General features: G+C 39.7%; 3 protein-coding genes across 5 annotated transcripts in view; 2 read left to right on the top strand and 1 right to left on the bottom strand.

Moving 5' to 3' along the window:
* The first annotated feature begins 14,697 nt into the window (after positions 1–14,697).
* LOC111142810 (forkhead box D3) lies at positions 14,698–16,143 on the top strand. The gene has a single exon (XM_022496128.1). The coding sequence runs from the start codon at positions 14,698–14,700 to the stop codon at positions 16,141–16,143; it is 1,446 nt and encodes a 481-aa protein (XP_022351836.1).
* Positions 16,144–46,455: 30,312 nt separating this feature from the next.
* Positions 46,456–117,180, top strand: LOC111142978 (ALG6, alpha-1,3-glucosyltransferase). Of its 3 annotated transcripts, none has more exons than XM_022496349.1 (15): positions 46,456–46,525; positions 50,945–51,214; positions 73,370–73,454; positions 83,645–83,734; positions 85,211–85,299; positions 88,247–88,329; positions 89,193–89,257; positions 94,043–94,234; positions 94,812–94,947; positions 97,004–97,089; positions 98,478–98,562; positions 101,654–101,724; positions 111,836–111,904; positions 112,033–112,231; positions 115,974–117,180. In XM_022496349.1, the coding sequence occupies exons 2-15, from the start codon at positions 51,133–51,135 to the stop codon at positions 116,169–116,171; spliced, it is 1,530 nt and encodes a 509-aa protein (XP_022352057.1). In that variant the 5' UTR covers positions 46,456–46,525; positions 50,945–51,132; the 3' UTR covers positions 116,172–117,180. The 3 variants fall into 3 exon arrangements, with proteins under 3 accessions (XP_022352057.1, XP_022352056.1, XP_022352058.1); XM_022496348.1 differs by having other exon boundaries at positions 94,049–94,234; XM_022496350.1 differs by lacking the exon at positions 83,645–83,734 and having other exon boundaries at positions 94,049–94,234.
* Positions 117,181–120,201: 3,021 nt separating this feature from the next.
* LOC111142980 (integrin subunit beta 3 binding protein) overlaps positions 120,202–144,179 on the bottom strand; it is a 47,500-nt gene continuing 23,522 nt past the window's right edge. Inside the window, exons 4-8 of the mRNA XM_022496351.1 lie at positions 132,941–133,019; positions 132,471–132,564; positions 131,907–131,966; positions 124,921–124,971; positions 120,202–120,530 (exon numbers count right to left, since the gene is read on the bottom strand). Of these exons, the coding sequence (XP_022352059.1) occupies positions 120,523–120,530; positions 124,921–124,971; positions 131,907–131,966; positions 132,471–132,564; positions 132,941–133,019 (292 nt within the window). The 3' untranslated portion in view covers positions 120,202–120,522. The remainder of the gene's footprint in view (positions 120,531–124,920; positions 124,972–131,906; positions 131,967–132,470; positions 132,565–132,940; positions 133,020–144,179) is intronic.

Genomic DNA, 144,179 nt, shown 5'->3' on the forward strand with positions numbered 1-144,179 from the left:
AAGATAATGTCTCTTTAGTTCACAGGTCTTCAGATCAAGAGGAATTGGACTCAAGGAGCTATACTTTTGGAACTATATCAGAGAGTCTCACCTACACCTGAACTTGATTTATATGATGAGATTCTGAACTTTAAGGTGATGCTGTAATGAAAAGAGACTTTTAGGAACCTTGGGAAGAAGTGAGTACACTTTGTATGCAGGAGCAACATGAATCATAGGGGACCACGGAGTTGATTGTAGTAGCCAGGCCCCAAGATGGCCCCCAGTGATCCCTACCTTCTGGTATTCATATCCTTATATAGTGCACTCCTACACTGTATTGGGTAGTTCTGTGTGACCAACATACTCAACAAAAGTGATAGCATGTGATGAGACTAGGTCATAAAAGACACTGTGGCTTCTGCCTTGCTTTCTCTCTTTCTCTGGGGAGCTGTCTACCATGTCATAAGGACATTTAAGTACTCCTATGAAAAGATTTACATGGCAAGGAACTAAGCCCTCCTGTAAATAGCCATGTGAGTGAGCCCTAATCAAATATTCAGATGAAGGTAGCCCCAGTCAACAGTTTGCCTGCAGATTCATGGGAGATACTGAGCTAAAACCTCCAAGCTAAGCTCCATCTAAATTTCTGATCCACAGAAACTATGAGAAATAAATATTTGTTATTAGATATCACTTACTGGCTCTATTGGTAGAGTGACTCTTGCTCTTTGGGGTCATGAGTTCGAGCCTCACCTTGGGCACAGAGTTTACTTCAAAAAAAAATTAATTTAATTTAATTTTAAAAGTACTATGGACCCCTTTAAAAGAAACTAACACAAAATGGTTAACAAAAATCTTCTCTTTCCACAAAAGAGCAAAATATCAAAATATCAAAGTAATAACTAGACATTAAAGATCTCTGTCTGTTCTTTGTTCATCTTCAATTATTCAAATAATTAATATTAAAAGTATAGAAGTATTGGGGCACATGGTTGGCTCCGCTGGTGAGCTTCTGACTCTTGATTTTAGCTGGGGTCATGATCTTGGGGTCATGGGATCCAGCCCTGTTCTGGACTCCATGCTCAGGGCAGAGTCTGCTTGTCCCTCTCTCCCTCTGCTCCTCCTCCCACCCCTGCACTTGCACGCTTTCTCTCTCTCTCTCAAATAAATAAATACATAAATTTTTAAAAAATGTATATAAGTATTTAATCAATATGTCCCATTGAAAAGTTTAATTCAGGGCGCCTGGGTGGCTCAGTGGGTTAAAACCTCTGCCGTCGGCTCAGGTCATGATCCCAGGGTCCTGGGATCAAGCCCCACATCGGGTCCTCTGCTCCGTGGGGAGCCTGCTTCCTCCTCTCTCTCTCTGCCTAGTTGTGATGTCTCTCTGTCAAATAAATAAATAAAATCTTAAAAAAAAAAAAAAAAGAAAAGTTTAATTCACTTGTGAGTGCCATTGAGAAAGTTATCGGGGATGAGGAAGGAATGGAAGGGGCATATGAAAAGAAAGATCATAATATAGAATAGTACAATGTAGTGGTTAAGAGCATGGGCTCTGAAGCCACACTGCATAGGTTCAAATTCTGGTTGAGTAACCTTCCTCATTTGTAAAATGGGAATAATTATAGCCCCTCCCTCATCCTCCCTCATAAGATTGTTGTAAGGATTAAATACATGTAAATTGCATATGAGAACGTGTAGCACATAGCAAGTGCTTAATAAATCATTTTCATTATCCTGGGAATGTGGATGGGATGAGAATGTATAGACATATTCACAAAGAAGATTCAGTCATAGTCTTACCTGATAGGTAATATTCTTCAATTTCCCTTCAGAACACTTCAGGAGAGTGGAAAGGGAAGCCCTGATCTAACTGGGAGGCAATCAAAGCTATAGTAAGTGGCACTTATGTTTGTTTGCAGCACTTTTTTAATCCATCAGTAGAAAACTTGATGGGCAGCTTGACTATACTCCAGGTGTTGAAAATTATGTCTACTATGTACAGAGTGACCAAATAATTTATTATCCAAACTGGGACACTTCTGAGAACAAAATGGGCCCTAGAAAAATTTGAAAAGTAGGCTTAAACTGGAATCTGTCCAGTCAAGCAGCAAGGGACATTTTGGTCACTGTAACTGTGGTACAAGTTCATAGAAAGAGGCAATATGCATGCTTTAATGAAAGCAAATAATATTTTGCTACTATGCACAAAAAGGAAGAAATGGCATCTACTCTTGATAAACTGTCTTGCCAGAATTTGAAAAACTAATCTACTTATATTGAAATAATTCCTATCAGAGATGGCCAAACCCTTATAATAAGATCTATATTACAATTACCAATAAGGGTGCCTGGGTGGTTCAGTTGGTTGAGCGTCTGGCTCTTGATTTCAGCTCAGGCCATGGTCTCAGGGTCTTAAGATTAAGCCCCACATCAGGCCTGTGCACAGCGTGGAATCTGAGATTCTCTCTTCCTCTCCCTCTGCCCCTCCTGCTCGTGCTCTTTCTCTCTCTCTCTCTCTCAAACAAATAAATAAAATCTTTTTTAAAAATTACCCATAATAAAAATACATCTCGGGGCCCCTTGGTGTCGGTTGTTAAGCAGCTGCCTTCAGCTCAGGTCATGATCCCAGGGTCCTGGGATCAAGCCCCATGTCAGGCTCCTTGCTTGGCAGGAAGCCTGCTTCTCCCTCTCCCACTCCCTCTGCTTGTGTTCCCTCTCTCACTGTGTCTCTGTCAAATAAATAAATAAATAAAAAATACATCTCAGAAACACTTGGCCTTGTTGACTATACTTATCTTCTCAAAAGCCCCTCTTGCTTGCTTTCCATGATAGTACTTCCTCCTAATTTATGCTCTATTTTTTCACTTTTCATTTATGGGCTTTTCTTCCTTCTCCCATCTCTGATATTCCCTTGGCCTTTTTCTCATCCCACACATTCCCATTTGCTTTGCTGTGCTGACACACTCTTATTGCTTAAACTATCACACTTGAATGCTGATGACTCCCAAATCTTTATTTTTAGTCTTGACTTCTCTTTTAGGCTCTAGACCTGAGCTGTACAATACCATAAACATTAGCCACATGTGGCTATGGAGCACTTGAAATGTGGCTAGCTGAAACTTAGATGTCTGTAAAGATAAAATACACACCATATTTCAAAGACTTCGAAGAAAATGAATGGAAAATATCTCAAAATATTCATTACATTACATGTTGAAATGACAACATTTTTAAGGAATATTAGACTAAATAAAATGTATCATTAAAATCAGGGGCCCCTGGTGGTTCAGTTGCTAAGCATCTGCCTTTGGCTCAGGTGAAGGGATCTGATCCCAGGGTTCTGGGATTGAGCCCCATGTTGGGCTCTCTGCTCAGTGGGAAGCTTGCTTCTCCCTCTCCCACTCCCCCTGCTTGTGTTGTCTCTCTCCCTTTATTTAAAAATAAATAAATATTTATTTATTTGGCAAATAAATAAATAAAACAATTTATCTGTTTCTATTTACTTTTTTTTAAGATTTTTATTTATTTATTTGACAGACAGAGATCACAAGTAGGCAGAGAGGCAGGCAGAGAGAAAGAGAGAGAAGCAGGCTTCCTGCTGAGCAGAGAGCCCGATGCGGGGCTTGATCCCAGGACCCTGGGATCATGACCTGAGCCAAAGGCAGAGGCTCAACCCACTGAGCCACCCAGGCACCCCCTATTTACTTTTTTTTTTTAAAGATTTTATTTATTTATTTGACAGAGAGAGAAATCACAAGTAGACAGAGAGGCAGGCAGAGAGAGAGGGGGAAGCAGGCTCACCGCCGAGCAGAGAGCCCGATGCGGAGCTCAATCCCAGGACCCTGAGATCATGACCCGAGCCGAAGGCAGAGGCTCAACCCACTGAGCCACCAGGTGCCCCCTATTTACTTTTTTAAATGTAGTTCTTAAACATTTAAAAGTACATGCATGGCTCACATTTATAGCTCACACTATATACTCATTAGATAGCACCGCTCTAAACTCTTATCTCCTACTAATTATCTCTACTCAGAAATTCCACCAGCACCTCCAACTCAGTATGTAGAAAACTAAACTCATCTTCTCCTGTCATTCATTTTCCACACTGGTGACAGAGTGATATTGCTAAAACACATATCCAGTCATATCACTTCCCTGCTCAAAATTCTACAGTAGTCACTTTTAGGATAAAGTTAATAATAATCTAAGCTTCTCAATCTCTACCTTCAAGGGCTTACAATGACTGCCTCTCTTACTCTTACAACGAAACTGAAAATTCCTAGAAGGCTGGGACTATGCCTTTCAAATAGAAAACAGGAAAAGACAAAGACACAACTTAGAAAGAAAGAAAGAAAGAGAAAGAAAATTTAAGTATTTATGAAAGCCGTTCTAAGTGTTTTGGGTATACTTAATCCTTACAACAACCACATAAGGAAGGTATTATTATCCTCATTTTACAGATGAGGAAATAAGGTACAAAAGTCTAAGGAATTTGCTCAAAGTCACACGACTGGTATATAATGGAGTTCATGGTGTGTTCTGAGAATAGTATACAATCTCATGGAACTGGAGCATGGAGTACAAATGAAACTAGAAGGTAAGGTGGAAACAGATCATGGAATGTGTAAAATACTTCCCTAAAGAGTTGGATTTTGGGGGCGTCTTGGTGGCTCAGTGGGTAAAGCCTCTGCCTTCAGCTCAGGTCATGATCTCAGGGTCCTGGGATTGAGCCCCGCATTGGGCTCTCTGCTCAACAGGGAGCCTGCTTCCCCCTCTATCTCTGCCTGCCTCTCTGCCTACTTGTAATCTCTGTCTGTCAAATAAATAAATAAAATCTTAAAAAAAAAAAAGAGTTGGGTTTTCTTCTATAAACAATGAGGTTTTTGGGGTGCCTGAGTGGCTAAGTTGGTTGGGCCACTGCCTTCAGCTTAGGTCATGATCCTGGAGTCCCGGGATTGAGTCCCGCATCAGGTTCCCTGCACAGCGGGGAATCTGCTTCTCCTTCTGACCTCTCCCCTCTCATGTTCTCTCTCTCTTTCTCTCTCTCTCTCTATCTCAAATAAAAAAAGAAAAATGAAGACCAAAACAAAACAAACAATGAGGCTTTTGTTCGGAAAGTCACCGTCATGTCCTAACTGGTATTTAAGGAGATATCAGGTAGTCATGTGGATGACTGAGGAGCAAGAGACTAGCTAATGCTCCTCCATGTGTATTCTTCCAACATTTCCTCTAGATACCCAAATTTCATATTTAGAAGTTTCCATGAATTCCCTCTCCTTTATTAATCAGACACTTAGTCCTACCAATTTTAGCTCCTAAATCCGTCTCCAATTCATCCCCCCTCTCCAGTCCCAACTGCCAATTATTTGAGCCACATTTTCACTTTTGAGATAACTAAAATAGCCTGTTTACTACCTCCAGTCTTACTTCATCTAGTATATCCTGAGAGATTGTTCCAGGATTTTAATCTGATCATGCCAACCATAAAGTTGAAACCCATCAGTGACTCCTTATCACCTTCAGGCTCTTTCGCACAATATTCAGGAATCTTCATGATTTCATCCTTCTCTAGCTCTCTAGTATCAACTCCGGCCACTCCCCCACCTCTTTTTTCAGTCATATTGAACTATACGCTTCTCCTTATGTCTTCTCTGTATCTTTGTTCATACTGCGTTATCTATCTAGAACTCTTCCTCTTTTTATCCACCTAACAGCAGTTACCATTATTCAAGAGAGCTCAAGCATTATTTCCTTTGGGAAACCTTCCTACACACCCTTGTCTTTTCCAGGCAGAGTTAGGTATGTCTACTCTGCACTCCTGTAACATTCTATAAGTATGTATAATTCATCACACTATATATGGATTTTCTTGAATAAGTCACCCATCAGAGTAGGGCTGTGCCTTACTGATTCCTTCATTTAGCCAATATATATTGAGCATGATTCCCCCCTCCCCATCTTCACCACCACCCCCCAACCTTCACCACACTCCCCACCCAAGGAATGTTCATCTGGAGGCCAGGGGTACAACAGTGAAAAGAACAGATGAAAATTCCTGAACTTGTGGAGTTAACATTGGAAAAGTGGAGCCTACCCATTTACCCCTGTAGTTCCAGTGTCTAGCCCTTGATGAGCTAATATGATAAGGTTAGAAAAGTAGTAGATGGGCCTATCAGCCAGTCTTTTCGATAGTCTCTCCCTGTCAGGCACTCCCATTGAATCTTTTCCTTTTATCTATGTTTCCTTATAAATTTCTCCTATGTGTTAGTCAAAGCATGTCCATGTAATCTAAAATGGGACCTATACTGGACCTAGACCAAATTTCTTTCTTTCTTTCTTTCTTTTTCTTTCTTTCTTTCTTTCTTTCTTTCTTTCTTTCTTTCTTTCTTTCTTTCTTTTTCTTTCTTTCTTTCTTTCAGATTTTATTTATTTATTTCTCAGAGAAAGAGAAAACACAAGCAGGGGGAGCAGCAGGCAGAGGGAGAAGCAGGCTCCCCACTGAGCAATGAGCCCAAAGCAGGACTCAATCTTAGGACCCTGGGATCATAACCTGAGCCAAAGCCAGACAGTTAACCGAGTGAGCCACCCAGGCGTCCCATAGACCAAATTTCTAAGCAAAGTTCTATTTTAACTCTATACCTTCTTCCTTCTTCCTGTTTCCCTGTCACACTGTAGTCCCCCTTTCCCTTGAGACTAAGTACCTTTTGTCCAAGAACAGTATCAAGTACTCACGATCTAGAAGTACAGTTAAGCAACTTAGTTTGTTTTCCCAAAGTGTCCCAGGTTCTAATTACTCCTCTCTAATTGTTCCCAATGCCCCTGACATTAGAGGTAGCTGGTCAGTAATATCATCTGTCTTGGAAAGCGTCACATTTTCTCATTTCCCACCCACTGAGCCTCTTAAGTACTCTGCCTACCTCTATCATAGTCCTTATCACCCTGGAACATTGAATTTAATTCTTTTCTTCCCTATATTTCTCAGAGTCTAGAACTGTTCAATATAGCATCAACAAATGAGTAAATGAATATATTATATTTATTTATACAGTTAACACTTGAACAACGCTGGGATTAGGAGCACCCACCTCTAAGCAGTTGAAAATTTGGGTATAACTTCTGACATGCCTTACCAATAACATAAACAGCCAATTAACACATATATTGTATATGTATTACATACTGTAGTCTTACAATAAAGTAAGCTAGAAAAAAGAAAATGTTATTAAGAAAATCATAGGGAAGGGGTGGTACCTGCGTGGCTCAGTCAGTTAAACGTCTATCTTCAGCGCAAGCTTCAGTAGTGATCCCAGGATCCTGGGATGGAGCCCCTTGTCCTCTGCTCAGCGGTGAGTTTGCTTCTCCCACTCCCTCTGCCCCACCTGCCCTACTCATGCTCTTTCTTGCTGTCCCTCTCTCAACAAATAAATAAATAAAATAGAAAATCATAAGGAAAATACACTTACAGTACTGTAATCTATGGGAAAAAACCCTGCCTACTAGTGAACCTGTGCAATTCAAACCGCGTTGTTCAAGGGTCAACTGTGTATTTTCTCCCCGAGTTCAGCTGTGTGACTTCCATCCTTCTCCTACACATTGTAGGGAGATCTACAAAAAGAGCGTACCAAAAATGCCAACTTTGGGCCAAAGGTTAAGAAAGTTCTTTCTTTAAAAGTGTTAGGAGAATTTAAATTTTAACAGTGTGTTTCCTATCCCAGATGAATGTGTATCTTTAAACATGTGGCTTTTGCATTGTTTGTAAATTCAGCTGGACCTGAGTGAGTAAAGTATGTATTAGAATGGTGCTCCTATATGTTATCTAAGTGGGTCCTTTCCCCAGGAAGTAACTGAATCAATGGCATGGTGTTCCTGAGACTTTGTCAAGGAAAAAACAGGGCCACTGAGCCAACATACTACTCAAATTTAAGTATCCTGTTGAGTGTGTGTGTTTGGGAGTAGGGAGAAGAGAGGATCTCTGCATGAATTAAAACAAAAACAAAAACAAAAAACCCATAAACTTTCTGAAGGATAGAGTTGTAAGAGGTCTTCCAGGTTTCCTGGATACTCTGGGCCATGCATAAGAAGGAAGTGGACCCGATACTCCCCGCAGAGAATCCTTCCCTAGGGACAGGCAAATTCGCCATACCCCCCTCCCCCACACGACTGCACCCCTACTGCTGTGCATGCTGGCGCGGTAGCGACTGCTCCCAGAACCAGCCCTCTCAGCCTCTCCTCTTCTAGCCAAACTCCAGAGATGTCAAAGATTCTTAAGCAGGGGTTTTCCAATTTGCCCCTGAGGCAAGGCGGGCGGGCCCAGGCTGCGATGTAGAGAATTCGATGTCCGAGCGACCTCCTCGGAGGAGTGGATCGAGTTAAATATAACCGCGCGAATGGAATGGCGCTAAAAATAAGGCAACAGCTGGCGCGTCCACAGCCCTGTGCCGGGAAGGGCGGGGGCCGGAGTGGTCCTGCGCCTGAAGGCCGCTCCCGAACTAGGGACGGGAGGCAGCGTCCGCAGGCCTGGGCCGGAGGGCCAGCGACGTGGGCGCGAGCTGCTCCGGGCCCGCACGCCTCCACCTGCGAGCGTCCCAGGCACTGGACTCAGGGCCGCTCGGTGGCCTGAAGAAAAACTTTACTAAGGAATCAGAACCCCGGCGAACTTGCCTGGACGTGACAAGCTGGAAAGGCTAGCGCGGAGCTCTTGCCCGCCCCGCCGCCAGAGGGAGCTGAGTGCGAGAGGAGGAAGCCGGACCCTTGAGGAGGGCGAGGCGTCGCCAGAGATGGAAGCGCAGGGGCACCTGTGGTGGGCAGCCCCGCGCGCGCATACACAGCGCTCCCACGGCGAGCCGCGCTCGGCCTTTGCGCTTCGCACTTTCCCACAAGCCCCTTCCGGCGCGCGCCCCTCGGCCCTGCGCGCCTTCGCGCGGTAGCGCCCCAACCATCAAGGCAACAAATGAAACATTTCCAAAACGGGCTATTTATTTGCTCCCAATAAATCGATCGGCAGTGATTAAGAAATCGATGTGGCATGGGTGGGCGAGTCGCTAGCGGGGAGAGAAAGGTGCTATCGCCCTGCGCCCGCGGGAAGGCCGCGGGCGGGCGCGGGCCTGGGAGAGGCGTGTCCCTCCCGGACCACACCCGAGGGCTAGTCACCTGGGCGCGCGGGCAGCGGCAGGCCGCGTTCCCTCGGGCGGCGAGGGGCGCGCGCGCCCGCCGCCTGCTTTCCTCGGCCCCTGTTGCCTTTCAGTCTGGCGTGCCGGGCGGGCAGTGGCCGCCAGCGGCCGCAGCGCCGCTCCGAGGCTTTTGTTGCTCCTCCGCGGGCTGAATGGGGGTTTTGTAAAGTGGGACAGATAAAAATGAGCAGCATCATATTGTTTGACAGAATGATCCCATATGATGAAGTATCGGCTCCGAAGGGGGTGAAAATGGTGAATTCCTAAAAACCCAGCCCTCGGCTCCTCCGCAAGCTGCCGGTAGCCTGGAGGGACCCAGCCGTCAGCCGGGCCCCGCCGCATCCTTCCAAACCGTGTCGGAAAGACTCGAGCTTTCAATGCCAAGTCATTTTTAAGCCCCGATCCTGCCCAGGACCTTTCTCCTCGTGGATGAAAAGAACAATTTTCGAGAGAAAGGCTCGTTTTGATTAAATCTGACATGCTGCTGATAACTCCATGCTAATGTGAAATAATTAACATAATAGCCATAATTAAAAGCACGCTAACAATGCCATAAATTTATCACACAATTTTACTAGCTTTCTGCCCCTAACTGCTCCCTCATCGTTAATTAAACGTGTTGCCTTTTACAGAATGGATGTTTATACATTTCCAATATAAATAAATTCGAAACCATCCCCTCTCTCTCCCTCTTTCCCTCTCTCTCCTTCTCTTCCTTTCCCTTTGATTTTTCGCCATTTATAGGCACTCCTTGGCATGGGCCCTGAGTGGCGGACACCTTGAAAGTAAATGAAGTTTTAAGATGAAAATCCAAACAGAACGTTAAATTGGCCCCTTTTTTTTTTCACCCCGAAGAGATCTGAAGACACAAGATTGGTGGGAAGTGCGTTTAAAATCCCACCCACTTGGAAATAGAAATAATCTGGATGGGTTGGGGACCTGGGTATCATCTCGGCCCATCCCGCCTTCCTCGGTGGTGGCCATCCAGGTATAGGCTGGTAATAGTTTAATAAATCTATGAAGATTGTCGAGAAGAAACCGACTTTGGTCCTTGGGGGGCGGGGAGAGGAGGGGTATTTTCCAAATGAGCTCTACCTACGTTTCGTTCCCTCTGCAGTAGAGAGACGGAGGCTGCTCTTGGTGGGGGATGCTCCCCTCACTGCGCAGAACCTGGTCCCATCTCCCCGGATTATAAGAAAAGTGCACCCGCACACGGGCATGAAGATTCTGTCTCACTTCGGGCCAACGATTTATCCAAGCCATTGGCATATACTCTGACTTAAAGGAGTAGGAAGAAGGCACTTGGGTTCGCTTGGACCTGGCGAGGGGTAGGTGGGCCATTCCTGCCTCCCACACACTCTGACTGTGCCCCTCCTCCCGTGTTGACCACTTAAAAACCCAAATTGAATTGTAATTAACTTCCTCTTCTCCGCCATAAATTGTTCCATTCAACTTCCCCCCACCATCTCACCCCCCCCAGAACACACTAAATCGCCCCTCCCCCAAGACGTCTCAGTTTCCATTTTATCGATCCGGACTCCACTTTTCTTGTTTCTTCTTGTTGGAAACTCGTTCGCTTCCACCACCACCACCACCACCACCAACCGCCCTCGACAGCTCCCGTTCGGGTGGCTGCCCCACCTGGGTACCATAGACTCTGCGGGCCCCAGGAGAAAGAGAGGGATGCTTATTCCCTTCTCCTTTGGCTGAAGCGTTTCAAACCTTTGAATGAGTGAGACAGCTGGGTGCCATCTTCTTTAAATCCCTCCAGTGAAGTTTGCTTTTTGTGACCCAAGTAGTTACTCTCACTCATATAATTTTGTGTGTGTACTCCTCCTTCTTTCCATCTCCCCCAGTAACCCTCTGCAACCCAGAATATATTTATCCACATTTCTCCCTCCCCCCAATATTTCCATTCCCTCTATCACATTTTTCTTCCCCTCACTAATGTCTCTTTCTTAGCTGTGTCGCTTCTTCAGTCTCGCTCTGTCCTGAAGTTTGGGAGTATCTGACGATTTGTGGGCTCTTAGCAGCAAACTGCAATTACGCGGCAAACAGGATTTACTTAGCCCCAAATCTAGTCAGCGTAGGGCAGGTCTCTGCACCGGTATGGGCTCTGGCCCTTCCGCCCGGGCGGCGTCCTGCAGCGGGAACTGCGGGAACCTTCCGGCCTCCCACCTGGGCTGCCGCTTTGCCTCCTTCCGGCCCCGGGAGGTTGCGCTGGTGGTACTGTCCGCCCGGAAGGGGGAGAATGGTGGCTGGTTTCCCAGTCGAGAGTGATCGCGGGAAAATCCGCTGCCTCCGCTGGAAATCGATATTAAGCGGTTGGGCCGGTGCGGGCGATGGACGTCGCGGCCGCAGCCAGTAGGTCCTGCAACGTCTCATCATTGAGCTAATCGAGTCGAAAAGTTTCTGTAAGGGCCAGACCCGGCATCAGATGGTAACACTGATTGAACAAGAGATTAGCACAATAGATCTCTAACCGAGGGGAAGCGTTGCTTTTCACGCTACGCGCCGTAATTAATGGTATGAATCAATTAATTTGACTTTTATTGTGTCGAATGAAAAAAGCGCAACAAATGGAACTGGCGGCTGGGAGTTGTTCATCCCTCACCCCTTCCCCCAGGGAGGTTCCAATGAGACACCGGGGAATGGACGGACCAGGCCAGGTCTCGGCCGAGGGAGAGCGAGGCAGCGACCGGCAGCACCGAGGGAGTCCTCAGACCCAGCTCCGGAGGGCAGCAGAATCGAAATTAGGCTCATTTGGAGGCTACTTTCAGAGGACTACTGAGGGCAGCCCCCGAAGCCGCTACACTCCCGCGCACGCACACGTGCGCACACACACGCACGCACACACACATACACGGCACGCGGCCACGCGGGTCCAGCCTCTTGGGCTGCGATAGGGCTCGCGGCCCGCGCCTCTCACTGCAGCTGGACCAGAGAAACTGCTCAAAAGTAATTTCTGAATTTTAAATTTCGGGTTCTTTTTTTGTCCTTCCGACCTTCCTTTTGTAATTGTTGGGTTGCTCGGAGAGTTGCAGCCTCGACCTCTGCAGCCGGGTGCAGTGGTGGGCTGCCAGCTCGCGCTGCTCGCGTCCGAGGGCCGTCTAGATGGCATTGCAAACGGTTCGGACCTGCGGGGCCACAAAAAGGTGCAGCTGCGGAAATCAACTCAGAGATGCATTTCAGGGTCGGTACAACGGGGAATGGTTTTGATACAAAAAAAAAACTTTGTGGAGTTTCGCTGTTGTCTCAGGATGGAGTAACTGCCACCGCCCCCCCCATCCTCGGCACAAACCAGAACTTTCTGCGAAACGGAGATCCAATGGACTAGTATTATATCCAGAATATTATCTAATGGAGATTAAAGTCAATCTGTGTGTCTCACTGCCTATAATGAAGTAAGTTTACGGATTTTTTTTTTTTCCCCTAGGCCAAGGATTGGGGGAATCGTAGGTGAGAGACACAGACTGAGGGAATCAGAAGCACCACTGTCCACCAAGAATTAAATCGGATTCCTCGAGCCTTCTGTAAATATCTCACCAACTATTTCCTCTCTCACCTCTCAGCCTTCTCCTCCCAGGACTCAGCCGGACAGGCAGGGCTTGGGTTCAAGGAGCCCGGCCACACACGGCAGGCGCTTGCAGCTAGCTTTCAGGCGGCCTAAAACTTAAGAGAGGTGGCCCATCGCAGACTCACCCAGTCAGGAGCACTGTTCCGAGGTGCGAGGCCCGAGCGCACGGGTAATGCCACGCACCCGTTGTCGGTTTGCAACCCCCCACCCCCAATTCCAGTTAAATCCCCACAGCCTTTCCTACCACCAATGGTTTTCCTCGCCAAGGAAACTCGGTGTGTACTAGCCGCATCCTCGCCTCCTCCACCCGCTCTGCTACTGGTTTGCGTGGAAGTTAAATCTTGGAGGATTTACCTAAGCCTTAAGAGGAGAGAATCCACGTTAGTTAGCAGCAACTGAGAGCCTAGCCCTCCCGCAGACCCGAGGCCTCCCCTCGCTCCCAAGAGGCTGGGCCCCACGGCCCAGGAAGTCACATCCGAGCTCCCGGCGTCATTCTGCCGTTCCAGCCCGAGAGCAGCGTCTAACATAGACGCCCGGAAGCCTCCACTCGGCTCCACTCGACTTACCCAGGCCGCTGAGTCCCGGCTCCTTCCCCAGCGCCTCATTTCCGACTTTTTCACATGTTAAGTCGTTTAACAACTCCCAGCAGCTAGTTACAGCTTCTTTATTTATAGGTTCATTGTTATTTTACGTCGTTTTTACTTCTCTCGGCAACTATTCTAATAGATTAATCAATAACTATTTTCTGACCTTCGGGAACCCCAGCTGATGCTGTTGTGGCCGCGCGGGGTGCGGGGGAAGGGTGCAATATATATATAACACGCCCACATCGAGCGGGGAAAGCAAAGGCAGGTCGGGTGGTTTGGCTTTGGGGGGAAAGGATACTTGTCCCCTCAGTAGGTGTCTCCGCCTAGTGAGCAGTGAGGCAGGAGGGGGTTTGAAGTCTAATTAGCAAAACGGAGCCGGGTACGCAGCCCTTACCCAAGAGCTAAAAAGAATCAAATCCAAAAAAACTGAACAGAGACTACTAAGTTTTTCTTTAAAAAAGGGCGGGGGGGATGGGAATCTCGTTCTACGTTGCCCAGTCCCAGCCTAAGGAGTGTTGGCAAAAGGGAGAAGGGGGAAGGGAGAGGGAGCAGGGAGGGCAGAGCAGCGAGAACTGCCGGGTCCCGAGGACGCTCCCAGGCCCACGCCCTCACTCGCTCACACCCACCCTCCAGCACTCACACCCAGAGGCTCCCTCGACCCCGCGCGGGGTTCCAGCCTAGACTGGGGTCCCGGGGCGGGCCAGGACGCCCTCGGAGCCCGCGGGATGCTGGCGCACCGTACGGCGCTGAGTGGCGCGTCCCTCGTCCCTTTGTTGACAATTCCCAGAACCAACTTGAGTTTGGCCGGCTCCGCGGCTGCCCTGACGTCACGCGCGGTCACGTGGCCCCGCCTCCCGCTGGATCTTTAAGTAGAAAGTAATCTATCAGGCCAGTCCTTAAAACGGGACTTTCGACTACGGGGGCCTGGCGTCCCTGACACCCCCCCTCCCCCCGTTGCCCCTTCCTGCGCCCTCCGGAGCTGCTCGGCGCCCGGCGTCCCGCGCCCGTCTGCACAGCTCTTGCTCTCCACGCCCGGGCCAGAGGCCGAGGAACGCGGCCGAAGTGAGGGGGCGCGGCGTGGAGAAGCCGCCGTGGCCCCGAGCGGCATCGAGCGCCTAGTACCGAGCGCCAGGGACAGCAAGAGTTTGAGGAGCGCGGCCGCGGGGGGCAGACGGCAGTGCCCGCGCCGCGCGATGCCGGGCTGCCGAGTGTGAGCCAAGCCGGGAGGGCCCCGAACCATCTACGTCCCCCTCCCCTTTCCCAGTCTCCCATCTTTCGGGAGCACTCAAACCCCCTTCCCCGGAGCTCGGCGGTAGCCCCTGACGACTGCCATCGTCCGCCGATCCTTCCCCGCCGCCGCCACCAACCCCGAGGAGGGATGACCCTCTCCGGCGGCGGCAGCGCCAGCGACATGTCCGGCCAGACGGTGCTGACGGCCGAGGACGTGGACATCGATGTGGTGGGCGAGGGCGACGACGGGCTGGAGGAGAAGGACAGCGACGCGGGCTGCGAGAGCCCCGTGGGGCCGCCGGAGCTGCGCCTGGACGAGGCGGACGAGGTGACGCCCGCGGCACCCCACCATGGGCAGCCTCAGCCGCCGCACCAACAGCCTCTGGCATTGCCCAAAGAGGCAGCTGGAGCCGGGGCTGGGCCGGGGGGCGAGGCGGGCGCTTCCGAACCTGACGGCTGCAAGGGCGGCGTTGGCGGCGAGGAGGGCGGCGGGAGCGGCGGCGGGCCGGGCTCCGGCAGCGGTGCAACGGGAGGCCTGGCCCCCAGTAAGCCCAAGAACAGTCTGGTGAAGCCTCCCTACTCGTACATCGCGCTCATCACTATGGCTATCCTGCAGAGTCCGCAGAAGAAGCTGACCCTGAGCGGCATCTGCGAGTTCATTAGCAACCGCTTTCCCTACTACCGGGAGAAGTTCCCCGCCTGGCAGAACAGTATCCGCCACAACCTCTCGCTCAACGACTGCTTCGTCAAGATTCCCCGCGAGCCGGGCAACCCAGGCAAGGGCAACTACTGGACCCTGGACCCGCAGTCCGAGGACATGTTCGACAACGGCAGCTTCCTGCGGCGCCGGAAACGCTTCAAGCGCCACCAGCAGGAGCACCTGCGTGAGCAGACGGCGCTCATGATGCAGAGCTTCGGCGCTTACAGCCTAGCGGCGGCGGCAGGCGCCGCGGGGCCCTATGGCCGCCCCTACGGCCTGCACCCCGCGGCCGCGGCGGGCGCCTACTCTCACCCGGCTGCCGCGGCCGCCGCGGCGGCGGCGGCGGCGCTCCAGTACCCCTATGCGTTGCCGCCGGTGGCACCCGTGTTGCCGCCCGCGGTGCCGCTGCTGCCCTCGGGCGAGCTGGGCCGCAAAGCGGCCGCCTTCGGCTCACAGCTCGGCCCGGGCCTGCAGCTGCAGCTCAACAGCCTGGGCGCCGCCGCGGCCGCCGCGGGCACGGCGGGCGCTGCGGGCACCACGGCGTCGCTGATCAAGTCCGAGCCGAGCGCGCGGCCGTCGTTCAGCATCGAAAACATCATCGGCGGGGGCCCCGCGGCGCCCGGGGGCTCGGCAGCGGGCGCTGGGGGCGCGGGGGTAACTGGGGGCACCGGGGGCGGTGGGGGCGGCAGCGCTGCGCAGTCCTTTCTACGGCCGCCGGGCACCGTGCAGTCCGCGGCGCTCATGGCCACGCATCAGCCGCTGTCGCTGAGCCGGACGACGGCCACCATCGCGCCCATCCTGAGCGTGCCGCTCTCTGGACAGTTCCTGCAGCCCGCAGCCTCCGCCGCCGCTGCTGCCGCCGCTGCAGCGCAAGCAAAGTGGCCCGCTCAATAGGGACGCGCCGGTGGCCGGGACCGAGGGCCGGGTGGCGGCTGCACTTCTAGTTTGCGCGCCCCGCCCCGGGCCCGGCCCCCCTGCCCAATCCCGGACTCTGCTTCTCCACCATTTCCTCCCCCCCGACCCCTCAACACCGACCTTCGGCGGCCTCCACCCCCTCGCGCACACCTAGGCTGGCGGAGCAAACTCTCACCGCACGCCCGCCGGGAATAGCTTGCGGTACAGGTAAAACCGAAAACCGAATTTTCCAAAAATGTACCCCGACGGCTCCTGCTCTCAGTACCGTAGGGATGGGAGGGAAATCTTTGTACATATTTGTATAAAAATTATTGACTTTCCTTTTGGGGTTCTTATTTTTTTAAGAAAAAACAAATTCAGTAGATTTAGAGCTCTGAACTTTCATTTTTTTTGAAGGTTCACTCTCCGCAGTTTTATGTGAGAAAAAAATGTATAGAGACATTGGGAGATTTTAAATATAAAAATTTTCAAAAGGCGAAAAGTGTCATTCTATTATAGAAGTCTGTTTATATATGAATGAATATATATGGTATTCTAAATGTTATTCCATCGTGTTGTACACAACTTTGTAAATAAATTTTTAAAATGTTCACCCTAGTGTTTTATTTAGATGTCTGAGGTAAACGACAATATTTTAAAATTGTATTTGTATTTTATCTTTACCAGAAATTCAAGGAGTTTCAAATAATGACCCTTTTAAACTTAGCTATGCATGATTGCAATGTAAGAAAAATTTAATTGAAGAAAGGAAAGAATATGCCTAATTTAAATCGTATTAATATTTTTCTTTTAGTTTTCACACAAAATTGGGATGTGGGTGATGATCTCATTCATACCAATCCATTAAGTCTGACCAGATATTTCTATAGATAAAATAAGCTTCCATTTAAAAAAAAAACAACTTAAGTCTAAACAACCACACAATCTTTTTTTTGATTTGATTTTTTTTTTAAAGATTTTATTTATTTATTCGACAGAGAGAGATCACAAGCAGGCAGAGAGGCAGGCAGAGAGAGAGGAGGAAGCAGGCTCCCTGCTGAGCAGATAGCCTGATGCGGGGCTCGATCCCAGGACCCTGAGATCATGACCTGAGCCGAAGGCAGCGGCTTAACCCACTGAGCCACCCAGGTGCCCCAACAACCACACAATCTTTTAATATTTTTTTTTAAATACCAGACTTTTGTCTTCCATAATGAGAGATCGTGGTCATTTCAATTATCCTTTCAAAAGAATGTAAATTACAAACATCCTCCATTTTAGCACTTAAATCTTACATTTTTTAAATTATTTCTTTTCATTCCTTAAGTGGAAATGGTAAATAAACACAGTTAATTTTTAAATGTATGTTATGGCAGTTTTATTTTTGCAGTGAAAATGTATTATCTGTATTAATCTGATCAATAACACATAATTCTTATTCTTTCAGAATTTTTTCAAGTAAGATATTTCTTTTCTTTTGGCAATAATAAATCCACAACATAATTTTGATTCCTGAAGGATTCCTACCAATGCCTCCTCTCTCCTCAAACCACAGTGTTTTGGAAGGCCAAGGAATAGGAACCTTAACACCCTTTTAAAAACAGGTGCACATCACCCCTCCCCTTTACCTTTATTCCCCTCTTTTCAAATCTTTAAAAAGCAAACCACAGTCTAGATTAGTGGGAAATGAGAGATCATAGGGCAGGAATGGGGAGATGTCCCCGTAGATTATTTTTAATGTGCATTTCAGCTGTTGCAACCTTTAAAGTATTAAGGTAGAAATAAAACGTCTAGACGCGGAAGGCCGTTTCCCATTCACCACCAACATATGCTCAAACGGCATCAATTCTAATTATTTTGTAATTAATTTAGCTGTTACAATTACTTATGCGAAATCGCTTTTTTATACCGGAACCGGTAGCAATGCTGCCAGCTCGGCCCTATGCGCGTCCTGCTTGCAAAACACGGCCAGTCCCTGTCGGTGGCGTCCACCTCGGCTCTTGGTCGTGGAGATGCCATCCGGCTTCGGATCCGAGCTTTATTCCTTTGCTGTCGGCATGGGCTCGGGAGTCGCTTTGAAAGCCACGTCCTCGAAAATACCGAATCTGTTTTCCTGGTAAACAGTAAACATTATTGTGTCCTGAGTAAACATTACTCCTGGATCAGGGTCCTAAAATAAAACAAGCTGCCGGGGGTGAGATAGTTTAACTTGATAAACAGGAACCTGATAATCAACCTCTGCGGAGAGGCGCAACAGTAACCTTCACGGAGAAGAGATTATGGACCACACAGTCTCTGGGCGAGTCCCTTCTAATCTCCTTTTACAAGGAAAACTAAACGGATCTAAATTTGTTTGTGTGTTGCAGCTATAAAAGTAACAAGTTGTTTCACAGTTGTGTCTGGCTAATCGGTTTTTACACAAACAGCAAATGGTACATGATTTGTGCAAACACATAGAGGTTATTTCTAATTTTAGCTGACACCCCGGGAAAAGGGAAAGGCAGGGCTTCTTGAATTCACTTTTAGCCTCAAGAAGCTGCTGATCCAAGGCTTCTAAATGACATTGGATAACAGAGGCCTCATTCCATCCCTGATCCTTTGTTACTTATAAAATTACTCGCTCATATTTCCACGCATAGCAGCAATACCGGCCGAGCCTGAGCCCGCAGCCTGACACTCGGCCACAAGCCGCCGCTTGAGATCCGCGGGGCTTTTTCCAGCGCTGCATTAGGCTGCAGGGAGTAGAGGAGTGATCCGCTAGCAACTTTCCTTCTAGTCACTTCACAACCTTGAACTAGAGTCTGGAGATGGTCCCCTTCCTTTATTTCTTGGAGAATAGGAGACTCCAAGAGCCAGACCCCAAACGGGACGGCGGCTGTTTAAAGTGCTGGCAGATGTCTTGGAGATAGATCTGGCTGTACCCCTTTGAAAAGCTCTTTTTGGTTTAAGCTTGTTAAGCCACGAAGGTTTAGAGCAGAAGGGGAAAATACAACTATGTATAATGAACGCAAGCATTTGGTATGGGGGGGGTGTGTGCTTGAAACTCACATTGATGTGAATGCGGGCACCAGCGGCGAAAGACAGGGAAATCCCCCTTTACATTGAGATTTAAAGGCAACACGACTGATATCTGCTTTTTATTCCACTTAGGCAGATTTATTTGTAATTTTTAAAAAAAGGAAGCGGGTTAGTTTTTATGGGGGAGAATTTTAGCTTTCGGATACACACGAATTTAAACTAGTTTCCACCTCCTCCAGCACTCATTTCTAGAAAGTGAATCCAGTTCCGAGGCCTGTAGTCCTTAGAACTTCCCCAGGACTGAGTGCCTGAGTGGAGTCCCCGCGCGCAGTTTCTCTGGGAATGGGTGAATCTGCAGGTCCAGGGAAATGCGAACCTAGACTAGACCAAGATACTTGCACGGACTATGATGGGCTCTCCCTGCGATGGCGGATGTGGCCTGTAGGGGGCGACGAGCAGATGGAAAACTTACCGGTTTTGTCTCCTAGCGTCCAGCTCCAGCCCTCTGAGGCCACTCCTTGTCTCAAAGCCTCTGAACACCCTGACACCCTTGCTCATCATCAGGGCCTGGGGCATCCAGGTAGAATCTTGGAAAAGCCGCTTCCTCGGCCTGTCTTCTGAAAGGGCCAGAGTCCCATGGGAAATTTGTCTTAAAGATTGGGAAGCAATAAAATTTAGTGATGAGGAAACATGGACTTGGTTGCTATTAAGAATTATATTTGAGGTTATTTATTTTACATGGTTTATAGGGAGAGTCTTGGCAGTGAGGGGAACATGAAAGATTCATGGGTGGGGGGTGTGTTTTAATGTGGGTTCCTTGAAGAACTGTCCAGAAGAGAATGTGATCTGAAAGGCAGTTCCAAAGCCATGTGTCCATTGGACTCTACTTTTGTCTCTGATGGTGGCACACTGCAGCCTGAATCAGTCAATGTTCTCCCCTTTGAGGGTTTGGGGGGATGTTGGAAGAACATTCTCAGGGTGCCCAGGCCCAGTCATGAGGGGGTGGGGGGCCTATTTCATGGGAGCGGATAATGGGAAGAAATGGATGAGAGAAGCCTTGTAGAAAGGGTTTCAATCAGGGATAGGTATTTCATGACTGTGACCTTGGACAAGCTGCTTGGTGTCTTTGAGTCTCTATTTCTTTACTGCTACAATGAGAATGAGGAGTCCACCTGATGCTTGGGCTTGCAGGATTAGCTGAGTTGGTGTCAGTGAAAAATGTTTTATAAACTCTAAGGAGCTAAGGGAATGTAAGGAGTTTACTTGGTGTTTTTAATGGCTTCTGGACAGAGGAACAACTCTCTTCCAAACACCAACAGTATTTGGTTTGGTTTTGAAAAACTCAATTTTAGGTGTAAAAAGTGGGTTTTTCTAAGAGGAGTCACAGAACCTATTCCAGTCCCTTGCTGCCTGGAAGGATGGAGCAAAAGAGGCTAATCAGAACAGACTTTTAGAAAATGGAGTCTCGGGGCACCTGGGTGGCTCAGTGGTTAAAGCCTCTGCCTTCGGCTCAGGTCATGATCTCAGGGTCCTGGGATCAAGCCCCGCATCAGGCTCTCTGCCTGCGGGGTCCTCCTGTCTCTCTCTGCCCGCCTCTCAGCAAACTTACAACCGTCTGTCTAATAAAAAAAAAAAAAAAAAAAATCTTTAAAAAAAAAAAAGAAAGAAAGAAAATGGAGTCTCCTTCTGGTTTTGAGTCCTGCCACCATAACTTGGGCCTGACCCTCAGGCCAGCTCCAGAGGCCCGGCATGTTTCTTTCTGGCTGAGTGGTCCACTTTGCTGTTTGCCCCTTTGCTTCCACCAACTGAGGCAAGTAGGGAAACAGGAGCTCTTCACTGACAGATGCCCATTAGCACAAGACATGGACTCCGGGGTGAATTAAAGGTAGCCAGAACCTAAACTCACAGAAAAGACCCCCCTCCCTTTGCGTCCTTCCAACAGTTGGCAGTTGCACCTAGAGCCAACTTCTCTCTTAACCATCACCACCCCCACCCCTTGCCCTCTTAGGAATGTACAGGCGGCCATTTTCTGTTCCTCATGAGCAAGACCAGCCAAGGAGGGTGGGTGTGCAGAACAAGATTTGAAAAGAAATGTTGCAAAATCACCCATGAGGTCATAAGAAAGCATTGTCATCTTATTTTTTTATTTCCCAAGGGGGTGTCTTATAACAGAATTTCTCAGAATAAGAATTACATTAATCCCCTTCCCTATTTTAACATAAAACCCATACCCAAGTTCTTCTTTTCCAGATGACGTTGTGTTTAGGCATACAGCTTCTTCCCATCAGTGCCAAGTTGGGGAGAAGGAGGGAACACTTTCATTCCCTTGTCTGAGTCCACCCTCTCCCTGGGGGCTGAATTTCAGAGGTATTTTCAGAAAAACAGTCCTCCAGAACACCCTCACCTCTTTTCACACAGCCCCAGAAGGTTCTGTGACTGCCCCAAGGTAACTCAGCAGCCCAAGTGTAAGCTATGGAAATGCTCAGAGGACGAAAAAGTGTTCTCCAGCTAGGAAGGATGTTCATTTGATGAAAGGAAAAAGCAAACCACGGGGCAAGCAAGGCTGGGAAGAGTAGAGAAAAGAAAAAAGACAAACCCAAAGAAGCGCTGGGCGCAGCGGGATTCAGCTCCGGGAAGACCGAAGACCTAGACCCTGAGGCGTTTCCGAGGAGCTGTAGTCCCCTGAGCCCCAACCCGCGCGAGCGCGGCTAGCCCAGCAGTGGGCGGTTCTGCGGAGACCGAGGGGTAGTTTTCCTTTTTGCTGCGTGATTTGGGAGGGGAAGAAGCAAGGCGGAAATTCCGGGCCCACACCTCCCCTTACCCTGCAGGTCAGCGGCCCATCCACAGCGCTCCGATGTCCGCAGTCGGTCCCCGTGGGTACCTCCCCATCCCTCCCACTCTGGGTCCACCTTTGCGCAAGGCACGAGGGCTCGGCCTGCGGGACTCCAGCTCCCCCTGTCTGAAGGGGGAGAAGAAGAGAATTTGAATTAATTAGGGAGAAAACCCATCTGTAAATGTACCCGCTGCAGGAGTCGGGGCAGCGGAGGGCGCGGTGGGGACTCTCCTCCCGGCCCTCTCCCGCGGCGCCCCACTTGCAGGCACTTAGGGAAGCTCGCCACGCGAAACAAGTCCCCGCCGTGTGGACCTGGGCGGCCTGGAAGCCCCAGCCTGGGATCTCTGGGAAACCAAGAGGAAGTTTACTATGTTCTAGTTAAGGCCACAGCCCTGGCAAGCCTTAAAAGGAGGATGGGTCGTGAGGACTGCGGAGACCCGGCCTGGGTGGTGGACAGTCCCAAGTATCGCCAACCCAGGCCTGTTCGCCCGGCCGCCAAGGCGCCGCAAGGTCTACCGGCCCCTGCCCGCTACCTCTTCAGCGGACTTGGTATTTGGAATTCTCCTTCCCCGGATCTGCAAGAGGGGCTGCAGTGCACGCCTTTTTTGAATAAGGGTTTTGCTTCTTTTCCTCACTCCATCCCTTCCATTCTCTCCTCTAGACACATGCATGGTAAGAGAGACTCAGTTTTCTCCCAAAGATCAACAACATATTTTGCAGTTACCCTTTTTTGCAAGCGGCGTGCACCTGGTATCGCAGAGAGCTTTGTGGTCAGCGCCAGAACAACCCCAAACCCTGAATGTTCTGTTTGCTCTCAAGCTCCACCTGGGAGGCAGCGCCTCTGGGAAGCAGCCCAGGTTAGTTGCACCTCGTTGGAGCCCACTGTGCCAACTAATGAACCGTTGTCACTAATGCCCTGTGAGTTTCTTACTAACATTGCCTAGCGCAAAAGGGACAACTGAAATGATTTGTCTAAGCATATGACAAGCGAGGACCATGGGCATGAGGATGAGGAAGGCTGTTAATTGATCAAATTAGATCTTTTTCAAGAGTTTGGGCGGTTATTTTCCTCCCATTTTTTTTTCTTTATTCCCCTTCTTTATGATAATGCTTTTGTAAACACCATGTTAAATATTTTAAATGAAGGAATTTTAAAAATATTTATTAGAGGTCTAAAAGTTGTAAGAGATGTCAGGTTCATAATATAATTTGATTTTCTGGAATGTTTTCTCAGCCTTCTACCGGAAAGAGCATCAGACAGTTGTACCACCAACCTAATGGGGAAACCCCCTCTAGGATACTTCAGGGTTTAACTAGCCTCTGCTTCAATTTTTCCAGTGGAAGAGGAATCAAACCTCACCAAACATTCATTGCTCTTAGGGGCATCTTTATTTGCTATACTTTCTTTCATAGAACTTGTTTATTTCTTTAGTAAAATATAGAGGATTTGAGAGTCACTTGCTTAGATTTTAATAATAAAGATGACCATATAAGATAATCATATATATATGTATACATATATATATATATACATACATATATATATATAAAGGTTTTATTTATTTATTTGTCAGAGAGAAAGTGAGCACAAGGAGGGGGAGCAGCAGGCAGAGGGAGAGGGAGAAACAGGCTCCCTTCTGAGGAAGAAGCCTGATGCCAGGACCCTGATGTCATGACCTGAGCCAAAGGCAGACGCTTAACCTACTGAGCCACCCAAGGCATTCCATAAGATGATTATATTATCATGTGTTGGATTTTTTTTTTTAATCTAGAAACAATATTCACTGTGGTTTGGCTTTTAAATTACATCAGCAAAACTGTGAAGTAGTAACAGCATTACATTACATTACATTTTACATTAAAACTGCTGTTTAAAAGTTAAAGCTTTGAGAAAGCATCAGGGTTCTGTGTTCAGTGTATGTATTCCAGGTCTGTCCAGGAGCCTTGTTCTGAGACCCATTTGGAGACCTCTAGTTACCACCTTTCCTAGAATTGGGTTCAGACAATACTGGCGGTAAAAGTCTTTTGGGATGGTTTTAGAATTTCATGTTCTTTATTTTAACCAGAAAAAAAAATTTTTTTTAAGTTAAATCATTTAATTTCTCTTTCCTTGCAATAACCATGGCATAATAGTTATCTCTTACCTGTCATTCAACTCAATCTTCACCATATGAAACTAGGTTTCTTTTCTGAAAAATATTTATATGGATTCTACTATTTAATATAAAGAAGAAGGAAGGAAAATCCCAGATTATTTGGCTATTGCCCTTCCACTAGGATCATGAGAATATGCCCTTTAGTTTTATGCCCTTAATGCAGTTTTGTTTTGCAAATTTATATGTAGTTTGTGTGGTCCTATTGATTTAGTCTTTATATAGCCCAGTTAGCTTCTTCCTCTGCCATTGTTACAGATTATACCAGTAAGCCATCTCTCAAATTCTACCATTTTGCAAATGTAAATGTTGGTTACAAGAGCAAGGTGGTATCAGGATCAGCACAAATTAATCACAACCACTGAGAAACATCTGCTTTATTGATGGTACTTCAACAGCATCACCTTTCCACATACATCAGGAATTATGACTTTATGATAAAATTGCTCTTGTTGCTAGAGGGAATCAAGTGCAAGTATTAATAGATTGGATTAAAAGACAAGACTAATTCCTAGTCCTAGTCCTGACATTGAACTTGGAAATATCTGGTGGACTCTGTATTTGCCCATGTAAAGATTGTTATTGAAAACTTAGCTGAGAGATAGAGAGGAGTTATGGTATTATAACTATCATTTCAGATTTTTAGCCAACAGATATTTTTTGGGTTCTGTTTAAAAATTTAGAGATTTTTTTTAAACCTTAATTTCACTTTAAAAAAATCTTTATTTTAAAGATTTAATTTATTTGACAGAGAGAGAGAGAGAGAGACTGTGAGAGAGGGAACACAAGCAGGGGCAGAGGGAGAGGGACAAACAAGCTCCTCGCAGAGCAGAGAGCTTGACGTGGGGCTCAAACCCAGGACCCTGGGATCATGATCTGAGCCAAAGGCAGATACTTAACCGACTGAGCCACACAAGTGCCCCCTTAATTTCACTTTTACCTTGGCTTAAGATATCTTTTTTTTTTTTTTAAGATTTTATTTATTTATTTGTCAGAGAGAGAGTACAAGCAGGCTGAGTGGCAGGCAGAGCCAGAGAGAGAACCAGGCTCCCTGCTGAGCAAGAAGCCCGATGCAGGACTCCATCCCAGAACCCTGGGATCATGACCTGAGCCAAAGGCAGTGGCTTAAGCAACTGAGCCACCCAGGTGCCCCTAAGATACCTTTTTCCCCAAGACATCTGCCATTCCTACCTCCAGCAGTTTAATGAGTCCTTTATTGATATTGATAGTATATAGTGTAGTATAGGGTAGGAGCCGGAATCATCCCTCTCTACCACCACCATCCATGGGGCCCCATGAATAAATTGAAGCCCTCCTCCACAGGACACTGAGAATGAATCCACCCTCCACTTGAGGAACCATCATTCTAGTACAGTATATTCAATATACATACATAATGGGTTACATTTTATTGATTTTAAATATTCTTATATAGATGAGATGAAGTATGAGGAAAAACTTTATTAAATTTTGAGAGCTAAAAATGTACTGTGTAAGAGATAGTTATACTGTATTTTCAAAATTCATTCCCTTGCTAAGGAGGGTTTATTATTTGAGGTCCAGAATGATATTCTGGAAAGGACATGAACTGTGGATCTAATAGTCCTAGGATCAAGTCCTGGCTCTGTCATTTCCTAAATATGATTTTCATCAAAGTTACTTAGTCTGTCTGAATCTCAGTTTCCTTATCTATAAAATGGGGTTCATAATTTGAAGATTTACTATGATAATGTTTGGAGTGCTCAAAAATGGTGGCTATTTCTACTTTACAGTTTTGCTGATTTTATAGCGGTCATATTTTCATGAGGCTACCTTTATTTTTTTCCTTTGATGTCATATACCAATAGTTGTCACATTTCATATTTAAAAATGAAGTTGCTGATACCACTGTCCCTTCCATCTGTTTGAGCGACGTATCATTTTTGTGTTCTCACAACTTAACAAATGTGAAACAATTTACTCTGTAGTGCCACTTGGTAAATCACTTTTTCACTTTCAGGGTATTTTTCAGTCTTGTGGATGAGAGGTCTTGACAATAGTCATTAAAGATATGATAGCACTTTCACAAGAACAAGGACATGTGCCTTATGTCTTTGCTGAGCTCTGGTCTAGGTGGACTAATTTTAACATTTTTCTAGATCTGCAGTAAAATTTCACTAGGAGAAGTCACTATCTGCCTAGATTGGATCTGATCAGGCAAACACCTAATTTTGAGCTTGCAAACATCACCTCAGTTATCCTATCTGGTTAATGGGAGGATGTGATGTCATATAATTAAAGGAAAATGTGATCGAAATCAGATTGATTGGGGTTTGCTGCCTGGTGATTTAGACTAAGTCACTTGAAACCTCAAATTATGATAATTATTTGATACATACGTCGATTTAGCGTATTCAAATTAAACAAATCAACACAAAAAGTATGAGAAAGAGAGAGAAAGAGAGAATGAAAAACCACTGAAATGCAAAGCTGCCTTTAATTCTTTCCAAGGGGTTATGGGACACAGAGAAATGTGTAAGAATGGTGTGAAGTTGCTGTTTCCAGTTAGTCTCATTTCCTTTATGTATTTCTTAAAAATCTTTTAAAGATTTGTATTTATTCATTTGAGAGAGAGAGAGAGAGAGAGGCAGAGAGAGCACAAGCATGGGGAGATGGAGAAGCAGACTCCCTGCTGAGGTAGGAGCTAGACGTGGGACTCGATCCCGGGACCCAGAGATCACGACCTGAGCCGAAGGCAGATCCTTAACCATCTGAGCCACCCAGGCGCCCTTTTTAAAATTTTATTGAAAGATGTTATTTATTTATTTGACAGAGAGAGAAAGAGCACAGTCGGGGGAGTGGCAGGCTGAGGGAAAGGGAGAAGCAGCCTCCAGGGATCATGACCTGAGCTAGAGGCAGACACTCAACTGACTGAGCCACCCAGGTGCCCCTACCTTTAGTATTTTTTTTTAAAGATTTTATTTATTTATTTGACAGAGAGAGATCACAAGTAGGCAGAGAGGGAGGGGGGAGCAGGCTCCCTGCTGTGCAGAGAGCCCAATGCGGGGCTCGATCCCAGGACTCTGGGATCATGACCTGAGCTGAAGGCAGAGGCTTTAACCCACTGAGCCACCCAGGTGCCCCTCCCTTTAGTATTTTATAATGTGAGCATCTTGCTACGGAAAATGGGATGGGATCTCAGTGTCTAAATATACTTTCCTTATATTTTTGTACAATATAGTCCCTAAATACAAGCTAGTTATTACATCTGGAGTTCAACCAAGAAGACATCAACCTCTTCTAACAATGGAGAAAAAAAGCTATTAGATCAATGGAAGATGGTATGCTTGTATACAGTTAAGGGCAACTTGAGGGGATTTTGTGACTAATTTTTCTTATATTTGATTTTTTACTTGATGTGTTACTTTATAATGTAACTCCTGCACAAAACGCAATTTCCATCATAATATCTGCCTTACCAGGGTTGTTTTGGGAATCAAATGAGTTGAAAGAATTTTACAAGCCCCTGTATACTCACCATCCTACCATTAACATTTAAAAAATTTTTTTTAAAGATTTTATTTTTTGAGTAATCTCTACACCCAACATGGGGCTCAAACTCACAATCCTGGGATCAAGAGTTGCATGCTCCACCGCCTGAGCTAGCCAGGTACCCCATTAACATTTTTTTTTAATATTTTATTTATTTATTCGACAGAGAGAGAGATCACAAGTAGGCAGAGAGGCAGGCAGAGAGAGAGAGAGAGGAGGGGAAGCAGGCTTCCTGCTGAGCAGAGAGCCCGATGCGGGGCTCAATCCCAGGACTCTGGGATCATGACCTGAGCCGAAGGCAGAGGCTTAACCCACTGAGCCACCCAGGTGCCCCCCCCCCATTAACATTTTAATACACTTCCTCTATCACAGAATTTCCAGCCATTCATCCTTTCATCCATCCATCCCCCCACCTTACTTTTCTGGTGCATTTCAAAATAGGGTGTTGCAGCAATATTTTGAAATGCTAACCTTTGCTTCTTTCCTTGGAATTCCTGCAACTCTTCTCTTTCCTGTCTGAGAAGTGTGTATGTGTGTGTGTGTCTGAGTGAAGAAGGGCTTTGGAACTTGAAATCCAGCTTGGGCTTGAAATCCAGTTTTGCGACTTACTAGCCATGTGACCCATGTAACTTTACTGTTACTTAGTGAGCTCATTTGTAAAAGAAGTAAGAGTAATACCTACCTTATGAAGTTGTGAAAATGCATGTAAAGTGCTTGCAATAGTGGGTGACCTGCAGACACTTGTAGAGTACTAACTTATGTTAAGAAATTTGTACATATTAACAAATTATTTAATCCTCACCAAAACCCCATGAGGTAGTACCATTATTATAAAATGTAGTGTATATTTGCTATTACTATTTGTTATAGCAGAAATTCATAGAGAAAAGTCTCTGATTAGTTTTTTAAAAGATTTTATTTTATTTTATTTTATGTTTTTATTTTATTTTTTTAAGTAGGCTCTATGCCCAGCACAGAGCCCTAGGGTGGGGCTTGAACTCACCATCGTGAGATCCAGACTTGAGCAGAGATCAAGAGTCAGACACTTGGGGTGCTTGGGTGGCTTAGTCGTTAAGTGTTCGGCTCAGGTCATGATCCCAAGGTACTGGGATCAAGCCCAGCATGGGGGGGGGGGGTCCCTGCTCAGCGGGAAGCCTGCTTCTCCCTCTCCCACTCACCCTGCTTGTGTTCTTTCTCTCACTGTGTCTCTCTGTCCAAAAAAAAAAGAGTCAGAACTTAATCCACTGAGCCACCCAGGTGCCCCTAAAGATTTTGTTTTTAAGTAATCTCTGCACCAAACAGGAGGTTCAAACTCACAATCCCAAGATCAAGAGTCTGGTGCTCTACTCATTATGCCAGCCAGGTACTCCTCTGCTTAGTTCTTGAGTTTTATTTTGATTTTTTTGAAGATTTTATTTAATTATTTATCAGAGAGAGAGAGCACACAAGCAGTGGGAAAGGCAGGCAGAGAGGCAAAAGCAGGCTCCCCGCTGAGTAAGGAGCCAGATGTGGGACTCGAACCCAGGATCCCAAGATCATGACCTGAGTTGAAAGCAGACACTTAACTGACTGAGGCACCCAGGCATACCAGTTGTTGAGCTTTAAAATGAACATTTTGAAGTACTTGGCAAAAATAATGCCGTGGGAAAGAAGCTTTTTGAAAGAAACTGAGCTCCTTTCCTGTCAAAAACCTATGTACCCAAGGAAAAAGTATGTCATTATTAATTCATTTTGGAACAAGAGATAAAGAGTCTCACCTGGCCAAATTGTGTAAAATGTCCTAGTCCTGGGGAGAACAGAGGAGAAACAACGAGGGAGAAGCCAATGATGGTATTTGGGGACCTGCCCCAAGCCAGACTAATTCCTTGAGTTGGGGTAAATATCCCTCTGGACGGATTTGGGAATTGGACAGCAGAGGACAATTATGCTTCCTACGAATATTTTTTGGACTCTTGCGATGCAATCTTGTGTGTGTGTGTGTGTGTGTGTGTGTGTGTGTGAGTATGTGGTGAGAACACTTAAGAATTACTGTCTTAGCAAGTTTGAAGTATATAATGCAGATTTAACTATAATCACCCTGCTTTAAGTTAGATCCCCAGCATGTATTCATCTTATAACGGAAAGTTTTGTATCCTTTATCAGCATTCCTCCATTCCCTCCCACCCTCTTCCAGTCTTGGCGACCATTTTACTCTCTGCTGGTATTATTAGTTTGAGTTTTTTAGGTTCCACATATAAACAGCATCATATAGTATTTGTCTTTCTATGTCCTGGCTTATTTCATCTAGCATAACGTCCTTTAGTTTGGTATTTATGATTTATAAGAAGAAATATATATTTTGGTCTTTTTTTTTTTAAATCCCATCCCTCTCTCCAGTCCAAACTAGACCATCATCCACTACCTCAGGAAAGGGAAACTATAAGAAACAAAATAAGTTAAATTTTTGGTTTTTGAGCACCAAAACCCAAAGACATAACAAAACAAAGAAACAAAAAACATCTTTGGATAAGTACAGTTGTTTCTGGTTTCAGAGGAGATATACATTTTCTGGACTGGAAGAGAAGGATAGTCCTAGGCAAACTGGGACAGTTGGTAATCCTAGTTTGGCAGAGAGGTTATTCTGCTTCCAATTATACGTTGTATTTACAAAATAAATTGTGTTGTTAGGATAAATTAAGGACTTTAATTGCGTATTCTACTAATAGAGGCAAAGTTTGGCAGTATTTCAGTGTTCTTTTTATATATGACATAAGTAGATAGCTGGAACTCCCCAAAGTTTTACGGGGGATGCTTTTTCCATGTTATTGACTTGAGTTGGCTGTAATGTTCAATTGCTACCATTTTTTACAAGTTTTTATTTACTTATTCATTTAAGTAATCTCTATACCCAAAATGGGGCTTGAACTCATGATCCCAAGATCAAGAGTTGCATGATCTTCCAAATGAGCCAGTCAGGCAGTCCCAATTGCTTCTATTTTTGCATTTCAATTTAAAATTATTCTAAGCAGTTTACATAACTAAGCTGTATAAAATATATATTATTTTCAAATTGTTTTATATAAATGTGTTTATTTGCCACAGGAAATTAGAAATAACTATAATAAGTACAAGTAATATGGAGCTGTGGTTAAGAGCACAGGCTGTGGAGCCAGACTCGGTTTAAATCCTTGCCCCTTACTAGCTCTGTGATATCGGACAGGTTCCATTTCTTCATCTACAAAATGGGAATTAAAATAGTATCTACCTTAAATAAATAAATATTTTTTTAAAAAATGGGGATGCCTGGGTGGCTCAGATGGTGAAGCATTTGCCTTCAGCTCAGGTCATGATCCCAGGGTGCTAGGATGGAGTCCCACCTCGGGCTCCGTGCTTGGCAGGGAGTCTGCTTCTCCCTCTGCCTGCCACTCCCCCTATTCATGCTCTCCCGCCCTCTCTTTCTCTCTCTCTGACAAATAAATAATACATAAATAAATCTTTAAAACAGTATCTACCTAATAAGGTGGGGTGAGGATGAAATTAGTTAATACATGTAAGGTGCTTATAATGTGCCTGGCACAAATAGTAGGCACTCAAGAATTATTAGGCAATTTGCAAGGTCTTTTGCCTATTAATGAAAACTCGAGTTTATCCATAACTCACTATTTTCTTTTTTTCTTGAAGATTTTATTTATTTGAGATAGAGAGAGAGAGAGAGCACGAGTGGGGGGCAGAGGGACAGGCGGAAGCAGGCTCCTCATTGAGCAAGGAGCCTGATGCGGGGCTCAATCACAAGACACAGGGACTATGACCAGAGCTGAAGGCAGATGCTTAATGGACTGAACCACCCAGACACCCCTATAGTTCATTATTTTCATAATTAAGGCTTCACAAAGAGTTGGGGAGGTAGGTTAGAATGTTTTCTGAGATGACACATTGTTTCTTCTCCAAACTTTTTTTTTTTTTTTTAAAGATTTTATTTATTTATTTGACAGAGAGAGATGACAAGCAGGCAGAGAGGCAGGTAGAGAGAGAGGAGGAAGCAGGCTCCCTGCTGAGCAGAGAGCCCTATGCGGGGCTCGATCCCAGGACCCTGAGATCAAGACCTGAGCCGAAGGCAGCGGCTTAACCCACTGAGCCACCCAGGCGCCCCTCTTCTCCTAACTTTTAATAGGACTGTTCTGTGGACTGAATTGTGTCCTGCCCAAAATTTGTATGTTGAAGTCCACCCCCAAAGTGATAGGAGTGGGGTACTAAGCAAATAGGACCGATGACCTTGTAAGAAGAGGAAGAGACAACAGAGACTCTGTCTGTGTCTCTCCCAACCCCCCCAACAGAGCCCCTCCCACACTCTCACGAGGAAAGGTCATTTGAGGACACAGAAGGTAGCCATCTACAAATCTAGAAGAAAGTTCTCATGAGGAACTTACCCTGACAGACCCTGATCTGGGACTTTTAGCCTCCAGGGCTGTGAAAAAAACAAATTTATGCTGTTTAAGTTACCCAACCTGTGGTATTTTGTTATAGCAATCCAAGCAGGGTAAGACAGATTGTTAATTAATGAGTACTGAAGACTGAGGGAAACCCTTAAAGTTGCAATTATTTGCCAAAGAATGGGCACTATCACCCCAGTTGTCCTACCCCATCCTGCCCTACACAAAGTTGCCTAATGACTGAGCAGAATGATGAAGTAGAAGGAAGACATGCTCCATTGGCGCAACACTGCCCCTCATCAACTGAGTGATTTGGGTCAAGTCTTTTTTTTTTTTTTTAAACTATTTATATATTTATTTGAGAGAAAGAGACAGAGAGATAGCAAGAGAGAGAGCACAAACAAGGAGGAGAGGGAAAAGCGGGCTCTGCTGAGCAGGGAGCCTGACATGGGGCTCAATCCCAGGATCCTAGGATCATGACCTGAGGTGAAGGCAGACGCTTAACCTACTGAGCCACTCAAGTGCCCCCGGTGACTAAGATTTTTGTGGCAGGAAAGGAACAGTATGATCAGAAAGGATCAGGCTGCCATGGAAACACCAATGGTGTTTGGGACTGCCTGACTGGCTCTTTAGTGAGCAGAGAGGTAGGTCGGTGGAGGACTTCTGGGCAGACAGGGATATGTAAGGAGAGAGCAAAATAATGAGTATGAGTTAGCCACATGAATGGGGGTGGTGTAAGTGTTGGTACACGTGAGAGAAGGTAGACAGGAAAAACAGTACAAGAAGGAAGAACAATGGCTCAAAGGCAAAACAGCATGGTGCTTTCAAGGACTTCAATATGAACAAAGCATACAAAACACTTTCCCAAACACAATCTTGTTTAATCCAACATGTTAAATCTTTCACAGTGTACCAGTTAGAATGTGTTCATCTGGGGGCACCTGGGTGCTAGGCGGGTTAAAGCCTCCGTCCTTCAGCTCAGGTCATGATCCCAGGGTCCTGGGATGGAGCCCCATATAGGGCTCTCTGCTCAGCAGGGAACCTGCTTCCTCCTCTCTCTCTTTCTGCCTGCTTCTCTCTGCCTGCCTGCCTCTATTTGTGATTTCTCTCTCTCTGTCAAATAAATAAAATCTTCAAAAAAAATATTTTTTTTTAAATAAAAAAAAAAAAGAATCTGGGCTTTCCCATCTTTCTGTTTCACCATCCTCAACTTTTGGTCATTATGCATATTAGTTTTGGTAGAAAGAATAAAGGCACCCCCCCAAAGATATTCATATCTGAATACTTAGAACCTATGAATATATTAACTTCTCTTATAAAAGGGACATTGTAGATTTAGCTTAGAATCTTGAGATGGGAAGATTACCCTGGCTTATACAGGTGAGACTAATGTAATCATGGGGTCCCTATAAGAGGGAGGCGGGAGAGTTAGAAAGATATGTGTTGATGGAAGCAGAGGTCAGAGAAACAGGGATTTGAAGTTGTGCTGCTGGTTTTGAAAATGGAGGAAGGAGTCATGATTCAAGGATGAAGGCAGGTTTTAAATGCTGGAGAAGTTCTGACCTCCAAGAACTGTAATATAATGAATATTTTTTAAGCCATTAAGTTTGTGGTAATTTGGCAATAGAAAATTAATACATCACCCATGGTTGCAAGATGGCTGTCAGAGCTCCAGGGATTACTTACATATTTAATGCAGGGAGAAAAAGTAGGGCTTGAAAGGGCAGAGCATGCTACATCTATCCCTTTTGTCAGGAAAGAAAAAACTTTCACAAGCACCCTACCAGCTGACTTCCCTGTATACATCATTGACTAGAACTTGGACACAATGGCTACTTCTAGCCATAAGGGAGGGTAGGAAGGTAACTCACTCTCCAGTCTCATTTGTTTTGTAGATGGGTTCAATTCATTATTAATGAAAGCACAAGAGGTTATGCTGATGTGTAGGACCTGGGAGTATGTGACTGAAGGTTCCTGTCATCTGGGAGAAAGGGCCCTGAGAAAGTCTCGGTCCTATGTGCTGGGTTATCATTCATCTTCAACAGCCTGAGGCATAATGATACGATGCCTCAGAAACTGGGCCTCTCATAACTGGGGGTTCAGGTTCTTTTGGAAATTGAGAATGGAGAGATTTAAGAGTCTTTGATGGGGAATGCTGGTAAATGCCTTGAACCAGAGCCATAGGAGGTTTGTGTTCTCTATAAGCCAGTTCCTCCTGTCAGGCATTTGTGGAGGTCAGGCCTGTCTCAAGACTATAGGAAGTTAAAGCTGAAAAATTATAGCCTAAGAAGGGCTCTAGAGAGCACAGAAGAAGGTGAGAGCTGGAGTAGGGAAGGTAACAAGTGAAATCAAGAAAACTAGGCATTATTTTTTTTATCAGCAATTACCTGTTTGATATCTCTCTTATCAGGGGGCAGGCTTCTCTCAGTGAGAGGCCATGGTGAGATTGGTGATCATAGTCAAAAAAGCTTGGGTAGATTCCTTGGTATAGGATGGATATCTGGGCAAGGGATATGACAATTACAGCTTCTGGTAAAAGTTCATAAGCCTGCTTTAGTGTACCAAGAGGAACACACAGCACTGAAAACAACACAGAGTGACTTTGGCAGGGAGACAAAAGCTAAACAAAAACTAAGCTGCCTTCAGTGGGGATCCCCCTCATTGCCATTGGCTGGAACATAGGGTTCCCCTGCTAGTTCTGGCTGTTAGACAGAAGTTTGTTGGAGTGGACTCTCCACATAGCCAGGTGGGAGCACCATCCTTGATCCTCACTGAAGATACACTATGTATGCATAGATAAATACAGGCAAAGATGATCGTTGCTTCAGTCTTTGTAAATAACAAAAAAAAGCATAAACCATCTAAATGTCTGTTTGAACTGGCCTACTTTAAAAAAATATGGTATATTCGTATAATAGGATGCTCTAAAGCCATGTATATGGCTGATGTAGAGTAAATTACATATTATATTAAGAGAATCAAGCAAGACACAGAGCAGTGGCTACAATATGCTCCCATTGTAATGCCTGTTGTCTCTGTGAATGAGGACCGAAGACTTTGGAAGGAAGGAAGACACATTTTTTGCTTGTTCTAAAAAAAAAAAAATTTTAAAAAAAATTTTTTTTTTAAGATTTTATTTATTTATTTGACAGACATAGATCACAGGTAGGCAGAGAGGCAGGCAGAGAGAGAGGGGAAGCAGGCTCCCCACTGAGCAGAGAGCCCGATGTGGGGCTCGATCCCAGGACCCTGAGATCATGACCTGAGCCAAAGGCAGAGGCTTAACCCACTGAGACACCCAGGCGCCCCTAAAAAAAAAATTTTTTTTTTACCAGATGTATGATGCCAGTTATCTGTTGCTATACAACAAATCATCTCAAAACTTAGTGACTAAACAATTATCTAATTTGTTTAAGATTCTTAGGACAGTAGGTAAGGCTGGGCTCAGCCAGGCAGTTCTCCTGGTCTTCTCTTGGTCATGTGGTTGAGGTATTTTGGTGACTGGACAAGAGCTGTATGATTTAAGATAAACTCACTGCTGGCTGTCATCAGAGACATCTGTCTCCACTACGTTAGCCTCAGCCTCTTTTTCTTTTTTTTTTTTTAAGATTTTATTTATGTATTTTATGGACAGAGATCACAAGTAGGCAGAGAGGCAGGCAGAGAGAGAGGGGGAAGCAGGCTCCCCACTGAGCAGAGAGACCGATGCAGGGTTCCATTCCAGGACCCTGAGATCATGACCTGAGCTTAAGGCAGAGGCTCAACACATCGAGCCACCCAGGCGCCGCAGCCTCAGCTTCTTAATACAATGCCTTTGTTCAGAGAGGAGCTGAAGCTACAAGGCTTCTTGAAACTCAGAGTCCCAGAGATACTCACACAACACTTCTGCTGCATTTTGTTAGTCAAAGGAAGTCACAAGACTAGCCCGGATCCATGGACTGAGGAAATAGACTCTACCTCTTACTTCAAGGAGCTTCAAAGACTTTGTGGCCATTTTTAACCTACCACATTCACACATTACTTTTCCAAATAGAAGGTTACTTAAATAAAATAATGCCAATTGTAATAAATTCATAGGATTTTAAGAGTTGGGTGTGGGTGTCTGGCTGGCTCAGTCAGAAAAGCATGTGACTCTTGATCTTGGGGTTGTAGGTTTGAGAACCTCATTAGGGGCCTATATTTCTTAAAAATTTTTCTTAAAAAACCTTTTAAAGAATTGGGTGAAACCTTGGAGATTATCTTATATAAAGCCCTCTAATTTTATAGGAAGGACACTGAGGTCAGAAAGGTAAAGTGTTTTGGTTAAGGTAACTCAGTAGTAGCATCAGGAAAGAACCAGATCTTCTGACTTCCAGTCTCCTGCTCTTAATTCCACAGTAAGATTTCCTTTAGCCAGCAAAGCTTATTAGTGACCTTTGTTCAAGACAATATTACAACTTTGTAGCCCTATTGCTCTTGTAGTTAAGAATGTTAAAAGTTGGGACACCTGGGTGGTCCAGTCAGTTGAGCATCTGTCTTCAGCTCAGGTCTTGCTCTCAGGGTCCTGGGATGGAGTCCCATATTGGGCTCCTCACTCAGCAGGGAGCCTGATTCTCCCTCTGCCGGCTGCTCCATTTGTGCTCTCTCTCCTTCTCTCTCTGTAGCAAATGAATAAATCTTAAAAAAAAAAAAAAAAAAAAAAAAAAAGGGAATTGGGGGGGCTAGGGGGGTTGAAGCCTCTCCCTTCGGCTCAGGTCATGATCTCAGGGTCCTGGGATCAAGCCCCGCATCGGGCTCTCTGCTCGGCAGGGAGCCTGCTTCCTCCTTTCTCTCTGCCTGCCTCTCTGCCTATTTGTGATCTCCATCTGTCAAAAAAATAAAAAAAATCTTTAAAAAAAAAAAAAAGAATGTTAAAAGTTAATCTCAACCAAACGAAGGAAAAGACTAAATAAAGAATCTAAGCAATTCTGAGAAATGTAATATGAGAATTTGAATTATCTAGGTTGGTTGTCTAGTCTCAGTGCTTCTTATTTATTTATTTGTTCGTTCGTTTGTTCATTCATTCATTCAATCATTCATTCAAGAAACCTAGCCTTACGGGGCACCTTTGTGGCTCAGTTAAGTGTCTGCCTTTGAGTCAGGTCATGATTCCAAGGTCCTGGGATTAAGCCCTATGTCAGGCTCCCTGCACAGCAGAGAGCCTGCTTCTTCCTCCCTCTGCGTGCTGTTCTGCCTACTTATGCTCTTTCTCTGACAAATAAATAAATAAAATCTTTGAAAAGGAAAAAAAAAAAAAAAAAAAGAAACCTAGCCTTAGTGTATCTGTGAAATAACTAATTTACCAAGTCATAAGTGACTTGGTTAACATTGCTTTATAAAATGTTCAAATGGCTCTAGATGATGGCTCTAGATGATGTTTCCTTTTGGGCTATTTTAAAAACCAGATGTACTGTTATGTAGATTCAAATTATCTTGTTGATCCCACTGGGAATTGAGGCATGCTTTAACAACTCTCCTTAGTCTTTAATTAATATAATCTTGATTATTAATCGGTTGGTTAATTAATATTTAAATTAATCCAGCAAATGTTTATTGTGATCCCACGAGTTCAAAGTTTTGTGCTGAAAATTATGAGGAATATAGAAAAGAATAGGCATTCACTCTCTTTCTTTTAAGATTTTATCTTTTTTAGAGAAAGAGAGAGAGTGTGAGTGGGAGTAGGGGTAGGGACAGAGGGAAAGAGAGAATCTCAAGCAGATTCCCCAGCTGAGCCAAAATCAAGTCAGTCCCTCTCCTCTTATGAAGCTTAACATCTATGGGCACCTGTGTGGCTCAGTTGATTAAGCAACTGACTCTTGATTTTGGTGCAGGTCACGATCTTGGGGTCATGAGATCAAGTCCCAAGTTCGGCTCTGTGCTTCTGAGCATGGGGCCTGGTTAAGATTCTCTCTCTCCCTCTGCTCTGCCTCCACTCTCTTAAAGAACAATAACAATCATGCCAACTGGGCAGTGTAGGTAAAGCTTTATCATTATTTATAGTGGAAAGGAAGAAGAAATAAGAGGCTTTTTTTTTTAAAGATTTTATTTAATTATTTGAGAGAGAGATCGAAAGAGCAAGTGGGAGAAGCAGACTCCCTGCTGAGCAGGGAGTCCAATGTGGGATTCAATCCCAGCACCCTGGGATCATGACGAGAGCAGAAGGCAGACGCTTAACCGACTGGGCCACCCAGGTGCCCCTGAAAGACTCTTCTGTATTTAGAGGAATTAACAGGATTTCCTCACAGAAAGTTCAAGTTGGGGAATTTATTATTATTTATTTTTATATTTTTTTAAGATTTTTTTTTTTATTTATTTGACCGAGAGAGCACAAGTAGGCAGAGGCAGGCAGGAGAAGCAGGCTCCCGCTGAGCAGACGAACAAGATTTTCAGTCCCATTTTATGAGTGCCTGTTATTTTTCAAAGTCTGGTCACCTTATGATAAGCAGGTGCTAATCATAAGCAGGAGCACAGGATATATATCACTGGATAAATATGAACATTGTATTTTTCTTGAGGGAAAATACCTGTTCTTGGGACATTTATTGAGTTACATTTTACTAGTCCTAAAATATTTAGAGTTATGTACTTAAAAGATACAGAGCATAGGTATTACATCCACAGAAAGTATTTTAGTCAGTGAATGTTCAATGTAGCAGGTAGAGATGAACTCAGCACGTCTTGTAGACTGAACTGGGAACAGACTCGTCAGCCATAAAATGCACTTAACAGTCTATTTAATAGTGGCGAGGTCCTTGAAAATGCAATATCCATGCTAATCTTGCCTTTTCTAAATCACAGATGAAAAATAGGTCAGTTAGGTAGAGCCTTCTCTTTCTATTTAAAGTGTGACATTTAATCTATTTAAACAACTACCAAAACTTTATTAATTCATTGTAAGATAACCCTGCTGAGAAAGTAGAGAACATTATTAAGACACAAGTTTTCCAAAATTTGATCTGGATGTCTTAGATCTCAAGACCCAATACAATTTCTACTTGGGGGTTTCAATCAAATCAGTAACGCCAAGGAAGGACCAGAAAAAAAAGCAACCCAGAATGCAATTAAGTCTCACTGTGAAATGGCTTAAAGGAACTGAGTATTTTTTTTAAAAAGAGGCAAAAATTAGAAAAGGAAACTCTAGATAAAGTTTCCCACCTCCTTGATGCCTGTAGGGGAAATCCATTTGGGAAAGAGAAGTATGCATAGACAGAAAGCTTTCAGCAGATAACAAACTAAGGAGTCAAATATGGGCTTAATGTAACTAGATAACAAGGTTTGGCGCATTTCTTTTAAATTAGGATGTTCCGCAGAATTCTTTGGAGACGAAAATGCAGGTATGTGATAAATTGTAATTGCATCTCACTGGGGTCTATTTTGGAGAATGACTGTTTACACTTTTCTTCTCTAGCCCCTCTCATTTATTTGAATAGGATTTAGTACTCTCTGGCCCCACCCGCCCAATCAGCCCAAAGCTATACCTAGGGTAATGCATTAGTTTCAATCTTTCCCAAGAACAATTATAAAGAATAAGAGCTCCAGTATTTGAAATGTAAACACAACGATACTACAATATAGTTTGGGGTAAGGGGTTTTAGAAAAAAACTTTTTTGGTTGTTTTTTATTTTTTCTTACCATACATTCTTGGGTTGCAAATTTGGGTGCCATAATTTAAGGAAGATGTTTTCCTCCTCCTAGCCCCCTTCTCCAGATCCCGAAAGTAATCCTGGAGGAGAAAGGGCACTTAGAGGTTATTTTTCCTGCTTAACTGACTACTGTGGATTCAACAGTAGTCTTATTCCAGAAAGCTAACTCCATCAATTATAGAAAATAACTTTTTATAGAGTTTTTTCCAAACCTGTCTTCACTGCATATCCAGGAAGGATTATTTTCCTTCACACTATCAAAGCACCTAGGTTCTTCCTTTGTTTTATGAGAATCATTCAGGTGATATGTGGTAGCTACTATTATTGGGCACATGTGGTATCTCATTTAGATTTTTTAATCCATGTTCCCACGGGCAGAGTGCTGCTATTGACAGCAACTGCCATCTCCCTTCTCATTAAAACCAAACCCCAAACCCACTGTAAAACAAAACGGTGATAAAAAAAAAAAAAAATCACACCTTACATATTTTGTGTCTTACCCTCTCCTCAGCGCTCTTTTTTAGCTTGGCAATCTTTTAAAAAAATTGGTGAGCCAACGCAAAAAAATCGAGTAGGAAACAAAGGCTTTATTTTGTACTTACTCTGTTTCTCTGGTATGGACTTTCATCCTTTACTATAAATAAAAATTTATTTAAAAATCTGACTTAAAATCTTGATGTATTTACTGTAAAATTTACAAGTTGGAACCTCCTGCCATCTTGACTTATATGATTTTAAAATGGAGTTCTTACCATTTCCCTCGGGGAGACTTTTTGGTTTGAATAGTTCTTACTGGCAGATTGCCTTCTTTATATTTAGCCCAAATTTTCATTTTCAAAGACCGTTTTAGATAAGTACCGTGATAGCTCTAGCCAATGGATCTGTGTGCCACATAATAGAGTGTGACAATCCACTCAATTGTGAAAGGCACTGAAGATAAAGTAATAAAGTAGCATTTGTGTTATCACAGTGGCTTTACAAATCTAGTTAAACACTGACCCAACAGTGTTACTCATTATTGGAAATTATAGATGTTTATAATTCTCCAAAATATGCTATGTCATATATTTAAATTTAAATTCAGAATCCTGGGCTGAAAGAAATCTAGATTTGCAACACTCCTTGGAGGGTTGGGGACCATGAACCAATGAATACATTACATTGTCACATTAAAGAACTCTTTATCTGAAAAGATATAAGGACCATCCTCCATTTTAATAACTTATAAAAACAGAGTTTTAAAATCTTATGATTCTAAAGAACTTAGACTTCCATACCAAATTATATCTGTAGATCTTTATAGATGTCTATTTCTTCTGTTTTATTTATACCTCGATATAAAGATAGAGAAATATGGGGCACCTGGGTGGCTCAGTTGGTTAAGCGGCTGCCTTTGGCTCAGGTCATGATTCCAGGGTCCTGGGATGGAGCCCGGCATCTGGCTCCCTGCTCAGCAGAGAGCCTTCTCTCTCTGCCTCTGCCTACCTCTCTGCCTACTTGTGCTCTCTATTTCTCTGTCAAATAAAAAAAATAAAAGATATAGAAATATGAACTTTTTAGAATTGTTCCTAGATTTTGTTACAATAACAGTGTTTATGTGGCAGAAGCATGTATTATTTCTTTTAGGTCCTTATCAACAAAATAATTTTATATGTATGATTATGTATATACAGTTGAAAAATTTATATTTGTAGGAGAATAATTCCAAGTGCCATCTGAACTTGACAGTAAAAATAACAATGATTTATTACCCCCTGGGGGTAATAAACTCCCTAAAGGCAGGCTATTTATTCAATAAATATTTGTTGAGTAAATGAGTATATCCATAAGTAATTATAAATTAACTTGATTAGCTTCATTAAAGCAATAAAGAAATTTAAATCACTATATTCACAGTAGACAATGATGCAGTTAAGGTTGAGTCCACTTGGTTCCATTCAAATGAGAGGTAAGTTTCTGAAGTCCCAAAAGCAATTAGTCTCATCCATAAGGCTGTTTGGTGGTTTGAAACAAGGGTGACTTCTTGTGTCTGTGTTTGAATATGTATAAAAACTATTTGGCTACCCAGGGGAATAATCTGTATAACAAAGGCAGAATAACTGATTCTTTATTTACCAGTTTTCAAAATAATAAGTGGTATACCAGCTCTGTCCACTGATGATTTTTTTTTAATCATTATGAACTCATGGAGAATGGAACAATTCCACAGACAATTCAGATTTGATGTGTATCGATCCATTGGCTATTATGTTTACTGATGCTCCATGTTGTCCCACCTATGACCAGTGGGGATCTCTTCAAGTTAGCTCCTGAGACTTTTTGACATTGGCTAGTTTTTAACATTTGGCATAGTTTTTGATAGTTTCCTTGATAGTATAACAAAGTGTTCCAGATTTTTGTTTATATTTTTTAAAGATTTTATTTATTTATTTGACAGACAGAGATCACAAGTAGGCAGAGAGGCAGGCAGAGAGAGAGGAGGAAGCAGGCTCCCTGCTGAACAGAGAGCCCGATGTGGGGCTCGATTCCAGGACCTTGGGATCATGATCTGAACCGAAGACAGAGGCTTTAACCCACTAAGCCACCCAGGTACCCCCTTATTTTTTTTTTTAAAGAGATCTTTTTCCTTAGGGTATACTGCAGTAGGGATTTACTGTCAAATTACCATGTTTTAAAGTCACTTGGAAGAGTTACTTTCTGTGTAGTTGAGCCACCACCTGGATACACATTACGGTTTTTTTTGTTTCATTTTTTGATTTTTAAGGATTTCTTTTTCGATTTAGTTTTCTTTTTAATTAACTTTCAAGGTTCATAGTCATACTAAGGATAGTCTTTATGTCAATGTTTTGGCATTTTTTTGTATGCAATCTCTATGCTTCTGAACTTCTTTTATATAGATCTGAAAATGAATCAGAGTAAGATCCATGTTTAATCATAGTTCTGACATTGATTTGCTATATCTCTTACAGAAATTACATAATGTCTCAAACCAGCATTTCCAAGTATGAGTTTCATTGACCACTCTGTAAGATGGGAAGTGGGAGGTGGGGTGAGTGTGGGGATAGGATACCATGGTCAAAATAAGTCTGAAAATTCCATATTCTCTTGGAGAATGATGTATATAACACATAAAAGGCTCTGAAAAGACCTGGAGTGAGAAATCCTTTTTACATTAGTATAACCCACTGTTTTCAAACTTATTTATTTCTGCATCAAGAGACTGTCTTCAGACTTTTTTTTTTCTTAAAAACAATGCTTAGTGAATGAGAGTTCTATGGAACATACTTGGGGAACTGAGGCTCTCAAGTTTTCTTGTGTGTCAGAAAGGGATAATGCCTATTCTACCATTCTCCGAGTTATTGTCTGGATCAAATGAATTGGATATGAAAGATTTTTAGTAGATAGAAGAGGCTACTATTTTGCTAATGGCTGTAATCAAACTTGGAAATGTGGGGGTTAACTCTAATTCTAATCTACTTAGGTGGACTTACTACTTGGAGAGGGCCAGGGTGTATTGAAACTTGGAGATTGCAGAATAAAGGAAAATGACATACAAGGACCAAATTAGGAAGATGTACAGACTGGTAAAATGATTCTGTTTTAAAGAACAGCTATGTCCAGACTCAGGGAAGACCTGGGTTTGAGACAGAAAAGGGCTTGTTTTCTTAGTGGGTGAAAGTAATCTAGGGAAGGAGCTAGAAACTACCATTAAGGTATGATTTATGTAAGGAAGTTGGCCTAGTGTATTGAGTACTTAGAGTACCTTTCATAAGGTAGGAATTAGTTTATTAGGGCTGCTATACTAAATACAACAGATTAGATGACAACAAAAATTTATTTTCTCATACTTCTGGAGGTCAAAAGTCTTTCCTTGGCTGTAGATGGTCATCTTCTCCCTGTGTCTTCATATGGTCTCTCTGTGGATGGGCACATCTGTGACCTTTTCTTAGGAGGACACGAGATGGGTTGGACTAGGGTTTACCCTAATGACCTCATTCAAAATGCATTTACTCAGCATCTGTTATGTATAGGTACTAAGCTTTCAGAGATGATAGTATTTACTAGAGGGAAAGAGCAGGAGTAGGATGTAGATGGACTGGTAGGGCAGTTCAGCTACGAATTAGAGTCTGTGAGTTCCCTTCTACTATTTATTCAATGAACTTTTTAAGTACCAACTGTGTTCTTCATACTCTGCCAGAAGCTAGGCAGAAAGGAGAGAGGCTTTTACCAACTGAAGATGTATATTTCTTACATATTAATATCTCTGAAATTAAATGTTTTACAGTCATAACTAGTTTAAATGGGAACCTTCTTACTTAGTAGTACATAAAATAATGGTGCTTCTTACAATTGATGTATTACAAGCCAATAAGATTCAATAAAACATGATTTTTAGTCTGCCAAACATGGTTCTTGTCCATAAAATGCTTATTTGTATCTTGCAATGTCCTGGATTTTCCCCTATGCTTGTAACCATGTAATATCTTTCATTAGCTTGTCTTTTTCCTTTTGACCTTAAATAATGGTTTACTGAAATATGGTTGTCTATTCTCCCATTGTACTGTCTCCCTCATTCTTCAACGAAATGAAAGACTTTCATATCTCTATCTTCAACCCCAATTGTTTTTCTAGGGTCTGATTCATAACTGGGATCTGAAGATTATTTAATTTGTTGTCTTGCTGTCACCTCAAATTCAATATAGTGCATCGCCTTTCCCTCCAAGCCTGCTTCTCCTTAGGAGTCCCTAGATCTTTCAGATGTTCTAGTAATTCAGACTTGAAACCTTGGGAGCCTTCCTTGATTTTACCCTCTCCTTTGTTTCACTTCTACATATCTACTGTTGCAAGGACCTGTTCATTCTTCCTGTTGCATTGATTTCTTCTTTTCCAATTCCACTATTACCCTCTCAGTCCAGGCCTTTGTCTAATCATGCATGACTACTACAGTGGTTTCTATGTCTTCTGATTCATCTTAACCACTATCACCACTTTAAATTTTCTCTAACACTGTACTGTACACTGGAATCCCTGCTAAAAGTCATTTATTGGCTCCTTACTGATCATTGAATAAATTCCAAACACCACAACCACCACATTCAAGGTTCTCCACAATTATTCCTTTCCAGTTTCATTAGCCATCATCTGAACTGGAGGAAATGTTCTGTACTTTTCAGCTGCCGCAACTTTGACTTGAACCATTTCCTTTGCCTGGAGTCCTACTCCCATATTCCAGGCTTTCCTTCAGAGCTCTGCTGACTGCTTCAGGGAAGGCATTTCCTTATAGTTTTATTTATTTATTATTATTTTTAAGGATTTTATTTATTTATTTGACAGATCACAAGTAGGCAGAGAGGCAGGCAGAGAGAGGAAGGGAAGCAGCTCCCCGCCGAGCAGAGAGCCCCATTTGGCGCTCGATCCCAGGACCCTGAGATCTCGACCCGAGCCAAAGGCAGAGGCTTTAACCCACTGAGCCACCCAGGCGCCCCCACCTCCTGATAGTTTTAAATTTACAGTTTGGAACTCCTCTGAACTCCTACAGTACTTAATGCATAATCCAATAATCTAACATTTAGCATGTGCTCCCTTCTATTGCTTTATATCCTTTTATGCATAAAAATGTCTTTCCAAAGAGAAATCTCTTGAGGGCAGGGACTTGGCCATATTTCTACATATTTCTAGTACTGACAGTCTTATTTTTCTTTTCTTTTTAAAAGATTTTATTTATTTGAAAGAGAGATAGCGAAGAAAGAGCACGAGCAGAGTGGAGATGGAGAATCAGGCTCCCCATTGATCAGGGAGCCTCAGTGGGGTTCCATCTCAGAACCCTGGGATCATGACCTGAGCCACCCAGGCGTTCCCTGACAGTCTTTTAAATATAAAGTTTTAGATGTGGAAGTTTACATAGACTTATCACTCATTTCACAGATGAAGAAAAGTAGATCCAGAGAGTTGTGTAGATCCACTTAGTATACAGCCATAGTCAAATATTTTCCCGTAATTATGGATTATAAATCAGAGGTGTTGGCATATAGAGAAAGGCAGGATTCAGCAGAGAGGAACGTTTGCGTTCTCTGAACAAAGGAGGTAAGGTAGTTGTTTTGGGCAAGTTTGGGAATAAGTGATCCAAGCTGCTTGATGGGAAAGGTGTAGTGGCTACTTGAGGGCAGGGCTGTTCTTTTGTATAACCCACAGGCGCTCAAAAATGGTTGGACGTTTATTGTTTCTTACATGAAGTGACTTACCAGCCTTAATACATTCTTCTCCGTAGGCATGTGGCTTAAAGACTGTGAAGCAGGAAAAAAAAAAAAAAAAAAAAAAAAAAAAAAAAAGAGAAGCAGGTTGGCTTTCTGGCTCCTTGAGAGCACAGTCGCAGAGGAAGACCCACTGCCCAGTGGTGAGGATTAGCCAAGGGCTCTCCACTCTGCGAAGGGAGCCAGGACGCGCCCCTGACAGGAATCCGTGGACTAAGCAGCCGCTCAGTACTTGGCCATCATCCCGGGAAAGAAGAGCAAGGGGCTTTCCACCTGCCCCAAGCCTAACCCGGGGTGGGAGGCCTCTCGGGTTCCAGCACCCCTGCTCCGCCTCCTAAGCCGGCCACCGCCTCTCCGCGCCTTTTCCCGGCCCCTCCCCTTACGTTCGACGGGCTCGCTCCCGCGCTCGGAGCGCGCGCACGCGGAGGCGGAAGGCGGAGAGAAGCGCTCCGCCGCGGGGGCGAGCGCGCAGGCGCCTTCTTGGGATAGCTGCAGGCGCGAATCCCAAGGTTCCGCGGGCTGTGGGGTAAGAGGCGGGATCCTGGGGCATCTGGGTCTCGGGGTTAGGGTGGGGAGGGGGTGGGGAAGGGGGACTCGCGACGCGCAGCGATTCCGCGCGCAGGTAGCAGCGCGGCTCCAGGTCCGGCTTCTCTCAGAGGGGCGGCTGGCAAGGCCTCCCCAGGTCACCCTGCTGGCTTGCGGGGCGGGGGGGGGGGGGAGTCTAGTGACGGGACGGGCTGATGGTGGTGGACCCCTTGACTTGGCAGCGGGCTTGGCTCCCTTGACGCTCTTGTGCCTGCGGTCTTGAGGGTCTGGCCCGCTGGAGAAAGGGAGGAGAAACGTTAGGATGGATGGTCCCTTTTGCCAGACGTGCTCCTCGGGAATAGCCGCACTCCCTGGGTGTTGTGTCCACCTTGGGGGAAGGACCTTTCAGACTAAAAAAAAACAAATTCGGCAGTGGAAGGGAACCAATGAGGTTTTGTTTGTTTTGTTTTGTTTTTGATCGAAATGTACTAATCTTAGGGCACAGTAGGACGGAAAACCTATCTGCCACCTGCGTGAAGACGTCGTGTTGTGTGGATGGGTTAGAAAGTTACTGCACTTTGCTTTGCAGATGGAAAAAGTAATAAAGCACCTTTGTTAGTGTTCAAGAAGAGACGCGATAAGTCTCATAATAACTTTGGCCACAAAGGACTCAGTAAAATTAGGTACCTCCCCTCTTTGTACAGAGGAATCTCTCTATTCAAAAGATATTTTATGAGTACCTGCTTTCTGCAACTTTGTTCTAGGTGCAGGGAACAGAGCCAGGGCCTAAGACAGGAGGATCCTTGCTCGCACGGAACTTATATTGTAGTTGTTAAATAAGTGTAATCTTCTTTTTAAAAAAATGTAATTTCCTTTTATGCTTTTTTATTAGAATATAACATGTCCAAGAAAATACAGCAATCATAAGTTGTAATTTGCTATTTTATTGTAAACACATCTTTTTTTTTTTTTAGAGCCTTTTTTTAAAAGAGATTTTGTTTATTTACTTGACAGAGAGAGATCACAAGTAGGCAGAGAGGCAGGCAGAGTGAGAGCGGGGAAGCGGGCTCCCCGCTGAGCAGAGAGCCTGATGTGGGGCTCAATCCCAGGACCCCGGGATCATGACCTGAGCTGAAGGCAGAGTCTTTAACCCACTGAGCCACCCTGGCGCCCCATGTAAACGCATCTTTTAACCACCACTCAAACCAAAAAACAACATGTGGGGCACCCACATTGGTTAAGCAAGGGATTCTTGATCAGGTCATGATCTCAGGATCCTGAGTTCAAACCTAGCGTGGGACTCGTTTCTAGGCCTGGAGCCTGTTTAAGGTTCTCACTCTCCTTCTTCCTCTGACCCTCCCACCCTCCATCCCTCTTTTAAAAACAACAGCAACAGGGGTGCCTGGGTGGCTCAGTAGTTTAAGCCTCTGCCTTCGGCTCAAGTCATAATCCCAGGGTCCTGGAATTGAGTCCTGCATTGGGCTCTCTGCTCAGCAGGGAGCCTGCTTCCTCTCTCTCTCTCTCTCTGCCTGCCTCTCTGCCTACTTGTGATCTCTGCCTGTCAAATAAATAAATAAAATTTTTAAAAAATGCTCAAAAACAACAGCAACAACAAAAACACAAAGTTCTCAGCTTCTTCTCAGAAGACCTCCCTGGAGACCTCTCCCAATCACCGTCCTTTCTTTTCTCCCCGAAGGTAACCTTTTTATTGATATCTAATCATAGATTAGTCTTGTCCATTTATGAACCTTTCATAAATGGAACCAAATAATATGTATTCTTTGGTGTCGAACTTTTTTTTTTTTTTTAAGATTTTAATTATTTTTCTGAGAGAGATTGAGTGCACAGCACAGGGAGTTGCAGGCAGAAGGAGAAGCAGCCCCCCACCGAGCAAGGAGCCTGAGGTGGGACTCAGTCCCAGGACACTGGGATCGTGACCTAAGCCGAAGGCAGATGTTTAACCCACTGAGCCACTGAAGTTTTCCTGTTTTTATGTTTGTTTGTTTATTTTTTAAGTTTTACTTTAAGTAATCTATATACCCAACTTGGGGCTTGAACTCACAACCCTGAGATCAAGAGTCACAAACTCCACCAGCTGAGTTAGCCAAAAGCCCCTAGTGTATAGCTTTTTTTTTCCTTCTTTTTTTGGGGGTGTGGGGAGAGAGCAGAGGGAGAGGAAGAAGCAGACTCCACACCCAGCAGGAAGCCTGATGTGTGGTTTGATCCCAGGACCCCGGGATCATGACCTGAGCCCAAGGCAGAGGCCTAACCTACTGAGCCACCCAGGTGTGCCACAGTGATTGAATTTTAATTTTTCCTCTTACCTTGCCTCTGTGATGAAAGTTCTAGTGAATAGTAAGATGATCAAAAGTGGATGTGGTATGGGGGAGGAAGTGGAATTTATACAATCTAAATGTGACTAATATATTTACATAGACTTATTTACTGCTTTGAGTCATACTACCTAATTGGGATGCTAGACTTCATTAGTCTAGAGTTGATTCTTGCTATATTTATTTGTTTTGCTTTTTAAAAATGTTATTCATTTATTCATGAGAGACAGAGGCAGAGAGAGAGGGAGAAGCTCTCTGGGAGTCTGATGAGGGTCTAGATTCCAAGACCCCCGGACCATGGACCTAAGCCGAAGGCAGCCACTTAACCAGCTGAGCCACCCAGGCGCCGTGACCCTCGCTATATTTAAATAAGAAAATAATTTTTGTCACTATATTATATACCTGACACTGATATAACACTGTATGTTAACTGTACTGGAATTAAAAAAACTTGGGGTGCCTGGTGGCTCAGTCAGCTAAGCGCCTGCCTGCAACTCTGGTCATGATCCCAGAGTCCTGGGAATAGAGGCCCACATCAAGTTCCCTGTTCAGTGGAGAGCCTGCTTCTTGCTCTCTCTCTGCCACTCCCACATCTTGTGCCCTCTCATTCTCTCTCTGTTAAATAAATAAAATCTTAAAAAAAAAAAACCTTAATGAAAGATAAATAAAATTAATATGTTTAATTACATTCTTCAAAATTTTTTTTTAAAGATTTTATTTATTTATTTGACAGAGAGAAAGCACAAGTAGGCAGAGAGGCAGGCAGAGAGAGGAGGAAGCAGGCTCCCCGCCAAGCAGAGAGCCCGATGCGGGGCCTGATCCCAGGACCCTGAGATCACGACCTGAACCGAAGGCAGAGGCTCAACCCACTGAGCCACCCAGGCGCCCCTTAAAAAATTTTTTTTGCCCAGTAGGTGGAATGTGCCAGTTTTCACCTAGTTTTTTCAGTTGACTTACTGTATTTTTCTGATTACATCTAAAGCATATCCTGTGGTTAAAATGGCCCATTATTTCCCAAAGCTTTTTACTTTTAATGCATCCAACCCAAGGGAAAAACTGAAAGAAAAAAGAAACACGTAGATGGTTAATTACATCTTACTGCATTCTCTCAAGAATTGGAGACATTGGGGCACCTGGGTGGTTCAGTTGGTTAAGCGCCTGCGTTCAGCTCAGGTCATGATCCCAGGGTCCTGGGATTGAGTCCTGAGTGGGGTTCCCTGCTCAGTGGGGAACCTGCTTCTCCTTCTCTCTCTGCCTGCTGCTACCCTGTGTCAAATAAATAAGTAAATTCTTTTTTTTTTTTTTAAGATTTTATTTATTTATTTGTCAGAGAGAGAGAGAGCGAGAGTGAGCACAGGCAGATAGAGTGGCAGGCAGAGGCAGAGGGAGAAGCAGTCTCCCTGCCGAGCAAGGAGCCCAATGTGGGACTCGATCCCAGGACTCTGGGATCACGACCTGAGCCGAAGGCAGCCGCTTAACCAACTGAGCCACCCAGGCGTCCCATAAATAAATAAATTCTTAAAAAAAAAAAAAAAAAAAAAAAAAGAATTGGGGTTATTATTTGATTCTAATAAAGGTTCATTCTCTAAGATGGAAAGATGGTGTGGTTAGTGAAAGTATATTTTAGAAGAAAAGAAGTAAAAGTCAAACTACATAAATTACTCTAGTGGACTTTCTCAAATTAATAGAAAGGTAAAATTCCTCTTTCTCTCTGTACCAAAGATAAATTATCTCTTTGTTAACTTTGTAGTTTTATTTTTACATGTAGGCAAACATGCTTTAGATGGAATTGACTCTTCAACTATCTATATTTATCTGTTCTTTTTCTTCATTCAGGACTGTTCCTTTGTAAGAAAGAACCTTACCACATCTTTCGATATATTGAGTCTCATTTAACAGGGAGAGCTACCTTTTAAGGTATATTTCCTAACTAGAGGTCTAGTGAATAAATAATTTAAAACTACCCACTTTTCCTCCTTATCAACACACCTAATTCCCCATCTTCCTACTTGGTTTAATGGGTTCATTGTTTTATTGTGCTCAGCTAACTCTTGGTCTTTCTTTCTTTTTTTTTTTTTTTCCTCCAGGCTACTTCTTCACAGACCAAAAAGTCCGTATTTAACTGGAAACGAAGCATCACTTAAAGTTCTCTCAAACTCCTAATCCCAAAGAATTGATAACATTTCTCCGATAAAGAAAAGAAGTGACTGACTGCCTGTTAAAAGTATTCTGGCACTGGTCCTATTTTTTCCCTCCTTAGATTTGTAGAAAAGATATGGAGAAATGGAACTTGATGGCAGTTGTGGTCCTACTAGGACTAACAGTACGGTGGACAGTTTCCCTTAATTCTTACTCAGGTAACTTACACGTCTTTACTGTAGAAGATGGACAGAGATTCCTTTGAATAGTTTCCTCCCTCTTCCCGTCCTCCTCCTCCTCCTTCTTTTTTGTAATAGTTTATAGATACCTGCCTGGGACAGAGAAGAATTTGAGGCTTTATTGGTATGGTCAAGAAAATACACTTGAACATTGAATTCTAGTAAAAATAACAGTGTAAGAGCTTAATAGAGGCATAGAATTTATGACATGAGAAAACAAAAATGTATTCTTTTTTTTTTTTTTTTTTAAACATTTTATTTATTTATTTGAGAGAAGAGAGAGACAGTGAGAGAGAGCATGAGCGAGGAGAAGGTCAGAGGGAGAAGCAGACTCCCCGTGGAGCTGGGAGCCTGATGCGGGACTCGATCCCGGGACTCCAGGATCATGACCTGAGCTGAAGGCAGTCGCTTAACCAACTGAGCCACCCAGGCGCCCACAAAAATGTATTCTAATGGGGAAAATGACAAGTTGATAAATGATTACGTCTTAGGCATCGAAGAAAGAACTGAGGTAGTACTTCAAGGTGGGAGTGGAATCAAAAGAGGCTTTTGTTTGTTTAGGGTAGAGAAACCATGTTCCTAGACTGAAGGGAAGAGACCAGTGGAGACATAAGACTGGGAACCATGTGAGAGAAAGGGAGGGAGAATTGATGGTATAGGTCCTGGATAGGGGATAGGATTGGATTTCACCCTGTGAGTATTTATTTAGCACTGCTCATGTCCCAGGCACTGTGCTAGGTGCTAAACTACATGAATGTCCAGTACTGAAAGGGTCCACATTTTAGTAGGTAAGTGGTCACAGGACAATGTGATTATTATGACTAGAAGTATTTGTTAAGTACAAAGGTAATACAGAGAAGTGAATAATGAGGTTGCAGTAGAGAAAACTTTCCAGAGAAGTTGATGTTTGAGTTCAGGGTTTGAAGGATGAGTTGGAATTTGCTAGGCAAATGAAATGGGGAACATGTACAAAAACATGGTAGAATGAGAACATGGTTTTAAGTAGTCAGTATTGGAGTTGCATAAAAAGAAGGAATAAAAAGGATGGGGAGGGAGCAGCTCAAGATTTAGCTATATAATTTGCTTGGCAAATAACTTGTGTTTTAGAAAAATAACTTTGATTGTAATGAAAAGATTGTAGGAAGCAGGTTATTGGTAAAGAGACAAATGACACAATCATAATAATATAAGTATGAGTACTATTTTAAGTATTTGTCATATGCTAGACACTGAGCATTTTCTTTTACTTACCATGACTACTGAAGAAAGATATTGTCTATAATTTACAAATGGAAAATGAGACGACTGATAAATGACTCAAATTCAAATATAGTTGTATTTTATTCCAAAAGGAGTGCTTTTAGGACACTACTCTGTGGCTTCTGAGAGAGAAGTCAAACTAAGCCAGCTAAAAGATGGATAAATGAATTTGAGGAATAGTGAGGAAGTAAAATCACTTGGATATAGCAGTAGACTTGGGTTCAAATTATAGTTTTTTTGCTTGTTAGCTGCCAGATCTTGGAGTAGTTACTTAATCTCCACGAACCTTTTACAAAGGTACCATCTCTACAAAGTGGGAATATTAATATGTATTTTAACAGGGTTGTGGGAATTACTTGAGATAATATGTATGAAACATACTTTTTTTTTTCTTTATTTGACAGATCACAAGTAGGCAGAGAGGCAGGCAGAGAGAGAGGGGGGAAGCAGGTTCCCCACTGAGCAGAGAGCCCAACATGGGGCTCGATCCCAGGACACCGAGATCATAACCTGAGCTGAAGGCAGAGGCTTAACCCACTAAGCCATCCAGGTGCCCCTATTTTCTTTTTTTTTTTTAAAGCATTTATTTTTAAAAAGATTTTATTTATCTGAAAGAAAGAGAGCAAAAGAGAGGGAGCACAAGCAGGGTTGGGAGGGCAGGGGGCATTGGGAGAGAGAGAAGCAGACTTCTGCTGAGCAGGGAGCCCAATGTGGGGCTTGATCCCAAGACCCCAGGACCATGACCTGAGCCGAAGGCAGATGCTTAACCAACTGAGCCACCCAGGCACCCCAAGACTTTATTTATTTGATAGAGAGAGGGAGAGACAGAGATAGGGAGAAAGCACAAGTGGGGAGGAGAGGGAGAAGCTGGCTCCCTGCACATGTACACTGTATCCCAGGACTCTTGAGATCAAGACCTGAGCTGAAGACAGACACTTAACTTACTGAGCCACCCAGGTGCCCTATTTTTCTTTTCCTTTTGTTATTTTTTTAAGATTTTATTTATTTATTTAACAGAGATCACAAGTAGGCAGAGAGGCAGGCAGAGAGAAAGAGGGGGAAGCAGGCTCCCTGCTGAGCAGAGAACCCGATGTGGGACTCGATTCCAGGACCCTGGGATCATGACTACCTGTGGTGAAGGCAGAGACTTTAACCCACTGAGCCACCCAGGCGCCCCACCTATTTTTCTTTTTGAAGATTATATTCACTTACTTGAGAGGGACTGAGAGAGAAAAAGAGAGAATGAGTGGGGTGGGGAACAATAGAAGGAGAGAGAGAAGCAGGCTCTCTACTACTCAGGGAGCCCCATTCAGGGCTGGATCCCAGGATCCTGGGATCATGACCTGATCTGAAGGCTTAACTGACTGAGCCAACCAGAGACCCAGTGTGTTTTCTTTTCTAGTAGTGTAGGAATATAATCAGCGTAGTAATGGTTCACAACTATTTTCTTGTTTTATCCTTAAATCAGATCATTTAACCCCAGAATGTTTATTGAGTGTGTGCTGTGCAGCAAAAATATCTTACTGGTGATCAGGTTTTTCAGACTGGCTTTCAGGGTGGCCAAGAATAATAATTCGTATCTTCCTGTGATATTGTGATTTATAAGAAATAATGTATTTGGTCTTTGTCCTCCTTCTGGCACAGAGCCTCTAAAAACCCTTGGGATTTTCTAAGTGAAAGTGATAAAGTTGTCTTTTGTTAAGGTAAGGCTGGCTTTTGGACCCACCTAAGGATGGGGTCTGGTTGCCCAGAAAACCAGATTGCATCATTAGAGGGTTGGAACTTTCAGTCCTACCCTCTGATTTCCGGGGAGGAGAGAGAGGCCAGAGGTTGAATCAGTCACCAGTGACTAATAATTTAATCAATCATGCTTTTGTAATAAAGCCTTCATAAAAACCCAAAGTATGATCAGGTTGGTGAACACATGGAGATTCAGACGGATTAGAAGCTCAGCATCCTTTCCCCACATCTTTGCCCTATGCATCTCTTCCATCTGGCTGTTCTGAGTTATAGCCTTTTTAAATAAACTGGTAATCTAGTAAGTAAGTGTTTCTCTCAGTTCTGAGAGCTGCTGTAGCAAATTAATTGGACCAAGGAGGAGGTTGTGGGAACATCTAATCTATAGGCAGTCGGTCAGAAGTGCAGTTAACAATCTAGACTTACTGTTGGCATTCAGAGTTGGAGGGGGTTATTGGAACCTCCAACTGATCAGAATCTGGGCTTGTGACTTAGAGGGAGGGGGCAGTCTTGTAGTACTGCACCCATAACCTGTGGAATCCGATGGTATCTCTGAGCAGATAGAGGCAGAATGAGTTGAATTGTAGGATATGGAGTTGGTGTTAGAGCATTGCTTGTTGGATGTGAGGGAAATCTCCCATCCCCACATTGTAATTGGATTCCTGAATCACCCTTTTACTTCTCTAGAGATATTCAGAGTCAGGTGGGTAGGACAGACTTGTAAATATGTAGTACATCAAAATACGAACGAAGTAGACTGGGGACACTAAAGACTTGTAATTCAGACAAGAAAGGCTTAGAGTATCACATTAACGATAACAGGTTTTTTTCTGAAAGAAGTGTGGGGAGGATTTACTAGGCAGATAGTATTCCAGTGACAGGAAATAGCATGAACAAAGGCCAAGAGTTCTTTGTGGTATGTTGAGGGTGTAAGTGTGACCGGAATACAGGGTGCATGGTTAAGATGGAGCAGTAGGTGGGTGATGTAGGAATAAACGGGGCCGGACTGTAAGCCAAAGTAACATGTGAGGGTTTTATCTGTTGGGCAGTGGAGGTTTTTAAGTAGGGATTTACATGATCAGGTATGTTGCTTAAGAAGACAGCTATGGAGGCAGCATGGAGTTTGGAGTAGAACAAGGAGAGGCTGATGGTAGCAAGACCACACCGGCAGCATATATGTGCCATGGCCTTACTTCCATTTGTAACACTTACTTGGAGTGTTGCTGCATAAAGCTGGTTGCAGTGGTCTAGGCAAGGGATGATGAGGCTTGTCTAAGTGACTAAATTTGAGAGCCATTGAGTACAAATCAACAAAATGTAATGACAAATTGTAGGGATAAATAAGAAGGGGAAGAGTTTGACAGTCTGGTTTCCAGTTCAGAGATACTGAGACTTGAAAACAGAGCAGATTCAGTGGGGAAGGTAATGAATGAATTCCATTTTGAATCCATTAAGGTTTGGGTGCATTTTAGTTATATAAAGAAGGGTGAATTTGGAGACATGGAATTTGGCTGGGGGGTGCAAGAATGCATAAATCCATCTTCAGCTGGTCACAGAGAACAATAGTTTAGGCCCTGACTTCATACTTCAGTGCAGCTCTGTGATCAACAAGGCTGGGCCAACTGTAGGAATCCTTTTTTCTTTGCTAGAACCAAAGTAGGCAGGTCCTGTTTCATTCAGTTTCTCTCTAAGCTCACATTCAATCTGAGATCTTACAAAGAAAGTGCAAGAAATGAACCAGAAAACATTAGTGCCAATTCCTAGAGTAAATTTTATCTCTGTCATCCATTATAGCTTTTTTAGTATTGAAGCAGTTCCATACTTCACAATGTTTGGTAGTGTTGAAACTTTTGCCACTCTGGAGTGTGTGAAATGATATTTTGTTGTGTTTTAATTTGAATTTCCTTCATTACTAAAAGCTTAAGAGTATTTGTATCTTTACTGGCTATTTATATTTCCCTTTCTAGGATATTTGCTGTGTCCTTTCTATATTTCTTTTTCTTTTCTTTTTTTTTTTTAAAGATTTTATTTATTTATTTGACAGACAGAGATCACAAGTAGGCAGAGAGAGAGAGGAGGAAGCAGGCTCCCTGATGAGCAGAGAGCCCGATGTGGGGCTCGATCCCAGGACCCTGGGATCATGACCTGAGCCGAAGGCAGAGGCTTTAACCCACTGAGCCACCCAGGAGCCCCATATTTCTGTTTGATTTTTTTCTTTTATATTCTGTATTTTGGGTTTTTTTCTCAAGTAGTCTATATTCTGGAAGCTAACCTATGTACAATCATAAATATCTTCTCCCAGTTTATAGGTTATCTTTTCACACCTTAAGGTGTCTTTTTTTAAAGTTATATGTATGTATGTATGTATGTAATCTCTGTACCCTATGTGGGGCTTGAACTTGAGACCCTGAGATGAAGAGTTGCATGCTTTTTCACTGAGCCAGCCAGGAGCCCCACATCTTAAAGCGTCTTGATGAACAGGATAAAATAGTGAGATTTATTAATCTTTATTAATGATTTGTGTTTTTTGTATCTTTAAGACATTCTTCCCTACTCCAAGTTACAAAGGTATTTTCCTAAGATTTTCTAAAAGTTTTTGTTTTTTTTTTTAAAGATTTTATTTATTTATTTGACAGACAGAGATTTCAAGTAGGCAGAGAGGCAGGCAGAGAGAGAGGAGGAAGCAGGCTCCCTGCTGAACAGAGAGCCCGATTCCAGGACCTTGGGATCATGATCTGAGCCGAAGGCAGAGGCTTTAGCCCACTGAGCCACCCAGGTGCCCCCAAGATTTTCTAAAAGTTTTAAGATTTGTCTCTCCTACTTAAGTCCTTCTTCTTCTTCTTCTTCTTTTTTTTTTTTTAAGATATTTTATTTATTTGTCAGAGAGAGAGAGCACGCACAAGTAGGCAGAGTAGCAGGCAGAGGCAGAGAGAGAAGCAGGCTCCCTGCCGAGCTAGGAGCCTGATGCGGGACTCTGTCCCGGGACCCTGGGATCATGACCTGAGCCGAAGGCAGCGGCTTAACCGACTGAGCCACCCAGGCATCCCACTTAAGTCCTTCTTAAAATTGAATTTTATATATAACATGTGAGATAGGCATTTATTTTAATTCTTTTTCACATAGGTAATCAGTTCTTTCAACCCATTTATCGAATAGTGTCTTTTCCCCCCCCTACTGTGCATTATCAGCTCTGTCTCAGGTTTTCATATATGCATGGTTCTATTTCTGATTGTTCATTCTGATCACTTGGTCCACTACTGCTCTATCTTATTATAATTTTGTAATAAGGCTTGATATATTGTAAGGCCCATTCTCCCACCTGATAATTTCTACTTCAGGAGTTAGCTGTTTTGGGCTTTGCTCATTCATATTACAGTAGGCAGAATTTCTAAAATGGCCCCCCAAAGATGTCCTGCCCTATTCCCCAGGACTGTGAAAATGATAACTCACTCAAGAGTGATTGTTAGGTTCTGTGACACAGTTGACTTTAAAATTTTTTTTTGTTGTTTTTGTTTTTAAGATTTTTTATTTATTTGACAGAGAGAGAGATCACAAGTAGGCAAAGAAGGAGGCAGAGAAAGAGGAGGCAGCAGGCTCCCTGCTGAGCAGAGAGCCCGATGTGGGGCTCAATCCCAGGACCCTGGGATCATGACCCGAGCCGAAGGCAGAGGCTTTAACCCACTGAGCCACCCAGGTGCCCCGACACAGTTGACTTTAAAATAGGGAGATTGCGTTGGATTATCCAGTGTTGCTCAGTGCCTTTAGAAACAGAGAACTTTCTTTAGCTGGCAGCAGAAAGGGACTCCAGAGAGATTCATAACGTAAGGGTTGCTGGTTCGACAGTTGGAAGGGCCATGTCTGGAGGAACACAAGTGGCCTCTGGCTGCAGATGGAGAATAGCCCCCAGCTGACCGTCAGTAGCAGCAAAGCATTGGATTGTGCCAGTCATCTGAACGAGCTTGGAAGTAGATTCTTCCCTGGGCCTCCAGATGAGAGTTCAGATTGGTTGACTTCTTATTTTGGCCTTGTGAGACCCTGAGCAAAGATTCAAGTTAAACCCATTCAGACTTTTGACCTACAGAATTGTGAGATGTTTTAAGTTACTAAATTTGTAATAATTGTTATGTAGCAATAGAAAACTAATATACACATATATGACTTTAATTTATTTATTTATTAAAAGATTTTTGTTTATTTCAGACAGAGCGCACATTCGAGAGAGCATGAGTGGGGTGGGGAGGGAGAAGCAGACTCCCTGCTGAGCAGGAGTCTGATTTGGGGCTTGATCCCAGGACCGTGGAATCACGACCTGAGCTGAAGGCAGATGCTTAATTGACTCTGCCTTTAATAAAAATCAGATTGTCAAAGTCCAATGAAAAACCCTATTGGCATTTTTTTTTTAAGATTTTATTTATTTATTTGACAGAGATCACAAGTAGGCAGAGAGGCAGGCAGAGAGAGAAATAGGGAAGCAGGCTCCCCGCTGAGCAGAGAGCCCGATGTGGGGCTCGATCCCAGGACCCTGAGATCATGACCCAAGCCGAAGGCAGAGGCTTAACCCACTGAGCCACCCAGGTGCCCCAACCCTATTGGCATTTTGAGTGGAATTACATTGGGGGGGAATTGGCAATCATCATTACACTGGGACTTTTTTTTTTTTTAAGATTTTTAAAATTTATTCATTAGAGAGAGAGAGAGGAGAAACCAAGTGAAACCATGAGCAGTGGGGAGGGGCAGAGGGAGAGGGAGAAGCAAACTCCCTGCTGAGCGAGGTGCCTGATTCGAGCCTCCTTCCCAGGACCCAGGATCATGACCTGATCTGAAGGCAGATGCTTAACCAACTGAACCACCCAGGTGCCCCCCACACTGGGACTTTTAATCCACTAAGATCATAGGGCTTTTTTCTCCCTTAATACTTAAGTCGTCGTCGTCTTCTTTTTTTTTTTTTTTCAATTATTTGAGAGAGAGCGCGAGAGCACGGGGTGGAGGGGCATGAGGAGAGGCAAAGGGGGAGAGTGAGAGGGAAACTCAAGCAGACTCTGTGCTGAGCGAGGAGCCCAATGCAAGGCTCGATCTCATGACTCTGAGATCATGACCTGAGCCTAAATGAAGAGTTAGTTGCTTAACTGACTGTGCCACTCAGGTGCCCCTGTTTAAGTCTTCTTTTCTACATGAAAGTCTTATATATCCTTTATTAGATGTATTCCTAGCTGTCTTACATATTTTGCCCCTTTCCCCTCATTGTTATAGATGGTATCTTTTAAAAATTGTTTTTCTTTCTTTCTTTTTTTTTTTTAAGATTTATTTATTTTAGAGCGATGGTGTGGGGGGTGTGGGAGGGGCAGAGAGAGAGAGGAAGAGAAAGAATCTCAAGCAGATTCCCAACTGAGTGTAGAGCCTGATGCAGGGTTCAGTCTCATGACCCTGATCCTACCTGATCCAAAATCAGTAATCAGATGCTCAACTTACTGAGCCATCCAGGTGCCCCTAAAAAATTATTTTTCTAAGTGCTTTTTGCTGAGGGGTGCCTGGCTGGCTCAGTTGGGGGAGCATGTGATTCTTGGAGTCCCATGTTGGCTGTAGAGATTACTTAAAAAAAAAAAATGCATGTTGCTAAGGTATGAAAATGAAGTTGACTTTTTATATTTGGCAACCTTTTTAAACTCTTATAATTCTAAGAATCTGAAGGATCTTGTGGATTTTCTTCATTTAAAAAAAAAGATCCATGAATAATGAATAACAGTTTTATTTCTTCCTATCACTATCCTTCTCTCTTTGTTGCTAAGACCTTATTACAGTGTTGAATAGTGATTTGAAGTAGTGGTTTGGACATCTTTGTATTGTTCCTAATTTTAACTAATGTTTTTAATTCACTGGTGAGGTGGTTTTTTTGTTTGTTTGTTTGTTTAAGTAGGCTCTGTGCCCAGGGAGGGGACCAATGTGGGGCTTGAACTCACGACCCTGAGATGAAGATCTGAGCTGAAATCAAGAGGAAGTCGCTTAATCCACTGAGCTGCCCAGGCACCTCTTGAGTTTGTTTTTATTTTTTATAGCATTGAACCAACCTTGCATTCCAGGAACAACCCTATTTGTGATATCTTTTTTTTTTCTTTAAGTATATTGCTAGGTTTGGCTTGTTAATATTTTACTTGCAATTTTAGCATCCATGCTCACAAATGAGATAGGCGTACAATTTTACTTCCTTAAAATGCCTTTTGTTGTCAAGGTTATTCTATCCTCAAAGTGAATTAGGGAGTATACCCCTCTATTCTGAATGGAATAGTGTGTAAGATTGGAATTGTGTGTTCCTTAAAAGCTATAAGGAACTTGGTAGGAAAGCTATTTGGGCCTTGGTAGGAAAGCTATTTGGGCCTAGAATTCTCTTTGTGGAAAAATAATTAATGATTATTTTCTTTAAAGTCTATAGGATCATTTGAGCTTTCTCTTTCTTCTTGAACTATTTTATAGTTTATATTGTTTTAGGAATTTGCCCATTTCACCTGAGTGGTATAATAAATTGTCTTAAAACTCTTCATAATGTTTTCTCACCTTTTACATCTGTTGTATTTCTGGTTATGGTTTTTTCCCCCCATTTTTTATATAGTTTATGCTTCATTACTTAAAATCAGTATTAGAAGTTTTAAAATTTTGTTAGTTTTTTCAAAGATTTAATTTGAGCTTTGCTGATACTCAATATTATGTTTGGGTGTGCTCTTGTGTTAGCTGCTAAGTCAGATGCTTTAGCTCATGAAGTTTCAGTCTCTCTTCAAATACATGCATTTAAATTATAAAATTCCTTTCAAGTGGCACCTTAAAAATAATATATTTTTTTAAGATTTTATTTGTTTGAGAGAGAGACAGCGTGACTGAGAGCACAAAGGGAGTGGGGAGTTAGCAGAGGGAGAGAGAGAAGCAGGCACCCTGCTGAGAGGGAGCCCAACGTGGTGCTCTGTCCCAAGACCCTGAGATCACAACCTAAGCTGAAGGCAGGTGGTTAACTGACTGAGTCACCCAGGTGCCCCACAAGTAATATTTTCTATGTTTTTTTTTTTTTAAGATTTTATTTTATTTCTTTTAAAGATTTTATTTATAAGAGAGAGGCAGATCACAAGCAGGGGGAGACAGATCACATGCAGGGCTTGATCCCAGGACCCTGGGATCATGACCTGAGGTGAAGGCAGATGCATAACCAACTGAGCCATCCGGGCACCCCTCTGTGTTCTATTGTGATTATTCTTTGACTTGTGAATTATTTAGAAGCATATTTAAAATTTTTCAATTATTTAGGCTTTAAAAATGGTTTTTTGATATTTTTAAAATTGCATTGTAGAAAGAGAATCTTTTAGGGCTCCTGGATGGCTCAGTGGGTTAAAGCCTCTGCCTTTGGCTCGGGTCATGATCCCAGGGTCCCGGGATCAAGTCCCGCTTTGGGCTCTCTGCTTGGTGGGGAGCCTGCCTCCCCGTCTCTCTCTGCCTGCCTCTCTGCCTACTTGTGATCTCTGTCTGTCAAATAAATAAATAAAATCTTAAAAAAAAAAAATAAATAAATAAAAAGAAAGAGAATCTTACTCTTTGGTACTTTTTTTTTTTTTTAAAGACTATTTATTTATTTGACAGAGAGATCACAAGTAGGCAGGGGCGGGGGGTGGGGGCAGCAGGCTCCCTGCTGAGCAGAGAGCCTGATGCAGGGATCGATCCCAGGACACTGAGATCATGACCTGAGTTGAAGGCAGAGGCTTAACCCACTGAGCCACCCAGGCACCTCTCTGGTACATATTCTTTGAAATGTATTGAGACTTGACATACTATGTGATCAGTTTTTGTGAATGTTCTGTGTGTGCTTGAAAAAAATACATGTCCTCCAGTTTAATATTCTGCATGTATCCATTAACTCCATATTATTATTTTGATGTTAATTTTTAATATCCTTACTGATTTTTGCCCAATTAAACTACCAGTTGAGAGAACTACAATTTCTCTTTGTGATTTTGTCAATTTTTGTTTGTATATTTTGTATCTATATTATTAGGTGATGTAGAATTTTTTTCCTTGGGACTTGAATTTCATGACATTACTGTTGTGTCCCTGTTTATTTACAGTAATACTATTATCTTAAAGTCCATTTCCTCTGAAATTAATAAACTTCACTAGTTTTCTTTAGGTTAATTTTTGCTTAATATATCTTTTTCTATCCTTTTACTCTTTGTCTTTCAATCCCTGTGACTTGGACCTGACTAACCAGTTCCCCACCCTAATTCCACTTTCTCCTGATGGTTTTTAAAAGTTATGCTTTATTTTATTCTTTCAGAGTGTGGTGTGGAGATTTTCATATACCTATTTAACTTAACAAAATCTAAAATTAATATTTATATTTTCTTTCTGAACAATGCAGGGGCCATGAAATGCTTAAACTCTAGTTAAAATTTCCCCCTGCTATTAAAATGTTATTATTGCTTAAGATTTTAGACATTAATGACTATTTTATAAAATTAGTATTTATTTAGGTTTACCCTCATGTTTATCATTTTCTGTGCTTAACCTTCCTTTTTACATATTGCATCTTCTTTTGAGATAATTGTTTTTCTTCCTGAAGTACATTTTTGGGAGTTTTTTTTGTTTTGTTTTGTCTTGTTTTTTGTTTTTGTTTTTTAATTGGATTATTTTTAAAATTTAAATTCGGCTAATTCTTTTTTCCATTTTTTGGTGGGAGGAGTAATAACCTTTTTCTTTTTTTAAGATTTTATTTATTTATTTGAGATAGAATGAGAGTGAGAGAGAGAGAGAGCACAAGCATGGGGAGCAGCAGGCAGAGGGAGAAGCAGACTCCCTGCCAAGCAGGGAGCCCAGTGTGGGGCTCGATCCCAGGACTCTGGTATCATGACCTAAGCCAAAGGCAGACATCCAACCGACTGAGCCACTCAGGCACCCCTAAATTCAGCTAATTAACATATAATGTATTATTTGTTTTGGGGGTACAGGTTTGTGATTCATCAGTCTTACATAATACCCAGTGCTCATTACAACATACCCTCCCCAATGTCCATCACCCATATCCACACCCCCTTCCCTCCAGCAACCTTCAGTTTGCTTCCTAACACTAAGAGTCCCTTATGGTTTGTCTCCCTCTCAGGTTTCATCTTTCTTCATTTTTACCTCTCTTCTCCTATGATCCTCTGCCTTGTTTCTTAAATCCACATATCAGTGAGATCATATGATACTGTTTTTCTCTTGATTGATTTATTTGGCATGGCATAATGTTTTTGTTTTTGTTTCTGTTTTTGTTTTGTTTTTTTTTAAAGATTTTATTTATTTATTTGACAGAGAGAGATCACAAGTAGGCAGAGAGGCGGGCAGAGAGAGCAGGAAGCAGGCTCACCGCTGAGCAGAGAGCCTGATGCAGGGCTCCATCCCAGGACCCCGAGATCATGACCCAAGCTGAAGGCAGAGGCTCAACCCACGGAGCCACCCAGGCGCCCCTTGTTTCTGTTTTTTTAAGTAGGCTCCACACCCAGCACTGAGCCCAATGTGGGGCTTGAACTCATAACCATGAGATTAAGACCTAACCAAGATCAAGAGTTGGACACTCAACTGACTAAGCCACTCAAGCGCCCCAAATCTTTGGGAGGTTTTTAATTTTTTTTTTTTTTTTCAATTAGAAAACAGTTATTTTAAGTAGGCTCAGTTCCCATTGTGGGACTTGGACCCTGAGATCACGAGTTATATGCTCTACTGACTGAGCCAAACTGGCACCCCCAGGAGTTTTTTTAGTGAGAGCCTTTTGGTGGCTTAGTTTTTATCTGAAAATGCCTTTATTTTGCTCTAGGTCCTAACATTTTACTGGGTTTGGAATTCTGTGTTGATAATTATTTGCTCTTAGTATTTTGAAAATCTCATTTCATTTTTAGTTTCTGTTGCTATTTCAGACCATCAGCTGTCTTTTCAGTTGTTATTTCTTTGTAGGTAATTTGTCTTTTCTCTCTTGCTGCAGTATTACTGTGATGTATCAAAGTGTGAGTATTAAAAAATTTATCCTCAGGATTTCCTGGGATTTCTGACTCTAATGAATGGTAACCTTCTGTCTGTTCTTGACACTGTTCAGCTAGTCTCCTCTCATTCTGTTTCCTCTTTGTAAAACTCTGGTTAGATATATGTTAGATCTTTGGTCTTTTATTAATTCACCACATATGTGTAGGGTACTCATGCCAAAGGCAGGTGATATAGCAGAAAATAAAATAGACAACAATCTCTTCTTCTCATTGAGTTTATATTTTCAGTTCTCTCTTTAAGTTTTGTATCTCCCTCATTTCTGCTTTCCTTGTGTAACTCTTATTAGATGTAAGTTGGTTCCTTTCATCCTGTCTTCTGTGTCTCATAATCTCATATATTTTCCATCTCAGTTTCTTCATACTGCTTTAAAAAAAAATAATCTCCAGGGGTGCCTGGGTGGCTCAGTAGGTTAAAGCCTCTGCCTTCGGCTCAGGTCATGATCCCAGGGTCCTGGGATAGAGCCCCATGTCGGGCTCTCTGCTGAGCAGAGAGCCTGCTTCCTCCTCTCTCTCTCTCTCTGCCTGCCTCTCTGCCTACTTGTGATCTCTGTCTGTCAATTAAATAAATAAAATCTTTAAAAAAAAAACTCCAGATCTAGCTTCCTTTTTGTTACTTTTCTTTATAGTTGTGTTTAATTTGTTTTTTTATTTTTTAAATATTTTATTTTTTTATTTATTTGTCAGAGAGAGAGAGAGAGAGAGAGCACGCACAAGCGGACAGAGTGGCAGGCAGAGGCCAAGAGAGAAGCTGGCTCCCTGCTGAGCAAGGAGCCTGATGTGGGACTCGATCCCAGAACCCTGGGATCATGACCTGAGCTGAAGGCAGCAGCTAAACCGACTGAGCCACCCAGGCATCCTTAATTTGTTTTTTTAAACTGGCCATTGAATTTTTACAATTTTAGTTACTGTATTTTTTTTTTATTTCCTAAACTTCTATTTGTTTCCTTTCAAATCCTCTTCATTTCTTTCTTTTTTTTTTTTTTTAAGAGAGAATCTTTTAAGATTTTGTTTATTTATTTGACAGAGAGATCACAAGTAGGCAGAGAAGCAGGCAGAGAGAGAAGGGGAAGCAGGCTCCCTGCTAAGCAGAGAGCCTGATGCGGGGCTCGATCCCAGGACCCTGAGATCATGACTTGAGCCGAAGGCAGAGGCTTAACCCACTGAGCCACCCAGGTGCCCCAAATCCTTTTCATTTCTGATTGTCTCTTATTCCTTCAACATATTCTCATATTCTTTTATATCTTTAAACATACTAGCCATACTTATTTTATATTCCCTTTCAGAGAATACTAATACCTGCAGTTTGATTTCCTGGTTTGTTGGTTTTACAGACTCTAGCTCATGTTATTTTGTTTCAGGGTTTAGTGATTTTTTTTAAAATTGCGAGCTCAAGTTACTTGGAACTTTTACCTGTGAGAAATTTTTGAGGACCAAAGTTTACTGTGTATTTCTCCACAGAGGATTTAGGTTGCCTCTTGCTGGGCACTTTGGGCACTATTAAAAGTCAAACTAAATTCTCATCTTAAGGTTTCTTTGGCTGTAATTCTTGTTGTGAATTCAGGCCCCACACTGGGTGAATGCAGGATAATGTTAGGAATTTTCAGGAGACTTTTTTTTTTTTCCTGTACTACCTGGAGCCAAGGCAGAGATAAATATTGCCTTCACCATTTCCCCTAAAGGCGTTGTTACTTTGTATCTTAGTAAATGGTTCTCTGACACTGAAGTTTTTATCTGTTCAAATTCTAGGCTATACCTCTTTATTCATTGTATAGAACTTCGATAGCCAGGCCATAGGCCAAAAAAGTCATTGGGTAACATCAGGACAAATGCTTATTTGTCTGGATCTTAAACTTCTTTTGTTATTTTTGGCTCCTAAGGAATTTTCTTATTTTGTTGCTAATTTAGCCATTACCCATCCCCCCCCCACCCCTCCATTGGAGGTGTTTTTCTGGCCTTTTAAGTCTGCCATGTTGCTGAAAACTGGCCTCATCTATTTTTTTAAAAGCTCCACAGGTTACTCTGAACTTTATAAAATGGTGAAACAGGTAATGGTTAAAGCCACAGGGTTGGGGGCATTTATACTGCAAGAAGAAAACAGATTGAACCACTGGTCACTTTACAGAGAAGGGAAATGATTAAAGGAGGCTGAGAAGAATCTATGAGGAGGGAGGATTAGAGCCAGGAAATTAGAGAAATTTAAGAAATAACGACTGGCCTATAGTGGCAAGTTCTAGACTGCTAAGTAGGGTGAAAATTAAGAATAGACAGAAGATTTCTAAGGAGGCCATTGTGAGCCTTTTAATTATCAGACTGTAATGAATTGAGGACTAAATGGGATAATTCCCATTTAGAGGAGTTAAGAGGGCATAGCGACTCTTAGAAGTTTGTGAATTGAAGGAAGGAGTTAGTTTGGTAACAGGAATGGGGTAAGGAGATCAGGAAGAAAAGACCTGTTAAGAGTTAACTTTTAGGGGCGCCTGGGTGGCTCAGTGGATTAAGCCTCTGCCTTCGGCTCATGTCATGATCCCAGGGTTCTGGGGTCCAGCCCCACATCAGGCTCCCTGCTTGGTGGGGAGTCTGCTGCTCCCTCTCTCTCAGCCCCTTCCACCCTACTTGTGTGCGCGTGCTCTCTCTCTCTCCCAAATAAATAAATACAATATTTTTTTTTTTTTAAAAGCTAACTTTTAACTGGGTGGCTCAGTCAGTTAAGTGTCTGCCTTCGACTCATGTCATGATCCCAGGGTGCTGGGCTCGAGCCCCATATCAGGCTCCCTGTTCAGTGGGGAACATGCTTCCCCCTCTCTGCCTGCTGCTCTGCCTACTTGTGCTCTCTTTCTCTGTCGAATAAATAAAATGTTAAAAAAAAAAGTTAAAATATGTAATTTACGTTACCTTTGCTTTCAGCCTATAACTGGTCTATTGAATGGTCCTCTCCTTTTCTTCCTTAAGCACTATTTTATTCCTGATCATTATGTTCTTACAATTTTCCTTTAGTTCTAATTTTGACAGATATATTATTTTCTTTGAACTTTTCATGTTGAGGTGAAGTAGAAAAGAACTAAAGGTATAGAGTAGAATAATAGAATTTAAGAAATCACACTACTTCAGTATTACTAGCATATGTAACCAAATGCTTAATGGGAACTGAATAGAGGACAAGCATATATAATACTTTTCTATCCTTGTGGTTTACATTATATATTCTAACATTTCTCTCCTAAAGTCTGAGTTTATTTAGTTACTTACTTTATCTGGGAACAGGACTCCTGCTTATTTTAAACTTCACTTTGAATGTCCCATAAGAAAGTCAATGTAACAAGATTACTTTTGGATTATAGGAAAAGTATTCTTATTGTATAGTAGTAGAATATTCGTATACATCTTTTACAGGTGGTTATTATGTTTTTGTCATTTTTCAGATGAGAAGAATAAAGTGGTAAGCACTAAGAAAAACTGTGATTCTGTTAGAGTTCTTAACCCCATCATAAAAAATACAACATCTTTAGCACTCGTCTAAAAACCTTCTATATCGTAGGGATGCTGGGAGAATTAAAGAATTGAGTATTAGATCTGTGATTGTGCTGAGATTTTTTCCTCTTAATTAAAATACTTTTTTGGGGGGTGCCTGGGTGGCTCAGTGGGTTAAGCCACTGCCTTCGGCTCAGGTCATGATCCCAGGGTCCTGGGATTGAGCCCCACATGGGACTCTGCTCAGCGGGAAGCCTGCTTCCCCCTCTCTCTCTGTGTCTGCCTCTCTGCCTACTTGTGATCTCTGTCTGTCAAATAAATAAAATCTTTAAAAAAAATACTTTTTTATAATTTCTTTTTAACATGCTTATTTTAGTTTGCTTTTCATTTATCTTGTTTTAAGGTTGTAATTAAGAAGCACTCAAGTGAGGAAGCTCAGGTTAGCTTGCCTCATGTTAATCCATTATTCTTTGGAAATGCATATATTGTTTAGGCAAACTACTTATGTGTATTGTAATTTAAATTTTTCTAAAATGTATATGCCTGGGGTGCCTGGCTGGCTCAGTGGGTTAAAGCCTCTGCCTTCGGCTCAGGTCCTGATCCCAGGGTCCTGGGATTGAGCCCCACATGGGACTCTGCTCAGCAGGGAGCCTGCTTCCTCCTCTCTCTCTGCCTGCCTCTCTGCCTACTTGTAATCTCTGTCTGTCAAATAAATAAATAAACAAAATCTTAAAAATAAATAAATAAATAAATAAATAAAATGTATATGCCTTACAATGTTTACATTATACCCCTTACTTAAGTGCTGCTTATGTAATTGATTTTTATAGACCTAAAAATATTGAATAAATGTTGCTTGTTACTTTTATTTATTTAATTAAAAAAAGATTTTATTTATCTGAGAGGTGGGGGGAGAGAGAGAGAGTGTGGGCTTGCTAGCAGGAGCAGAGAAAGGGAGAAGCAAACTCCTTGCTGAGCAGGGAGCGTGACCTGGGGACCTGGGCCTTGATCCCAGAACCCTGGGATCATGACTAGACCCAAAGGCAAGACACTTAACTGACTGAGCAATGCAGGCACCCCTGCTTGTTACTTTTATTTATTTATTTTTTCGATTTTTCAATTTTATTTATTTATTTATGTAAAAAGATTTTATTTATTTATTTGACAGAGATCACAAGTAGGCAGAGAGGCAGGCAGAGAGAGAGGGAAGAGGAAGTAGGCTTCCCACCAAGCAGAGAGCCCCATGCAGGACTCAATCACAGGACCCCGAGACCATGACCTGAGCTGAAGGCAGAGGCTTAACCCACTGAGCCACCCAGGTGCCCTTGATTGTTACTTTTAAATAAGCTTTGGGGAGGAAATAAATTCTTTTTGGGGGGGGGATTATTTATGTTTTAGTAATCTCTACACCCATCATGGAGCTTGGACTCATGGCCCTGAGATCAAGAGTCACATGCTTCACCAACTGAGCCAGCCAGGAGCCCCAGGGCGGAAACAAATTCTGATTTTAGTATTGATCGTTTCTTGTATCTTGTAGAGATTCACAGTTCCTTTATAGTTGATCCAAAGTGTTACCAGTGTTTTTGAGCAAATAGCAACACTTGAACCAAGGAAAGTTATTTTATTCTAGTATTCTTTTTCCCAAAGTTGTATTGGCTGTTTAGGAGGGATAAGCCCACAGAGAATCTTTTTTTTTTTTTTTTTTTTTTAACATATCAATCATTGTTAAAATATGACTGTATTCTGTTTAATCAATCAGTTTTCGGGTACCTGAATGGCTCAGTTGGTTAGGCATTCAACTCTTGGTTTTGGCTCAGGTCATGATCTCAGGGTCATGGGATCAGGCTCCATACTCAGTGGGGAGTCTGCTTGAAGATTCTCTCCTTCTCCCTCTACCCCTTCCCTCACTCATGTGCTCTCCGTCTGTCTCTCTTTATCTCAAATAAATAAGTAAATCTTAAAAAAGAAGAAAGAAATGTTTATTTTATTGGTTAGTGTCTCTCAAGTTACCCATTGCTGTTTATAATGTTTCTTCTTACTCACCAAGAACAGATAGAAGGGGGATTTGTTGTGGAAAATTTTAGCCAAATTTTCTTTTCTTAGAATGTTTAAAATTTAAATGTAAAGACAGGATGTATTGTTATCAAAGAAAGTACTTATTTTTTAAATGATAGCATAATTCTGAATAAATGGTTGATAAAATGAACATCTAAGTGCTGCTTAAGCCCATTTCCCTGAGAACAAGACAAAATTGAAACTCCGTAAATATACATTAGTGTGTTTTCTTTATGTAATTCTAAATTTTATGTAAATGAATTTGTAGAATTAATCACTGTGGAACAAATCCTTTTTGTCCTTCCCAGGTGAAGCTCCCATAGGTACAGTTGGGTTGTCCTTCTGGGTTGCTTTAAGGGCACTTTAGCAGTTTTAAAAACTTAAGTACTAATTTCATAGCCAGTGTCAGCTGGATTTATTGAAGTAGGTCAGACTCTGGATAGAAACTTGTTTCTCAACCCTAAAGAGAGTCATTATCCATTCTTCTATTTGTTAGAGAATGGTAATAAATTCTTCTACATTGACCACACATCTAGAGCAATTTAAAAAAATCTAGATAGTTGGATCTTTTTCAGGTGTAGAAAATTACCTAAGATCCTCTCTGACTTTTATTATCCCAGTGGAACTAAACAACCAAATAAAAACTAAACAAACAAAAAATAGAAATCAACTCATCCTCCCACAAAAGAAGCCATAGACAATGGTTGTATTCCTTATAAAAGAAACACACAGTCCTGTAGTGTAAAATTGCAGTTTATTAGGGATATATTTTTCCTTTTAAAAAAATACAGGTTATTCTCCCTCTCCTGTTCAGTTAATTAAGTTTTTAATGAAAGTATGTACATAGTAATATGTTTCCTTTGAACTCTGGAAAATCATGTTCTCTTTTTCATGGAAACTAAAATTCTTACTTGGGTAGCAATTAGGAGATAGTATAGTCACATGACAAAATGTGTGATACTAAAAATATAAGTATTATGAGAAGTAAATAATCAGGAGGTGTCTGGGTGACTCAGTTAATTAAGCATCTGATTTTGGCTCCGATCATAATCACAGTGTCCTGGGATCAAGCCCTGTGCTGAACTTTATGTTCAGAGGGAAGCCTGCGTCTCCCTCTCTCTTTGTCCCTCTCCCTCAAATTAAAAAAATTAAAAAAAAATTAAATTAAAATTTTTTTTAAAATTTAAAATTAAAATTAAAAAATTAAAAAATTAAATTAATTAAAAAATTAATTAAAATTAATTTAAAAAATCAGCAAACCATGTGCTTTTAATTTATAAGGAAGGTTTCATGGAGAATTTGGAATTCAGGTGATTCTAAAGATTGGATATGAGTTGATGAAAGGGATATATGAATAGGGAGTAAGCAGCATGAACAGAGGCTTGGAGTTTTAAAGTCTCTGACAATAACTTAAAGATGTTTTGGGCAAGAACCACTAAATGGGCATTGTATTAGAATAGTCAGCATAATTTGGTCTGCCATCACAAATTGCTTAATGTTGCACATATGGTAAGTGGAAAATCAGACTCAAAATTTCAAGTCTTTTCATCTTCAAATCCTTGCTGAATCACTCTGATTGTATTAGTATTCTTGCTTCAGCATCATTCACTGAGAGTCTGGTAGTTTGCCATTGTATCTGAGAACACAAAAGTGGAAAAGATACGGTATTTTTTGAGATTTTGAGGTGTGTATATATGTATATATGTGTATATACATGTGTCTGTGTACTGTGGGTAATTGCTTGTGATAGTCACTCTATATGTTTTGGAGATGTTAATCTGCTTTTCCCATGATCATCTCAACAGTGGGGATATCTCCTTGGGTGAAGATGCTAGTCATTAAAGAATATTGGTATAATATAGTCATTACATGCAAAAGCCCCTATTTAATGTAGTGTTCCAAAGCTGGAGAAAATCTGGGTTGGATTTGAGTCAGAGGCAATATATCATTCTCCAAGGTGGCATTAATTAATAACTAATAGATTATTGAGTACATTTGAGTGTGATTTTCAGTTGCTGATTTAAAAACTGTATGTGGGACGCCTGGGCGGCTCAGTTGGTTAAGCGGCTGCCTTCGGCTCAGGTCATGATCCCAGCGTGCTGGGATCGAGTCCCGCATCGGGCTCCTTGCTCAGCAGGGAACCTGCTTCTCCCTCTGCCTCTGCCTGCCTCTCGGCCTACTTGTGATCTCTCTCTCTCTCTCTCTCTCTCTGACAAATAAAATCTTTAAAAAAAAACAAAAAAAAAAAACAAAAAAAAAACTGTATGTGTCTGGGCTTCTCACAATTTTGTTGTTACCTGCTATTTAAATAGTAGATGTTTGCTATTTACTAAATGGAATTACCTTTATATCATTTAACATGACTTAAGGTTAATAAGCTACTTAACCAACTTGTGAGCAATATAAAGTAGGAGTTAAAAGCATGCATTATGCAGCCAGTTTGCTTGGGTTCAACTCCAGACCCTGCTACTTGATGCGTAGGTAAACTACCTGTTTACTCAGCTGTAGAGTGGGGATAATAATAATACTTATTTCATTGCTATATCTGGCACATAGTAGGGGCTATCAATTATTAGTTATTAAAGATTTATTATCCTGAATTAGCAATTTTGAAATTAAAAAAAAAAAAGTTGTAAACCAATATTCTTTATATCAGTCATTTGATAGCAAAGCCTGACCTAACCGATCTCTTTGTTTTGTTTTTCTTTTTTAATTTTATTTATTTGAGAGAGAGAGAGAGATCACAAGTAGGCAGAGAGGCAGGCAGAGACAGAGAGGGAAGCAGGCTCCCTGCTGAGCAGAGAGCCCGATGTGGGGCTCGATCCCAGGACCTTGAGATCATGACCTGAGCCGAAGACAGAGGCTTAACCCACTGAGCCTCCCACGTGCTCCCTAACAGATTTCTCTGTAACATGTAGTCTGGCTTTGGTTCTATACTTCAGTTATTTATATTTAGTTTGCAAAAGCCCTTTGTAAAACACAGATACTCGTTATTCTTATTGTACTTGATACTTACCGGACAGTATGATTGATAGTCTTTCTCATGAAGTAAAAATAAACTTGGATATTTTATAGTTAGTACAATTAACTAATTAATGTTAACAATAGCTTTTATTTATTTATTTTTAAAAAGATTTCATTTATTTTACAGAGAGAGGGTCAGAATAAGAACAAGCCCGGGGGCCAGCAGGCAGGGGAAAAGCAGGCTCCCTGCTGAGCAAGGAGCCCAAAGCAGGGCCCAGTTCCAGGACCCTGGGATCATGACCTGAGCTGAAGGCAGACACTTAACCAACTGACCCATCCAGGGGCACGTAGGTAGATCCTATTTCAACGTGCCAAGGCTTAGGGAGGTTAAGTAATTCATCCAAGGTCACACAGTGACCTAGCAGTGCTAGGATTCCTACCTTATCTCTGCTGTTTTGGTAATGTCTGTGTTCTTTTTTTTAACCTATATTGCTTTAACCTATACTGCCTTTCTATGATTTAGAAAATTTTTGTAAGGAAATAAATGAATATCATTGATACATTAAAGTATATTGTTGTCTGGCTCTTTTTGCCTTTCATCTAGGTGCTGGAAAACCCCCTATGTTCGGTGATTATGAAGCTCAGAGACATTGGCAAGAAATTACTTTTAATTTACCGGTCAAACAATGGTATGGACCATTTTAACTTGATTTTATTGTTTATCATAGTTAATGCAGATTATTTAAGAAAACTTAAAAGGAAAATATGTTACTCATCTTCAGCATCCTCATTTTCTTGGATTACCTTGCATATTATAGGCTCATCTTTGAAATTTTATTTTCCTGAAAGTTACCTATGTACTCAGCAGCTGGAATATGCTAAGAACTTTGAGAGCAGAACACTTTATGCCTTAGAGGCTCCTTTGGACATAAACTGAAGAACCATCCTGGGCTAACAGTATTTTTTCTGGTGGTTTTGCAAAGTTTCTTTATTAGGAATTGAATGAGATATGAACCAGCGGTAGCTTAGTGGTTTAAGGAATGTTGGTGCTCAAATTGAACCACCTGAGTTCAGATCCTGTCTCTACTATTATTTACTAGCTGTGTGACCTTTGGTGAAATTATTTAACTTTCTCTGCCATGGTTTTATCACTTGTAGAGTGGAAATGATAGAGTACATATTTCACTGGATTATTGCAAGGATTGAAAAAAATGATACAGGGCACCTGGGTGGCTCGGTGGGTTAAGCCGTTGCTTTCAGCTCAGGTCATGATCTCAGGGTCCTGGGATCGAGTCCCACATCGGGCTCTCTGCTCCGCAGGGAGCCTGTTTCCTCCTCTCTCTCTCTCTCTCTGCTTGCCTCTCTGTCCACTTGTGATCTCTCTCTGTCAAATAAATAAAATCTTAAAAAAAAAAATGATACATGTAAAGCACTTAGACCAGTGTCTGCAACAAAACGAGCTTTCAGGAATGTATTAGATGTGGTTATATCTTTACAGAAGTTTGTGCCTGTGTCATTTTTATTGAACATATTCTGGTAACAATTGATGACATATATTGACTTATTGGATGCTTAATAGATTATTTTATTAGAGACTGGCTGTAATAAACTGTTTGCATTGTTCTGTTGATTGCTTTAGTCACTGCTTTTTTTTTTTTTCTGTATGTTGATAAATTATTTGAGTCATTAGAATCTGAAAGAACCATTTCATGGAATTTTATGTGAGGAAATTATATAATACCTTTTTTCCCCAAAGTTAAAATACATTTATTATTAAATTGAAATATAATTGACATAAAAAATCCTGTTAGTTTTGCATGTATATCATAGTGGTTTAATATTTTTATACTTTATGAAGATTCCCATGGTAAGTCTAGTCACCATCTGTCACCGTACAAACCTACTAGAATATTATTGACTATATTCCCTGTGTTCCCTAGATATATCCCCATGATTTACTTATTTTATTTTTTTTATTTACTTATTTTATAAGTAGTTTATACCTCTTAATCCCCTTCACCTATTTTGTCCACCCCACAACCCTTTCCCACTCTGATAACCAACAGTTTGTTTCCTGTTTATATGAATCTGTTTTTGTTTTGTTTTGTTCATGTGTTATCTAGATTCCATACTAAGTGAAATCACACAGTATTTGTCTTTCTCTGACTTATTTCACTCAGCATAATACCCTCCATGTTTTTGCAAATGGCAAGAATTTGTGTTTTTTTGTGGCTGAGTAATATTCCATTGTATATATTCAGTTGACCCCCCCCTTTTTTAAAGTTTTATTTATTTAAGTGATCTTTACACCCAACATGGGGCTTGAACTCAGAACCCTTAGACCAGGAGTTGGATGCTCTACCGACTGAGCCAGCCAGGTACCCTATTTAGTTGACCCTTAAACAACCCAGGTTTGAATGAACTACAGAGGTCTACTTATATGTGGATTTTTAAAATAAATATAGTACAGTACTATCAATCTGTTTTCCCTTCCTTATGATTTTAATAGCATTTTCTTTTCTCTAACTTACTTTATTGGAAGAATATAATATCTAATACATAAAATATGCAAAGTATGTGTTAATCAACTGTTTATGTTATTGGTAGGACTTCCAGTCAACAGGCTATTAGTGATTAAGTTTTGGGGTGTCAGAAGTTATACATAGATTTTCAACTGTGTTGGCTTGAGGCCCCTAACTTCTGTGTTGTTCAAAAGTTACTTGCATACCACATCTTTATCCATTTTTCTAGCAATGGATACTTAGGTTTGTTCAATAGCTTGGCTATTGTAAATAATACTATAATGAACTTAGGGATGCATATATCTCTTCAAATTGGTGTTTCCTTTTTGTTTGGATAAATACCTAGAACTAGGATTTTATGCTAGTTCTATTTTCAACTTTTTGAGGAACCTTAATGCTATTTTCCAGAGTGGCTGCACCAAGTTATATTCCCAGCAGTTGATGGATTCCCTTTTCTCCATGTCCTTACCAAAACTTGTTTCTTATCTTTTTGATGTTAGCCAGTATGAGCAGCGTGATGAGATGATATCTCATTGTGTTTTGATTTGCATCTTTCTGATTACTAGTGATGTTGAGCATCTTTTCGTGTGCCTGTTGGTCATCTGTGTGTCTTCTTTGGAAAAGTGGCTGTTTATGTCCTCTGCCCATTTTTTAATTGGGTTGTTTGTTTTTTGATATATGTTATATAAGTTTTTTATATATTTTGGATATTAATCACTTATTGGATATATGATTTACAAATAGCTTCTCCTGTTCAGTTGGTTGCCTTTTTGTTTTGTTGTTAATTTCCTTCATTGTGCAAAAGCTTTTAGTTTGATGTAATCCTGTTTGTTTATTTTAGCTTTTGTTGTCCTTGCCTTAGGGGACTGGTCCAAAAATACAGTACTAAGATCCATGTCAAAGAACTTACTGCTTATGTTTTCTTCTGGTGGTGTTGAGGTGTCAGGTCTTACATTCAAGGTTTTAACACATTTTGAATTTTTGTGTATGGTGTAGGATAGTGGTCCAGTTTCATTCTTTTGCATGTAGCTGTCCAGTTTTCCCAACACCATTTATTGAAGAAATTGTCATTTCCTCATTGTATATTCTTACATCCTTTGTCATAGATTAATTGACCATACATCCATAGATTTATTTCTGGGGTTTCTATTCTGTTCCATTGATCTTTGTGTCTGCTTCATGCTAATACCATACTGTTTTGATTGTTATAGCTTTGATAGCTTGAAATCAGGGAGTGTGATACCTCCACCCTTGTCCTTTCTCAAGATTGCTTTGACTATTTGGGATCTTTTGTGGTTCCATAAACAGTTTAGGCTTCTTTGTTCTTGGTTACTGCTTATTTATATTTCATTTATGAGAGAGTTTCATGCACGAACTTTATGTTAAACTCCCTATTAATAGGTTGGTAGGCTGAACCGTAGTCAGAGAGCACTTAAAATAGCGACCAGATAAATATTTGGCACTATTCTTTATTGTACTATTTTCAGCATCTTTCATATCCTCATGCGGTGATTTATGAGACTGATGCATTGCCCACTGCGCTAAGAAGGCTATTCATATAGTGATTTAACCGATCAGTATTACTGTTCCAATTATTAGTACATTCTTTTTTTGAAATGTTGGCTATTTCTATTTTTTTTTTAAAGATTTTATTTATTTATTTATTTGACAGACAGAGACCACAAGTAGGCAGAGAGGCAGAGAGAGAGGGGGAAGCAGATTCCCTGCTGAGCAGAGAGCCCGATGTGGGGCTCAATCCCAGGACCCTGAGATCATGACCCGAGCTGAAGGCAGAGGCCTAACCCACTGAGCCATCCAGACGCCCCTATTAGTACATTCTTAATTGTGTTTTTCTCTTGTTTGATTGATAGAATAAGGTAATATTTGCTGAGGGAAACCAGCTCATTGCTTTTGAGTTTTGTAATTCTTTTTTGTTCCTTTGTAAAAGTTACATGGAAAAGATAATTGTATTTTTGGCTATTCTCTGTTAAGTACTTCTCGACAAAGATTTTGATACAAAAGTAACTGTGATATTTAGTATTGAAAAATTAGAGAAAGTGATAAATTGCAGCATTTGGCTTGATGTTAGTGGAGAAAACATTGATTCTAGGAGTGAGAATATAATCTCAATTCAATATGGAGGGTGGGTTATTCTGATATATGTATCTCATTTTTCAGTTTTTTTGTACCAGATGTCTCCTACTTTGGCCCAGATAATCAAGAGTTGACAATATGTATACATTTTCATTCTTTTTCTTTGTTAAAAACCAGAAATGTATACCTCAGATGTAATTATGTGATTCAGTTGTAACTATAATCTGTGAGTCTTAAATATTATGAAATGTCTGAGGTAATCATGGTGGTAAATTTTATAGTGTTGAAATCTTTATTAAGCAGTGTGTAGCATGAGAATCCTGAATGGTAGGCTAAGAAACGGAGACATATGGTATAAAGAACTATGATTTATCGTTAGTCGATCGTGGAATACTTCACAAAGTTCATAAGAAATCTAAGAAATACGATTTAGTATAATAAATGTCAGAAATTTTCTCTTTATGAGTAGATAGACTAGAAAAGCCAAAAATGTACACCTGGCAATTCTAAGAGAAACTGATCTGTTTCAGATTCATGTTTGAATGGTGTGATTTCTTGATTTATTTTACTTCAGTTTTTGAAGAGTGAAGTCTTTCTCTTTTTACCTAGAGAGTAAGCTGTAGTGTAATTAGTCAAAACTAAGTGTTAATTTAGTTTTGATAATTCTAAATTAAAAGAAAACTTCTATTATTTATTCATTGTGTATTATTGTAAGAAGGAAAATAGAACTTATTTCTTTAATCTTATGATATATTTTATAATGAAAATTCCTTATGTGTACAATCAGGAGCACTTTTGGCATCAAGTAATAGGAAACTTGAGTAATAGTAGTGTAAGCAATAAACTAATTCAGTTATCTCAAGAAGTAGGTCATTGGAATGCTGGTTAAGTGGCTCAGTAATAACAATCCAGGACTCCGTCTTTTCCATTCCTTTCTCTCTGCCATTCTTTCTTCTTGGCATGTTGGCTTTTCATCCTGAGTATACTCACTCCATGGTCAGTAGATGACCACTCAGGCTACAAGCATTGTAACTTTACACAACTATGTTCAAGGCAAGAATAATAGGAATACCTTTTTTCTACCTTTCTTGTTGTCAAGGAGCAAAATCTTTCCCACATTTAAAGCAATCATTATTTAAAAAGAAATGGTTGGCTCAATGCAGGCATGGTTTATACCTAGGGTTAGAGGAAGAGTCCACCTGCCCTGAGCTTGTTGCTTTCTGAATGAAATCAGAGTTTTATAAATCAAGAGAATTGGAGGCATGGCTGTTTATTTCAGCATTGTTTATAGCTATGAGAAACCTGAAATACTCTAAAATATTTCTTCGTAGGGGAATGATTAAATAAAATATGTTGTACCTGTGTACATGTTTTTTCTAGGTACATTCTTAGTAGTGGAATCTCTGAAGTAGTTTTAATAGATACCAATACCAGAATATCTTTCCACATACATTTATCAACACTTAATAATACCAGACTTTTAAAATTTCCATTTCCTTCAGTTCTTGTGACATCGAACATCTTTTTTTTTTTTAAAGATTTTATTTATTTATTTGTCAGAGAGAGAGAGAGCGAGCACAGGCAGACAGAGTGGCAGGCAGAGGCAGAGGGAGAAGCAGGCTCCCCACAGAACAAGGAGCCTGATGTGGGACTCGATCCCAGAACGCTGGGATCATGACCTGAGCCGAAGGCAGCTGTTTAACCAACTGAGCCACCCAGGCGTCCCAACATCGAACATCTTTTAATATATTTCCCGACCAACATATTTCTTTTCAAATTTGTATATTCATATCTTTTTTCCATGTTTTTGTTGGGTTGCTGATCTTTTTTATGATAATTCGTGTGATTTTTAAACAAAGTTAAAATAGTCCCCCATTACCCATGGGGCATAAGCTCCAATACTCCCAGGGGATTCCTGAAACTATGGATAACACCAAACCCTATAGGCTATGTTTTTTCCTGTATGTTCGTACCAATGATAACATTTAATTGATAAATAAGCAGAGTAAAAGATAAATAACAATAACTAATACTAAAATAGAATATTTATAACAATGTAGTATAATAGAAGTTACATGAATGTGTTTCTCTCTCTCAAAATACCTTATTGGTTTGTACTCACTTTTCTTCTTGTGATGATGTGAGATGATAAAATGTCTATGTGATGAGATGAAGTGAGGTGAATGACATAGGTGTTGTGATACAGTATTAAGCTACTGACTCCTGAGGATACATCAGGACAACGTGCTTGCAGACTGCTGTTGACCACTGGTAACTGAAATCACAGAGAGTGAACTGTGGATAAGGGAAGGCTACTGTGTATTTTCCGTGCTGTGTTAACAAATGAACACAAATGGTAATTACTTAAACATCTATTTCTTCTTTTTTGGGAGATTTTATTTGTTTATTTATCAGACAGAGAGAGAGCGAGCGTGCGTGCAAGCAGGGGGAGGGGCGGAGGGAGAAGCAGCCTCCCTGCTGAGCAAGGAGCTTGTTAGGGGACTCGATTCCAGAACCCTTGGATCATGACCTGAGCCAAAGGCAGACACTTAAGTGACTGAGCTACCCAGGCGTCCCTAAACATGTATTCTTTATTACACAGATATTTTTTAGGTCAAAAGTCTAGGCATGGCTTAGCTGGATAGTCTGCTCAGGGCCTTGGAAGGCTGCATGCGATCCAGTTGTTAGCTGGGGCTCTGGTCTTCTTAGAGGTTCAATTGCGGAAGCAACCATTTACAAGGTACCCCTGGCTGTTGGCAGAATGAATTTTCTTGCATCTATAAGACTTGGGGCTTCATTTTCTTGTTAGAAGCTACTCTCAGCTCCTGAGTTTACCTGCAGTTTTTTGCCATGTGGCTTCTCCAGTATGGTCACTTACTAAAACATGACAGCTTGCCTCTTCAAAGTCAGTGGAAGGAGTCTCCCTAGCACACATGCTAACAAGACGGAATCGTACGTACCCATAAAACATAAGTTCAAGAGTGACTTCTGTCACCTTTGCCATATTCTCTTGGTTACAAGCAAGTCATAGGTCATGCCCATGCTCAAGGGGCAGGGATTGTACATGCTCAGGGGTATGAACAACAGGAGATGGGGTTCATGGTGATGACCTCAAAGTCTGTCTCTATAACAGTATTCTATATTTTAGTAATTTTTCATGTGTTTGTGTATGTGTATGTAAACTTTTCTTGTGTCTTTTTTCTTTTAAAAAATTTACATTTTGTTGTACAGAAGTTCTTTGAACTATTGTTAAAACTCTTCTGTGTTTGAAACTATATCACTTTAAAATATTTTTTTTTAAAGATTTTATTTATTTATTTGACAGAGAGAGATCACAAGTAGACAGAGAAGCAGGCAGAGAGAGAGAGAGGGAAGCAGGCTCCCTGCTGAGCAGAGAGCCCGATGCGGGACTCGATCCCAGGACCCTGAGATCATGACCTGAGCCAAAGGCAGCCACTTAACCCACTGAGCCACCCAGGTGCCCTAAAATATTTTTTTAATAAGATTTGACAGAAAGAGATCACAAGTAGGCAGAGAGGCAGGCAGAGAGAGAGAGAGGAGGGGAAGCAGGTTCTCTGCTGAGCGGAGAGCCCAATGTGGGGCTCGATCCCAGGACCCTGAGACCATGACCTGAGCCGAAAGCAGAGGCTTAACCCACTGAGCCACCCAGGCGCCCTAAAATATATTTTTTTAAAAGCAAAAATACTCATGACTGTGGGTTGTATATTAGAAAAAATTGTATCTTGAAGTTAAGGATAACACTCTTGACTGTAATTTCATAATTCATACGGCAGCTAGTTTTTTTCTGACAAAACATCTGCTGAGATTATATGGGAATATGATGGGAAAATACATTTCAGCATATTGATAGCATTTATACACTTTTTCAGATATATTCAAAATACATAAAGCAGGAGAATTAACTAGTTGCTTTGTTTCTACTGGTAGATTTTGCAGCTTTACTTGAGACATTTTATTTATTTTTAAAATATTTTATTTATTTATTTGAGAGAGGGAGGAATGCAAGAGAGAGAGAGAGCAGGGAGAAGGGTGGAGGGAGGGGAAGAACCACACTCCCTGCTGAGCAGGGAGCCTGACATGGGGCTGCATGCCAGGACCCCCGGATCATGGTCTGAGCCAAAGGCAGACACTTAACTGACTGGGCCACCCAGGCATCCTATGTGAAACATTTTAAAGCTACTTTTTCCATGAGGGTTGTTAGCCCTGTCATTCTTTCTTCCCAATTCAACTAGTGACTTTACTGTTAGTATATATCGGCTCTCAGTGCCTCTTTTACTTATCTCCAGAGTAGCTAAAGGTTAAAGTAAACAAAAAATACCTTTTGTCTTTTTTTTATTTTTTAATTTATTTTTTAATTTATTTTTTTAAAGATTTTATTTATTTATTTGACGGAGAAAGAGATCACAAGTAGGCAGAGAGGAAGGCAGAGAGTGGGTGGGGGAAGCAGACTCCCTGCTGAGTAGAGAGACCGAGGCCGGGCTTGATCCCAGGACCCTGAGATCATGACTTGAGCCGAAGGCAGAGGCTTACCCCACTGAGCCACCCAGGAGCCCCAAAATAGCTTTTGTCTTATAAGAAACAGAAAACCAAATGAAATTATATTGGTCAAAGTGGTTTTCCAATGCTAGATCCATTCTAGTAATTTTGTGGCGAATAGGCAGTTAGAACTACTGTTGTGTATTTGCTGTGTGTCAGGCAATGATTTAACAGCTTTATGTATTTAACCCAGTCCTTCAACAGCTCTGTAAGGTTGATGCAATAAAACTTTATGCCCGTGTGCCTGGTAATAAGGTGAATTTGGAAATAACACAATTGGTGCCTGTCTTCAGAGGGCACCAGAGAATTGAGTCCTCTGGTCTTGGCTCTTGGCCTGGCCCAGTTTCCAGATTCAGGCTATCAAAAGGGGCTCCAACTAACCTGGGATTCTGGATTCACTGTCTCCTGGCTTCACGTTCCAGCCAGATATAGGATGTAGGGTGGTTCACATGGATGTTGTTCCTGGAGTGGACAATTGCCACCAGATGGTACACACTGTAATAGACCAATCTCTTGGCTGTATAGCATGCCTTGATCATTCTATTACCCCCATTCCTTCCGTACAAACCTACAATTTATATGACTAAGCAAAGGAGACCTTCTGAAGATGAACAATAGTTTATTTAATGAGATTGAATGTTAATTTAAAATTAAAAAATTTAGTCCCAAATAGAGATTGTGACACCAAAAAATTGTGACCCATTTGAAACAGGTTATGAACACTGATTATTTGTGGGTTATATAGTTTGGTCTCCATTACTGTAAATTATTCTTAAAATAATTTATAGAAAGTAAGTTGGATGGAAGAAACATCTTAGTTATAAAGGATATAATTAAGGAATATGTTTCTATAAGCTTAGTTTTCATTTCTTCAGTCATAGTTGTTGTATATCATGCCTTCCCATTCTGGCCAACTGTAGGAGTCTTAATTTATAGATGTTAGACCCAGTTGTCTTCCCAGTTTACAGAATCTTGCATATAGTAAGCTCTCATAAGTTGGTTAAATGGTTTTGAAAGTCTTATTGAAAGTCTGCCTATTCTGGGGGGCCTAGCTCTCTCAGTGGGTTAGAGAATGTGACTCTTGATTTTGGGGTTGTGAGTTTGAACCCCATGTTGGGTATAGAGATTACCTAAAAATCCTAAAAAAAAAAAAAAAAAACAAAAAACAACCAAAAACACCTCTACCTGTTCCATTAGGACTTTTTCTTTCCATAAATCAAATCTGTGTGTGTTCTTTGTTACTGATATTTTTACTTTCTTAAATTGTGATTTTTATATTGTTTCTCTAATTTGTTAGATTATCAGAAGTGACTTATCTTTTTTTGCACATTTTTTTTGTTGTATACATGTTAATCATCGATCTACTCTATTAATAGACATTAAGTTCTGGTTTCTTTGGAACAATCTTGGTTTACATTTCTTGTTATGGCTTAATTATTAATAACGTCCTCTTTTACTCAAGAGTGTCTTGGTATAGACAATAAATTATTTACTTGCTGTACTCAAAAACTTTTAATTGTGATTTCAAAATCACAATTTAATTGTGATTACAAAAAATTGTAAGTGAAGGGGGTAGACAAAAGTTTAGATGAACTCTTTTGACCTTGCATAACATATTTTTTCATTTTAATGATATTAGATGTTAAATTTTAAGTCCATTTCTTGAATATTGATTAATGGAATATTGCTTTTTTTCCCCCCCCCAGGTATTTTAACAGTAGTGATAACAATTTACAGTATTGGGGATTGGATTATCCACCTCTTACGGCCTATCATAGTCTTTTATGTGCATATGTGTAAGTCTTTCTTACTTTTTTTTTTATTTTTGAGAGAGAGAGAGGGTGTGCAAGTGAGGGGAGGGACAGAGGAAGAGGGAGAGAGATTCCTAAGCAGGCTCCAGTCTTAGCTGGAGCCTGATATGGGACTCAACCCCATGACCCTGAAATCGTAAGGTGAGCCGAAATTAGGAGTTGGTAGCCTAACCAACTGAGCCACTCAGGTGCCCCAGTTTTTTTCTTTAATTACATATTTATGCCCTTAGCAGGTTTAGTAAGGAACAGTGTAATCTGGCTTGGCTGAATAGAGAGAACAGATTGTTCGTAGCTACTTTTGTGTTGTGGTTTATAAAGCATTATACCTGGGGTGCCTGCGTGGCTCATTCAGTTGGGTGTCTGCCTTTAGCTCAGGTTATGATGCTAGGGTCCTGGGATCGAGTCCTGCATTGGGATCCCTCCCTCTGCCTGCTTCTTCCCCTGGTTGTGCTCTCTCATTCCTTCTGTCAAATAGATAAATAAAATCTTTAAAATAAATAAATAAAGCCCTATACCTTTGCAGTTGGGTTGTAAGTAAGTTAACCATCAAAGTTTGAACATTTCCATAATTTCTTTGGAGGACAGGCTAGAAAGAAATGTAAAAAACCATCTTTGTTTTGAAGATAAGATTCTACCAATTACACATGGACACTGACAAATATATCTAATATGGTTAGTTGTGTATAGCAAAGCTTTTTTTCTGGAATAGACTATTTATATTTTGTAAAAATTAGCTTCCTGGCTTAAAAATAAGTTCTAAAGTTCATGATTATCAGTTATACTTTGCAGTGTTCAGAGTAATGTAATATGGTTGAAAAGTTATCTTTTTTTTTTTTTTAATATTTTATTTATTTATTTGACAGGCAGAGATTGCAAGTAGGCAGAGAGGCAAGCAGAGAGAGAGAGGAGGAAGCAGGCTCCCCACCAAGCAAAGAGCCCGATGTGGGGCTCGATCCCAGGACCCTGGGATCATGACCCGAGCCGAAGGCAGAGGCTTTAACCCACTGAGCCACCCGGGCGCCCCTGAAAAGTTATCTTTAGCAGTATGTTCAGTTTTATGCAAGGATTTGTAATTAGTAGCTATTTATTATTTCCAGCTGTTATAACTGAGATTATAAATGTGATCCTTTAGTAGTAACCAAAGGATAAATCAAGTAAATAAATAAATAAATGAATGAAATGAAATGTGACACATCAGATTGTTTTCACACTGAAAGAATTGTGAAGGTAAGGCTTTTCATGACATGTTACATGGTTTTGTTGGAAGGTGAGTGAGGTAGACCCTGTCTTATAGCTTCAGTCAGTTTCACATGATGAAATAAAAAAATAAAGCTTAAGCCTTGACTCTCTCACTTTATAAGAGCAATGGCCACTTCTTGAGATAAATTAATATGTCCTCAGTGTCGTTATTGCTAAAAATGACAAGTAATACTGTATATGTATATATACTTTGATTTTCAGCGCCAAGTTCATTAATCCAGACTGGATTGCTCTCCATTCATCACGTGGATATGAAAGTCAGTCACATAAGCTTTTTATGCGCACCACAGGTAAAAGAGCAACAAGGTGTTGATTTTCTAAATCAAATTTTGATTTTTAAAAAAATTTTGGGCAAACTGATAAAAAGTCCTGTTATTGTTCTTACTGACTTTTAATATTGTATGACTATATGTATACATATATATGTATAATACATGACCAAATGTTTATGTAAGCTAAAGATAAAAGAATAGAAAGGATTCTTTCTGTGTACTTTCCCTTCCTATTATCTCAATTCTTTCAACACCCAAATGAGGTAAATACTATTACTATCCTTACTTTAATCTGAGGAGGTGGAAGCACAGTTGAGTGATGCTAATAGTTTACCTGAGATCAGATAGCCATATATTGAAGTTTTAGTTTTTTAGCTGCTGCTTTAATATCTTTTTTTTTTTTTTAAGATTTTATTTATTTATTTGACAGAGAGAGATCACAAGTAGGCAGAGGCAGGCAGAGAGAGAGGGGAAGCAGGCTCCCCGCTGAGCAGAGAGCCCGATGCGGGGCTCGATCCCAGGACCCTGGGATCATGACCTGAGCTGAAGGCAGAGGCTTAACCCACTGAGCCACCCAGGCACCCCAACTGCTTTAATATCTTAATTCCACATCCCTTTCACCTTTTTCTTAAAGTTAACCTTCTGGTTGTAACCCATACATTGTATTGCTGTGCATTTTTGCTAAATTAAATAATCCATTCAACAAATGTTTATTGAACATCTATTGTGTAGTGTTCTAAGATTTTGAGAGTAAAATGATTAGATTTCTTTAAAAACTTTTTTGTTTCAAGTTTACTTATTTAAGTAATCTCTGTGCCTCATGTGGGGCTCAAACTCACCACCCTGAGATCAAGAATTGTGTGCTCCTCTGACTGAGCCAGCCCAGTCCCCCCTGATTTCTTAATTTTTTTAAAGATTTATTTATTTATTTCAGAGAGAGAAAGTGTGAGCAGGGGAAGAAGCATAGGGAGAGGGAGAGAGAATCTCAAGCCAACTCCCTGCTGATCGTGGAGCCTGATGCAGGGCTCCATCTCAGGACCCTGAGATCATGACCTGAGCTGAAATCAAGAGTTGGACTCTCTTCTTTTTTTTAAGATTTTATTTATTTATTTGAGAGAGTGAGAGAGAGCAGGAGAGTGGGGTAAGGGGCAGAGGGAAAAGCAGACTCCCCATTCAGCAGGGAGTCCAATGCGCGGCTCAGTCTCTAGACCCCAGGATCATGACTTGAGCCAAAGGTAGATGCTCAACCAACTGAGCCACCCAGGTCTGCCCCTGCCCCCGATTTTTTAAAAAGCTTTGCATGACTTCGATTTTAATGCTCCTCTCCACCTTTTCCTTAATTAGTCTAAATTTACTCAGAGTTTGTTCTCTTTATCATTCATCCAGTCATGGAATCCCCAGACCCAAGAGATCATCTTCCTGTCATTCCCTCTGCCTTACCACTCTCCTTTCCTTCTCAGTGTATTAATCCTTTCTGAACTGCATACTCACTGGAAGATTATTTAACTTCTGAACCAATACCTGTATCTGCAGGGAACTCACAACCTTTAGAAACAGTCTGTTCTATTTTCAGAGAGCCCTAGTCATTAAACATTTCTTTCATTTTTTTTTCTTTTTTAAAGATTTATTTATTTTGAAAGAGAGTGTGCATGAGCGGGAGGGGCAAAAAGAGAGGGAGAAAGAATCCCATGCAGACTCCATGCCCAGCATGGAGCCCAACATAGGGCTTGATCTCATGACCCTGAGACCACGACCCAGCTGGAAACAAGAGTTGGTCGCCCAACTGACCAAGCCACCTATGCACCCCTAAACATTTCCTTCTTACCTTATACCTCCACTCATCACTTTAGGTTCTGTTTCCTTGGGCTACATAGAAGAAGTCTGATCCCTATAGACATTTGAAGTCACCTCTTCTCCAGGTTAAATATTCTTAGATACATTAACTATTTTTTAGATTGACCAGCTTGTCGAATGTGATTATGGCTTGAGGCCTCCGGTTGTACTCCTTTGAATATATTCCATTTTGTCATTGTCATCTTAAATGTGGCATCTAGAGCTAAAAAAAGATTGCGTGCATCTAAAACTGACAGTTTACTGTCATTTACCTTATTCTGGACACTACAGTTAGTGTGGAACAAGAAAAAAAATAGGCTCTTTTTTTTTTTTTTTTTTAAGATTTTAATTATTTGACTGAGATCGCAGGTAGGCAGAGAGGCAGGCAGAGAGAGAGAGGAGGAAGCAGGCTCCCTGCTGAGCAGAGATCCCGATGTGGGGCTCAATCCCAGGACCCTGAGATCATGACCTGAGCCGAAGGCAGAGGCTTTAACCCATTGAGCCACCCAGGTGCCCCAAAATAGGCTCTTTGGATAGCTATGGTGTACTGTTGAAGAACTTAATGTATTTGATATTCTTTGTTCTAAAAGGACTGAACATTCCAAATTATGAATTGTATTTTTTTATTTTAAACTTTTTTTCAGTTTCCTCCTTGCCTGGGTCTGTCAAGCTCTTTATATGCATTAATTAGCAAATTTATGAAGTTTTTATAAATATTAACATTTAAAAAGAATTCATACGTGATTTGCCACATTTCATACCAGATAATTTGGGATATACAGATCCTGGCGAAAAATGCTGTTTTCCTTTTCTTTGAGTATATTTAATTTTTAAGTCTCAGAGCAAAGAGGGAATCAATTTTGGATACATCTAATTGATTTAATGTGTGAATTTGTTAGAGAAAATTAAGAGACTCTTAATCATAATTGTAGCACCATAGCAATTGAAATTAGGCATAGGTGAAGGGACTGAATGGAAAGGGCTAAATGTAAAGGCCTTGTCCAGAGTGCGTGAGAGAGAGCCTTCTGTTAACAGAATTCCCACTCGAGGTTGGAGCGGGGAGGACAGCACTTAATAGGTTATTGTAAATCCTAACAGACTCATGTTTAAAATGATTTACTTGTTTTTTCAGTGTTAATTGCTGATTTGCTGATTTATATACCTGCAGTGATTTTATACTGCTGTTGTTTAAAAGAAATCTCAACCAAGAAAAAGGTAAGTTTTAAAGCAACCTGAAGTATCATCTCTGAAATATTTTATTGACTTAACTATTAAAGGATAGAGCATATAGAAGCCATGCTTTGGGCAATAGGCTATTGTAGGGCAGTGATTCTTTTGTCAATTAATTTTCATTTAGAAAACATCAACTTGCCTTAGACTAATAATTTTAATGTTCTACTCTAGTAATAAGATGCATTGAATTTTTTTTTTTTAAGATTTTTATTATTTATTTGATGCAGAGAGAGAGATCACAAGTAGGCAGAGAGGCAGGCAGAGAGAGAGGGGAAGCAGGCTCCCTGCTGAGCAGAGAGCCCAATGCGGGGCTCGATCCCAGGACCTTGAGATCATGACCTGGGCCGAAGGCAGAGGCTAAACCCACTGAGCCACCCAGGCGCCCCAAGATGCACTGAATTTAAGAAGTTATGTACTGCTGAATTACACAGCATGCTGAATTTATTATGGCTTTACTGGTAAATGAATTTTTGAATTGGTTTATGAGAATGACTAAATGGGAAGGCATTTTGATAAGTCATTGTATATTCTCTTATTCCCATTTAACTGATATTCCTTTGGGTCATTTTATACCTGTCAGTCATTAGATTAACTTCTTTGATCTGTATATCTAAAAGTGCTTTCTCTGACAAATACCTTTTAGTGACTTTTTATTTCCTTTTTACTGAAGTATTCTGTGTCAACTCCATGAAGACTTTAGTATTTAGAGAATTGTTTTGTAAAAAGGAATATTTTGATAAATAGAAGGTGAGAGGGGAAATTTGCTGTGTTAAATCAAACAGCAGTTTTACCCTGTTTGATTTGAGTAACACTACTTTGCTTTTTCACAATATTTTTCTTTACAGATTGCTAATGTATTATGCATATTGCTGTATCCAGGCCTTATTCTTATCGACTATGGACATTTTCAGTATCCTTTACTAATTTAGAAATGAAGTCAGCTGTGTATTTTGAAATCTGGGCTTAGTGTGTATAATGTTATGTAACATAGTAATGTCTTATTTGCTAGGGCACTTGCTTATATGAACTATTTTTCACAACAATATAAAAGAATCTTCACCAGGCTTTTACTTTAAGGGTAAAGTACAGATTTATTGGAAGTAGAATTGCTATTTTACATCCTTTAGCTTGGGAACAAAATATGGGTCATGGATTAGCTCTTCTAAAGAGTTGGAAAAAGAGTGCCAAGTATGGTTATGCTCTCCTAATTCTAAAGAGGTATCACTATCTTCTCTCTTTTGTAAATGTCATCTGACACTGATAAAAGGAAAACAATCAGTTTCCAGTTTGAAACCAAGATGTTTCTCTTACAGATGGTGGTAACTGCAAGCTTTGGGGAACTAAAATTGAATAATTATAATCTATGTGGATTTTATGTGTGTAACTTTTTTTTTTTTAAAGATTTTATTTATTTATTTGACTGAGAGAGAGCACAAGTAGGCAGAGAGGCAGGCAGAGAGAGAGGGAGAAGTGGGCTCCCTGAGCAGGGAGCCTGATGTGGGGCTCGATCCCAGGCCCCTGAGATCGTGACCTGAGATGAAGGTAGAGGCTTAACCCACTGAGCCACCCAAGCACCCCTGTGTGTAACTTTTTGAAGGAACATTCTTAGAGGAAATCTTAGAGGAAAGTTGATAAAATCTGGACATGGCTCTCCAGTTTGTCTTCTCATGTGTTAACTGTTACTGTCTGTCCCCATCTGTCCCCAAAGGAAAAAAAAAGACATAATCCACAGCAACATGATTGATTAATAGCCTTTTGAAGCCAGTCTGTTTTAGTTATAACAAATTTAATGTGTGTATTTGTCGAAGGACTTAGAAAAGGTTTAAATCAGAGTTTTTATTCTGTCCACTTTCCAAGTTGACTTTTTTGTTTGTTTGTTTTGCATTTTGGGATCATGGCCATCTGGTACTCTGGTAATATCAGGAACACTGATATAAAGAAAAAAGTTGTTTACAAGATTTTAAAAATTATATTTACTTTGAAATATAACAGTCATATAGAAGAGCGCACAAAATGTAATTGTGTGGCTCAGTGCATCGACATACTATTACCTGTTTTAAAACAACAACAACAACAACAAAACATTGCTTGTATAAATCTACACTTGTGCAACTCCCAAGTACTTTTCTCTTCCTTTTCCAAAGATAGCCACATACTAACTGCTAATCTTATAGTTTGTTTTCTTCCTTTTCTGGACTTTATATAAGGGAGACAACACATTAGGTATTCCTTTGTGTTGGTATTTTTGCTCTATATTCCATTGAATGAATACACATAATTCTATAACTGAGAGCCATTTGGATTGTTTCCAGGATTTGGCTATGATGAATATGCTGCTATGAACATTCTCGTAAATGTCTCTACCCATTACATATTTTTAAAAAAATTTTTTTTTCTTTTGGAGCCCAACACAGGGTTGAACTCACAACCCTGAGATCAAGACCTGAGTTGATGTCAAGAATCAGATGCTTAACTGACAGAGCCACCTAGGTGCCCTAAATATATATATATATGTATATGTATATGTATATATATACATATTTTTTTTTCAAAGATTTTATTTATTTATTTGACAGACAGCGATCACAAGTAGGCAGAGAGGCAGGCAGTGAAAGGGGAAAGCAGGCTCCCTGCTGAGCAGAGAGCCCGATGTGGGGCTCCATCCTAGGACCCCGGGATCATGACCTGAGCTGAAGGCAGAGGCTTTAACCCACTGAGCCACCCAGGCACCTCCTAAATATATTTTTTATGAGTAGAATTGCATTATAGGGTGTGCACATGTTTATTTATTTATTTTTTTTAAGAGAGGGAGCCAGGTGAGGAGGGGCAGAGGGGGAGAGATAGAGAGAATCTTAAGCTGGCTCTGTGCCCAGTGTGGAGCCTGACACAGGGCTTGATCTCACAACCCTGAGATCATGACCTGAGCTGAAATCTAGAACCAGACATTTAACTGACTGAGTCACCCAGGTGCCCCAGGTGTGCACATGTTTAATTTCAGATATTCCCAAATTATTTTTAAGCATGTTATATCAGTCACACTGCCATTAGAAACAAGGTAGGATTTCCAGGTGCTCATCTTCACCAACTGTCAGTCATTTTCATTTTAACCATTCTGGTGAATTTGTAGTGGATTTCCTCTGTGGTTAAAATCAAAGTCTTGAAGCTTTTGGGATTATGTCATTTTGTGGGGACACATTTTTTAACCACTGTGTACTTTCTTCATTTGTTACGTGGGGATAATAATTACCCTTACTTTGTAAGCTTTTTAAAAATGTTTACTTATTGATTTATTTAAGTAATCTCTGTGCCCAATGTGGGGCTTGAACTCACAGCCCTGAGATCAAGAATCAATGCTCTTTTGACTGAACCAGCCAGGTGCCCCACTTTGTATGCTTTTTTTTTTTTTTTTAAAGACTTTATTTGTTTGAGAGAGAGACCACAAGCAGGGGAAGGGGCAGATGGAGAGGGAGAAGCAGACTCCCCACAGAGGAGGGAGCCCGATTTGGGGCTTGATTCCAGGACCCTGGGATCATAACCTGAGCCGAAGGCAGAGGCTTGACCAAATGAGCCACCCAGGCACCCCTGTATGCTTGTTTTGAGAATTAAGTGAAATATTATATATAAAGAAAATAGTACCTGGGAGATACTAAGCTCTATATGAGTTATTTATTGCTATTATTATCTGTTGTTACTGCTGCTGCTGTTACTATTTTTTTACCTTTTGGGCTCTGAAATTTAAGTGATTTGTTTAGGCATGGGGTTTGCAACAGTTGTTTTGGATACTCTGTGAGTCATTCTTTTTGAAGACTCATGTTCTTCAGTTCTGGGAAATTCTGTATTTTCTTCAATGATTTTCTCACTTTACTCTTTCTTGAGCTTATTAGACAGATGTTAGAGTTTTCACCTCTGTCTTTTTTTTTTTTTTTTTTTTTAAGATTTAAAATAAGATTTACTCATTTATTAGTGTGTGCATGTGAGTCAGGGGAGAGGCAGAGGGAGAATCTAGAGAAACCAGAGAATCCTAAGCAGATCCCCCACTGAGCGTGGAGCTCTTTGTGGGGCTTGATCTCACAACCCTGAGATCACCACCTGAGTCAGAATCAAGCATCTGCCTCTCAACTGTTGGAGCCATCCAGGCACCCCTTCACCTCCATCTTGGGCATCTCTTTATCTTTTGTTTTATGGTTTAGATTATCATGACTTTATCTCTAATACTTCTATTAAATCTCATTTTTTAATTAATCCTATCTTAAATTTAAATTTACTCTTTTTCTACTATTCCCTGAATTATTTCCATTCTTCTAAGGTCAGTTTTTTTCCCCTTTTCATTTTGGGTTTTTTTCTTGTTACAGGTTTTTCTAAAATGCCTGTTTGATCCTAATGTATCTATTCTTATTTAAGAATAAGGCAGAAGAAAAAGTTGCGTGTGAGTTCTCTGTGTATTTGGCCCCCTGTAGGGTAAGTGGGTAGGGAGCTGGCCAGAACATTTAGGCTCCATAAGTGTCAGAATGCGGAGGTTTTACACTGTGGTGTTCACTTCTACACTAGCTATCCTGGATAGTTAATTCCATGTTTTTGGAGAAATAATTCCTTCTTCTGTTGCCTGGGGGGTAAATATTTGGTTCCTGGATAACCTCTGCATAGGAGTAGGTAGGGTAGGAGTAAGGAAAATGCCTCCATGTAGGCATTTTCATTTAATCCTCCTGTTTTCTTTTCAACATGTTACTCAAGCACTCTAACCTACTTGGTGTTTCTTGAGTTCTCTAGGGGCTTGCAGGGTGGATTGGCTCCTTGCTTACTCAGCCTTCCTCTGCATTTTCTAAGCTCTGGCTTCTTCTGTCCTATTTTATTTATGCTTCTGTGTCCTCTGTCTTCTGAAAATGTGTTGAAATCTTCATCTCTTGTAACTCATCTTCCTACTCTCTTTACAGCGGTGAATATTTACTTTTAAAAATTCCCTATCTGGGTGCCTGGGTTGCTCAGTTGGTTACATGTCTGCTTTTGGGATCGAGCCCCACATTGGGTTCCCTGCTCTGTGGGGTGCCTGCTTCTCCCTCTGCCTCTGCCTGCCATTCCCTCTGCTTGTGCTCTCTCCTGCTGTCTCCCTCTGTCAAATAAATAAAATCTTTTAAAAAATTAAAAATAAAGAAATAAAATTCCCTGTCACGTTAGGGGGGTCTCAGGAAGGAGTGGAGGTAAATGTGAGAGGTCAGCTCAACCATTTTGAACTGCAAAGTCTAACTGTGATGTTGTTTTACTATAATAAGGTTATCAGTTTCAATCAAAGACATATATTAATTTATAATATTGATGCATATTATAGAAGAAAGTATGGGGCTATCAGTAAGTCTATGTGTGTGTATGTGTGTTTTACTTTGGAGCATTGTTTTATTCTCTAGATTTTGGTATGTTATTATAGTAATATTCTGAGATAGTCTAACAGAAACAAAGCTATGTGTTAACTGTTTAGTGATCTTTTAAATCTAAGCAAATCAGTTGCTCTGTTTGTTTAGCAGTCAATTTGATGTATTTGAGGCCATTATATACAATTTCATATTAGTTTATCACCTCAAACTTCCAATTTCTGTTTAGAAATAGCCTTCATTATATATTATTTTAAAATCACATATGAAATATACTCTATAAAATATAAGATCTATCTCTTTTAATTATTGAGTTAATTTCCTTGACATAGGAACATATATAATTCTGTGAGTCTTGGCTTTGCTTTGTGGGGTGTTCTTGGAGTATCTTGTGACTGGGACCTGCTAGGCTCACTGGCATTTTGCTTAGCTATAAATTATAAACAGATGGAACTTTACCACTCCTTGCCATTTTTTTGCTTTTTGCTTGGCAAGTGTTTTAAAAAAGGCCTGAAAGGAGAGGGGTGAGTGGCTTTTAAACAACAGAATTTTAAAAAGTACTTCAGAGAATCTATTTGGCATACTTACCAGGAAGAAAGTGGTCTTTCATTTTTGCCTTTAGGTGATTTCTTAATAATGTGTTGACTGTGGAGTGAGTTGGAAGAGAGATTAAGTCCTGTTCTCTAATTTTATTTTAAATCTTCCTAACAAGAGGAATATTTTGATCAATGTACATTTACCAGAGGTAATGTGGATTGGTTTGTTAGAGCATTGCTATAGGATTTCATCCATTTAGAGCATATTACATTTTATACTTAATAGAAATACATCCCAATTTGACGTTTTTCTTCATGACTGCATTGGAAAAGCGTGTAAGTTAAATGTTAATTAAGACGGTGATAGTCTTTTTGTTGGAGAGCTATACATCTTATTAATTGTGAATTTCTTAACTCTGATTTGAGTAGACTCCCATGTTAATGTTAGTAGCATAGATTTGTCATTACTATACATTTATATTTATTATCTCAGTGAGACTGAGACTGATTTCTCAGTATTATTAATCTCTCCCTGTCTTACTGGGTACCTTTGTTTTTGTTCTAGGTTTGTTTTGTTAATTAAGCTGTCTTGTACAGTTGTGGCTTCCTTCATTCTCTGCTGGCTGCCATTCTTTACAGAAAGGGAGCAAACGCTGCAAGTACTAAGAAGACTCTTCCCAGTTGATCGTGGATTATTTGAGGTATGTTTAAGTACTTTCTTCTTACTCCTTTCTATTAACACTATTTTGCTGTGACCTCTGGGGATTTCATATAGAAGACACACAAGGAGTAGTAACTTCAGCTACTCTCCTTGCAATCATTCCTTACCAGTTATTTAATCCAGTATATAACCTCTAGCTCAGCTGGCGTTTTCTAGTACATTAAATGAATAGATAATATTTATGCCATCATGAAATCCATAATTTAGTTATATATTTTTCTTTTTTTAAAAAAAGATTTTATTTATTTTTTTGACAGAGAGAGACATGGCGAGAGAGGGAACACAAGCAGGGGGGAGCGGGAGAGGGAGAACAGGTTCCCCGCAGAGCAGGGAGCCCAATGTGGGGCTTGATCCCAGGACCCTGGCATTATAACCTGAGCCGAAGGCAGACACATAATGATTGAACTACCCAGGCACCCTTCAGTTATATATTTTTCTAATGAAATAAAATCCACAGTGAAAGACAGCATGAGAAGTTGCAGCTACAAAGTTAACAGCTCTGTAATTTTTTGGTTTATATTCTCTTTTTAGTCTTAGGAAATTATTTATTAAACTAAATCATGTTTGCTTCAGTAAGATCTCATAATTTCCTTATATAACCTTCATCCATAGTAATTTTTTAATGAGAATCTTTCATTTCATTTAATGCTAGCTTAATCACTCTTGTTAAACTTTTATTACGTGGATAATTTGATGATTTAGATTTAGTAATTAAATTAAACAAACCATTTTTCTGAAACAAAAAGGCCTTTTAATAAAGTTAGACAGAGACAACATATTTATAGATAATTTGCTTTTGATAAACATTTCTTTTAAAAAGAATTAGAAAAGCCTATATATCTTTCTAATTTTTAAATATATAAATTGCTATAGATTATCTGTCTTTCACCGGATCTGTAGTAGGATGGTACAAGCATTTTGCAAGAGACCAAGAAAGAGTTTGGTGTGTGATTGAACAGGCATATATGACTTAAATGTTGATGAGGATGCTGCTGGTCCTGATAGTGATAATCACAAATCATCACTATTCTTGTCATCACTCTTACTCGGTGCCACATACTTCACATGTGATTTTGATTCTCATAATAGGTCTGACTGAAGTAGCTATTGTATCATTTTGTAGATCAGAAAACTGAGGTCAGAGATTCACAGAGCTTGTACATGGCCGAGCTGTGGTGTGAATTTTGAAAACTGTGTTCTTCTTAATACTTCCTCTAACCTTAAAACCTATATAAAGAAAAGTTAATTCTCCATCTAAGCTTCTTGGTTCTCTGCCTTGCCTTCCATTTCAAAAATAGTATTTATCACAATAATTATAAAGATGTGTATCATACATGTTTGATAGTGTTGCTGGCCACCTCCATTCCCTTGCTACCCTCAAAATCTGAAGAGCATTTTCTTTGATCGACAGGGGGAAGTAGGATGGTGCAGTTGTCAGTGATAGTTACTTTCTTGATGTTATGCTTACACAGCTGTGAGTTAAGCAGCTGTGTAGAGGGTGGGTTTCACAAGCAGAGAGCTATAGTTACAAATTTAATTTTGAAAGCAATCCTACCACAACTGCTAATGTCTTTAAATGCCTTGATTTATTAGCAATTAACTCTTGTCATTGTGAGTTGCTAGTAGGTTATACTTGAGACAATTTTAGGTATGTGATAAAATGGGTCCAAAAAATGTGTGTTCTACAAATTAGGAAAAAAGATTTCCTAGAAAAATGTCCAAAGATGAGTAACTTAAGTATTTAGGGATAGTGTGCTGTTCTTTGAAAAATAATAAATATTTCTTGGAAATGTCTGGACTATGGTTGGCTTGTGATTTAGGTCAACTCTCATTGCAAAAAACGAAAAATGCTTGTGTGTGTGTGTGTGTGTGTGTGTGTGTGTGTGTTCTTGGAGAGTTTAAGCAACTCAGCTATAAAACAGTTGTGAACAAAAGCTTTATGTCTCAAAAGTTTATTTAGAAATCATGGGCTGTACTTTGATAGAGTTTAATATTTCTATTATATCAGAATGTAAAATTCACAAATCTCTTTTAAGGATAAAGTGGCCAATATTTGGTGCAGCTTCAGTATCTTTCTGAAGATCAAGGATATTTTGCCACGTCACATCCAGATAATAATCAGGTAAGAGATATAAAGTTCGAGTATGGTGTTGTAGAAGCTCTTCTCTAAAAGTATTATGGTAATATCTCATTTATCTGGTGTCATTAGGGAATGAGGTGTTCTTCATTAGTGAATTTTCCACATAACACTACCTATCCCTTTATATACCAAAATTATTATTTGAAGTATGTGAAGTGATAAAATTCCTGGATTGTTACCTATTTCCCTCCTCCTTAAACAAAGTCTACTAAACATGATTAAACATTATCTTGAAGAGCCGTAATTTTCAGTGGTGTTATCAATCAGGGTTCAACCAGAGAAGAAGAATGAGTAGGAGGGTGTGTGTGTGCGCGTGTGAATTTATTACAAGGAATTGGCATATACTGTCAGGGGATCTGACTGAACAAACTGGAAGTCCACAAGGCAGGCATTTAGGAAAGCGTATCTAAGGGGGAGGAAGAGCAATTCAAACCCAGTTGCTGTTTGGAATCTCAATTTAGGGCAGACCTAAGCTCTCTTTTAAAAGCCTTCGAATTGATTAAGTCAGGCCATCCAAGAATCCCCCTTTTGATTAAGTTAAAATCAACTGAAGAGAAACTTTCATTACATCTGCCCAAAGTCGCCTCAGCAGCTCCAAGATTAGTGTTTGAATAACTGGGAGAATGTATGTGTGCGTGCATGCTACATAATGGTGCTGCCTCCCTCTGTCCTCCAGTTCTGAGAATATCCCTTGTAGCCCACTGTATCTAGAAGCTTATTCAGGGAACCGTAGTTCAGCCAAGCCAAGTTGACACACCACAAAGCCACCAACAGTGGGAAGATCAGTTATTGTGTTATAATTTGTCCTTAGGGCTTGCAAAAGCTGTTTGCTGTGGTACCAAATGGCTCCACATGGCTCTGCTCATTGAGTTCCTTTTCCTCCCTGCCCATCGGCCATCACTAGGAGTAGCTCTAGCAGCTACCCACTCCCTTTCTAACTTGTTCTCTCTGATTTACCATGGGCTGAAAATCAAATAATTAACTTTTATGAGAGGTTCTTTTGTGAGTAAATTTTGTGAATGTTTGTGTTACAAATATATATTGTCTTTTTATGCCTGGTAGTGTTTTCTTATTTTGAGTGTTTGCTAGTGTTAGCTATCTATCTTTGTGTATCTTTTCTATAAGTAATGTAAACATTATAATATTTTTTCTGTATTATATAATTACATATAAAAGTGTATAAATATTTCAATGAATGGATTTTATTTAAATATTATTTGGCATTAAGTTTACATTTAATAAATAAGAAAACCTTTAATTTGAAATAAACGAGTTAAGTAATGTGATCCTTATATTAAACAATATTTCCTTGCTTTAATTACATAGCTCTATAGAGAAAACAAATGTTTTATTTTTATTCTTTTTTTTAGCTTTTGTTTTACATTATTGAGCCTGCTTCCTGCATGTATAAAATTAACACTTCAGCCCTCTCCCAGAGGATTCAGATTTACTCTGGTAAGTTTCTCATTACTTTAAATACTTAATTCTTGATGCAACTGATCTTTTAAAAATACAGGTAATTATTTTCTTCCTCTGAATGGGGTTTACTGGACTGGGAAATAAGGTATTCATTTATTTGGTCAACATTTATTGAGTGTCAGACATACTTTGGTGCTGTGTTTTATATTAGGCTGAATAATCAGAATCTTTTGGTTTAATGCAACAACTCTTTAATTTCTGCTTTGTATTAGGGAATACAGAGAAGAAAAGAGTGGGAATAGACATATGTTTAAATAATTATGCTATTAAGTAGAAGGTAGTAAGTTCTTTTAGTTACACATTAAATGCTGTGATGGTGTGGAAAAGGGAAATACTACTTTGGGGCAAATTTTAGACAGCTTCTTAGAGTAAGTGGAATTGGAACCAAATTTTGAAAGCTGGGCAAGATTTGGAATAGGAGGTTATGTAGCAGAAGAGAATTCAAGGCAGGAGGAAGAGCTTGGATACAGTGGTGGAAAGGATAGGGAATGCTGGGAATAGCATACAGTGAAATTTGTGTGACACGTGTGTGTGTGTGTGTATGTGTTTTGAGGTTAGGAAAGGATATAGTGGGAGATAAGAGTTGAAAAGGCTCAAATTGGGTAAGACCTTGAATGCTGGCTTAAAAAAGTTAAGAGTTTGATTTGTGTGCCAGAAGAGCCAAAAAAGCTTTTTGAGGATAGGGGACAGATCTCTGTTTAAGGAAGATGACTTGTGTTAGTTTGAAGATGAATTGGTTATATTTCCTACAACTTTGGGTTTCTCTGAGTAGGCTCACAAATTCCTCCCTGGTTATATTTCTGTGGTATTTAAAATTTGGTTCCTTTATGCCTTGGTCTCTAAAATGATATTCAAGAAAATTTAGTTTATTTAAACTCTTAATGGGCTTCATAAGGGGACAACATTTTAGAAATTAGGATTTCAATTTTGAGATGGGCACTTACTTATATTGCATTTCAAAAACAAGCCAGAACAGAGCATAACAGTAAAATACTTCAGAAGTGCATATGGGTACCACAGTACAAAACAATAGTTTCATGTTCCTCTTTTCTTTTTTATTACCTTTTTATTGACAATTTCTTGTTTCATTCTGAGAATGAACTCTGAGCATTCTACATCATCTGTTACTATTCCATAGGACTTTTAGAATAGAAGGAATAATAATAATGCTCTGATGTTGTTAATAGCCCTAACTTGAAATATTTACAAGCTTACATATGATTATGTTATTTTTCTAGGAAATAACATGCTAAATAAAGGTATTATTTCAAAGATAATTGAGTGGAATTTCAGAGTTTGAGTAACTGTAGCAGTGTTAGAGGTAATTACTTTTAGGATTATAATCCAGAAAAAACTTTTTTCTCTTAATCTCCTAATTTATTCTGTTTGCTGTTTTAGTATATAAGCCATTATCTTCAAAAAACTAAAAATGATTTATATTAATGGTTTTTCTTATTAATGTTGATGTTTTGAATTCTTACTGAATGTTCCTGAGAACTTTGAAAACATTTCCCATTATATATATATATATATATATATATATATATATATATATATATATATAAAATAATTATTTCAAAGTGTTTTCCTTTCAATAAAGATTGAATTATTTCTCAATATAAGCCTATAATTGAGGTAATTGATGGTATGATACAAATATATGTATAGCAGCAGGGTGATCATATTTAATCTATTCAAGTAGCATATTTTGAGTGCCCTCTAATGTGCCAGGTCCTTTTCCAAGTACTGGTGTGTAAGTGAATGACAGCTCATATCCCGGTTCTCTTAATTGGGGCCTTTCATGCCAATGGTAGCAGAAGGACAGTAAACAGAGTAGATTTGTTCATTAGAAAATACCTGAAAGTGATGGAGCTATGAAGAAAATAGTGTTATATGAAAGGAGTGCTGGTGGGGCAGTACTTTAGCTTGAACAGGGGAAGGCCTGTCTATGGAAGTGACATTTAGGCCTTGAGCTGAATGACTAGCCAGAAGGAACCATTCACTAAGAAGATCTGTGCTCTGACTTGATAAAATGAAGTTTTTTCTTAAAGCAGGAACATGTTTGGCATGTTCAGCACAAAAAGGGACAGGTATGAAGTGGCTGGTGTGAAGTGCGTGAGGGAGATAGTAAGAAATAGACTGGAAGAGGAAGGCAGGACCCAGATAGGAGTTTGGATTTTATTCTCAGTGTTAATGGGAAGCTATTTGAGGATTTTAAACAGGGAAATTTACATGATCTGATATGGTGGCTGAGTACATAATGGACTGTAAGGAAGCAAGAGTGTTACCAATTAGGAGGTTATTGCAGTAGTCCAGGAGAAAGATGAGTGTGGCTTAGACCACTCCTTTCCCACTATTAGCAGGGGGGAATGGAGAGAAGTGGGTGGATATTGTAATTAGAAAGTGGTGTAAATAGGATTTGCTCTGGATTGCATGTGTGTAGATAGATGTTCAGTATGCAGATCATAAACTTTTGATAATAGACCTAAGTCATTTTAATTTTAAACCCCAAATAGCAAATGATGACTTCATAAAACATTTAATATATTTTATTGAATTGTACATTTAAAAAATGTACTAAAATAGATTTGTTTTTACTTTTTCATTATTTAAAAAAAAATTTTTTTTTCAGTGTTCCAAAATTTATTGTTCATGCACCACACCCAGTGCTCCATGCAATATGTGCCCTTCTTAATACCCACATTTGTTTCGTGAGGCGTTTTTGAACTTCTTGTCCTTCAGTTCCTTTTAATTGTCAGAGATACCAAGGGGGGGATGAAGGTCTGATTTTGTGTCTGAAGTATTTAGTAGTTTTGTTTATTAATAATTGAGTCTGAATGAAATTGTTTTAGATGGTTAAGTATAGCTTTATAATCATTATTTTTTCAAGCAATGTTTTTCTGTATTTGAATAAAATATGCATTAATGTTGTATAGATATTTTCCTTCTAGATAGAAACTACATTAAGCTTTAAAATTTTACTTCAGATGATTTTTATTTAGATTCATAATTAAGCAATTATAGTTTATAAGTTGTTATATCTCATTCTCCCCCCTTTTTCTTAAAGGTTAGCTGTGCACTGTCATTCTTTTTATTTTCTTTCCAAGTACATGAAAAGTCCATTCTCTTGGTATCATTGTAAGTAAAAATGTTGTGTTTTATTTATTTATTACTATGTGTTTATTATATATACATAAATTTATCAGCTACATATAATCACCTAAGTGCAAAACAAAACCACACAAATGTTACTATGTAGTTGCATAAAATTATTCATAAAATTATATTTTTCCATAATGATTTCTTACAATTTTACTTCTTTTAAAATATAATATTTTAAACTGAAAAAGTTTCATAGAATTATTACTGGCATAATTATTTCTGTTTCTTCCTATATGTTTTTTATATGCTAGAGATTTTCCTCAGGTTGGAGCCCGTTTGTCATCTTTGCCTTTTTCATTTCATTCATTTCCATATCTATTTAGCTTTGTTGTCTTCATTCACTTCTTTCGGGACTTTCATATGTTGACCCCTTGCTATTTCTTTTATCAAAACCTTTGTTTAGGGGGCGCCTGGGTGGCTCAGTGGGTTAGAGCCTCTGCCTTCGGCTCAGGTCATGATCCCAGGGTCCTGGGATTGAGTCCTGGGATTGAGCCCAATGGCTCTCTGCTCCGTGGGGAGCCTGCTTCCTCCTCTCTCTCTCTGCCTGCCTCTCTGCCTACTTGTGATCTCTATCTGTCAAATAAATAAATAAAATCTTAAAAAAAAAAAAAATGAAGGGGCACCTGGGTGGTTCAGTTGGTTAAGCCTCTGCCTTCAGCTCAGGTCATGATCTCAAGGTCCTGGGATCGAGCCCCACATCGGGCTCTCTGCTCAGCAGGGAGCCTGCTTCCCCCTCTTTCTCTATGCCTACCTGCCTCTCTGTCTACTTGTGATCTCTGTCAAATAAATAAATAAAATATTAAAACAAAAACCAAAACCTTTGTTTAGACCCTATTGGCAATCCCCAGTCAGACTACTTTGTTTTAAGAGCATTAAAATTCTTCCTGGTTATCATAGAAATTGGGTGACAGTGAGGGTATATTATTCCAATATTAAAATAGTATTTGTCCAGAACACCTTGGAGTACTTGAATCCTGCCCTAGATCAATCCCACTCCTTATCCTGTGTTTGCTACATTCCTATGGAAGATCCCTGTAAAGAATAACCAATGACAAATTTATTCTGCAATAAATTGCGTTTATTAGGTGGAACTTTGAACTAAAAACTCAAAGCAGAGCTTTATAGTAAGCTGGGCTGCCTATGTGGAAAGCTTCTTTGCTTGGAACTAAATAGTCTCACATTGTTGCAGATCAGGAGGACAGCTTAGTTTCATCCCCCAAAGTCTAAACCTGAGTTAGTTTCTTTCACTATTATGTGAGGCTTGGCTGGCCATCCACACATTCCTAGTGCAAGGGGATGAAACTATGGAAAGGTTTGCTTTCAAACACGTGTATTTTCCCCAGATATTCTACCCCATACTAAGGCAGTCCATTCAGTGATCTGTAACCTGACCATTCAAATTAGCTCTTTGGGCCTGAATTTCTGGGAGTTCCTACTCTACAGCTATACTTAGATTATATATAATAGTGGCTTAATATAATTTTGGTAAAATATTTTAAAGTCAGCATTAAAAGTTTTTCTTGGTCGTTCCTAGGTAATCCATCATTAAATAGATATTTCATTCAATAAATATTCATCGAGTGCCTATGTTTGCCAGGTACTGTTCTGTGCCCTTGGTATATATCCATGAACAAAGCAGATAAAAATCCCTACATTCTTAGCTTTCATTCTTAAAGATAGTCACTAATAATTAAATACAAATAAAAAGAAATTAAAATAAAAACAAAAAGAAATTAAATAGTGTTTTAGAAGATAATAAAGGCCCTGAGGAAGAAATAAAGCAGGATAAGGGAAGTTGGGAGTGTTGGAGGTGAGGGTACAGAAGCAAGTACAGGTTGTAATTTTAATACAGATGTCAAGTTAGGCCTTGTGAGGAGATACTGGAGTGGACTGGATATGCTGAGGAAATTAGCTGGGGTATTTAGGATATAACATTCTAGATGGAACAGCCTGTGTGAAGCCCTAAGATGGGAATAAGCCTGGATGTTTAGTGAACAACAGAATGACCAGTGTGGCCAGAGTGGAGTAGTCAAAGTGCAGGTTAATAAAAGATTAAGTTAAAGAGGTAACAGAGGTGTAAGTTTTATAGGACCTTATAGGTCACATTAGGAAATTTGTCTCGGGAGGGGTGTTGGGGAATCATGATCTGACTTGATGTTTTATTTTTTTTAAGATTTAAAAAAATTATTTATTTGACAGAGAGAGAGTGTGCACAAGGAGGGGGAGCAGCAGGCAGAGGGAGAGGGAGAAGCAGGCTTGATCCCAGGATCCTGGGTTCATGACCTGAGCTGATGGCAAATGCCCAACCAACTGAGCCACCCAGGTGCCCCTTGATGTTTTAAAAAGATCACTCTGCTTATCAAACTATATACATTAATATGTGCAATTCTTTGTATATTAATTTTTAAAATTTATTTGACAGACAGTGAGAAAGGGAATACAAGCAGGGGGAGTGGAGAGGGAGAACAGGCTTTCTGTTGAGCAGGGAGCCTGGTACGGGGCTCAATCCCAGGAGCCTGGTATCATGACCTGAGCGGAAGGCAGATGCTTAACAACTGAGCCACCCACATGCCCCTCTTTGTATATTAATTTTACCTCAATAAAATTGTTAAAAAAAAATCAAAGGATCATCCTGGCTGCATGTTAAGAATAGATTGTATGGAGCAAGAAAACATGGAGACCATTTAGAAGGCTGTTACTGTAATTCAGTTGAGAGATGGTGGTGACTGCAAACAAGACAATAATAGTAGAAGAAGCAGGAAGTGGTCGTTGTGGATGTATAAAAGGAACCAGAAGGCTTCCTAGTGATTTGTATGTAGCATGTGATAGAAAAAGAAAAATCAAATGTGTATCCATGGTTTTTGGCTTGCAACTGGAAAGATAGAATAGCAATTGACTGAAATGGGGAAGATTGACAGTGAAACAGGATTAGGCTAGATGTGGACCTGGTGAGAGGGTTGCAGGTTCAGTGTTAGACAGGTCTTTGGACGTCCAAGCAGAGATGCTGAGTCAGCATTTAGATGTATGTCTGGGTTGGACATATGAGTGCAGTTCTAGAGGGGGGTTGAGCTGGGGATACAAATTTAGTAGTTTGTCAGTAAAGAGGACAAAGTCATAAGACTGGGTGAAATCACCAAGGGAGTGAGTATATACAGAGAAGAGTACCAGAGACTGAGTCCTGGACCACACAGTGTTAAGAGGTCTTAGGAGAAGAGGCAAATAGGAATGGCTAAAAGGTAGGATGAAAAACCACAAGAGTTGGTGTCCTGAGTGAAGAAGGTATTTTAAGGATGCGAGTCACCTATCTTACCCCATTCACAAAAATTAACTTGAAATGGATTAAAGATGTAAATGTAAGACCTGAAACCATAAAACTTCTAGAAGAAAACATAGGAACAAAGCTCCTTGCCATTGGTCTTAGCAATGATTTTTTAGATATGATACCAAAACCACAAGGAAGAAAAGGAAAAATAAGTAAGTGGGCTGACATCCTAAAAAACTTCAATATACCAAAAGAAATGATTAACAAGATGAAAAGGCAACTTATGGGGGCGCCTGGGTGGCTCAGTGAGTTAAAGCCTCTGCCTTCGGCTCAGGTCAGGATCCCACGGTCCTGGGATCGAGCCCCGCATTGGGCTTTCTGCTCAGCGGGGAGCCTGCTTCCTCCTCTCTCTCTCTCCTGCCTCTCTGCCTATTTGTAATCTCTGTCTGTCAAATAAATAAGTAAATAATCTTAAAAGAAAAGAAAAGAAAAGGCAACTTATGGAATGGGAGAAAATATTTGCAAACCATATACCTGATAAGGAGTTAATCTCCAAAATATATAAGGAATTCATACAACTCAATAGTAAAAAACAATTTGAAAATGGGCAAAGGACCTTAAATAGGCATTTTCCCAAAGAAGCTATACAACATGTACTTGAAAGGGTGCTCAGCATCACTAATCATCAGGAAAATGCAAATCGGAAGCACAATGAGGTAACACTTTATACCAGTCAGAATGGCTCTTATCAAATGGCTCTTATAAAAAAGACAAGTGATAGCAAGTATTGGTAAGGATGTGGAGAAACGAGAACCCTTGTACACTCTTATTGGGAATATAAGTTGGTATAGCCACTATGGAAAACACTATAGAAGTTCCCCCCCAAATTAAAATAGAACCACCATGTGATCAGCCATCCTACAGGTGGGTATATGTTTGAAGGAAATGAAATCATGATCCTGAAGAGGTGTCTGCATCCCCGTGTTCACTGTAGCATTATTTGCAGTAGCCAAGACATGGAAACCACCTAAATATCCATCAGCAAATGAACGGATAAAGAAAATGTATACTCTATATGCACTTGTGGCACACACTCTCGCACACACTTTTGAGCTATTACTAGGTCATAAGGAAGAAGAAAATCCTGCCATTTACAACAACATAGATGAACCTTGAGGGCATTATGCTAAGTGAAATAAGTCAGACAGAGAAAGATAAATATTGTGTGATCTCACATAAATAAGGGATCTAAGTCATCAAAACTCAGAAACTGATTCATAGAAAGAGTAGATTGGTGGTTGCCGGGGCAGGGGAGAAGGAAGGAAAAATGGGCGAAGGTGGTCAAAATGAATGTTTTAAGATGAATAAGTTCTGGAGATCTAATGTGTAGCATGGTGGCTGTACATAGTAATATATAACAGGTATTATATACTTGGAAGTTGCTAAGAGAATACATCTTAAAAGTTCTCACTGCACACACACGCAAGAGGTAACTGAATTAATGGATGTGTTAACTAACATTGCAATCATCATTTTGTAATATATGCCTATATCAAATTATTGTGGTGTACATCCCAAACTTAAACAATGTTATATGTCAATTATATCAATAAAGCTGAGGGGAAAAAACACGAGATGATCACTCAAGATGAGGGCTGAGAACAGACTATTTGCCTCAGCAAAATGGAAGTCATTAGTGACTTTGACAAGGCTAATGTTGATGGAGTGATGCAGGGAAAAGCCTGATTAAGGTGGGTTTAAGAAATAATGAGAGAGAGGGGCGCCTGGGTGGCTCAGTGGGTTAAAGCCTCTGCCTTCGGGTCAGGTCATTATCTCAGGGTCCTGGGATCGAGCCCCACATCGGGCTCTCTACTCAGTGGGGAGCCTGCTTCCTCCTCTCTCTCTGTCTACTTGTGGTCTCTGTCTGTCAAATAAATAAATAAAAATCTTTAAAAAAAAATAATGAGGGAGAAAGTGAAGATAGCTATAGATTTTTTTTTTTATGATAAGCTGTAATAAGGGCATACCTTTAAAGGTTTTATTTTTTGACAGAAATAGGGAGATCACAAGTAGGCAGAGAGGCAGGCAGAGATAGAGAGGAAGGGAAGCAGGCTCCCTACTGAGCAGAGAGCCCGATGCAGGGCTTGATTCCAGGACCCTGGGATCATGACCTGAGCTGAAGGCAGAGGCTTTAACCCACTGAGCCACCCAGGCGCCCCTATAGATTATTTTTTAAAATTTATTTGTGGCAAAATATACCAGTGGTCACAGTGCTGTGCAACCATCACCACTATCTACTTCCAGAACATTTTTATCACCCCAGAAGGAAATCTTGTACCCTTTAAGCAGTCAATCCCCATTCTCTTCCCATCCCTCAATTCTTATAATCACTAAATTACTTTTTGTCTCTATGGATTTGCCTATTTGGGGTACTTCATATAATTGGAATCATATAAAATTTGGCTTTTTATGTTTGACCTCTTTCATGTAAGATAATATTTTCAAAGTTCATCTATGTTGTAGCAAGTATCAGTACTTCATTTTTTTAAAAAAAATTATTTATTTGACAGAGATCACAAGTAGGCAGAGAGGTAGGCAGAACGGGTGGGAGTGGCTCCCCCCGAGCAGAGAGCCCAATTGAGGACTCAATCCCAGGACCCGGAGATCATGACCTGAGCCAAAGGCAGAGGCTTAACCCACTGAGCCACCCAGGAGCCCCAATACTTCATTTTTATGCCTGAAAATTATTGCATTGTATGGCTATACATTTTGTTCATCCATGCATCATTTGATGGACATTTGGGTTTCCACCTTTTGGTTACTGTGAATAGTGCCAGTATGAACATCCCTGCATAAGTTTTTGTTTGAGTATTTGTTTTCGGTACCCCCCTCCTTTTTTTTTTTAATTTAAAGATTTTATTCATTTATTTGACAGAGCACGAGCAGGCAGAGCAGCAGGCAGAGGGAGAGGGAGAAGCAGGCTCTCTGCTGAGCAAGGAGCCCAAAGTGGGGCTAGATCCCAGGATCCTGGGATCATGACCTGAGCCAAAGGCAGACACCCAACTGGCTGAGCCACCCACGCACCCCTGTTTTCAGTATGCCTGAGTCTACATCCAGGAGTGGGATTTCTGGGTTATATAGTAATTCTGTATTGAACTGATTGAGGAACCATCAAACTGTTTTCCACAGCAGTTATACCATTTTGCATTCCCACCAGTAATGTAATATGTGATGTTTCCAGTTTTTCTGCATCCTTGATAGCATTTGCTATTTTCCTTCCCCCAACCCCTGCCCCATTCTATGGGGTATGAAATGGTATTTCATTGTGGTTCTGATTTGCATTTCCCTAATAATGTTGAGCATTTTTTAAGGTTTTAAAAACTGTCAAGTTTTTAATTTTGATGAAGTTCAATTTATCTATTATTTCTTTTTGTTGCTTGGGCTTTTGGTGTCATGTCCAACAAACCATTGCCAAATCCCAGGTAATAAAGACTTACTCTCGTGTTATTTCTAAGATATTTATGGATTTAGCTCTTATATTTAAGTCTTTGATTCCTTTTGAGTTCTTTTTTTTTTAAGATTTTATTTATTTATTTGATAGAGAGAGATCACAAGTAGGCAGAGAAGCAGGCAGAGAGAGAGGGAGAAGCAGATTCCCCGCTGACCAGAGAGTCCGATGCGGGGCTCTATCCCAGGACCCTGGGATCATGACCTGAGCCGAAGGCAGAGGCTTTAACCCACTGAGCCACCCAGGTGCCCCTGAGTTCATTTTTATATATGGTGTGAGACAAGTAAACAGTTCTTTAGGTAAGTTTTGCTGAGAAGGAGAGAAAAAAATAAAAGCAATAATTGGTAGAGAAATTAGAGTCAAGTGAGGCTTGTTGCTTAAGATGTTAGGATAGGAGAAATAATGGTGTGGGAATGGTCTGTAGAGAGGGAACACTGATGGTACAGGAGGGAGTTAAGGGTTGTTGAAGCGATACCCCTTGGAAAGGGAGATGGGATCGGACCCAGAGCATAAATGGAAGGACTGGCTTTGGACAGATACAGGCATAGTTCATTTTAATATAAAGAGGCAACAGGGTATATTGGTACTGATGCTGAGAAGAGATGTGATGTGATGGTGGGATCTGTAAAAGTTCTTTTATTTCAATTTTCTTAATGAAGTGGAAGGCAAGGTCATTAGGCAAGAGCAGGTTGGAGCTGTTGGGATTATGAGATTATGGGAAGGTGTGGATTATTTTTCTTAAGAGACACATGTGAACAGACTAGAGAAATACATAGTAGCTGGTAGACACTCGAATATCACGATCACGTATCTAAAGTGAAAACGGGCGCCTAGATGGCTCAGTCGGTTAAGCATCTGACTCTGTTTTGGTTCAGGTCTTGATCTCAGGGTTGTGAGATGAGCCTTGCCTCTGGCTCCTCCGCATTGAGCAGGGAATCTGCTTGAGATCTTCTCTATCTCTCTCTCTCTGTCCTCTCAGCTCTCTCTCTTAAACAATTCTTTAAAGTGAAACAGTTCATGTGGGTAAACGTTTTCCTCAAGAGCAGTTGCTCAGTATTTTTGGAATAAGTACAGGAGGAGAGTTAGGTCTTTCTAGGTTTGTGGTTTTGTCTAGTGAGGATAATAAAGATGAGATCACTTGAAGAGAGGAGTTCCAGCAAATGAGATGTCAGGATATTGGAAAATCATCTATGTAAAAATTGCCAGGAATGAGGATGAATAGGTTTGTAGAGAGTAAGGAGTTGAAATGACTGAGTAATGAGGGAAGTGACTCTTGTGGTTGGATGATGACAAAGATGAGGACTAACAGGGATAAAGCCTGAGGACATGGAGATTGTTAGGGTGCAGATGGGGAGAACTGATGTGGAAGAAGTGGTAGAGACCAAAAAAGTTCTCTCGCTCTGGGTCAAGTTGTTTGAAGGCTTTGGAAACTACAACAAAACAGGTGAGGTTGAGAGGGCTGAGGCAGCATTTTCCTCAGGCAAAGGGAGCAAGGGTTTGTTTTCAACAAGGTGGTGAAGGAAAAGATTCAGAGAAGAGGTTAGGATGCAGGGGATTTTGCTGCTTAAATATAAATACTAAACACCTTGAGGTCAAGGGCTGAGTTATATTCCTCTTTGTATTCCTTTCAGAGCAGTTGTTGTACATAAGTTTTCAGTAAATACTTGTATCTGGTAAATGAATACTGAATGGGGCACCTGGGTGGTTCAGTTGGTCGGATGACTGCCTTTGGCTCAGGTCGTGATTCCGGCTCAGGTCGTGATTCCAGAGTCCCAGGATTGAGTCCCGAATCAGTCTCCTGGCTCTGTGGGGAGTCTGCTTCTCCCTCTGACCTTCTCCCCTCTCATGCTCTCTTACACACTCTCTCTCTCAAATAAATAAATAAAATCCTAAAAAAAATGAATACTGAATGAATAAATGGGAAAGTTAAGACCCAGAAAGAGAAAATAATATTTATTGAGCAGCTACTATGTGCATGTTTTAAACGAATACATTCTGATTTAAAAGGCATCAAATAGTGAAATTGAAAATCCTCTAGTATTTTTTTTTTAGTGTGGTAGTTTTCAATCAGTTTGTAATCTCAGGCCTGACATTTCATATGCTGGTTGATATGGGGAAAAGTCATCCTTCTAAGAAAGGAGGAGAATGCTCAAACCTTTTAAAATAAGGAGACAGAAGGGGTACCTGGCTGGCTCAGTCATCATGCATCTGCCTTTGGCTTGGGTCGTGATCCCAGGGTCCTGGGATCGAGCCCTGCATCAGTCTCCCTGCTTGGCAGGAGGCCTGCTTCTCCTTCTCCCACTCTCCCTGCTTATGTTCCTTCTCTCACTGTGTCTCTGTCAGATAAATAAATACATCTTTAAAAAATAAAATAAGGAGACCCAAAATAATAATGATAAAAACAATAATAATAGCAACAAGTATTCAACAACTGCCATGATTAGTTATTTTATTAAAAAGTTAGATAATACTTGTAAAAAAGTTCTTTCAATTATGTAACAATATAAGGTATTACTCCTATTTCCATTTACACCTAAGAAAGATGGTTAAATTAATCATTTGTTCAAGGTCATCCAGGTCCCCTTCTTCTCGAGCATTGCCACAGTAGAATCCAGAAGGTAATGAGACAGTGATGCAAGTCAGGAGGTCACAGAATTGGGACCTATGACCCTAAGCTTTGTCATAAAGCCTGTGGTTCCATTTATTGGTATTATGCCTCTTCTTCCTATATTATTGCTCTTTTCGTTTGACTGCTTCCTACTTGTTTTTTCCTCTTATCTTCTACCATAATCAACTTGTTTCCTCTTATAATTCTTCTTTATGCATTGTTCTCACTTCCATGGCAGAGGACGAGCCTGTTGGTTATAACTTTAGTTTTTAACTTAGATTAGTAATATGTAACATGGAGGGTCGTAAAAAAAGAACTTTGAAACCACTCTACTGGGAATTAGTTTACTTCTCAAGTAGGATGCAACATGAAAAAGCTCTCTTTCTCTGAATGTTTGAATTTGTTTATCTGATCCTTTCTATAAGCTGCTGTTTGTATGACAAGGAAAAAAAGTTCCATTAATGGAATATTGGAAGAAGCAGTTTTTCAGTTATTGGGAGGAGTTGATACCTTGTTTGTGTTTAGACTCACTGAGTTTGGACTGATACCAAAAAAATGAACCAGTGATCTATATGGAGACCTTACTGGCTGTTTTTTATTTGTTTGTTTAGTTATCCCAAAGATCAGACAGATACAATGTGTTTATATTTTTCACAAGAATTGAAATTCTGTTTCCTAAGATTAAGATATTTTTTCTTTATCATTTTAGACCAGTCTGCTTAGTTTTAAGTGAAATTCCTTTTATGTCTACTTGGTTCTTACTTGTGTCAACATTTAGGTGAGTCAAACCAATATTTATATATTTTCAGTATAGTTCTCATAAACTCATTTAAAAATTTTTTACAAAGTGACTAGGTTTTGAATTAGCAATTCTCTTTTGATGTTTTTTTCTGTTTTCCCTTACAGTATGCTACCTCTTCTGTTGAAGGATGAACTCCTAATCCCTTCAGTTGTGACAACGATGGCATTTTTTATAGCGTGTGCAACTTCTTTTTCAATATTTGAGAAGACTTCTGAAGAAGAACTGCAATTGAAATCCTTTTCCATTTCTGTTAGGAAATACCTTCCATGTTTTACATTTCTTCCCAGAATTATACAATATTTGGTAAGTTGTTCAGTTTGTTTTTTGTTTGTTTAGAGAGAGTGCTGTGTGCAGAGGGGCAGAGAGAGAGAGGGAGCGAGAGCATCTTAGGCAGGTGCCATGCCCAGTGAGGAGTCCAACATTGGGCTCAGTCTCACAACCTTGAGATCATGACCTGAGCTGAAATCAATAGCTGGCCGTGAGTTGTTTCATTTTTAAGGAATGGTACGCAGCATGCCACTGTTAAAAAAAAAAAAAAAAAAGTAATATCTTTCTCTTTTATAGCTTTTTGAGATCTAATACACATAAATTCACCCATAAAATCCACCCATTTAAAGTGTGCAATTTGGTGCTTTTAAGTATGTACAGAGTTGTACAACCATGACCACAATCTAATTGTAGATTATTTCCATCACCCCAAAAAGGAACCCTCTTTCCATTAGCAGCCATTTCCCATTCCACCCTAAACTCTAGCCTTGGACAGCCATTAATATACTTTCTATACCTATGTATTTACCGATCTGGACATTTCACATACATGTTATGTATTAGTTTGCTTTGCCATAGCAAAATACCACAGACTGGGTGGCTTAAGTAACAGAAATGTATTTTCTTATAGTTCTGGAGGCTAAAAATCCAAAAGCAAGGTGCCTCATCACAGTTTCTGGTGAGGCCTCTAATTCTGGGTTATAGGCAACTTTGCTGTGGCCTCATATGGCCTCTTCTTTGTGTGGGCGTGTAGAGAGTCCTGTGGTGCCTCTTCTCCTTATAAGAACACTAGTCCTATCAAATTAGGACCCCACCCTTACAACCTCAATTTAACACTAATATAACCTTCCTAAAGTTTGTCTCCAAATGCATTCACATTGGGGGGGGGGGTAGGGCTACAACATATGAATTTTGTGGGGACATAATTCAGACCGTAACATGGAATCATAGAAAATGTAGTTGGGATGCCTGGGTAGCTCAGTCAGTAGAGCGTCAGAGGGAGAAGCAGGATTCCCGCTGAGCAGGGAGCCTGATCGTGGGACTCAGTCCCAAAACTGTGGGATCATGACCTGAGTTGCTAAGCCAACTGAGCCTCCCAGGCACCCTGAAGGGTATTTTTGCTAGAAAAGGAATTCTTATCTTTTTCTTTCAGCAATTTGAATGTCATCCATCCCACTGCCTTGTGGCCTCAGTGTTTTCTGATAAGAGGTCAGCTGTTAATCTTATCAAGGGTAGCTTGTACTTGTAGTTTTAGGTGCTTATTACATATCCATTTGAATGAATGTGGAGTTTAGGGGAGAGAGGTCCAGGCTGGAGACAGTAATTTGAGTCTTTGGCATTGAGATAATAATTAGTCATGTCACAGATGAGCTCATCAAAGGTGTGAGTATATTAGACGACGAAGTACTGAGCCTTGGGATATTACAGTGCACAGAGGTAGGGGACATGAGAAGTAACCAGCAAAGTTGTCTGAGAAGGATTAACTATTGAGGTGGGAAGAACCCAGAAGAGTCTGATGTTATGGAATTCAAGTGAAGGAAGTGTTTGAAGGAGATTAGAGGCATATGCTACCTCAGAAGGCAATAAGAAATAACCATTGGATTTAGTACAGTGGAGATCATTATGGATCTTTGGCCAGGGCAGTTTGATTGGAGCAGCTGAGGTAAAAATCTTAACTGGTGTGGATTCAGTAAAAAATGGGAAGGGAATTGGATACAGTAAGTTAAATAAACTCCTCTGGGAAACTTGGCTGTAAACAGAAGTAGACAAATGGGGTAATAGCTGGAGTTTGTTTAAAGCAGGAGGAATTTTACGGTGCCTGGGTGGCTCAGTTGGTTAAGTATCTGCCTTTGGCTCAGGTCATGATCCTGGGGTCAAGCCCCACATTGGGCTCCCTGATAAACAGTCTGCTTCTCCTTCTGCCCCTCACCCTGCTCGTGTTCTCCCTCTCTCAAATGAATAAATAAAATATTTAAAATAAAATAAAAAGTAATAAAGCAGGAGGAATTTCAACATGCCCCTCAACGCTGATTCAGGATCATGGTGTCATGACATTTCAACCAGTCCCATATTTCTTGTTTGAAACTTTTTTTTTTAAGATTTTCTTTATTTAAGGTGGGAAGGGGGAGGAGCAGGGCTGGGGGAGAATGAGGGGTAAAGAATCTCAAGCAAACTCTGCGCTGAATGGAAAGCCTGATGCGAGGCTCTATCTCACAACCCTGAGATCATGACCTGAGCCAAAACCAAGAGTTGGATGCTTAATTGACTGAGCCATGAAGATGTCCCTTATGTTTGAAACTTTAAATTTGATTATTTCACTTCAGAAGTTTTCACTTTTCACTAAGGTTGACAGGGATTTTCCCTTTGGAGGATATTTATACCATTTATACCTATTTATGAGCTTTTTGGATATTATCCTTCCCAGGCTTCCATCTGGAATAAGTACTATATTACTCTATTCGGATCTTTAAATCCTATTATAATATAGACATTAAAACATTTTTTAGGGTTCCATTTATGTCCCGTCTCCTTCATGAAAGTCACTATGATTTCTCACTGCTTGCTTTCTCCATTTACTTAAGCAGCTTCTGTGTACTTATGTGCTATGCCAAGATAAAATGAATAAAATCTGTCTGGTCCTTGTCTTAAAGGAGCTCACAGTCTAGAGCTAAACTGTCCAATATGGTAGGAATGCCTGGGTACCTCTGTTGATTAGGCATGATTCTTGATTTCGGCTCAGGTAATGATCTCAGGATCCTGGGATCAAGCCCTGCTTGGGGCTCTGTGCTCAGCAGGGAGTCTGCTTGAGGTTCTCTTTCCTCTTTTCCTCTCCCCTTCTCCCCTCTTTGTATGCACACTCTCTCGCTCAGATAATAAATAATCTTTAAAAAAAAACCTGTCCAATACAGTAGCCACTAGACACATTAAAAATTTAAACTTAGTAAAATTAAATAAAAAATTCAGCTCAGTCACGATAAGCATATTTTGCCTGCTCAGTGACCACATGTGTGGTTAGCAGTTACTCTCTTGATGTACACAGGTATAGAACTTTCCCATCATTGCAGAAAGTTCTGTTGTACAGTACACTAAAGAAAACTGAACTGCTACACAATTACAATCAATGAAGTATCTTTACTACTCATTTTGGCATTTAATAAAATATGACCTTGTGATTTTATTTAATTAGTTCTTCCATTTTCCTAATTAAACTGAAAACTCTTTGAGGCAAGATTACATTTTCTTTCGTATGCTCCACCCTGACTTACTGCAGCATTAGTCTATCGAAAGTGTTCCATGAATATGAAATATAATTTTCTATTTGCCATGGAAGGCTTTTTTATAGACAGGTTCTTAGATTAGCTTAGAACTTTATATCCTATAGGAACTCAAGGTCCTGGAGCATACCCTGAATTTAACCCTGACTAGCAATATTGTCTATTCCAGGTAACTTTCGTTAGTACGTGGGTGGTATTAAGTATGAAAGGTATCCTGAGGCTTTGGCTATACAAGGGAATCACTTGGTAAGCTTTTAAATCCTAGGACCTACCCCAGAAACTCTGATTTAATTGGTCTGAAGTGTGGTCTGGCATTGAGGTTTTTATACCTACCCCCCAGATGGTTCTAACATGTGGCCTAGGGTGAGATCCACCAGTAGAAGAGATTGGACCCCTACCCCTCACCTTCAGTTCTGCTCACTTACAGCTATAAGTAAATGTTACCAGTGCATTTAAATTCTGTCTTTTATATTACTCAATAATGTTTTTTTCCCTTCTTATAGTTTCTTATCTCAGTCATCACTATGGCACTTCTGACACTGATAACTGTCACACTGGAACCTCCTCAGAAATTACCGGACTTATTTTCTGTATTGATTTGTTTTTTATCCTGCTTGAACTTCCTGTTCTTCTTGGTATATTTTAACATTATAATCATGTGGGATTCCAAAAATGGAAGAAATCAGAAGAAAACCAACTAGCTTTATTTCCACAAATAAACGTGAAAATATTAACAGTGCTGAAAGTTTTTTTTGAACTTTTTTGCTACATATAAATGAAATTATCATTTTGAGAATCACGAAAATTATAGGGAAAAAATGGCAAAAAGTCATTGTTGTCTATATACAAAGTAAATGTATATGGGGACCCAAGCCCAGTGGAGGCTTTTATTTTCTAACTGTGGAGTGGTCAAGACATTGTAGTTTTATTAATGTTCAGTTATCCAAGTGGGAAAATAAGAGAAAAGGCCCTTAATCCCAGTGTTTACTCAGGGAATGTTCCTCTACAATTTGTTGTCTTAAGAAATCTGCAAATCCAGTGAGCTTACTGGAAGAATCCAGCCCTTCTTTTTAAAGGAAATCACTAATTTTGGTATTTAAATTTAGTTTTCCTTACATTTTAGAATGCAAGTAATGTGTATTTCATTCTTTAGAAATTATATCTCAGGGATTAAATTTGTGATGATCTTTTTAATTACTGTGAGAAGGCAATTTATAGGCTTAAAGTTTGAACATGCCTTATTACATGTGTAAATTTGATTTCTTTATAACAAGGCAGAGAGATTAGACCATATTCTTATTTCAAAAATGCTGATCTACTTGAATGTAATTAAACGGTGAATTTTACTGAATTTAAGTGGTTTGAGTGATTTTTTTTTTAATTACTCATGATCACTAGTTCTAAACTTCCAGGATCATTCTGTTCAAGTTAAATGGTTTTATACAGGATTTCATCCTTTTGATCTTTTTTGAGTGGTTCAAGATTACCACTTCCATAAGCATTGATTCATATCATGTTTCATGTTAACTTGGCTCTGTTAATAACATATCATTCTATATTAGGAGAAGCTCATCTTTGCTATCATATTCAATTGGTAAAAATAATATATCCTATCTATGTTATAGTTTTTTTATGTAAAGATTGTTCTTTTGGGAGGGCAGGGGAAAAAAGATGTGTTTTCTTCAGTTTCTGTGGTAAGAATAAAACAATTATTTTCACATCAACCTTTTTTTTTTAATGAATATATTTCTTTCGTAAGCCATTCATTAAAGTACCTTGACTAAGGGGTGATATATTTTAAAACACTGAACACATAGACACAAAGAAAATCTGGTTCTAGACACGGACAGGCTGCAAGAAAGTATATGCTTCTACGTCTGATAAAGGAAGTAGGTTTAGACAAAGCAAAAATCAGGAAGTATTTCTTTCTCAAAGCAAATGGACTCAAAGGGCAGGTCAGCACAGAAAAGCAGCCTTGAATCACTGCCGAATCAGCAGGAACATCGCTGTCCATGGTCACCATCTGTAATCACTGTGCCCAAATGTCAGCATCTTGGCTGGCTGGTGTACTCCTATTTTTTTAGTTTTTATTTTTGTAATAGCATACATGGGTTTAACAAAGGATGTTGATTTAAATCCGTGATGAGGAAGTTCTCACTTCTAAATAACGAGCAGAGAAACATTATTTGAAAATAAAAGCATATTATATAAATATTAATAAAATAGAATGTACCCATATTCAAGGTATCTTATAGATAAATCCTCTAAATACACATTTTAGATAATTTAGATAATTAATAATTTACATAATTTAATCATGTCGTGTAACTTTGTAGCTTTTATGGAGACATGCAGCAATTATAAGTCAAGTATCTCTTATATCCATTAGAAACCAATTTAAGAAGAGTCCACTTTGAACTTCAAAGGATTAGGTTCCAGAATACCAAAAATGTCCATTGATGAATTATGATCACAGAAATAGGAATTCCAAAGTACTTCTCTCAGCTATACTCAGGGTTATTGGGATGTTTTAATATATTTAAGTAATGCAAGCATGCTGAAGATTTCTCAGTTACTTCACCAATATACCTGTTAGGAAACGAACCCTTCTAAGTTATGTTCAAGTTCATTTTAGAGGGAAGGGCTGTGTCTGAAAAATACAGTTTTCTCTGTTACCAATAAACTTAGGCTTGCTTCTTAAAATGAAGAGAACAGGGTGTATGTTCATGTATCAAATATGAAGCATACAGAAGCCGTTTTCCCTTGAGGCGTTAAGGAGGGGAGAAAAATCCCAGATGTAGCATTCTGTCCAAATGATAAACCACAACTAAGTGAGTGAAACATTTACAAAAGTCAAGGCAGCCAAAGGAGCCTCTCTGTTCAATAGAAGGAGTAAAAGATGGATAGGATGTAACTAAATAATGGTTGGAGTAACACAGGGGTTTCAAGTCTCAATTGGTCTCTCTTCTGTTATGTTCATTGGAAGATCAGGGCCAAGTGTATCCCCCCGCCTTCCTCCATGACGCACCCCCCTTCCCCCCATATAAACATTAGTTTTGTCTGTGGATCTTTCTGCTTTGTCCTTCATGTGGCCTCCAAGGGTGATAAAGCGAGAGTCATCTGATCTACAATGAAGAGAACTGGGAAATGATTCTTAGCAGACCCAGCTGTTCTGAAAGGCAAAAGCTTAGTGTATCGAGGTCAAACATACAGTAACTGACATAATAGCATTAAGCACATACCTACATAACTTGCATTACATATGCAACCAATCTACTTCTTAACCCTTTATTTCCCGACTAATATAAGTTTCTTTATATGCTTTGGCTTATATCCTAAGGTTAGTTTGCAATGCTAGAACACAAAGGAATTATCCTTTTTGGTATACTTAGGTAATGTCCTATTAGAAGGACTGTATCATAAAGTGTTCTTAATATTTAGCAGACTGATTATCTTTAAAATCTTATTTATTTAAAATTTTATTTATTTGACAGACAGAGATCACAAGTAGGCAGAGAAGCAGGCAGAGAGAGAGGAGGAAGCAGGCTCCCCGCTGAGCAGAGAGCCCGATGCGGGGCTTGATCCCAGGATCCTGAGATCATGACCTGAGCCGAAGGCAGAGGCTTTAACCCACTGAGCCACCCAGGCGCCCCTTTAAAATCTTATTTAAATAGTACCAATAAAATCATTACTGAAGGGAATTAGGTTTAATAGTTACTTGGGGTTACTATTTACTATACATGTCATTTAATAGTTTTTAAAAACTCATTTTCATTTTAAGAGGTAAATCTGAAGTTTCTCTAAATGGAAGATCAGTTATTTTCAAACTTAAGTTAAATTTTGTTTCAGATTTTCATATAGTATTTTTATTTACATGATACAATAATGTACAAATTTTGTCAAGACTTAGGGCAAGTACCAAGGGAGTAGCATTTTTTTCCCTGTAGAAATGGTCAAAGAAAAATACAGAGGTCTTAAAAAAAAAAAGTTATCAGGGGCGCCTGGGTGGCTCAGTAGGTTAAGCCGCTGCCTATGGCTCAGGTCATGATCTCAGGGTCCTGGGATCGAGTCCCGCATCAGGCTCTCTGCTCAGTGGGGAGCCTGCTTCCCCCTCTCTCTCTGCCTGCCTCTCTGCCTACGTGTGATCTCTCTCTCTCTGTCAAATAAGTAAATAAAATCTCTTAAAAAAAAAAAGTTATCAATTTATAACACATCCTGTGATTCCTACTTCCCCTTTATTTTGTGATAGTATGAGGATGATACAAAATAACACCACAGAAAAACAGAAATTGAAATTAATGCTTCAAAATAATTTGGAGGTGATTACATGCCCCATAAAAAAGATCTTTTCTTTAAATTCAGTAGAGTCTGCAGCTCAGTTTATGAACAACTTGTACTGAAAAATACATTCCACAATTTTATAAAAGGAGGTGTGAAAATTTTAAAACTTGGAAAATAGTTCTTCGGTATAAGCGTAGAAATAACTTAGAGGATAAAAACTCACCCCTGAGATAGTGGCTACACAATAAACTTTTAGAAAAAATTTAAAAGTTTAAAAAGAAAAAAAAAAAAAAGTTTAAAAAGAATCTAATACTCATTTGGGGTCTTCCATGGAAAAATGTTACCTAATTCCATTTGCCATTAAATTTAATCTGAGTTTTAAAACATAGTTTTATTAAAGTGCCATTTTCATAAATGCTTTCAAAATCTATCCACAATCAACTACAAAAAAAAAAAAAAAACCCCAAAAACCCTATCCACAAATGCTAAAAGTATACAGAAGTGTATGTGATAGAGAAAAGAAGTTAATATCCTCTTCTACATGTTGGCTTACATTAAAGGGTCAAGAAGAAATGTATTATTTACATTGAGATTATCTACTGGTGTGTGTAAAAAGTTTAAATTAGCTGCAAGAAATTTTATCTAGACCTGCACCTGCCTAGTGCTATGATCTGGTATTTACTGGGCAGATTAATTACAAACATTTCTTCTGTTCCTTTAAATATGATCAGGCAGATGCAGAAGTTGGTGTTCATAGTAAGTGCATTTCTTTTAAATGCCTGTAGGATATAAAAGATGATTATTAAATCAAGAATTAGATTCCACATTAACATGCATCTCATACACTACTTAAATGATTTAAACACCCATTTACCAGGTAATCTGGTACCTTGTTTAGATACTGGTAATCTCTCATTTGCTTAATTTTGGGTCTTCTAACAAGATTCAGCTTCACAAATAATTGTCAATAGGGCTTACTCAGACACCACACTCCTTATGTGAAGATGGATCGTGAGATACTTCTCAGATATTTCTAAAACTCCTACATGATCTACTTACTGAAAACACCAAAATCTACATGCCTTTTGTCTATAAGCCTTCAGGGCCTTTCAGCAGGTGTTTCCTCCAACAGCTGCCCCCCCAAAAAAGAGACCATATTTACTGGCATTCCTATTCAGAGTATGTCCCTCTGGGGCCTCCTAGTGGTGGCAGAAGTTCTTGCCGTTTGGTTTAGGACCTCTGTGAGAGGAAGCCTTCAGCCATTGGCAAATGATGGCATATTTCCCATAGGGTACATGGACCTTTCACTCCTGAAATACCCTTTCCATGCTTACACTGGCAGCTATTAAGAAGTAATGCATGGTAGGCTCCTATATTTCCCTACTCATGCGAGTCCACATATATTCTTGTCCTAGAAGAAGGTAAGTTGCCAACTTGACTACCACCAATGCTTGCCAATTTGAGTTTGCTCTGAATTCCTGTGGAAGATTTTAAGCACTCTAGTGTTCACTTAATATCCCTATAAGTTACTGATACACAGTTATCAGACCTAATGACAATATTATACAGGAGAGTAAGACGATCATTAGTTACTATGGGGGAGGTGCTAGTTAAGCTCATTTTGTACAATCCCATAAGGTAAATATCAGTCCCATTTTATAATTAAGGTTTAGGGGAACCAAGTGCCTTGTTAAGGCCACAGAGCTAAGTAGATAACAGAGCTGGTGCTGGACGTGTAATCCAAATCCTCTCCTCTGTTATAATGCCAGACCATGCAAAAGAGTTTCATCAGTTGATCAGGGCTGCTAGAAGTGTGTTGAGAAAGATTCTAATGCCAAATTCAGGATCCACCAAAAACAAATACTGTGATCAATGTCATGTGGACATGGAGTTTACTTCAAAGATCCAGCTTTCTCCTCGGGTTCAAGATTGAGATTCACAGGGTTCAAGATTTAGACTTAGTGTGGGAGAGAGAAGGTTCCACTTCTGCCTGAGGCCCACTCCGTATTAGTTACCCTAAGCTTCTGCCAGAGGGCCTGCCATGTTGGAATTTATCAATTTCTCCACTAATCAAGTTGACACTTTGATCCTAAATGGACTCACCCTTTTTTGTGCTTGCTATTGCCCAGAATCCTAGAAAGAAGAGGGGTCTGAACTTGTATTGCTTATCATAGCTTGCCTTATTATCATTTCATGTATAGAATATAAATCTTAGATCTTTAGCTTGATCACTAGGTTTAAAAGGTTGGCATAATACAAGTGCTATGTTTATACTAAGCCTCATACTTTTGTTAACCAAATTATTTACCCAGTTGTTTCTAGATATATTACCCCAGTATCTCCTGCAGTATCCCCTGTTAATATTAGCCTACCATGCTCCCTCCAGTCCTTTGCTGGTCTTTGTCCTGTCTGTGGCCTACAGGTTGCTGCCTCTCTTACTCACACTCTCTCTTATTCTAACATTATTTTATAATGGCTTTGCTTGTTAAAGGCTCTGGGAGTGAATCTGGGGTATTTCTCCCCCCTGGACAATAAAGGTCAGGAGGAATAATCACTTAGGTGTGATAAGAGGACAGGAACTGACGTAGATGGGGAAGTTGGCCACAATGGTATTAGGAGTACTGTGCTTGTCAGAGGTTTTTAGAGCACAGGACAAAATCAGAGTTTAATACCCTCCCTTAGTCATACCAGTTGGACAGCTATGACAAATGCACAAAAAAGGAACAATGAGAGAACATGGAACAGAAGGATCTGAAGAAGTCTAATGCAAGGTGAGTCATAAGCAGGTTTTGAAAGATGGATAAATTTTTTACAATGATGGGGGAAAACATGTTAAGCAGAGGAAAGACAAGAACAAAGATAAGGGAATGAGAAAGTTTCTCTCTGAGGAATGTGTCTGGAGAATGGTACATAATCCGGAGAGACTAAGGACCAAGGACAAGGTAAGCTGTGGTCACATTAGGAAGAGTTCTGAATGTTAGTATAAATTTGGATTTTACTGTGAATATGATAGAGTGATATCTTCTTAAGCATAATTTGTACAGTAGCAGGACAGGCTGTAGGGATAAGGGACCGAGGGGCAGAGAGGCAGGTTACAATGGGGAGGATAAAGTATAAATTTGGATTTTACTGTGAATATGGTAGAGTGATATCTTCTTAAGCATAATTTGTCCAATAGCAGGACAGGCTGTAGGGAAAAAGGACCAATGAGCAGAGGCAGGTTACAGTGGGGAGGATAATCTGGATGAGAGGTCATGGAGGAATAAACAACTGCAGGGGGCATGGAAGGGAGAGGTAAACATTTTTAGAAGGGAGCTGACCTGGCAGCAGGTGCACATGCGGGCACAAAAAAGGGACAGAATTTTGAGGTTGTAAGCCTTATCAATGGATGAATGTAATCCCTACAAAAGTAGAATGAGTTAGAATTTGGGGGGGAAATGATGAAATCAATGTTCTTGGGGAACAATATATGGCAGCTGAGATTGTGGGTTTATAGCTCAGGAAGAAGGTCAAAATCTATTTGGAAACTATAAGTTCCACTAAGATAAGAACTAAAGTCAAGGAATGGGTGAGATCATGAAGAAAGTGCCCAAAATAAGAAAACACAGTCAAATGAACCCAGAGAAATGCCTCAAAGGTTTAGTCCAATTTCATTTCATTGTTTCTCTCTACTGCTTTCCACAAAAAGGGAAGCTGAGTGGTGGGTCAACCTTCATTCATGCAAGTTTTTTGTAAGCACTACTCATATTAAAGACTCAGAATAACACCCCTGACATTCTAATTTTTATTAGAATCCAGGAACACAAAGCTATTCTCAGTACTCTAAGTTCTCCAAAGTTCATAAATGAGACCATCATATACTAAATGTGTATGTTATTAGCCAGATGTATAACAGTAACTATGTATTTATGATAGCCATCTAATAGTTGTCTGTGGACTGCCATGGACTAGAAATTTTCCACAAAATGTTTAACCCTATGATGAGTACATGTGTATATGTATATATATTAGATCCTTACTATTTCATAGGAACTAAAACCTTTGCCTGGCAGTGAAGCCTGACAATCATAGTTTACTATTGTGAGTGGGCAAAGCAAAGGCTCTGATACCAGCCTACTCAGGTTAGCCTCCTGGCTCTGTTTCTGAGGTAATTCTAGGACAAGGTTATTAACCTCTTTGTGCCTCAGTTTCCTCACCTATAAAATAAAGACAATAACTGTATATCACATACATTGTTGAAAAGGTTGAGTGTAATCTGTATAAAGTGCCTGTAGTAGTACCTGGCACGCTGGCAGTGCTTAGTAAGTGTCAGTTATTATTATAAACTATTATTTGTTGTGTACAACAGAATAAACATTATAATGAATGAAAAGTGACACAATTTTGTACATAAGATGCTTTGCAAATATTTTGAAAACTGCTAGTTAGGAAGCTAATACTAATCATTTGAAATACCATTTCCAAAGAAATGTATTTTCAGTATAGAATTTATTTTGCCATAATTTGTTTCTAAGAGATAGCAGGCAACATGTGGTTAGCGTCTAAGAATCTTAATTGGAATATCGCTGCCACTAAGTCTGGGATAGGCTAGTTCTTAATGCAAACCTTCAGTTACAGGCACATTAGACACTAATATCACATTATGACTCATACTGCTTCTAGCTAATATGTTATAAATTTATCATTTTTACTTATATTGCTGAATCTATAGGGAACTGTTTTGAAAGAAAGATACAACTAATTAATATATAATTATTTACTTAATTCAGCAAATTTCCAAATTCATAGACTTGTTGTATCTCATTCAGTTACATGTGTCCTACAGAAACTATAACCCACCTGTCAGTACCTAATTAGTTATTTATATTAAAGGTGCTAAATTAAGAGCCCTCTATACACTCACCTAAATATATGTGCTTTTTCACTTTTAAAGCTAGGCTGATGAGCTCTACAGTTCTTTTTAATCAGCCTCTCATTCACACATCTTGTCAGATTATCCTATTATTTATAAAAATAGATTAAATATAATTTCAAAAACACCTCCAAAGCTCATGTCCTTATTTTCTTCATAGACAGTATCAAATTTGATAATATAAATAAAATGTTTCCATCTGAACAAAACAGTGAAATTTAACAATGCTAACCTTAATTAGAATGGTGAAAGCCTACCTTTGTTTAAAATGCCCTTTAGGAATTCATAGCTGTCAAGATGATACAATCCTATAAGAAAAAAATATTTTTTTCAGAAAACAGTTCAAAGTAAGTTGTCACAGTATATGATGCAGAATAAATGCTAAATGAAATTAAAGAACCTAGACCTTTATTTTACATTACAAATAGCTTTGGGGTTATAAATTCTCATTTCAACATCTTACCAATTTGCCCAATTCTCTTTCAGAATGTACATTTAAGAATTTAGGATAAAAAGTGCCAAAAAGACTTATTATTATAATGTATGCTTATGCTTTGTTAAAATTATTTGTCTTTTGTGACAGATTCTACAATCCCGAGGGCAGGACTATCTATGTTTGCCTTGTTCATTACTGTATCCCCAGTGCTAGAAAAGGGCCTGGCTCATCATAGGCATTCAGTAAATATTAAATGGATGAGGCATATAAGGAGATCATAATTTTTAAAAAAAATTTATTTATTTATTTGACAAAGAGAGAGAGATCACAAGTAGGCAGAGAGTCAGGCAGGGCGGGGTGGGGGAGCAGGCTCCCGGCCGAGCAGAGAGCCTGATGTGGGGCTCGATCCCAGGACCCTGAGATCATGACCTGAGCTGAAGGCAGTGGCCTAAACCACTGAGCCACCCAGGTGCCTCAAAGGAGATCATGATTTATAAGTATTTGAAAATATTTAAATTCCTTCAGAAAATTCTTAGAGTGGCATTTATTTTTACTCATTCATTGAACACGCATTGTGGGCCTTCTATCAGGTTATATACTAGGCTCTGGGGCTATAATACAGAGATACAAGCTTTGTTTGTTTGCCGAGGAGGAGCCCAGGAGCCCTGTAACTGGACAATTACAATACACTACAATACTACAGCATAATACATTTATAAACATTTAGACAAGTGATGTAGAAGGCCAGAAGAAGCAAGTTAGCTTTACCTAGGCAAGCTGGAGAAAGTTACACAGAGGATGTGACATCTGAAGCTGACCTTAAAGAATGAGCAGGAATTTACTAGACAGAGATGGAAGAAAGAGCAATCAATGTAGAGAGAGAAGCAGTAGAGGCCTGGAGTTCACAAAGAGAGAGATTCCAGAGGGCTGAAGTCACATGGTGGGAACATATGCATTCAAATGCCTTTCCTCCTGTATGAGGTCTGAGCTGGAGGAAAAATCACCTAATACTTTTTACAGAAGTCCTGCTTTTAACTATATAATTAGCTATATGACACCATAAATACCTGCTATATTATTTTATATATGTGTTTAATACATAAACCACTTAGAAAATTTATCTAACTCTTTTCTGAGGAGCATTTCTGACTACTCTAAGAGTTAAAATGGAGAAAAAAAATGTTCACCTGTCAGGTGACATAAAACCAATTTCTACTAAATGTGCCAGAATAATTTTTCTCCACCTCAAGAATGGTTAGTCTTCAGTCTGTTCATTACTGTCTTTTTATAGTATTTTTATTTAATAAAACCTATTAAGACTACCATACAAATCTCTTTACTTATGCTTTTATCTTTTAACTGATCAATTTTTATATTGCTGACATCCCTTCTTCACCATTTGCTCATTTAAAAATTCATAGTATGTGAGATATGTCTCTGGAGAAAATGTCTATAAAATTTGTTACAGCTGGCAAATGTGTATGAGTCAGTGATAGCACATGACTAAATGCTTCACAGAAAATAAAATTTGTTTCTGTAGTAAGCAGAACTGTTTAAATGTTATTTATTTTTATGTTTCAAAGAAAATATATTGTGAAGTGCTGCATTGATTTAATACGCAACAATGTCTGTGTACATGCTGTAGAAGGAAAATTTATGAAACCTTTGCACAACTCCTTTAATTGAATTTTCCAAATCTCTCACCACACACAAATAATCAATATCTTCTGCAGAGAAAACCAGTCAGAATTATTACAGTCTTTCATTTCAATTTTGTTGTCATCAGCACATACAGAGCACCTGGATATTCGTAATGTCTGATAGCAAGTTATTTACACCTCTTAAATACATAATTGCTATTAAGTGAGTTCAAATCTATGGTTTAATTTTTTTAAACTGATTATTTAAAAGATAAAAATGATCATACTTCTAAAGAGGTATACAAAAATTCAAATTGCGGAAGAAATTATTTAAAAGGCTTTGAAAAGTAATAGATCAGTTTGTTTTTTCTTAAATCCTAGACAAATCTCAAGTAAGCAGTCAAAATATATCCCCAAAACAGTGATGAATAGTGTAAGACAAGGGCATTAACATTATTAATAGGAAAGGTACGAACCACGTACAACATACATGGTAGGTGAATTCTCAGAAAGAGTAAGGACTATAGTTGTACATTAATGTAGATCTCGGTCACCAAAACTAGTATCTCCTTTTTTTTTTTTTTGTTTAAATCTCCAGATAAACCAAGAACATTAAGGCACAGGAAGGAATTTTTGTTGTTCCTTCTAAAACTCATGTCTTGACTTCAAACTTCAGTGCTTTTAAAACTGAAGTATTTAAAAAATGATACTGTTTAATGTTAAGATATAAAAAACAAAAAGGGTAGTAGTTTTCTAGGGAGTAAAATTATTTGGCCGATATGATAAATACTTTTTCAAGATTGAGTGGCGGAAAGAACAACATATTTTTAAGTTAAAAAATACTTCCGTGGGTGGTTAGAATGAAAAGGCAATATCAAACTATTTTATAGTCTTAAAACAAAAAGAGTTTAAAATTTGTCCTGTAGTCCAAGAATCTGAAAACTTAAAATCCTATGACCCAGATGTATTTTACAATGTAAGACAGTAAGGTAGCTAAAGAAAGCAGAAATGTTATAGTTTGTGCTTTTCTTTTGAAGGCCACAGCTAGAAATTCTGAAATATTTTGTATTACAAACAGCTGAGACAATCAACTTTTTTGAACAATGTAAAGTTCAGATGGTTACATTTCATTTCAAATATGCATACTGCAACCTACACAATTATTCTCAAAACAGATAAAATATGTTTTGGACTAAAGCTAAGTGTCTAGATTGCATATCTTGGCAACTGTTCTACAATTTGCTTACATTCTTTTCAAAAACATTTTGTTTACTGGAAGTACTGGTCATAGGCAAACAATGATGGTATTTTTTAATATTTCTAGAAAAAAACGAAAATACTAAGTACTATATAATGCCATCTATTGACTTAGGAATATTTGTATCAAGTTGTTTTAAGTAGAGGTTGATTATGTAAAGTAAATAAATTTCATGCCTTACCATGTGATGATAATGTGACATTCCATCTGTATCAACCCATTGAATGGTCATGTTTTAAATCTTCAGCATAACAAATTAAGAATAATTATGAAAATTCACATCTAAATCTAACAGAAAAAGGACCTTTCATCTCATTATTTTTCTAAGAGTCATAAAGCCAATATTATTAAGGAAAGTGAAGTTAGGCTTACTTCCTAAGTAACTGAAAAAAAAGAGAGAAAGCCTTCCTTTGTTTAAGAAATTTGTACTTAGCAGGGGAGAGCCTCTTTTATTCATATACTCTATCAAAGCATTCCCTGATTTGCGATGTCCAGTTCTTTTTAAAACTATGTAAATCTCAGTGTACCTTTTCAAGTTATTGTATACGTTTTAATGTCCCCTGAATATTACATAAAAACTTAAGAATGTGTGTCAGATGTCTATTTATTTAAAACACTAGCATGTTATTTTCACAGTTTTACTGCTCTGCTGGTAATAAAGACTACAACTGATGCTAAAAGAAGCTAGCAGTGACATGGAAAAATAAATAGAACTAGAGGACCGACATGAAGAGGCAGCAACAGCATAAATGTTGGAATTTTCCTGATACTGTCTACTTTAACTATTCTAGGAAAATTTTATGAGAATCTGAAGGACATTGTTTTGATCATGAAACAAGTAATTTGTTATTTTCATTAAGTACCTAATAAAACAAATCTCATACATATTATGGGAGTTATTTTTATATTATATAATTTCTAATATTAAAGATTCCCCAAACATTTTAAATTTTAACCAATTCTGGATAATAGCATAGTAAAAGAAAGAAGTAAAGGAGAAATTTCTATAAAAAGTTGAAGGTTGGATCCCCAAATAAGGAACATACAAAGCAAATTAGTTTGAGATGTCAAAAATACTAGCAAAGTCCTTGTAAAATGAATGTATAAATAAAAAAGGTTGAAAGTCATGAACTCAGCAAAAAAAATTATATGTGTATAAATGTGTTGATATACTCATCTTTAATAAAAAACAAAGCAAAATCACCAAAATAAAAAAATACATATATTATGAACCAGAGAGAGAAGAGGGGAAAACACTCAGTAAAAACACTCAAACTCAAATTATAAAGGAAGTAAGCTTCAAAAGATTTTTCAGGCAACAGCACTTTAAAAAAATTATTTGAAAAGGGGCACCTGGGTGGCTCAGTGGGTTAAAGCGTCTGCCTTCAGCTCAGATCATAATCCCAGGGTCCTGGGATCGAGCCCCACATCAGGCTCTCTGCTGGGCAGGGAGCTTGCTTCCCCCTCTCTCTCTGCCTGCCTCTCTGCCTACTTGTGATCTCTGTCAAATGAATAAATAAAATCTTTAAAAAAAAAATTAGTTGAAAAGCGAATGAAGATCTGAACACCTCGGGAAATATAAAAGCTAATGCAGCTCTTGCCAAGATACAGAAATGGAAGATGACATATATTCTACTATATATTTTTATAGCTATTATACATTTTATTTATCTAAATTCAGTTTTCATTTAAATTTTTTTTTCAAAGATTTTATTTATTTATTTGGCAGAGAGATAGCACAAGTAAGCACAGTGGCAGTCAGAGGGAGAGAGAGAAGCAGGCTCTCCGCTGAGCAGGGAGCAGGATGTGGGGCTTGATCCTAAGACTATGGAACCATGACCTGAGCCAAAGGCAGCCGCCCAACCAAGTGAGCCACCCAGGCGCCCCTCAGTTTTCATTTAAACCACAACAAATAATCAGTGCTAATTAGACATTTTATTTTATTTATTTTTTTTTAAAGATTTTATTTATTTATTTGACAGAGAGAGATCACAAGTAGACGGAGAGGCAGGCAGAGAGAGAGATAGAGGAGGAAGCAGGCTTCTTGCTGAGCAGAGAGCCCGATGTGGGACTCGATTCCAGGACCCTGAGATCATGACCTGAGCCGAAGGCAGCGGCCCAACCCACTGAGCCACCCAGGCGCCCCTAATTAGACATTTTAAAACATGATTTAGTCATAGTAGTCTCCTTTATGCCTGAACAAACAGTCCTTAGGGAAAACTTGGTAATGGGCAAGTCAGTTCCAATGCCTAAAATACTAGAAAATAGTTTTGAGGCTGGTCATGCATAAACACACAAAGGATTGGTATATACTAGGTAACTGAAGGGAGATAATTTTTAACACGCGGAATATAACTTCAACATCTTAATAAATATTTAGGGAAGGCAACAATACTTTTGGAAAACTTTTTCTCATTATTAAAGTGACAATTCACTTATTTATTCTACAATTTTCCCTCCCTTATTTCTCAAAATTTAGTGAAAGCCAACTCTGTAAAGCCTAATTCTAGTCAATTCTAGGAAATTACAGACTGAAAAAAATTCACACCATCGGCACATAATATATAGAAGAAAGATTTCCTCTGCTTTGGAAATAGTAAACATTTTAATTTCCCCTTATGATCCTCTAAAACTTGTCAAGTTAAAAGAGACTGAAACCCAGCTACACATTATAAGCCAGTTTCACAGTATAGAAGAGATCTTAAGCCTTTCCTAAAAGCTAACTTCATAGTCTTAAATTCTTGGGATCATAGTGAAAGTTAGCTGCTCTACTGAATGGCTCAGGAAACCTGCTCAGCTCTCTTCCCACATGAGCCTTGGAGGAATCCTGCCAGGGCTAGCTAGTGCCCTGCATTACCCAGGTGGCCTTCGGAAGTAACAGGGAATCCCAGCACTTTCCAGTGCAAATTCATCACTGGCTTGTAAAAGATCCTAAATACAGTCTAATATACTACACTGGCTGAAGTGGTTTCAGTTATGCCTCATATGTTTGACTCTAAACACTGGGATGACTAGACGATTTCATTTGTTGTAGGACGAGGGAACATGGAGCAATGAGAAAAACCACACTACTTGAGGTTAGACTGGTCTTTAGTTGCAATCTCCGCTCTGACACTTAAGTAGTAGTGTCTTTGGGCAAGTTACTTAACATTTTTTGTCTTCGTTCCTTATCTATAATGACAACGATATCTTGCAGAGTTGCTACAAAGATCTGCTCGCTGATCCTAGTACATAGTAATTACTGGTCCATTACTATAAATGGTAGTCATTGGTAACTCAAAAATGGTAGACTAAAACATGGCTACCCGTTTAAAGGCCAACCTCCACTTGCAGAGATTGCAAAATGGCATTCATGTCAGTAATACTAAAATGATCTCTCTTAAGTTGGTCTAAAGGTTTTAATAGTTTATAGTCCATGACCATTTTGCTTACTGAGGTATGGATGTGCATGTGTTATGCGAAAACCTGCTAATTTAGTTTCCCATACTGTGAAATGCTCAGAGGCATATGAGTTCACAGTAGATCAAACATCATTAATGATCTGAAAGTTTTCAGAACACTGGTTACAAAGTAACTTTTTATGCTCTGTGTAATCCTAATTCACCATTAAAAGTTGCTAAATATTAATGCTTTGTTCTCCCTATTTGTCTATATTCTCAAGAACTTTTAATAAAAAGACAAAATTTAAATCTTACACTGAAAACTGTATTTCAAAAGTTATTTTAAAAGTTTAATCATCAGGGAAGTTATCTTATCAGACATGGTCTGTCAAATTCAGTATAAGGTTTGCAAATGAGATTTATGATCTTTTAAAAAGATCACACTAAAAAAGGACTCATGATGACCGGTTTTCGATGATGAAATGAGATGAAAGGATGTTTTTATATAAATGAAAACACAATTCTTTACCTTTGTTGGGAAGTCCTGAACTCTTCTTTTCAAACAGTTTTGGTTCTGTTACTTTTATCACTAAAAAACAAACAAAAACCCCAAAACCAAAAAAACAAAAACAAAAACAAAAAACCAACAAAAAAAACCCCTCATGTTAAGAATTAGCATGGCATATGAATAATTTCTTATCCTGGGATAACTTCATGAGAAAAAAATAATTTGAAGTAATATATACAGGTATCAAGTATAAAATGCAATACCTTATTATATCCTATATTTAAAGAATAAGCACCAGATTTTTTAAAAGTCTGGTTATCAGTTTGCAAGGCATATTCTTTTCCTTCATATTCAACAAGAATCCCTAAAGTAACATATCGTGGCAAAAGATATATATATATGGCTTCTTATTCTCTAAATAATATTTCCATTACATGTTCAGTAATGCCATATATAAAAAAGTCTATCAGATTTAAATTTGGGAAAATTAGGTTTATCTCTAAAACTGAAAGCATTAGCATATATATTTACATTTACAAATAAGGAATGGAGAAATACCATTGAAAACTCATGAATTTTTCTTACTTAGTTCTTTCGTTTTCTGCATTTCTCTTTGTAAGAAACATGATGCATGTGAGACACCAAGGAGATTTTCAAGCTCTCTACTGCCCTCCAAAGCCTAAAAAAAAAAAGACATCTTAAATGAGTTAAGTTCTCTACAAATATAATATTACTGACAAGTCTAGTGAAAATACAGTTTATGGTTTCTTTCATCTGAAAAGCTTAAACTTGGTGGGAAATTTAATTTTTTCTGGCAGGTCAAGTACTGCAAGCTTTAAAATGTGAAAAAGTCACATATTACTAAAATATTATGGTTAATTCATGTTCCTATAAGAAAAATTCCCATGAAAAGGAAATTAGACATATTCCCTGCGAACTCATTTCTGGATTGAATTCTCCAAGCTGGGGCTTCTTTCCTATTTTCATTTTTCAAGTGGGGTAACAGACATACGAAAAATTATATGCCCCAAAGGGGGGAAAAAAAAAAAGCTAACCTGTAGACTGCTTAAGTTTTGCATTATTTCCATGATTTCTTCTGATGATTTCTCAACTTTAGCTAGCAACTCCATGAATCTATGAATGAAAAAAAAATTACCAAGATCAAGCATTTAAACACAGTAAGTCATTTTCACACCTTTAATTCTTTTTAAAAGATCTTAGATTCAGTTTTCTAATCCTTTTCTTTACAAGGTGGTAAAAGATGTAAATGTTCCTCCTTCATTCTTTCATCTCTTTATAAACACAACATATATTATCAGTCATCCTGCCGTTGGCGTTTTTGCTTTCTTTCATTCCCACTGAACAGGGGGAGAGGATGTGAAATGGAGTTAATTGGCTTGCTCTTTTCTCCACAGTACCACTCTGAGAACCCTAATTTTACCACTCTCCTTATTTATCTTGATCTAAGTCTATGAGTCACTGTTACCCAGTGATTTTTTTTTTTTAATAAAAAATAAGATTTATGGCTTAATAAATTTCAGTGTGGGGATGCCTGGGTGGCTCAGTGGGTTAAGCCTCTGCCTTCGGCTCAGGTCATGATCTCGGGGTCCTGGGACTGAGCCCCACATCAGGCTCTCTGTTCAGTGGGGAGCCTGGTTCCCCGTCTCTCTGACTGCCTCTTTGCCTACTTGTGATCTGTCTCTCTGTGTCAAATGAATAAATAAAATCTTTAAAAAAATAAACAAATAAATAAATTTCAGTGTGATAAAGATTATAAAGGTATTCTTTTAAATTTGAAAACAAAGAAAACTTCATTTGTAATCTTACCCCCTGAACATATCGCTAGTTAGCATATTAGCATACAGGAAAAATTCTGAGGTTTTTTTTTGAGACAATTTCTATAACTTTATATCATACTTTCCTAAATATAATATTACATATATATTTTTTGGCCACATCACCCATAGGTTTGTAATTTTCAAGGCCATGTAATACTGTACCTAGTAAATATACCAAAGATGATTTAACCATCCCCTTATTCTAGTTTTAGTATCTGTTCCAATTTTATAATCTATATCAGTGCAGTCTGATATAAAATGTTAGCCACATATGTAATTTAAAATTTTCCAGTAGCCACACTGAAAGAAGTAAAAAGAAACAAGTGAAATTTATTTTAATAATATATTTTAATTAATATATCCAAAGTATTATCATTTCAAGTATCATCAATAAAAATTATTCATGAGCTATTTTATGCTTTTTTTCAAAATCCGGTGTGTACTTTACACTGGCAGCATATCTCATTTCGGACTAGTCACATTTCAGATGCTCGTGTGTGGCTGGCTAGTGACTACTGTTTCAGAGACCACAGATCTGTACTATTGATTTTATGAAAAGAAGCCAGAAATTTTATTTAAATGCTTTCAAAACCACATCAGTGTTATCCATTAACATTTCTGTACTATTAAAAATAAGACTAACATGATATGTTAAATTTTCATACACAATGAATATGTACAGTATGTTTCATCCAAGTAAAATATATGAGGTATGCAAGCAAGGAATGGAGAAACAGCATTTACGCAAAACCTAAAACTTATGTGAGGAAAATGGAATTGCAGGTGATTTTTTTTTCTTTAAAAGTTTTCCCTTATTATCATGTATTTCAATGAAGAATCACCTGTCAGAGGTCTTACTTGCTTAGTACCTGAACCTCAGTTTAAAGATAGAGTCATAAAGGAATTCCAGCTACTTCCATTGAGCTCCAAAAGTCTCAAGGAGCAAGTGGGTTTAAATGATTCCCACCCAGGGCTGGGAACCTCTAGCTTCCCCTAACATTATATCAACGTTACTCACTGCCTCACAGGGGCAATGCTGGGCAAATGAGCTATTTCACCATGAGAAGCAATTCTAAGGGCTCTTCATCTTGCACTCTTTTCCTGGGAGGACTGAAGTGACAGTCTCTCTACACCATCTTACCCACCACACTTTAAAGAACTGATGATATACCTTGTTGACCCTTATGGAATTATGTGGGAAGAGTGGGTCCTGCAGGGCTGCCACTTGAATGACTCCAAGGGGCCTGTTAAGATAGATTAAGATGGGAATGGTGCCCCCAGGAGTTGTGCATGTGCATCCCCAAAGGACCTGTTAATAATTCTGTTTCTCAAGTTAAAATAGTTATTGAGGGGCTCAGCTAGGCAAACTGTTTTTGACAACGTTGGAGAGCCGTATGCCCTGAGTATCAAATAACTCGGGAAAATGTTTTCAGAATATTCTTCACATGCTTGAGCTGCTTTCTCAGGGAAACTTGTCTTCACTGCATGACCAGTAGACTAGTAGATAATCCATCATTCTTTCCATTTTTATTTCATTTTTTAAAATTTTATTTTAATTTAATTTTTAAGTAAACTCTTTGCCTAACATGGGCCTCAAACTCAGGATCCTGAGATCAAGAGTCAAATGCTCCACTGACTGAGCTAGCCAGCCCATTTTTATTTTAATCTCCTTTCCTCTCCTTCTTTTACTTCTTTCTGGAGGAAATCAACTCCTCCCATCTTGATAGCAACAAGTTTCATGGAATGGATACATACACACACACATATATTTCAAATCATCACATTATACACTTTAAATATATACAAATTTGTCAACTATATTTTTTTTTTCGATTTTATTGATTTGACAGACAGCAATCATAAGTAGGCAGAGAGGCAAGAAGAGAGGAGGAAGCAGGCTGCCTGCTGAGCAGAAAGCCCGATGTGGGGCTCGATCCCAGGACTCTGGGATCATGACCTGAGTGGAAGGCAGAGGCCCCAACCCACTGAGCCACCCAGGCGCCCCTGTCAATTACATTTTTAAAAAGTTGGGGATAGTTACAAAAAGAACAAAAGCCCCTTAACCTTCTGCCACACACATGTCCTTCTAATCTGTAATCCTGGATTTCCTACCTATTTGGATTCTTCACTCTCTGGCTAAACTGTGAGTGCTACAGAAATCTTACAGCAGTATTGATGGTCAATATTACAAGTATATGATTTGCTGGGCCCCTGATACTGCTTAGTGCTTTTACTTAATTTAATGAACATTCTTTTATTCCCCACAAACCATTGCTCAAAATAATGGTCTAAACACAATCTCTGTTCCTCCATACTGAAATTAAACTTTTATGTTCAGATTTTTGCCTTACTACTCTGTTGGTATTATATTCTCTCAAAGGCTACAATAAACTCTTAGTTAATTCCATTTCTAATAATTTACATCAAAGTCACTACCTATAAGAGATGTATTTGTATATAATCTCAAGAAACCTGAAAGTTATGCAAAGTTATGTACATTACAGGGACAAAATCCTCAGGGTTTTGTTTGTCCTCTTAATATTATGTCTTATAGAGAAAAAGGTAAATTGGTCACAGAACCTCTACTTACCTAATTTTTTATCTAAACTGATTATTTTGAATGATAATAGCTGGATTGTGACGATGAAATACATTGCTAAGTTTTTTTCTGAACTCTTTCCAAAGTCAAAGCATGGTACTCGCTACTTTACAAGCTCTATCTTAATCTTTAAAATAACGCTCTGTGATAAACATTATCTATACCATTTTACAGATATGGAAACTGAAACAAATTAATTATTCAGAGTTACATAATAAGGAACACAGTCATTGTGCATTCTTTGGAATTTTCTATATATAGCACCATGTTGTCTGCAAATAGAGATAGTTTTCTTTTGTTTTTCTTTTGTTTTCTTTCTTCTTCCCTTCCCTCCCTCCTTCTAATTGCTCTGATTAGAATTTCCTGTAAACTGTTGAGTACTAGTGGTGAAAATGGGCATGCCCATCTTGTTACCGATCTTTGGGGGAAGGTTTTCATTCTTCCATGTAAAAATTTTGAACAGCTGAAAGGTAAGTCTCGTCAATATTGGTCTCTCTTTTAGTCTTTATGTACCTACAGAATACAGGCATGACTTTATTTTCATTTTAAGTTTTTGATAACCATGTTCAACTAACTCACCCTTAGAGACTTCTTAAGGGTGATTTAAAAAGATTTAAGAAGAAAATGATCCATAAATCCGATTCTTGTTGCATTACTGAATGCTTAAAATATAATAAACACTAACTCAGACTTAGAATTCTCTTGTTCCCCCAGACTTAGAATTCTGGGCAGCGGCTACCTGTCACAATTTACTGCATTCATAACAAACAAATAAAAAGCCCAGTTCTAGCATAATTCTTTATTTTATTTTTAAAAGATTTTATTTATTTATTGACAGAGAGAGAGAGATAGGCAGAGAGGAAGGCAGAGGGGGAGGGGGAAGCAGGCTCCCTGCTGAGCAGAGAGCCCGGTGTGGGGCTCGATCCCAGGACCCCGAGATCACAACCTGAGCCAAAGGCAGAGGCTTGACCCACTGAGCCACCCAGGCGCTTCTCTAGCATAATTCTTTACAATTAGAAAGATTTTATTTGGATTAGTGTAGAAATTTTTTAAAAAATCTAAAATAAATTACTTTTTATCTACAAGAGAATAAGCCAATGGCTAAAAATAACCTTTATACAACAGGAGGGACTTTTGTGGTGATGGGAATGTCCTGTATCTTGGTGGTGGTGAATCTACACATGTGATAAAGTTACACAGAACTAAGAATACACACAACACACACCAACGAGTGCATGTAAAACTTCAGAAATCTGAATAAAAACCAGTGGACTGTGGCAATGTCAATTTTCTGGTTGTGATACTGTCCCACAGTTTTGCAAGATGTTATCATGTCAGTAAAGTGCGAAACGGTTACACATGATCTATTTTACTTCTCACAATGGCACGTGAATCTACAATCTGAAAATTAAAAGTTTAATGGAAGTAAACCCTGCAGAAGGATAGTCACTATTACTGCATTTTCATAGCAGTGACAGTAGCCAGCAGGAAACTGCCAAGAGGAAGAAAAGCTAATGGCAGTGAATTATATATTTTCCTTTCAGAATATAAAGGGTATGGAACTTCACATAAAATATTAATGTGTAGGTGTTTGTTTATAAATGAGTTTTATTGACATGTCACTAACTGCTTGTTTTCTGGGGAAAAAATTTTAAGCCTAGAATGAGGAACTATATTTTCCTGTTGGAAGAATTCTTATATTTAAAACTTGCCAAATTGATTAACAGGGTGTCATTTTAGGACAAATACATAATTGAAAAACAAAAAGTGTAAAAGAGTATATATTATACGCCATCTTCATATAAAAAGGGAAATCAGAAAAAAGAAATGAAACAACCTAATTTTATAAAAATAAACATAAGAAAGGTAAACCAGAAATTAATGAATTTGGTTACCTACAGGGAGTAGATAGAAAGAATGGGGCAGCGAGTGACACTTCTCTGAATATACTTTTTTGTAAAGTTTTGGCTTTTGGAACCATGTTAATGTTTTACATCGTTAAAAAAATTAAATCAGGGGCTCCTGGATGGCTCAGTCCTTAAGTGTCCGCCTTCAGCTCAGGTCATGATCGCAGGGTCCTCAGATCGAGCCCTGCATCAGGCTCCCTGCTCAGCAGGAAGCCTGCTTCTCCCTCTCCTACTTTCCCTGCTCATATTCCCTCTCTCGCTGTGTCTCTCTCTGTCAAATAAATAAAATCTTTAAAAAAATTAAATCAAAAAGGATGAGAGAAAAAAAAAGATTAAAACAATACAAATAGAAACAAGAGAACCTAACTACTTCAGGTGAATAACTAATTCTTCAAAGAACTAATCCAAGTAATGTGGAGAAAATGGAACCATTTTTACACTGTTGATGGGAATACAAACTGGGGCAGCCATTGCAGAAAACGGCATGGAGGTCCCTCAGAAAGTTAAAAATAGAACTACCCTACTATCCAGCAATCACACCACTGGGTACTTACCCCCCAAATACAAAAACACTAATTCAAAGGGATACATGCACCTCTATGATTACTGCAGCACTATTTACAATAGCCAAATTATGGAAGCAGCCCAAGTGTCCATCAATTGATGAACTGGGTAAAGAAGATGTGATACACACACATACAAACACACATACACACACAGGAATATTATTCAGCCATAAAAAAGAATGAAATCTTGCCATTTGCAACAACATGAATGGAGTTAGGTAGGGAGTATAATGCTAAGCAATAGAAGTCAGAGAAAGACATACTGTATGATTTCACTCATACCTGGAATTTAAGAAATAAATGAGCAAAGAAGACAAACCAATAAGCAGATTCTTTTTTTTAAATGTTTTAAAGATTTTTAAAAATTTTGTTTGTCAAAAAAAAAAAAAGTAAATAAAATTTTGTTTGTTAGAGAGAGCACTAGGGAGCACAAGCTGGGGAAGTGGCACGCAGAGGGAGAAGCAGGTTCCCCACTAAGCAAGGAGCCTGACTTGGAACTCGATCCCAAGACCCTGGGATCATGACCTGAGCCAAAGGCAGACTGCTTAACTGACTGAGCCACCCAAGCATTCCCCAAGAAACATGGGATTTTTTTTTTTAACGAATTTATTTATTTATTTGACAGAGAGAGATCACAAGTAGGCAGAGAGGCAGGCAGAGAGAGAGAGAGAGGAGGAAGCAGGCTCTCTGCCAAGCAGAGAGCTCGATGTGGGACTCGATCCCAGGACCCTGAGATCATGACCTGAGCTGAAATCAGAGGCTTAACCCACTGAGCCACCCAGGCACCCTAAGAAACAGATTCTTTTTTTTTTTTTTTTTTAAAGATTTTATTTATTTATTTGTCAGAGAGAGAGAGGGAGAGAGAGCGAGCACAGACAGACAGAATGGCAGGCAGAGGCAGAGGGAGAAGCAGGCTCCCTGACGAGCAAGGAGCCCGATGTGGGACTCGATCCCAGGACGCTGGGATCATGACCTGAGCCGAAGGCAGCTGCTTAACCAACTGAGCCACCCAGGCGTCCCTAAGAAACAGATTCTTAATGACAGAGAACAAACTGATGGTTACCAGAGGGGAGCTGTGTGTGTGGGGGGGGCGGGAATGGGTGAAATGGGTGATGAGGATTAAAGTGTACAATTATCATGCTGACTACTGAGTAATGTTTTGAATTGTTGAACCACTATATTTTATACCTGAAACTAATATAGCGCTGTTACCTACACTGGAATTAAAACAGAAAACAATATTAAAAGAGAACTAATCCACATAGTTCTGAACATAGTATTTTGTCTATATACTATCAAATTAAATACAAAGAAGACTACAAACAAATCTTGAATGCTTTGCAAGCTGGTTTTTAATAGCACTATGAGTGCAGGAATTCTGAAACTATTTTGTGTTCGTGTAAGATTAAGCAAATATGAAAATATATTGCTGCTATTAGGAGCCAAAGATCTACTGTCTCTGAGAAAGGCTGCAAACGTGGAAAGGGGAAAGCTAAGAAAAACCCTTTATCACTATAAACCCATGAATTTTTAAAAGGCCGACTAATAGAAGGAATGATGGAGTTAGAAAATCACCACTGTATAACCACTTCCGTACTATTTGACTTTGTAGGGTTCCCATAGTAGGTGCGCATCATTTAATTCTTTGAAGGGCTCAATAGAACAAAAAGCAGAGGAAGGGAGGATTGGTTCCCAGCCTGTTTATTTTTTTAAATTGTTTTATTTTTAAAATTTCTTTTATTTTTTAGAGAGAGAGCAAGAGAGCAAGCATGGAGGGGCAGGGGAGGGGGAGAGGGAAAGAGTGAATCTCAAGCAGGCTCCATGGCCAGCATGAGGCTCTATCTCATGACCCTGAGAACGTGACCTGAACTGAAATGAAGAGTTGGACCCTAAAGGCACTGAGCCACCCAGGCAACTCACCCTACTTGCCTGTTTGAATTGGGACATTGCTCTTCTGCTCTTAAACTAGGATTTACACCATCAGATTCCCTGGTTGTCAGGCCTCTGGACTTGAACTTGAATTACACCACTGGCTTTCTTGGGTCTCAAGCTTGTGGATGGTAGATGGTAGGACTTAGCCTCTCTAATTGCATGAGCCAATTCTTCACAATCAATCTATCTCTATATATGCAAATATATATATATATATATATATATATAAACTCATCATCAGTATTTTTAAATCATTTTTTTAAAGATTACTTATTTTGTGGGGTTATGGACATTGGGGAGGGTATGTGCTAAGGTGAGTGCTGTGAAGTGTGTAAACCTGGCGATTCACAGACCTGTACCCCTGGGGATAAAAATATATGTTTATAAAAAATAAAAATTAAAAAAAAAGATTACTTATTTTAGAGAGAGAGAACATGTGTGTGCGTGCAAGTGGGGGGAAGGGCAAAGGTAGAGGGAGAGAGAGAATCTCCAGCAGACTCCCTGCTGAGCACAGAGCCCAATGGGCTTGATCCCACAACTGTGAGAATATAACCTGAGCTGAAATCAAGAGTTGAATGCTTAACCAACTGAGCCACCAAGGCACCCCAATACATTTTAATTATTAATAACCATTACATCAATGCCATTTTATTATCATTAACTGTTATATTTTATTAATACTATATTATTATTATGTTATTACATATATATGTCTCTGCACTTGGTTCTGTTTCTCTGGACAACCCTAACTTACACAATTTCCAAAACAAAATATAAAATGCTATATTGGGGTGCCTGGGTGGCTCAGTTCTTAGGTGTCTGCCTTTGGCTCAGGTCATGTTCCCAGAGTCCTGGGATCAAGCCCCATATTGGGCTCCCTGCTTGGCAGGAAGCCTGCTTCTCCCTCTCTAGCTCCCCTGTGCTTGTGTTCCCTCTCTCACTCTATCATAAATAAATAAAATCTAAAAATAAATAAAAAAATAAAATGTTATATCATTTAAAACTGATGTATAGATGTGAAATGTTCGATTTAATTTCAGGTTTTCAAAAACCAAGGCTTTAGAATGGGTTTACAAGATAATAAAAGAAATCCAAACAAATGGAACAAATGAAGAACCCATTATTAAAGCTAGTAAAATGGCTTTATTGACTGGGATTGACTCATTATATAATGAGTGCAAAAAAAAAAATCAGCAAGCCTATTTTTATCTTTTATAAAATATCCTGGCTTGTCCTTAAGTTCACTAATTCTAATATCGAGTCATGGAATGATACACATAAGTAATAGGGATCTTCAGAAATAAATATTAAGAGAAATTAAATAAATACAGGCAAATTCCTAAGTGAACCATAACAAGGGTTCTTGTTCCCTTGCTACTTGAAAGCTCACTGCTACAAGAGCTATGGTTAAAAATCTGGCACCGTCAACAAATCGATGGGTTCAGAAGAATAAGGAAGGGATAAAAGTATAAAAAGTTAGAATAGCGTAAGGGGAGCTGATTGGGCGGAAAGCAAGGGTAAGTTTTGCTTGTTTATGTGGTATTCTGTTGTCCAAAAAATTTTCCTCCTTCACTGCCTACTTTTATTCCCAAGTTTGTTATACTTCATATAATTATATCAGAAATTCATTTGGTTTAGCAGGTATCTGCTTTCATTTTGTTTAATTTTTAAAACTTAAATTCAATTAATTAACATATAGTATATTATTTATCTTAGTTTCCCCAGATTTATCTTAGTTTCAGAGACAGAGTTCAGTGATTCATCAGTTTACATAACACCCAGGTATCTGCTTTCAAATATAAAATCATACGTTTCAAAAATTGTTACTTGCCACTTGCTCTCACTGTATATTCTTTTGTAAAATTTCTTTTTCTGTGTGTATACATTGCCAATTAAAAAATACATTAAATAAGTTAAACAAAAAGAAAATTCTTTCCCTTTTTTGGGAAAGATTTTTTATTTTTTTTTTAGGGAGAGCATCAGTGGGAGGAGAAGCAAATCTGAAGGAGCCTCCATGCTGAACGCAGCTCAATGCAAGACTCAGTCTCATGACCCCAAGATCATGAGCTAAGCTGAAACCAGGAGTTGGATGTTTAACCAACTGAGCTACCTGGGAACCCAAAGAACGCTTTCCTCTTAATATCTGATTGCAACTGGTTTCACTGAGGAAATGGGAACTTTGCTAGGGGAAGGAAGGAGTAGTAATTTACAACAAAAATACTTGTGGGACAGGGAAAATGAAAATATTTGGAGCTGGGGGAGCGTAGCTAGGAAAAGCATCTAGTAAAAGAAAATAAAGGAGATATGATGATAGATGTAGGAGATGCCAAACAAAGAAATTTCTTTGTGAAACACTTCTCTTTGTCCTTGTCGTACTCTAAATGGCATTCAATTTTTGTATATTTTACTCTAGACTAGTACTGATTAATACTATAGTTCAGCTACATTATGAAAAAAAATAGACCTCTGGGGTCATAACCACTAGTTACAACACTATTTATATGGAAAATGCATTCTGAATTCCACTTAAATGAGTAAAAAAATTTTGAAAAATAACTTATAACCTATTTCTAAGTTTGGCAAGGTATATTAACTTACAACATAAAGCCATAAGCTCCCAATTTCTTTGTTTTTAGCCACCCATCATATTGCGTGGCACAAAGACAACATAGCTGAAAGGGTCAATGAGCTGAACATAAGAACTACTTTGAAAATTTAACCCCCTCTTCTGGTTAATTCAATTTTCTAGCCTCGGTGGATAGATATAACTATTCTTCCTAGAATATATAGGAGAAGTAGATTTTTGTAAATACTATCTTCATTCAAGGCAGCATTGGCTGGCCAGTATGAAAATAGCTGGGTGCTGGGATATAAGCATGCTGGGTTCCTCTGGATCGCTTACTGTGCTGGCTTCATTCACTGTGTTCCTAGCTCTTGAACCAGCTATTTGTTAGGCATTATGTTCCCAGATGAGGGATTACTTTTCCATCCATATAAAATCTGAAAAGGTCGTTTTTCCCCAGATTTATCTTAAGCTGGTCTCTTATTCATGGACTGGCAAGCTGTGCTCAATGAGTATTAAAATTAAGATCTCATAGGGGCCCCTGAGTGGCTCAGTCAGTTGAGTGTCCAACTCTTGGTCTTCTCTTAGGTCATGATTTCACGGTCCTGAAATTGAGCCCTGCATGGGCTCTGCACTCAGTGGGGAGTTTGCTTGAGATTCTCTCTTTCCCTCTCCCACTCCACTCACCCCACTTGCACTCTCTCTTTCTCTCAAATGAAGAAATATTTTTAAAAAGTTAAGATATCACATATCATGATCACATGAACCCTTCAAAATGCATCACAAAATATTTTACTTCTTTAAAAAAGAATATATCGACTCAGGTATAAACTATTTTTTAATTTTTGCAAATAAGTTATTTCTCTTAAATTATTACTTTAAGAAATAT

The sequence above is a fragment of the Enhydra lutris genome, unplaced genomic scaffold (genome assembly GCF_002288905.1).
Source record: "Enhydra lutris kenyoni isolate GAN:26980312 unplaced genomic scaffold, ASM228890v2 scaffoldscaffold9, whole genome shotgun sequence".
NCBI classification, from domain to species: Eukaryota; Metazoa; Chordata; class Mammalia; order Carnivora; family Mustelidae; genus Enhydra; species Enhydra lutris.

Excerpts from the sequence above, each read along its gene's own strand:
- LOC111142978 (XM_022496349.1), top strand. The coding sequence starts at position 51,133 with ATGGAGAAATGGAACTTGATGGCAGTTGTGGTCCTACTAGGACTAACA. Across the intron at positions 51,215-73,369 it reads TTCCCTTAATTCTTACTCAG|GTGCTGGAAAACCCCCTATG; the intron begins GTAACTTACACG and ends CCTTTCATCTAG. Across the intron at positions 94,948-97,003 it reads TTGATCGTGGATTATTTGAG|GATAAAGTGGCCAATATTTG; the intron begins GTATGTTTAAGT and ends ATCTCTTTTAAG.
- LOC111142810 (XM_022496128.1), top strand. The coding sequence starts at position 14,698 with ATGACCCTCTCCGGCGGCGGCAGCGCCAGCGACATGTCCGGCCAGACG.